At 52.9% G+C, this 136,607-nt stretch overlaps 6 protein-coding genes across 11 annotated transcripts; 1 reads left to right on the top strand and 5 right to left on the bottom strand.

The window, feature by feature from the left end:
- Positions 1–7,497: 7,497 nt before the first annotated feature.
- Positions 7,498–10,280, bottom strand: Gng8 (G protein subunit gamma 8). Of its 4 annotated transcripts, none has more exons than XM_040734598.1 (3): positions 9,902–10,280; positions 7,912–7,997; positions 7,498–7,700 (listed from the first exon to the last, which is right to left on the bottom strand). In XM_040734598.1, exons 2-3 carry the CDS (start codon positions 7,993–7,995, stop codon positions 7,572–7,574), a joined length of 213 nt encoding a protein of 70 aa, XP_040590532.1. In that variant the 5' UTR covers positions 7,996–7,997; positions 9,902–10,280; the 3' UTR covers positions 7,498–7,571. The 4 variants fall into 4 exon arrangements, with proteins under 4 accessions (XP_040590532.1, XP_040590531.1, XP_040590530.1 ...); XM_040734597.1 differs by lacking the exon at positions 9,902–10,280 and adding an exon at positions 8,217–9,324; XM_040734596.1 differs by lacking the exon at positions 9,902–10,280 and adding an exon at positions 9,091–9,324.
- A 7,123-nt stretch (positions 10,281–17,403) lies between these two features.
- Positions 17,404–28,338, bottom strand: Dact3 (dishevelled binding antagonist of beta catenin 3). The gene is made up of 4 exons (XM_040734315.1): positions 28,028–28,338; positions 20,996–21,092; positions 20,709–20,861; positions 17,404–19,600 (listed from the first exon to the last, which is right to left on the bottom strand). Exons 1-4 carry the CDS (start codon positions 28,274–28,276, stop codon positions 18,255–18,257), a joined length of 1,845 nt encoding a protein of 614 aa, XP_040590249.1. The 5' UTR covers positions 28,277–28,338; the 3' UTR covers positions 17,404–18,254.
- Positions 28,339–34,583: 6,245 nt separating this feature from the next.
- On the bottom strand, positions 34,584–65,524 carry Prkd2 (protein kinase D2). Of its 2 annotated transcripts, none has more exons than XM_013125491.3 (18): positions 64,640–65,524; positions 62,010–62,148; positions 60,577–60,708; positions 59,305–59,459; positions 58,979–59,204; positions 58,038–58,115; positions 57,811–57,964; positions 55,905–56,022; positions 55,283–55,360; positions 52,900–53,158; positions 50,819–50,871; positions 49,122–49,194; positions 47,329–47,435; positions 46,644–46,805; positions 42,041–42,139; positions 39,822–40,089; positions 35,398–35,483; positions 34,584–35,198 (listed from the first exon to the last, which is right to left on the bottom strand). In XM_013125491.3, exons 1-18 carry the CDS (start codon positions 64,877–64,879, stop codon positions 34,998–35,000), a joined length of 2,628 nt encoding a protein of 875 aa, XP_012980945.1. In that variant the 5' UTR covers positions 64,880–65,524; the 3' UTR covers positions 34,584–34,997. The 2 variants fall into 2 exon arrangements, with proteins under 2 accessions (XP_012980945.1, XP_040590248.1); XM_040734314.1 differs by lacking the exon at positions 64,640–65,524 and adding an exon at positions 62,938–62,954.
- A 1,960-nt stretch (positions 65,525–67,484) lies between these two features.
- Positions 67,485–90,735, bottom strand: Strn4 (striatin 4). Its single transcript, XM_005086425.4, is given in 19 exon segments — positions 67,485–68,176; positions 68,328–68,560; positions 69,551–69,637; positions 69,777–69,875; positions 70,168–70,308; positions 70,434–70,604; positions 73,011–73,132; positions 73,792–73,839; positions 73,915–74,090; positions 75,448–75,563; positions 75,889–75,943; positions 75,945–76,003; positions 76,546–76,705; positions 78,580–78,721; positions 80,474–80,671; positions 82,741–82,819; positions 83,940–84,013; positions 84,488–84,591; positions 90,429–90,735. Coding segments are annotated over 18 exon segments (2,283 nt in total). The 5' UTR covers positions 90,711–90,735; the 3' UTR covers positions 67,485–68,176; positions 68,328–68,390.
- LOC101824132 (fukutin related protein) lies at positions 90,316–96,881 on the top strand. The gene is made up of 3 exons (XM_040734681.1): positions 90,316–90,365; positions 91,942–91,999; positions 94,171–96,881. The coding sequence occupies exon 3, from the start codon at positions 94,212–94,214 to the stop codon at positions 95,694–95,696; it is 1,485 nt and encodes a 494-aa protein (XP_040590615.1). The 5' UTR covers positions 90,316–90,365; positions 91,942–91,999; positions 94,171–94,211; the 3' UTR covers positions 95,697–96,881.
- A 6,758-nt stretch (positions 96,882–103,639) lies between these two features.
- Positions 103,640–118,627, bottom strand: Slc1a5 (solute carrier family 1 member 5). 2 transcript variants are annotated; one of them, XM_013125497.3, is made up of 9 exons: positions 117,480–118,627; positions 114,216–114,258; positions 113,338–113,376; positions 112,989–113,033; positions 111,377–111,537; positions 107,953–108,186; positions 106,060–106,254; positions 105,827–105,961; positions 103,640–104,388 (listed from the first exon to the last, which is right to left on the bottom strand). In XM_013125497.3, exons 1-9 carry the CDS (start codon positions 118,043–118,045, stop codon positions 104,154–104,156), a joined length of 1,653 nt encoding a protein of 550 aa, XP_012980951.1. In that variant the 5' UTR covers positions 118,046–118,627; the 3' UTR covers positions 103,640–104,153. The 2 variants fall into 2 exon arrangements, with proteins under 2 accessions (XP_012980951.1, XP_005086485.1); XM_005086428.4 differs by having other exon boundaries at positions 112,989–113,036; positions 117,480–118,626.
- Between the last annotated feature and the right edge of the window lie 17,980 nt (positions 118,628–136,607).

Below are 136,607 nucleotides of genomic sequence, written 5' to 3'. Positions count from 1 at the left end.
ATGTGCTCAATGTACATGTATGACTATTGCTCAATGTACATGTATGACTATTTGCTCACATGTACGTGTATGATTATTGCTCACATGTACATGTATGACTATTTGCTCACATGTACATGTATGACTATTGCTCACATGTACATGTATGATTATTGCTCACATGTACATGTATGACTATTTGCTCACATGTATGTGTACGACTATTTGCTCACATGTACGTGTATGATTATTGCTCACATGTACATGTATGATTATTGCTCACATGTACATGTATGACTATTTGCTCACATGTATGTGTACGACTATTTGCTCACATGTACGTGTATGATTATTGCTCACATGTACATGTATGATTATTGCTCACATGTACATGTATGATTATTGCTCACATGTACATGTATGACTATTGCTCACATGTACGTGTATGACTATTTGCTCACATGTATGTGTGCGACTATTTGCTCACATGTACGTGTATGATTATTGCTCACATGTACATGTATGATTATTGCTCACATGTACATGTATGATTATTGCTCACATGTACATGTATGATTATTGCTCACATGTACGTGTATGACTATTTGCTCACATGTACGTGTATGATTATTGCTCACATGTACATGTATGATTATTGCTCACATGTACATGTATGATTATTGCTCACATGTACATGTATGACTATTGCTCACATGTACATGTATGATTATTGCTCACATGTACATGTATGATTATTGCTCACATGTACATGTATGACTATTGCTCACATGTACGTGTATGACTATTTGCTCACATGTACGTGTATGATTATTGCTCACATGTACATGTATGATTATTGCTCACATGTACATGTATGATTATTGCTCACATGTACATGTATGATTATTGCTCACATGTACGTGTATGACTATTTGCTCACATGTACGTGTATGATTATTGCTCACATGTACATGTATGATTATTGCTCACATGTACATGTATGATTATTGCTCACATGTACATGTATGATTATTGCTCACATGTACATGTATGATTATTGCTCACATGTACATGTATGATTATTGCTCACATGTACATGTATGACTATTTGCTCACATGCATGCCTGTGTATCACGTGCTTCCTGATGCCCAATGAGGTCAAAAGCAAATGTCGGCTCCCCCGGAAGTAGAGTGATGACCGTCGTGAGTCATCATTCGGGTGCTGGGAATCACACCCAGGTCCTCTGCAACAGCAAGTGCTCTTATCCAATGAGCTCTCTTCCCGGCTCCATGAATATACTTGTGCCTTGTGTTCCTTCCTGGAACGTGTGAGGATGTGTGCACTGCCAGTTCACAGGCATATCTGCAGACATGCATCGACGTGTCGTAGCTCACAACATCTGTTGCTCTCTGTTGGTGTTGGTTTGTTTGGTTCCTCTGTGTATCTATCCCGCTGTCCTGGAAGCCACTCTGTAGACCAGGCTGGCCTGGAACTCACAGAGACCCGCCTGCCTCTGCCTCGAGAGTGCCGGGACTAAAAGCGTGCGCCACCGCCGCCCGGCCTCCTTGGTCCCTTTCTTTCTGGGGCAGGCCCCGGGAGCATGCTTGTGCGCAACTCAACCTATGCATTGCACATACGCGCACCACCAGCTGCCCATGCCTGCTGTTAGGCCTGTCCTGTTGGGCTCTGCCCTTGCCCTGCTTCACGAAGCCGCTAGACCCTTCCAGGCTGTCCTGCCTGACTCAGCCTGGCTTTGGGCCTCTCTTTTCCCTCACTCCCGGGGCTCCTGAGCCAGCCCAGCACTGCTCTGAGCACATGGGGAAAATGCAGGAACTAATGAGAACGGGCAATGAGAGCCCCAGGATGGGCAGCTGGGAGGGACAGATAGGAAGCCAGCACTTCCTCAGGCGGGCACCCCACACACCTCTTGACCTGGATCTGACCCCAGCTAGATCTCGGTCCCCAAAGCTGACCTCACAGCTGAGGATGGCAGGAAAGGGCAGGAGTGACCAGAGAGCGTACCGTTGGGACAGTAGTGTCATCAAAGCTAATGAGATTAATTAATCCAGTGTTTCTGGTGTCTGGTGTCTCCCTGCACCCACTTCAGGTTTCTGGCTCCTCCCAGTTTCTGCCACCCCTCCCCCACAGTCTCCTGGCCTCCCTCCTGCCGACCAGCCCCCAGAGCTTTCTCAACAGCCTCCCTGAGACCAGCGATGTGTAGGGGGAAGGTTAAGACCACACGCATTCCAGTCTGGAAGGGCCCCGTATCCCAACAGTCTAGAGCAGTGGTTCTCAGCCGTCCTAATGCTGAACCTTCAAAACGGTTCATGTAAAATTACTTTTGTTTCTATTTCATAACTGTAATGTTGCTACTGTTACGAATCGTAATGTATATATCTGTATTTTTCAGTGGCCCCCAAAGGGTTGGGACCCACAGGTTAAGAACCACTGGTCTAGGCTTCCTTCCTCACAGGGCTGGAAGACTGACTCTGGAATGTGAGGGCCTGGTAGAGTCTACAACTCTAATCCCAGCATTTGTGAGGCTGAGGATGCAGGAGTGCTCTGAGTTCAAGGCCAACTCCGGCTACACCGAGAGAAACGGTTAAAAAAAAAATAGCTGAGCAGCAGTGGCGCACACCTTTAGTCCCTGCACTCGGGAGGCAGAGGCAGGCGGATCTCTGAGTTCGAGGTCAGCCTGGTCTACAAAGGGGAGTTCCAGGACAGCCAGAGGAAACCCTGTCTTGGAAAACCAAAAGAAAAAAAAGAAAAAGAAAAGGCAAGGTATAATGGTGTTTATCTGTAACCACAGCATCAGAGAAACCGAGGAAGCAACAGGAGTGCTGGGGGCTTGGGGCAAGCCGAAACAACAAGCTAGATCCTTCTTTAGGGGAAAGTTCTTGCTCCTGTCTGAACCCCAGCATTCGGGGGACAGAAGCAAAAGGATCCACATGAGTTGTCTTGTCAGCTTGGACTACAGCTCGAGCTCAGGCCAGCCAGGGCCACACTGTAAAGTAAGACCTTGTCAAAGGGAGGGAGGGAGGAAGGGAGGGAGGGAGGGAGGAGGAAGGAAATGGGAGAGCTAGTGTGATGGTTCTGCCGGGAAAGACACCTGCCACCAAGCCTAATTAATGACTTGAGTGCCAATCCCCAGGACCCACGTGGTGGAAAGAGAGAACTATCTCTCCCAAGTTGTCTTCTGACCTATACAGCACACACACACACACACACACACACACACACACACATCACAAATTAAAACATAAAAACAAAGAAACTGAAGTAAATAATTTGGGGCTCTGTGGTCCTGGGAGCCCAGACTCCTTCGGGTTCTAAGCTTTGAAGGGCTGGGTTTATGGCGACCCAGAAGCCTTGCAGTCTGGGCCCCTTCCCCACACCCAGCTCATCCTTGGTGCTCTCTCTCCCCTCTCTCTCTCTCTCTCTCTCTCTCTCTCTCTCTCTCTCTGTCCCCCTTTTCCCTTGTGGCTCCCACAGACATGATGCAAGCCGGCTGGAGCGGGCTGAGAGGTGGGAGCAGGAGAGAGATGTAATTACAGCTGCTTCTGCCTCCTTTCTACAGGAAGCTCGGAGTGGGGGCCCAGGGGACCCTAATCCGATGCAAATGTAGAGAGCACTTGCCAGGCTCACACAAGACCTCCTGGGGAGGAAAGCCCAGCGAGCCACTTCAGGAGACTGAGAGTCCCGGCTCCATCACCAGAAATGACGGACTCTGAAATGGGTCTAAGGCAAGTCTGAGGAGGGAATGGGTGATTGTGAATTCAGTGGCCATGTGGCCAACTAAATAAGTAAAGTCTGTTTTTTCCCTGGTTTTGTGTGTGTGTGTGTCTGAGTGTGTGTGCACACATACACGCATGCATGCAAGGTTGCGTATGTGCATGTTCATGTGTAAATGTTTGCTCATGTGTATGCATGTATGCAAAAGTGTGCAAGCATGTCCTTGTGTGTGCAGCAAATGTTTGAGTGCAGGTGCACATATACACATGTATGTTCGCCCATGGAGGCCAGAGGACAGCCTCAGATATTGTTCTTCAAGAATCATTCCCCCCCCCCTTTTTTTTTGAGACAGGGTTTCTCTGTGTAACCCCTGACTGTCCTGGAACTAACTCACTCTGTAGACCAGGCTGGCCTCGAACTCACAGAGATCCACCTGCCTCTGCCTCCCTAGTGCTGAGATTAAAGGGGTGCGCCACCTTGAAGGTTTCAGTGGAAACATTTCCTTTTTTCATTCCACCATCAGTCCTTAAGCAACCCCCAAGGGGAGCGGCAACTCGGTAGCAACTCAGATTCCTTAGCCTACTGTTCTATAGCTGTTCCTCCAGCCAAAGCCATCCTCCTCCTGGGAGGGAGAGAGGCTCCTAAGAAACAGGAAACTTCCCAGCACAGGAAGCTCAGAAAATCACTAAATCCGCAAGGCCCTTCTGCAGCAATATAAGCAGTAAACAGTTTCTGGGGGAAGAAGACCCCCCTTGTGGAGCCGCCTGCGCGCATCGGGTGGGAGCTCTAGGCACGCAGCTGTCCTGAGTCATCACCCACACCGGCGGTGGGTTTTCAGTGATGCGGCTGCCTCTGAGTCACTAATGTTCCTGTAAGTGACCTCCATAAACTCGTTGGTTCCCCAGGCTAGATTCAGGTGGAATCATTTGTCTGTCACTAATAAAACAGACTGTCTGTTCACCGCTGCCTCCCAAGGAAGGGTCACACAGCGGGGACACAAGTGGGGCACGGTGGGAACTTTGTTCAGCTTGAAAGCTCAGAAGCCTTATACAACCCCAGGGAAGGCCAGGCATGTTGACACACACCAGTAATCCTAACATTCAGAGGGCCGAGGCAAGAGACAGTGAGCCTGAAACCAGCTTGGGCTGCATAGCAAAACCCCTTGTTTAAAAAGAGGAGGAGGAGGAGGAGAAGGGGAGGAGGGGGGGAGGAGGGGGGAGAAGGAGGGGAAGGAGGAAAAGGGGGAGGGGGAGTAGGAGGGGGGAGGAGGAGGAAGAAGAGGGGGAAGAAGAGGGGGAAGAGGAGGAGGGGGAGGAGGAGGAGGGAGAGGAGGAGGAGGGGGAAGAAGAGGGGAGGGGGAAGAAGAGGAGGGGGAGGAGGAGGAAGAGGGGGAAGAAGAGAAGGAGGGGAAGGGGAAGAAGAGGAGGAGGAGGAGGAGGAGGGAGAGGGGGATGAAGAGGGGGAAGAAGAGAAGGAGGGGAAGGGGAAGAAGAGGAGGAGGAGGAGGGAGAGGGGGAGGAGGAGGGAGAGGGGGAGGAGGGAGAGGGGGAGGAGGAGGGGGAAGAAGAGGGGGAGGGGGAGGAGGAGGAGGAGGAGGGAGAGGAGGAGGGCCCAGCAGTGGTGGCGTATGCTTTTAATCCCAGCACTTGGGAGGCAGAGGCAGGCAGATTTCTTTGAGTTCGAGGCCAGCTAGGGCTACATAGAGAAACCTATCTTGGGGGGAAAAATTACCCTCAGGGAAGCCGGAAATAAGGACTTTGATGAGAAATCACTTGTGTCACAACCAAATCAAGAACATATTTAAGCATCATCTAGGCCAAAAATAGCCTCCAAACCACAAGTGCAGGCCCATACACACTGCTCCCGAGCGGGCATTAGCAAACAGAGCAGGGATCCTCTGTCCCCATAGTTGAGAAAAAATAGCTGAGTTGGGCCCACAGGACCCCAAATTAAGATAACAGCAGGAGGGGGACAGAGGGGGGCTCACGCATGATTAACTGTCCTCATTTGTTCCTTCTGTCATCTAACCACGTGGCTTTCTTATCCGGGTTCCCAGATGTTCCCCTCCATAAGGAACCCCTCTAAGACCCTCTCCCTAGCTGGGCCAGGAGCTCTCTCTCTCTCTCTGAAGTCTCTCACCTCAGCTCTGCCCAATGGAGGCCAGCATCTAGATTCCCCAGAAGCAGGACTCTCTCTGCCACAGTCACATCCCCAGCTGTGCCTATGACTGTTCCCAGAGCAGCAATCCAGGGACGGTTTGGAAGAGTGGATGGGTGGGTGGATGGATGGATGAAGAACAAGGTCAGTGCTTAAAGACAGGAGTAAATTAGAGGAGGCAGGCCTGCAACCCCAGCTACTCAGTGAAACAACACCACCCCCAGCTCCTCCCCCAAATCCCCCAATGAAGGGCTGGGCGTGGCTCAGTGGTAAATAGCTTGTTTGTCCTAGGTTTGAATCCCCACTACTTAAAAAGTGGGGGATGCTGCCTGGTGGTGGTGGCGCACGCCTTTAATCCCAGCACTCGGGAGGCAGAGGCAGGCAGATCTCTGTGAGTTCGAGGCCAGCCTGGTCTACAGAGTGAGTTCCAGGACAGCCTCCAAAACAATACAGAGAAATCCTGTCTCGAAAAACCAAAAAAAAAAAAAAAAAAAAAGTGGGGGATGCTGGGCACATCGGTGCATGCCTTTAATCCCAGCACTCAGGTGGCAGAGGCAAGTGGATCTCTGTAAATTTGAGGTCTGCCTGGTCTACAGAGAGAGTTCCAGGCAGCCAGGGCTATGAAATGATGTCCAAAAAGTAAAAATAAAAAAAGGAGGGGGGGGGGGTGTTTCTGGAGAGTTTGCTCAGTGCTTAAGAGCAAATACAGTTCTTCCAGAGGATCAGAGTTCGATTCCCAGCACCCACATAGAACAGCTCACAATCCCTCTAACTACAGTTCCAGATATCTGACACCCTCTCTTCTGGCCTCTCTGGACACCCGCCCTCATGTGCACACACCCACACACAGATATACACATATGCATAATTAAAAGAAAATAAACCGTGTTTTAAAAAGTAAGCCAGTTGTGGGCTGGAGAGATGGCTCAGCGGTTAAGAGCACTGTCTGCTCCTGCAGAGATTCTAAGTTCAATTCCCAGCAACTACATGGTGGCTCACAACCACCTATAATGCGATCTGGTCCCCTCTTCTAGTGTGCAAGAAGGACACTGTATACATAATAAATAAAAATAAATCTTTTTTAAAAAATGAAAAAAAAAAAGCCGGGCGTTGGTGGCACAAGCCTTTAATCCCAGCACTTGGGAGGCAGAGATAGGTGGATCTCTGTGAGTTCGAGGCCAGCCTGGTCTACAAGAGTTAGTTCCAGGACAGCCTCCAAAGCCACAGAGAAACCCTGTCTCGAAAAAAAAAATGTAAGCCAGTGGCAGGGGCAACAGGATGTGAAACCTGGACAGATTGTTCAGGGGATGAGCAGAGACCCTTTAAGTTCCCGCCAGGAGAGAGTGCAGGAGATGAGGCAGCTAGGCTACAGGGAGCTTGAAGTTCGTGCCTCAGTCTTGACTTCTCAGCTGGGAAATGGCTATCTTGCAGGTAGCAGCTGTTCCCAAGCTGATGGGAAAACGGAAAAAGGAGCAGGGCTACTCATTTCTTGTGGGGTTACAGTGCCTCGCCATCCACGCTGCTCACACTCGGCACACACTCAGGAAGAAAGAGAAGGGACGGACGCAGGCTCCCTCAAAGGTGCCCTCCCCCCACGCGCTCTGCTCGTGCCTCGGTTTCCCCTAAAGTGCAGGCACCACCAAGTCACCAAGTTTATTGGATTCGTAACTCCGGCGGGAGAGGATAAAGCTGTCTTGAGGGCTCAGAGCAGGGTGCAAAAGAGTCGCTTGTCGCGGAAGGGATTCTCGGCGGCGGGGACAGGGGTCACCAGTGGGTCATCCTTCGCGTGCGCCTCGCAGAAGGCCAGGAGCTCGGCGGCGGCCTGCGACACCTGCAGGCGAGGTGTAGAGATGCAGTTGACCCTCCCTAATGGCTTGGTCCCTGGGCGAGCGCCCAAATCCCCGCCCCGTGTCCTGACCACGCCTTGAGTGGCCACGCCCCCAGGCTGAGCCCCACCTCAGCTCCAGGCTCCTCCTCCTCCGCGGAGCCTGGCGTAGACCCCCCCACCCACCACCAAACGATTTCCCCGCGGGTCTGCTCACCTTCATGCGATCGATGTTCACTTCCAGCTTCAGCTGCTCCACGGTCTTGCGGGCCTCAGCGATCTTGGCCATGTTGTTGGACATGGCTGCAGCAGGAAAGGAGTTAAATGCCTGGCGGGAGTGGGGCCTCGGGGCTGGGACACGTCTGGATCCCCCGGGGAGTAGTGAGAGGCAGTGATGCGACCCAGTAACAGGAGAAGAGGTTGGGACGACGAGCGAATGGGGTCCCAGAGACGGGTAGAGGAAAGAGCGACGACTCAAGAGGAGACAGGAGGATGGAGGGGTGCCCGGATGGGGGTACCTACCCAGAGGCCGCTGGAGCGAGAGCTCGGGGGCCAGGGAAGGAAGGAGGGAGACACGCTTGGGAGACTGCGAGGCAGGCGGGGAAGGCAGGGCCAGAGGGACAGGGCCACAGGTGCTTGATCAGAATCTACTGATCCAGGTGCCCTCACCCCCTGGGGACAGAGCTTGAGCCAGGAAGGGGGGGGGCTCCCCAGGCCAATTAGCAGCGACTCCAGGGAGAACTGAGAATTAAGATCTCGGCGGGAGGGGCGCAGAGGAGGCCTCATTAGGGCCTCGGCAGCAGCTGCCCCCTCTGCCACCCCCAGGGACCCACTCCCGCCCCAGCCGTGGCTACCTCAAAGGCTCTCTCTGCTCATTAGCAGGCAGGGGAGAGGGTTGGGGGCAAGCCAACGCAGCCAGCTCTGCAGAGGGGCATGGAGGATAGAGAAGGGGACAAGAGGAAGAGCCAAGGGGAGGGGAACAGAGTGACAGAAGGAGAGGCAGGCACGGAGAAGGAAGGCAGACTGAGGAGAGATGATGATGGAGGATAGGGAGAGGGAGGAAAAGGGAGGGGGTAGGGAAAGAAAGAGGACCGGGAACGGAGGAGACCGGGGGACAGGAGAGGAGGGACCCAGACGAGGAGGGACATGGAAGTGTTAGAAAGAAATGGAACAAGGGAAGAGGAGAGAGAGGGTGAGGGATGGATAGATAGATAGATGATAGATAGATGATAGATGGATAGATGATGGATGGATAGATAGATAGGACAGAGGGGATGATGGGGACACAAGGAACTATAGTCATTCATTCCTTCATTCACCCATTCTCTCATCCAATCCCAGACAGACAGATGGTGGCCACCAACCAGCTACTGGGACCCGGAGAGAAGCCTCCTACCTGTTGCAGCTCGGAGCTGGGATGACTGGCGGGTGACAGGCTGAGAGAGGCAGCGTCTGGTCCCCTTGCCAGCCCCGCCCCCTCCCCTGGGGTGCAGCCCCTCAGGACCGCCTCCTCTTAGGCACCACCTGTCTCCACGCCCAGGTTTGTCTCTGCGGGTCCTTTCCTGGCTGTGTGTCCTCTCTCTCTCTCTGTCTCTCTCTCTCTCTCTCTCTCTCTCTCTCTGTCTCTCTCCCTCCCTCTCTCCCTCTCTCTCTCTCTGTCTCTCTGTCTTTCTGTCTCTCTCTGTCTCTGCTGTCTCTCTCTCTGTCTCTGTCTCTCTCTCTCTCTGTCTGTCTCTGTCTCTCTGTCTTTCTGTCTCTCTGTCTCTGCTGTCTCTCTCTCCCTCTCTCTCTCTCTGTCTGTCTTTCTGTCTCTCTCTGTCTCTGCTGTCTCTCTCTCCCCCCTCTCTCTTTCTCTCTCTGTCTCTCTGTCTTTCTGTCTCTCTCTGTCTCTGCTGTCTCTCTCTCCCTCTCTCTCCCCCCCTCTCTCTCTGTCTCTCTGTCTCTGCTGTCTCTCTCTCTCTCTCCCTCCCCCCCCTCTCACTGTTTTTCATTCACCCCTGTTTCCAGCGTGTCTTTCTCTGGAGTTCCTCTTTCACACCGGCAGGAAAGGACGACCCCTGTAGGTGTGTATATATTTATGCACGCAGGCCTCTCCTGTGGGTCCCACGCAACCTCCCTCCGGCACGAACAAACCAGTCACCTCAGCATCACCCCATCACGGTGACCCCCCCCCCGACTCAAGTCACTCGCACCGGGGTGCTGACTACCTTGCTGGGCCACCGAGTAGGGCTGCAGTGCTCAACGCCGCCGAGGGTCTCAGCACACCGCCCGCCGCTGTCACTCACGAGGTCTCACAGCACAGCATGCCACGGCCAACGGCAGCTGACGCCGCTGCTCGGTCAGCTCCCCTGCCTTAAGAGCGCCAAATGGGCCCACTGTCATCCACAAGGGCAGCTGAAGCTTCACACCTTTCTCTGCAGCTCACATGCAGTAACTGGTTCAGAGTCTCTGCCAAGCGCTCCATTGCTTGGTGTGACACGGGGCCACACGGTGTCCTTTCCAGGGGTGCCTGTGTGTGGCCACATTTACTCTTGGCCAATTTCCTGATATACATGGCACATAGTCAGTCGTGTCCCGTGTCCCCCCCCCCCCCCGCCAGAGTCACATGTAATCCCTGTCACACCCACACCTGTCTTTTGGTGTCGTACGCTGTTGACATACAACGGCGTGGCGTCTCACACACACGCACACACACACACACGCACGCACACACACACGCACACACACGCACACACACTCTGGCCTGTACGTAGTGTTTGCTGGTCCTCAGTCTGTGTCACAGATGTTTGCACGCTCACACTCTCTCTCCCTCACTCAGCGTCCTCCCAGTCTTACTTTCGAGTCCCCAAACAGTCCCACGCTTTTGCACAGTCACAGACACAGGCGTCTCCGTGTCTCATGACCCGCCAGTGGTGCGGCAGACACACTGTTTCCCCAGGTCCCCCGTGTGCCTCCCTTTCGCATAGCTGGCTCATACCATCACTTGGGTGACTCACTCTGCTCTTGTAACACACCTGAACCCCCTCGCGTATAGTTGCCATCATGGGCAGTCTCCAGAAGTTTCTCTCTCAGACCCAATGCCACACACTCACTCAGACAGTCCCACTCGGTCCCTCCTTGTCAATCCTAATTTCTCACTGTGCCACACCGTCACCGGTCGTCTCCTGGTGTCCCACAGCACGCTGAGGCGTGCCCTCACACTGGCGTGGGTCGCACCGCCTCTGGACATCGCGTGGGACACCACAGCATCACCCTCGCCACCCTCAAAGCCCCACTGCTGGCCACACGGGGGTGCCCTCGAGCCAAAGTCACTGAAGGAGCGCGCGCAGAAGCCGCGAAGACAAGGCATCCCCATCGGCCTTGCCGAAGATAGAAACCGGAGATCTGGGGGGCCCGAGAAGGATGAGAGGGGACATGGGTTCCAACGAAGGCGAAAAAAGGTGAGGGATCAGAAGGAGAGGACAGAGAACTTCAGAGAAGAGGCGAGAGGGGCAGAGAGAGACGGTAAACGAAGTGCGGAGACAGACGTCAGGTACTGGGAGAGGTCACAGGAGACAGACACACAGACTGAGACTTGAAGACAGACACTCAGAGACCCAGCCAGGTCTGCCAAGTGACAAGAGATTCAGAGTGCGCCTTTCCGGCCTGAGCACGCGGCGGGGCGGAGCTGTAGAGGGGGCGTGGTGTGGGTGTGGCCAAGGGCGGGGCTTTGAGGGTGTGTTGGACGGGGCGTGGCCTGTAGAGGAGTGAGGGCGGGGCTCGACGCTCCTCCCCATTCTGGCCGGCAGGGATGCTGCAAGCCTGGGAAGAGGTGGAGTCGGGAGAGGCGTCCCAGGCGCAGACAGCTCAACCCCAGTTCGGTTTTCACCGCTTGCACCGGGAAGCCAGACTGGTCCGAGAAAGATATCAGCTTCTGATAGCTTCCGCCCCCAGTACTGGGGATCGAGTCCAAAGTCTCATACGTGCTAAGCAAGAGCTCTCCGTCCGCGACTCTCTTTTTAGTTTTTGATTTTGAGACCGGCTCCTTTAGTTACGCTAGACAGGTCTTGAATTCATTCAGTGGCCCAGGCTTTGAACTTGGCGACCCTCCTGCCTCGGCCATCCCTAGGGAGCTGGGATGACAGGCCTGAGTCATGCTGATAACTTTTTGGAACTGAGAATATGGGACCCTGGCTCCCTGCCCCCTCCCTCGTGGGCTCATAGGGCCAGGTTGGAAGGAGAATACGGCCCACATCTGGAAAGCATCAGGCGCGCCGGACGTGCCAAGGGCCCCGGGCCGGGGCTGCGGGAGGGGGAAGGGAGCCAAGGAGCTCCCCACACCAGTCGAGCGGTGTCTGCCGGCGCCGAGGAGGGGCCTGGGCTTGCGCCGAGTCCGGCGCCTCCCGCAGCTGGTTTTCATCCCCAGATCTGGCCTGGGGTGCCCCTAAGGAGGAAATCCAGCTTGCTTAATGCTGGAAAGACAGGGTGACGACCCTGTCTCCCGACCAAAGGCTGGAGGGAGGAGGAGGGAGGACAGACGGACACCAAAGATACCTCCAGCTCCCTCCTAATCTACAGACCTCAGCTGCCTCCCCATTATTTAACTATATATCTAAAAGACATATACTTACATTAACTATATATTTGCATTTTGCTTGTGTGTATGGGGAGGTGAGCGCCCGTGCCACAGACTTGGTATGGAAGTTAGAGGAAACCTTGCAGACCTCGGTTCTGTCCTCCCGTCATGTGGCTCCCAGGGTGGAACTCAGGTCCTCAGTGTTGTTAAAACGTTTAGGTTTATCCAGTAAGGAGACACTGACCACGACTCAACGATCCCACGTGGAGTTTATTGGTGGACGGGGAGGGAAAAGGGGAGCAGAGAGAGAGATAAGAGAGAGAGAGAGAGAGAGAGAGAGAGAGAGAGAGAGAGAGAGAGAGAGAGAGAGTAAAGAGCAAGAGCAAAAGAGTAAGAGAGAGGAAGAGAGGAAGAGGAGTAAGAGAGAGTAAACGGGCAGGGGTCAGCCCCTTAAAGGGGTCCTTTGCACCTGCCTGGTTCTCACGGAACTCTGGGCTGGCCAGAGTGTTGCCTGAGCGCATCCTGCCAGGTAACAGGGCAGGCCAGAGTAATGCCTGAACCTTTCACTCAGGCTGGTGGCAAAGGCCTTCCACGGGCTGAGCCATCTCCAAGTCCTTAAGTATTAAGCATCTTAAACTCGTCCAGAATCCAGTTTCTTCTCACAACTTCCCTCCAGCTTCCCTCTTTTCTTGGCTTCCGCATCTGGCCTTTTGCCTCTGGCCCTGTCAGCCTGCTCCGTGTAGAGAAGTCACAAGGCCTTTGTCTTACAAGTCTCAGGGTGCCTGTAATCCCAGCACAGGGGAAGGTGAGTCTGGAAGACTGGAAATTCCAGGATAGCTTGGGCTACATGGTGAGTTCCATCTCAGCTGGTGTCAGACAGCGAGACACACAGCCTAGAAAGGGTGGTGGGAGAGAGGGCTGTGGGCGGGGAGGGGTTGTTAACTGACAGAATGCTTCCCAGCATGCAGGAAAACATGGGTGCCCCATACCGGTGCTTACCTGCAACACCAGTATTCAGCATGGGCCTTAACTACATAGCATTTTCACTTTCTTTTTCTTTTTCAAGATTTATTTATTATGTATACAGTGTTCTGTCTGCATATATGCCAGAAGAAGGCATCAGCTCTCATGGTTGTGAGCCACCATGTGGATGCTGGGAATTGAACCCAGGTCCCCTGAAAGAACAGAAAGTGCTCTTAACTGCCAAGCCATTTCTCCTGTCCCCAAAGATTAATTATTATTTTGAGTATGAGTGCTTTTGTTAACGTATGCCTGTGCATGTGTGTGTCTGGTGTCCATGGAGGTCACAAGACGGTGTCAGATCACCTGGAACTGGAGTTGTAGGCAATTGTGAGTCATCCGGGTCCCCTGCAAGAACAAGAGCTCTAACCACTGAGCCTTACAGCTCCCATAGCAAGCTGAAGCGGACCAGAACAAGAAGAGGCGTCAGGGGACTGGTGAAGTGGCTAGCCTGGAACTCACTACATAGACCAGGCTGGCCACAAACTCAGAGATCCTCCCATCTCTCCCTCCTGTGCCCTGGAATGGGCACTGTCACACTTGGCCTGAACTGTGCACTTCATATGGGTTTTATAGCGTACAAATTGCATTTCAAGCAGGGTGGTGGTGACACACACCTTTAATCCCAGCACTCAGGAGGCAGAGGCAGGCAAATCTCTGTGAGTTCGAGGCCAGCCTGGTCTACAAAGTGAGTTCCAGAACAGCCTCCAAGACAATACAGAGAAACCCTGTCTCGAAAAACCAAAAAAAAAAAAAAAATGCATTTCAATGAGGCTTTTAACTCCTCCCATGAAACAAAACCAAACCGAATCTGACAAAACAAAACAAAAACCAAGTTTCTTTTCTGCCCAGGTTTCCCCACTGTCTTCCATACTTAAAGCTGTGTCTGTGGCTTCAGGGTACCACCCAAGGCCCAACATGGCCAGCGTCCCTTTTACTCTTCATTCCTTTGCCTCTGACGCCCTGGCCTGACTGCTGTCTGCGTATAGCTAGGTGCAGTCTTACCTCAGGGCCTCCGCACAGGCTCTCCCAGACTCCCCTAGACAGCTGCTCAAACGTTACTGTCCCTCCTTCTGAGGGGACAGAATATGGAGACAGGATCTCCCTATGGAGCTCAGGTTGGCCAGCTCACCACGTGGTGCAGCCTGGTCTCAAATTCAAAGCAATTCTTCCGCCTCTGTCTTCTGAGGGCTGCGATAAGAGGCACTCGCCACCACGCCTACCTGCTGCCCTCTTCCCTGGCTCCTTATCAGCCTTTATGTCACCCCCACTCCTGCCCAAAGATCACTTCCTGCGACCAAGGAAGAGGTGAGTATAGCGGACATGTTGAGGAAGTCTCAATCCAGCACGTGGCCATTAGGCCGGTGTGGAATGGGCACACAGCTGTAGCGCCTCAGAAGGCTGAGGCAGGAGGATTGCCTGTCCCAGGCCAGCCTGTCTTCAGATGAAGAGAGTGTGACCCCCATCGAGCACACACCTACAGAGGGGTGGGGAACACACACTTAGTGGTATACACCTACAGTCCCAGGTCTCACCACCCCACAGAGGGAGGCACCAGCATCAAGGAGTTCAAGGCCATCCTCGGTACACAGGGAGTTCAGTGGGCACCCAGGAGGCAGAGGCAGAAGGATCTGAGTTTGAGGCCAGCCTGGTCGACAGAGGGAGTTCCAGGACAGCCAGGGATACATAGAGAAACCCTGTCTTGAAAAAAAAAAAAGTTCATTGGGGCTGGGAGTGGTAGAACTATTTCTACTTATTTGGACCATCACTAAGGACCTGTGAAACCCTGGCCAAGTCCCTTCCCCGTTCTGACCTCAGCTGCCTCTGGGGTGGGGCAAATATTCCCCCGGAGCCTGACAAGCAACAACTCTGGAAAATAACAGCATTCCCAGTCTCCTAGGATCAAAGTCAAGGCCCGCGTCTACCTCCGAGTCCCACCTCCAGCTCCCAGCCCCTACACATCCATCCAGCCATCTACTTACCTAGTTACCTGTCTGAGTTTCATGTAGCCCAGGCTAACTTCCAACTCACTAGGAAACGGAGGAAGACCTGGAACTCCAGATCCTCTTGCCTCTACCTCCTAAGTGCTGGGGTTGCAGATGTGCCCGGTCATGCCTGGTTTCTGGGTGTTCGACCCACTGAGCCCAGCCCGTCTATCATTTTCTCTTACTTATCTCCTCTGTCCCCACAAAGGGGGGCAGGGACACTATTTTGTTCCCTGCTGTGTTTGCCAGAGCCTGGCAGACCTTCCATCTTTTCTCTCAGGGCCACAAGGAACTGAGAGACCCACCCAGACAGATGCACATATCCCGTTCTCCCCACTGTGGAAGCAGGAGGGAATTGACTCTGAACCCTAATTGTCCTAAGGCCTTGTGACCAGGGTTAGTAATGGCCTTTCCAGGTTATCTATTTACCCATCCATAAAATGGGCATAGTTGTTGAACTTATCCAGTAGAAAAATGTGTAAAGGCTATGAACAGGCAAAAAGAGAGAAAAAAGAAAAAGAAACACAAAGGCCAAATTCCACACAGAAGACTGTGCCAAAGCAGAGAAATAGGGGCTGGAGAGATGGCTCAGTGACTAAGAGCACTGGTTGCTCTTCCAGAGGATCTGAGTTCAAATTCCAAGGGATCTGATGACTTCTGGCCTCTGTGGGCATCAGGCATACATGCAGGCAAAACACATATACATAAGAATGAGAAGTAAAAAGAGCAGGGTAGCCGGGCGTTGGTGGCACACACCTTTAATCCCAGCACTCGGGAGGCAGAGGCAGGTGGATCTCTGTAAGTTCAAGATCAGCCTGGACTACCAAGCGAGTTCCAGGACAGCCTCCAAAGCCACAGAGAAACCCTGTCTCGGGGGAGGGGGGGGAAGAGCAGGGTAAGTGTTGGGACACTAGGGAGGCAGAGGCAGGCAGATCTGAGGCCTGGTCTACAGAGAGAGTTCCAGGACAGCCAAGGCTACACAGAGAAACCCCGTCTCAAAACAACAACACAAGTACAGTTAAAAGCAGATCGTCAGACATGCTAATTAACACAGCACCCCCATGAGATTTCCAAATGAACATGACTGCAAGATGTGGTGGGGGCATGCCTGTGGCTCCAGATTCCAGAGGCTGAGGCAGGAGGATCTCTAGCTTCAGGCCAATGTGGGGAATATAACAAATTCATATCTCGATAAGACAGCAGTTGCTCCACTATTATTAAATTTATTTTGACATAGGGCTATACAGTGCAGGCTGGCCTGGAGCTCACTATGTAGCCCAGGCTGGCCTGGAGCTCACAGAGATCTGCCCACCTCTATCTCCCTGGCTTTCCCACCATGCCTGGCTTCTATGTGAGTGTCAGTGGTCCACCCTCAGGTCTCAGGTCCCCACGCTCGCACAGCAGTGGACACCCCGTCCTCAATCTTTTTTTTAATTATTTTTTAAAGATTTATTTATTATTTATGAATACAACATCCTGCCTCCATGTATGTCTGCACTCCAGCAGAGGGCACCATATCTCATTACAGATGGTTGTGAGCCACCATGTGGTGCTGGGACTTGAACTCAGGACCTCTGGAAGAGCAGTCGTGTTCTTAACCTCTGAGCCACGTCTCCAGCCCCCCGGTCCTCAATCTTGATGACCCCTCTATAATTGTTTTAGGGCACGGGAGGCATGCGCAAGCACTGCTCTGCGTGTGGAGGCCGGAGGACAACCTATTAGTCTGTCATTCGCCACCGCACACAGCAGTGGGCTGGCCGTTGGCTTTCCAGGGAGTCTCCTGTCTCCGCCTCTCACCGCTCCATTGAGAGCATTGGGGTCGCACATATCCACTGAACAGAGTGGGGCTTTCCAGGTTTCTGAGGACTAGGACTCAGGCCCTCACCCTGGTGTGGCAAGCCCTTGATCCGCAGAGCCTTCGCCCCAGCCTCGCTCTTGATGACCCGTCATCTTTACGAAAACATAAGGATGTAAGTCAAAGGTCAGTCACCAAGGACACAGCGGCCCTGAAGAGATGCTGAAATCCCACCTGGGACCCACCACCCGGGCTCTGCTCACCGCCGGTTCCACAGCAAACAGAAGGTTTGCTCTTGGTTGGAAGAAGAAAGGTCACGTTTCTCATTTCAACAGGGAACAAGAATCCAGGGAATATGTAACATTGTGCATTTATTTACAAAGAGGTTAGAGAAACACACAGAATCTGGCCCCCCACGCACTGGGGAGTCACCATTGTCATAATAAATACAGTATTTTTTTAAAATAAAAAAACAAACAAATTAAAAAAAAAACCCATGGATTGGAACAGCTTCCCCCACTCCCCACAGGGAGAGAGACGAGATTGAAACCATCTTCCTTCCTCTCTCTAACCTCCCAATCCTCCATAAATGTCCAGGGATGGAGCAGAAAGAGTCCTTTTCCAGGTGTTGGCAACTCCTACGTGACCCTCAAAGCCCCTAAGACAGTGCCACTTCTTCCAGGGCACTCTGCGGGCATAACCTGAGTCAGACAGTCTCTGACCCACCCGGGGGCCCCAGGGGATATCCTAAGGGTCCAGGGACATGGAGGGGGCACTTTGTGAATGAGAAGGGAGCCCTATCTGGGCCAGGAAAAGAGGAATGACAAAGCTATATGAGGGAAATGGAGAGGGAACACACTAAGCTTCTAAACTAAAAGGGAGTGGGGGGGCACCTGAACAGAATTACTGCCTTTGCAAACATGGACATCCATTGTACAGATGGGGAGAGCGAGGCCCACGGAGGGGGCACTTTCTGGCCCAAGGCTTTGAAAACCAGCTGTTCTGGGACCATCTGGGCGCCTCTCAGTGGGGGGAGAGGGGCAGCCTCTCGGGGCGGCCATGGACGGCGGGCAGTGAGTGAGGAGGGTCTTTGGAAGCAGAGAAGACCGGTGGTCTTTGGAAGGTGGGGGTGGAGGGGTGGAGGATGAGAAGCGTGGGTGCAGGGCCATGGAGGTGGGTTCCCAGGCCCCTCCCCTCCCCCCAACTCACACAGTCGTCATGACCTTCAGAGAGCCCGACCTGAAACGCAGGATCTTTTTCTTCAGCGCGTGCGACGCCTTGATCTTCACGAAGACCTTGGCGGGGCCCGCGGGGGTCGCAACACCGGCCGCACCCCCGGGCCCCGACGGCGAGGCCCCTGCGGCCGCCACCAGCTGCTGCGGCCACACGAGGCCCCCGCTGCCATCGGAGTCGCTGGAGGCGGAGCTGAAGGCGGGCGACTCGCCCTCGCTAGCGCTCGACTCGCTCTCGCCGTAACCTCCCCCGGGGCCGCACCCCGACGACGACGGCACCCGACGGCCCAGCGGCACCGGCCGCCCCGCCGCCGAGCACTCGGAGTCGCTGCCCGCGCAGCCGTACAGCAGCCGGCGCGAGGGCGCGGACGGCGAGGGCGCGGGGCCGCGCGGCGCGGGCGCGCGGGGGGCGCGGGCGCGGCGGCTGTCGGGCGCGTCGATCTCCGCGGTGGAGCGCCACCGACGGCAGGCCTGGACGGTGGGCGTGGGCGCGGGGCCGCGCCGGGGCCGGGGCGGCCGGGGCTCGTCGCGCTCGGCCGTGGGGTACTTGGGCGGCGGCGGGGCGGCGTGCGCGCGGCCCAGCAGGCTGGTCTCCGACTGCGAGCGCGCCGCTTTACGCGCCCTCGGCGATCCCCGACGCCCCGACGGCTCGGCCAGGCGGCCCCGACGGCCCGCGGCTCGTGGCCTCTCCCGCGGCGGGGACTGCTCCACGCTGCGACCTCGCGTGAGCGGTGGAGCCCGGCGGCGCGCGGCGCGCCCCGGAAGGCCCCTGGAGGCTGCAGGGGCGCCCGGGATGTACTGGGCCTTCACGAGGCGACCCTCAGCCGGGCTGGAGGGCGGCGAGGCGGCGGCCGGAGGCGCAGGTTCGGGCGCAACCTCCGTCTCCCACGCCGTGGCCCAGGCGCGCTCCGTCGACGGCTCCCGCGCGGGTCGCGCGCCCCCGGGGGGCGGGGACGCCTCGGGCGGCCGCGGGCGCGCGCCGTTCTGGCGCCGCGCGCCCCCGTCCGCGCCCCCGGGACTCGTACGCGGTTGGCCCGCCCCCCGGCGGCGGCGCCTGCGCAGGAGCGCCGAAATGTAGCCGTCCAGGGGCCGGCCGGCCGCCCCGTCCGGGGAGCCGCAGGGCGCGCGTCCGCTGGGCCGTGGGCTGCGCAGCGCCACCGCGTGCAGCGGGCTGGGCGTCAGGAAGGGCCCCGCGCGCGCACGCCGCTCCGCCGATGAGCAGGCCTCGGGGCCCGCTGCTGTCGGGTAGGGAGCTGAGAAGGAGCGAGGCACCGCTGCCCGGGCGCTCACCGACTCTGGGGCGCTGGGGCTGGCGTCACCTGCGGGAGAGAGAAGCAGAGGAAGAGAGAGGAGGGGCGCTCAAAGGCCTTCCTTAGCCTAGAACTGAAGCAGCCCAGGCAGGAGAGGAGGATCGCCTCCGGTTCTGCGCCAGCCTGAGCTATGTAGCGATGGATGGATGGATGGATGGATGGATGGATGGATGGATGGATGGATGGATGGATGGATGGATGGATGGATGGATGGATGGATGGATGGATGGATGGATGGATGGATGGATGGATGGATGGATGGATGGATGGATGGAGTAAAAAATGGATGGATGGATAGATAGATATACAGACAGACAATGGACTTGGTGGTACACCTCTGTGATCCATCCAGGACTGAGGAGGTGGAGTCACTGTGAGCTACTTAACATGTTGGAGTCAACCTGAGCTACATGAGACCCTACCTCAAAACACCCCTCCCACCCCCCCCAAAAGAAACCCCAAGGCCAAGGTGTTCATAGAGGTACATGTTTGCAGCCTCAGCAATGGACAGATGCAGCTACATAGTAAGTTAGTGGCCAGCCGGGGCTACCCCAGAGACTGCCTCAAACAAACAATAATAATTAAATTGGGTGTGGTGGCCCACCTCTGTAAATCCCAAGGCTGGGGAGACTGAGTCAGGAGAATTGTTGCAAGTTCGAGGCCAGCCAGGGCTACATAGCAAGACCCTGTTCCGTCAAATCAGAATAAAATCAAGTCTTTTCTCACCCAGTCTGGATAGGTCAAACTATCTCTCCCTCGTCCTCCCTGAAGACTCTGCCTCACTCATCCCCTCCTGTATGGTTCATGACAAAGTCCCTCACGACCTCCCCACCTGTCTTGCTCTAACCATTGCTCACCCTTCACATTCATATCATCCCCCCCACCCATGGGGTTTCTCTGTGTAGCCCTGGCTGTAATGCTGGGATTAAAGGCAAGCACAAAAATGCCTGGCTGGTGTAGACACTCTTAGGACCCCATTAGCTAAACAGAAGCCCAAAGAGAGATGCTAAAACTACACCAAGACTGCTCCCAGCCAGAAGTGGGAATCTAAAGTGGATCAACTTTATGCTCAAAGCCATCTTCTGACTGTCACAGGGCCCCGCCCCACCCACCTTACCTAGGGACTTGGGTCTCTCACTGGCATAGATGCCCCGGGGGTCCGAGGGACCCAGGCGTCCATAGGAGCCAGATCCGGAGAAGCCACTGTCCCCACAAAAGGTAGAGGGTGGTGAATCTGGACCTCCGGTAGAACTGGGGTCTTCATAGAAGCCTGGATTCCAGAGAGAAGCTAAATCAATTAGGGAGCTGGGGGTGGGGGGGAGAGTCAGGGACTGCTTGAGAGACAGAGGACACTGAGACAGACTGGGGTGTCCTGGAGAGACCCCACCCTGGCCCCAGACTCACCTGAGCTGCGCCCACTCTCCTGGTCCAGACCCCCAGACTCCAGACTCAGGTCCCCCAGCTGCTGGCCCAGGTCCCAGATGAGCCCAGGCAGGGCCTCCTGAAGTACAAGAGCAGAGTGGTCAGAATTCTCCAGAACCCACCAGCCTGCTGTTTATGACTTCCTGGCAGAGATCCACTTGGAAATGTCAGCCCTCTGTCCCTCGTCGCTGTGAGGAAGTCTTTCTGTCTAACTTTCAGCCTTCATGCTGTAGCCCCATCTATGCGTGTTGAAACTCAGGACCCACCTTTTGTTCATTCTTTGCTATCTGTGTCCCCATCTGTGGTCACAGCTCCCTAAGCCCTACTAGAATATTCCTCTTCTGGGGCTGGAGAGTATTGGCTGCTCTTTCAGAGGACCTGGGTTTAATTCCCAGCACCCACAGGGCAGCTCACACAGCCTATGACTCCTGTTCCAGCGGATCTGATCCCCTCACTCAAACATTCGGGTCAGACACCTATGCACATAATTGATGTTGGAGACAAGGTTTCTCTGTGACTTTGGAGGCTGTCCTGGAACTAGCTCTTGTAGACCAGGCTGGTCTTGAACTCACAGAGATCCGCCTGCCTCTGCCTCCTGATTAAGGCGAACGCCACCAATGCCTGGCTAAGCCAGGACTCTTAACCACAAAACCATTTCTCCAGCCCTCCACATCTGTCTGTCTGGCTGTCATCTATCTATTTATCTGGTTTTTCAAGACAGCCTTGGCTATCACAGCACTAATTCTGTAGACCAGGCTGACCTGGAATTTACAGAGAAGCTCTTGCCTCAGCCTTTTGGGTTCTGGGATGAAAGGTGTGTGCCACCAACGCCCGGACTTCTCCAGCTTTTTTTTTTTTTTTTTTTTTTGGTTTTTTTTTTCGAGACAGGGTTTCTCTGTGGCTTTGGAGGCTGTCCTGGAACTCGCTTGGTAGTCCAGGCTGGTCTCGAACTCACAGAGATCCGCCTGCCTCTGCCTCCCGAGTGCTGGGATTAAAGGCGTGCGACACCAACGCTCGGCTCTCACCAAGCCTTTTACCCAACTTCTTATGTGGGTACTGGGGATTCAAACTCAGGTCTTCATGCCCAAGTGTCAGGAAGCTAACTTGGGATATCTTCCTAGCTGCCCCTCATTCACACATAGCCCAGGTTGGCCTTACCCCAGCCCCTCATTCACACATAGCCCAGGTTGGCCTTACCCCAGCCCCTCATTCTCACATAGCTCAGGCTGGCCTCAAACTTGCCATGCAGGGGAGCGTGAACTTGAACTCATGACTCTCCTGCCTATATCTTCTGAGTAGGGCACTGCTGGTGGCAACTTGGGCTGTGAATTTTTATGATAGGTCTTCTGGTTGTGAGAGAGTTCCATGCTAGAAGGGGTGTGCAGGAGTGGGCAGATCCCGGGGCAGCCATGGGGTGGCCTCCTCCCCAGCGTAGACCCTCCTTTCTTAGGTACTTTGCTCTCCCTCGAATGGGCCCTTGTCACCAAAGGGAAGTTCTTATGGAAGTCTCCTCTTAGTGCCTCCTGCTGCAGACTGGCTATTTCATAGGAAATGCATACAGCATGGCTAAGCAGTGGTGGCACATGTCCTTAATCCCAGCACTAGGGCGGGTCTGGACTACAGAGCTAGTCCTGGGGCAGCTAAGGCTACACAAAGAAACACTTTCAAAAATCACACACACACACACACACACACACACGAAAGAAGAAAGAAAGAAAGAAAGAAAGAAAGAAAGAAAGAAAGAGAAAGAAAGAAAGAAAGAAAGAAAGAAAGAAAGAAAGAAAGAAAGAAAGAAAGAAAAAGCGTGGGGCACAATTCACACACCTCATTGCTCCTCCCCCTCAGGAAGAACCACACCCTTTGTGCCTCCTGCAAGTCCTTCTACAAGTCTAACCTTACTGGTGGCTACAGCAGTGATCAGAAACCAAGACCCCCCAGGACTGGGGTGGGGGATGAAGCTGAGTTGGAAGGGTGATTGCCCAGCAGGAAACTAGTTCCTAGTCTTGCATAAAATGGGGCTGGTGGCACAGACCTTACTTAGCTCCTGTACTGATTAGAGGTAGGAGGATAAGGAGTTTACAACCTTCTTTGGCTGCCTAGTGTGTCTGAGGGCAGCCTGGGCAACGGGACCCTGTCTCTACAGTTTAAATTTAAAAATCCAGGATTTTATCTTATTTTGGAAGACAACTCGGCAGGGCCAGGGAATGTCTCACAGGGGGACTGAATGAGACCAGAGACCAGAGGTAGCGGCTGCCAGGGGCAGACGGTTGACCCTCAGACAAAAGCGGCTTGTCTGGCCGGCCGATGGGAGGGCGGGACCAGCATCCAGTCCTGCCTATTTAGGGCAGAAAGATTGGCCTGGCTCTGGGCAGCAGGCACAGCCCCCCACAGCCCCTCCTCCAGGCCTGCCCTCCTCCCCTCCCTGAATAGAAGCCCCCATGTGGCCCTGTCTGTATCAACAAACGCCTCTAGTTGGAGGCTCCTACTCTGGGTATGTGCAGATGCCCATGGCCCCCTCAATCAATCAGCTTTAAGCAAAACCTAAAAAAGAAGCACATAACACAGTATTAGGAAGTGGGGGGGGGGTAGCCACAGGCTGCTGCCAGCATCAATGGCCTGCGTATGCCCCAAGTGACCCAGACCAGTCGGCTGCCTATTCCTGGTTGCCACTGGGAACCTAAGCTCTGTGCTTCTGCTCCCACCCCATCCTAATGGCCGGTCTTTTCTAGTGTGATCCTCCAGTCCACTTTCTAAAATAGTTCCTTTGCCGTTGCCCACTCTGTCACTCTGCCTCCCGACTTTAAAATATATACCAGGGTGCCTCCTGTTGTGTCTCTCACTAGGACAGAGATTTCTGACTGTTTTGTTCACAGCAGCACTCTTCTCCTTTGCTTGGGCTTAGTAAAAAAAAAAGTTCTGATGAAGGGATGAGCACCTATGTTCGTGGTGGAATACTATACAGCTGTTAAGATGGACGGAGGCAGATTTTCTGCAGAGCTATCACTAAGACACAGTACTGAAAGAGGAGAGGAGCGTGCATGGGAGGGAGGAGGTCAGAACCACAGTCACAGGGACACATTCTGATAAATGCATCATCCAGGGACTTCATCATCACAGGGGCACTGCATACAGTGCCATCAGGCAGCCTTCCTTTTGGGGTCTCAGGTAGCCCAGGCTGACCTTGGACTTCCTATGTAGCCAAGGATGGCTTTGAACTCCCAATCTTCCTGCTGTCACTTGCCAAGTGTTCTCGAGTGCTCAGATGAGAGGTATGCACCACTACACTCAGTGGTGACACAATCTTTTGGGAACCACCATCCTACATGCTTGTCACTGCTGATGGCAGTTGGCAAGGGTATTATTAAGCCTGACTGAACCTGGAGGGGCTGTAAAAACCAGTTACTGAGTCCCAGTTTGAGAGCTTCTGGCTATACCTGGATTGGAACCCCAAAATTTGCATTTCTAACAACCTCCACACCTTGTGTCTTCTGTGGTTGGCCACATTTTGAAGACCATCAGCAAAGCCTTGGTACCTCACCCAAGAAACTGGAATTTTAGAAAACAACAAAACCTTTGAGGCAGGCCAGGGGGGTGGGGTTTGAGATAATTCAGTGCTCTGGAAGACAGGAGTATACAAAGTTCAGAGTCTGTCTGGGAATCATAGAAATCTAGTCTCAAGAAGAGGGCTTAGGGCTAGACAAGGTAGCAGAGGCAGGTGGATCTCTGTGAGTTCGGGCCAACCAGGGCCAGAGAGTGAGACCTTGTCTCAAAATGTGAAACTAAATTAAACTAAACTAAACAAACAAAAGGATTGAGAACTTAACTCAGTGGTAGAGTACCTGCCTAGAATCCTCCAGTGAGGGGCTGGGGGTGTGGCTCAGTGGTAGAACCCCTGCCTATAATCACCCAGTGAGGGGTTGGGGGTGTGGCTCAGTGGTAGAGCCCCTGCCTAGAATCCCCCAATGAGGGACTGGGGTCTGGCTCAGTAGTAGAGCCCCTGTCTAGAATCCCCCAGTAAGGGGTTAGAGGCATGGCTCCGTGGTAGAGCCCCTGCCTAGAATCCCCCAGTGAGGGTCTGGGGGCATGGCTCAGTGGTAGAGCCCCTGCCTATAATCTGCCAGTGAGGGGCTGGGGGTGTGACTCAGTGGTAGAGCCCCTGCCTAGAATCCCCCAGTTAGGAGCTGGGGTGTGGCTCAGTAGTACATCACTTGCCTGGCCTGCTCCTAATCCTTACCTCCAGTGCCTGTGCTGGTAAATATAAAAGTAAAGCTTTGGCCAGTGCTCTCCATTTCTTTCCTAGTATACAAACTGTCAGAATGGACTCAAAACCAAGGTCAAATGATGGTGGTCTTCTTAACATAGGGAATCAAAGGAGAGAAGAAGGTCACTGTACAGGCCAATGAAATATGTAAGGTGTGACTTGGTACCCAGTGGCCAAGAGTCAAACTCATCTCTTCCACTGCCCAGCTGTAAGACCTCAAGTAGGTGTCTTGATCTCGCTGGGTTCCCCTCTCCTTGTCTGAAACATGGGCATCATACAACCATGGCTTTCACAACCTTGCAGGAAGGGCTAAAATGAATTAAAAGAGTAGTTCTAAGCCGGGCGGTGGTGGCGCCCGCCTTTAATCCCAGCACTCAGGAGGCAGAGGCAGGCGGATCTCTGTGAGTTCGAGGCTAGGCTGGACTGACAGCCTCCAAAACAGTGCAGAGAAACCCTGTCTTGAAAAACAAAAAAACAAACAAACAAAAAAAGAGTTGTTCTTTATCAGCCCTTTGTAAATGCTGGCTTACATTGTCACAAGAAAGCTCAGAGTATCTACCAGGAATAATTTCAAATACTGCTTGCACAATTAAAAATAAATGTAAAATGATTGATGGGGGATAAATTCCACAGCTATCATTTCAGTTTTTCCAATAGAAAGAAGAGTCAAGAGTTGTGGGAACAGACAGCAAGAGTTCCTTCATCTTTAATTGGCCTGATGCCTTGGGAAACTCCTTCACCCAAACTTCCCCTTACCTTCCTTACCTTCGGATGCCCCTTCATCTATGTTAAGAAGTTCTTCTGCAAATCTAACTCAAGTCCTCCTTATTGGAAGGGACCTTTATCCTTCCGAGGAGCAAATAGGATCCCTCCACATGCAATAGCCATGCCTCTTTTTTCTGAAATGCCTCTACTCGTATTTGACATGGCCACATCACGTCTAGCAGAATCACAGAGTCTAACTTCAGTTTTTCTTGCTTCAAAGGGAGTGTGTTTCTGAGAGATGGATGGAGATGTAGGTTGTCTTATAAGACAGGAGTTCTGGGATCAGAGGCGGCCCCATTCTCTCTTCAGAAGGGCCCAGGAACCCTCAACACCAGAGGGGTTTATATTTAGCGCTTTTCCCCTCCCTCCATCAGCCAGGCTTCTGTCCCAGTCCGCCACCGCCTCCTCTTTGAGGCTGGGTCGAGCCTTGACTGCCGACAGTGGGAAAAGGGTATAGGGGTGGAGAGTGAGGGGACAGTCCTCTCTCCCATCGCCACCTCATGCCAGCAGGGAGGAGTGAGCCGTGAGAAGTGAGCGGGCAGAAAGGCAAACACACAGAGAAGGTGAGGGGCAGAGCGACGAGGGAGGGAGACGAGGCCACTCACTACTGGTATGCCCCGTGGTGCCTTCGCCCTCCCTCTCCTAGTAGGATGGTGGGGTCTGGCAAAGCCCAGGCAGCTTGGGGGGGGCTAAAGCCCCCCACCCCCGTCTGTAACTTTGGGAGGGGGCGGGGCCTCCCACAGCTGTTTCTGCTTCGAGAAGAATGTAAGGTCCCACTCCTGCACGGTCAGGCCGGTGGGGGTGGGGCCGGGCGTCTGGCCTCAGCCCCCTTTCCCCACTTCCCATCTGGGGAGGGGGCAGCCGAGGTCAGCAACAGCCAGAACCCCCTCCCCACCCCCACAGCCTTGGCTCAGGTTTCCCTAAACGGGAAACTCTGACCACACACACACACACACACACACACACACACACACACACACACACACACACACACAGGGGCTTAGGAGACCGGGATGGGCCAGGGGAGAGGGCTGGGGGAAGGGAAGAGAGACGGAGACAGTGGGGGAGAAAAGCACTGAGAGCCTCGGGCCAGGCCACGGCCCCGTCCACCGCTGATGTCTGCTGGTTTTGGAAGCTAAGCAGGTCTGGGAAGACCATAGAGACAGGGACAGGGTTAAGAAAAGGAAGCAGAGGTGCGGTGGCATGGGAAGGTGGGAGGGACACCGGAAAGGGTCTCCAGACTCAAGCAGGGATACAGGGAGGGAGGCAAAGCTGGGGAATCTGAAAGTCATCACTAGACCGCCCCGAGAGTCAGATACAGCCCCCCCCAAGCTACTTTCTCCTGGCCTCCCCTATGGAACTGAGGCAGGGGACCAAATAGAAGAGCGAAATGTCATCAGGCTGATCGAAATGCAAATGTCCCGGGGCTTCTCAGGGACTGAGAGCTTCTCAGCAGCGGGTCCCTCCCTCCAGAGGCCCGCAGATTCCCCTTCCCCCACCCCGCCCCCTCCAGGGATCTCCAAGCACCCCGGGGACTTAGGGGAAAGATGGAGCCTGGGTAGCGGGGGGCCCAGAGGGAGGTTACATTTGAATGCCGGCTGTGTGACCTTGGGTGAGTCTCTTCCTGTCTCTGAGCCTCAGTCTCTTTCTCTGTAAAATGGGGACTCTCAACCCCTCATGAAATGGGAAGACTGTAAGACGCCAAGTGTTCGGCTTGACACCCACTAGGCGGCCTGGATGGTTAACAGGATCCACGCGGAGGGTCCAGTGGAGGCCGTGCATCCTCTCCATCAGCTCGATTTGGGGGTGGGGGAGACCAGGTCTCCAGTCTTATCTCTCCTTCTTTTCCCTTGCCTGCTCCCCCACCCTAGGACCTGAGCAGACAGTGCCGAGACGGACAGACCGACACACGGACAGGGAGGTGGGGGAGCGGGTGGGGGAGGGAGGGAGGGATGCACGGATGGACGCACGGACAGGCGACCCCTCACCAGCTGCTCCTCCAGGGCCGCCGCGGCCCTGCGCGCCGCTGCCGCATCCTCGTCCTCCTCGGCGTCCTCCTCGTCCTCAGCCTCGGTGCCCCCCATCCCGGGCTGGGCCAGCCGCAGCGCCTGCTGCACGCGGTACTCCTGCCTCTCTCGGAGCCAATGCAACTCGCAGAGCCCGGCCAGGCTGCCTTCCAACCATCCCCGCAGCCGACCCCGCTCCGGGCTCACCGGGAACGAGAAGGCCCGGATCATGGCTGCGGCCCCCCGCCCCAGCCCGGCCGGGCCCCACGGCCGCCCCTCTCGCCGGTCCCACCTCCCCGCCCCAGCAGCCCGCCCGCCCGCCCGCCCGCTGGCCGGGCTGTCACCGTCTCATCTGCATAGGCGCCCGCCCATTGGGCCGCCCACCCGCGCCTCATCTACATTGGCCACGCCCCAGGAGGCGCAACAACGGCCGTCTATTGGCCGGTGCCTTCCGTGACGCAGCGCTCCGCCCCGCCCCGCCCCGCCTCCACAACGCATGCTCGCGATTAGCTACGGGAATCAGACTTGCCACGCCCCTTCGTGCGCCGACTGAGGCGCTGTGGCCACGCCCTCCACACGTCACAATAAAACAAGCCCGCCCTTACTCCGATTCCATTGGCGTCCGTCGCTCGGATTCTGGATTGGCCCCGCCCTCTTGCGGGAGAGCTCTAGCTGCTATTGGACGGTACGGGTCGAGGGGACGGGAGGGCTATAAATAGAGACTGGATCCACGTGACAGCCCCGCAGCTGCTCCCGCCGCCCCGCCCGAGCCTTCAGCTCCTGAGTCTGCGCAGAAGGAAGATGTCAGTGGAGATGGAATCCGGCTCACGCCTCCTCTCCCAAGCAGCTTTCCCAGGCACTCAGAAGTAATCTTACGATACGATTATGCTTTTAAGCAGGACCGGCTCAAACCGGCTCTTTGATTCCATCACAGGGGAGGCTAAGGCAGAGGGAGAATTAAGAATTAAGAGTTCGAGGCCAGCCTGAGCTACATAGTGGACCGCAAGCTAGTCTGATTGCACTGCGAGAAGCTAGCCCGAATTACACAGCGGTTTCTATCTCACTAAAACAACACTCTTCTGAAATTACCAGACCCGGGATGAAATATTGTGTGATTCAACGAGAACAGAATCTGAGGCCTTTTGTCTCCCAGGTGCTGTGGCGCTGAGTTCCACCAGTCTGAGATGGCAGGGGCTTTTGTTCCCGCTTCTGAAAGGCTTTGTTCTCAGTCTTCTGAGATGCTCTGTTCTCAGCGTGCTGTGGTCCTGAGTCTGAGCCACTCTGCTTCCCTCCGCTGGGCAAGCGGGGCTACCGCCCCCTCACGCGGCCAGCCTGTGTCACTACACCCAGTGTGTCCGCAAAAAAACCCATTTCTCAGACGGACCTTGAACTCTTTACAAGCTGCAAAGAAGACGGGCGACGCACGCCATTAATCCCAGCGCTCGGGAGGCAGAGGCAGGAGGATCTCTGTGAGTTCACAGCCAGCTAGATCTACAGGGTTCCAGGACAGCCAAGGCTACACGGAGAAACCCTGTCTCAAAAACCAAAACTGCAACCCCCCCCAAAAAAAAACAAAACAAAACTCAGATCGGTGAGGAACGCTGGGGCAGGAGAGTCGTCGTGAGTTCGAGGCGAGTCTGGGTTATCTATGCGAGCCTGCCAGAAAAGAAAAACGGCAGTGTGAAACCTTCCATCTTTTAAGATCTCCCCTGCTGTAAGCGCCGGGGATGTGGTGGGTCTTAGTACTGCCACTTTAAGGCTGAGTAATGCGAGGAAACGTACATAGTTTCACCATGTCTCCTTTTCTTCATCTTATCAAGAGAGTTATTCTGAATGTTAAATGACTTTATTAGGTTTTGTTTTGTTATTTTTGTTTTGTTTTGTTTTTCCCGTTTTAAGAGTCTAAGTAGCCCTGCTGGCCTGGAACTCACTGTGTAGACAGGACTGGCCTACCTCAGTCTCCCCGCCCCACAGTGTGTACATTGAAGGTGTGGGCCACCACACATGCTCATTTATTAAATTTTTTGGAGCATTGACTTCTACCACTCATAAAGGATTGGCCATAGTGGTTCAAGCCTGTAACACCAGCACTGAGTCTGGAAAGACAGCTCAGTGGTTTAAGAGTACTTGCTGCTCTTCCAGAAGATCTAGGTTCAATTCCTGGCACACACGAGGAAAAAAAATTCACAACCCACTGTAACTCCAGCACCAGTGGATCTGCTGCCCTCTTCTGGTCGCCTCAGGAAACTGCACTCTAGGGCACAGACACACCTGCATACACATAATTTAATTAGATCTTATATAAGATACCATACATAAAAATAAATAAATAAGTAAATAAATAAAAATGTCTGAAGAGATGGCTCAGAGGTTAAGAACACTGGCTACACTTCCAGAGGGTCTGAGTTTGATTCCTAGCAACCACACGGTGGCTCACAACCATCCATAATGAGATCTGGTGCCCTCTTCTGGCGTATAGGCACACATGCCGGTAGAACGTTATGTACATAATAAATCTTTAAAAACAAACAAAATTTTTTCACGGTTCCAAGTGTGGTGGCTTAGGCTTTTAATCTCAATACTCTAAATGATGAGGCAGGAAGATCTAGCCTGGGCTACATAGCAAGACCAAATGAAACAAAGACTGGGCATGAGGCTCAGTGGTAGTGGATTCATCTAGAACCCACCAGTGAGGGGCTGGGGGCATGGATACAAACTAGAACCCTTGCCTAGAATGTGCCAAGTACTGGTTTCAATCCCAGTACTACAATAATAATGAATAGTAAGTGAATAATCATGTTCAGATGAATCCTCAGTTCATTCTTAGCTGTGGGGGATGAAGGCCAAAAGTCAGGGTGACCAAGCAACTGGAAAACTGGGCAGGGGTTCAGAACTTAACAGGACAGCATGATGACCCACACCTTTAATCCCAACCCTGGAGAGGTAGAGGCGGTGGATCTCTGAGTTCGAGGCTAGCCTGGTCTACAGAGTGAGTTCCAGGACAGCCAGGACTGTTAACACAGAGGGAAAATAAGTGGATGATGTGGGACACTTGAACCCCTCAGGCTATTCCCCTCAGGCTATTCCCTTTCCCCTTCCCCACAGCCTCAGGGCCAAGACGAAGCTTAGGTGTTCCCCAGACAAGCCTGCCCATGCTCTCACACTGCTTCAGGCTGCCCAAGCTCTTTTGTTCCCCAACCCCGCCGGGGCCAGGATCAGCACTACCCCCAGGACTGCCCTGAGTGTCTACACCATGGCAGCGGGGCCTGAGATGTCATGGTCACCACTGCGTAGCCCGTATCACTCAGCACAGTGACAAAAACGCTCAGGCGTGAAGGATCACCTGTAGTGTGTCAAGAAGTCATTGCTACAGAGAGGAAAATACTAAGGCTGGGAAGACAGTTCAATGGGTAAATGCCATGAAAATGTGAGGAGCTGAGTTCAGTTTCCTGGGACCCATGCAATGGCTCCACACTCGTCATTCCATGCTGGGGATTGGACACAGGAGGATTACCGCAGCGTGACGGCCAGCCAGCGTAGCCAATCAGTAAGCTTGAGGTTCTGCAAGAGACCCTGTCTCAAAAAGCTAAGTGGCTGGCAAGATGGCCCAAACTAAAACGTAATAAAAACTAGGTAGAGGATGATAGAGGAACACACATGATATGGAGTCTGTGTCCACACACGCATACTACGCTCACACATACACACACCACACACACACACACACACACACACACACACACGCACAAACTGCACGGAACACACATGATATGGAGTCTGTGTCCACACACGCATACTACGCTCACACATACACACACCATACACACGCACAAACTGCACTAGCTGGCACTTGGTGGGTGCAACGCTTGCCTGGTATTTGCAAAGGCGAGGGCTCCACCTCCAGAACCTCAAAGAGAAGGAGAGGAAGGAGGGAAGCCTTTGACATCCTCATGATCTGAATACAGTAAGAGTTGCCTGGAGGAGCTGTCCAGCGGTTAAAGAGCTTGCTGCATAAACACAGGACTGGTGTTGGGATCCCCAGAACCCATGTAGGTGCTCACGCGAGTGGCAGCCTGCCCATAACTCCAGCACCTTGGAAGGCAAAGATGGAGGACCCCTGGGGCCAGCTGGCTGGATATATACTAGCCTAACAGGGACATCCTGCTTAAAGAGGCTGGAGAGAAGGCTCAGTGGTAAAGGAACGGGGCCGCATGCGCATGTGTGGAGGTCAGGAGATGGCTTTGGGAGACAGTTTTCCCCTTTACGCTTTGAGCCATGTCACCTTTCTGTATTGTATTGAAAGAAGGGCTCATGTATCCTAGGTCTCAATGTAATTTTTGAAAGGGTATGTGAGGCCGGGCATTGGTGGCGCACGCCTTTAATCCCAGCCCTCGGGAGGCAGAGGCAGGTGGATCTCTGTGAGTTGGAGGCCAGCCTGGTCTACAGAGTGAGTTCCAGGACAGCCTCCAAACCTACAGAGAAACCCCATCTCAAAAAAACAAACAAAACAAAACAAAAAAAACACCAACAACAAAAACAAAAAAAAAGGTATGTTGCCAAAGATAACTGAACTTAATTTTTGCCATTGTGTGTGCGAGCGTGTGCACACGTGTGAGCAGCCGGGTGGCTGGTATGTGTTACACTGTAGCTGACAACTTCCCAGAGTCAGTTCTCACCCCAGCTTTAGATGGCTGGGTGAGGCTCGCACGCAACACTCTGCAAGCACATTTACTCACTGAGCTGTCTCAAGACGCTGTGAGGACATTGACTCCCTGGGTCATTTCATCTGCCCCTGAATCTCAGTGTTCTAGTCCCCCTGCTCCTACACCTGCAGCGTTATGACTGGGACACTGACCTTGCCACATACTAGTTAAATGTCCTGCAGCTGAGGCAGGTCCCCAGCCTCTCATTGGTGGGTTTTAGGACAGGGCTCCAATGGCTGACCCTCACAGGTACTTATGACTTAAGATAGGCGTCTCAGGCTGATGACTGCACCCATTCACCTGTCATGAGGTGGCGTCTCATCATGTAGCCCAGGCTGGCCTTGCAGTCACAGACCTGTGCTGGGATCAAGGGTGTGTACCACCGTGCCTGGCCCGTGTGAGCCGTCATTTTTAGCATTGTATCTGAACTCTTCCTTCTCTAGGTTACAAACCTTCCCCCGTTTCTGGCACACGTGATGCCCCCCCCCCCAGTGGTTTTTTGGTTTTTTTTTTTTGGTTTTTCGAGACAGGGTTTCTCTGTATTGTTTTGGAGGCTATCAGTCCAGCCCAGCCTCGAACTCACAGAGATCCGCCTGCCTCTGCCTCCCGAGTGCTGGGATTAAAGGCTTGCGCCATCAACGCCTGGCTCCGTGGTTTTTTTTTTTTTAAGATGTATTTATTACATATACAGTGTTCTGCCAGGAGAGGGCACCAGATTGAATTGTAGATGGTTGTAAGCCACCATGTGGTTGCTGGGAATTGAACTCAGGACCTCTGGAAGGGCAGTCAGTGCTCTTAACCTCTGAGCCATCTCTTCAGTCCCGGTTTTTTTTTTAACTTGCATTGATGTTTTGCCTGTGTGTCTGTGTGAGGATGCTAGATTCCCCTGGAACTGAGTTACAGGCAGGTGTGAGCTGCCACGTGGTTGCTGGAAATTGAACCCAGGTCCTCTGGAAGGGCTGTCAGTGCTCTTAACCACTGAGTTCTCTCCAGCCTCCCCTCTCTTTACATTTCACTCCAGGGAGTTCCTCTCCCCAAACTCTTCCCCTTCTGCCTAGCTCCCTACCATCTGTAGCACTCACTTTCTTGTTTTTGTTTTTGGAGACAGGGTTTCTCTGTATTGTTTGGAGGCTGTCCTGGAACTCGCTATCCTCGAACTCACAGAGATCCGCCCGCCTCTGCCTCCCGAGTGCTGGGGACTAAAGGTGTGCACCACCAATGCCCGGTCACTTTCTTGCTTTTGAGACAGGATTTTTGTTGTTGTTGTTGTTGTTTTTGTTTTTTTGTTTTTCGAGACAGGGTTTCTCTGTGGCTTTGGAGGCTGTCCTGGAACTAGCTCTTGTAGACCAGTCTGGCCTTGAACTCACAGAGATCCACCTGCCTCTGCCTCCCGAGTGCTGGGATTAAAGGCGTGTGCCACCAATGCCCGGCGAGACAGGATCTTTCTAAAAGATCATTTTATTTTATGTGCATTGGTGTGAGGGCATCAGATTCCCTGGAACTGAGTTACAGGCAGGTGTGAGCTGCCATATGGTTGCTGGGAATTGAACCCAGGTCCAGCGGAAGGGCAGTCAGCGCTCTTAACCACTGAGCGATCTCTTCAGTCTCCGAGACAGGATCTTAACAGCCCATACTGGGTTGGAACTCACCAAGTACCTAAAGATGACCTTGAACACTTCTCCTCCTAACTCCACCTCCTGAGGGAGCCCTGGAATTACATTCAAGAGCCACCACAGAAAAGATTGCTTTTGAGACCAATTACCTTCTATAGCCCTCAGCCTCTCCAAGTGCTAGGATTATAGACACACATCACCATGGCCAGTGGGAGCCTCATATTTTAAAAAGCACATTCATTTATTGTGTGTGTGTGCATGTGTGTGGGCACTTGTGGTGGTCAGAGGACAATTCTATCCTTCAAACAGGTAGGTGTGTCTCAGAAGTCAAACTCGAAGTTGTCGGGCTTAGTGGCAAGCGTCTTTACCCACAGAGTCATCCCTCCAGCCTTGGAGCCTCCTCTTCACACAGTTCTTCTATTGGGCAATAGCCTTATGAATCCAGGGCACGGCCCCAGGAAGTCTATTTCAATGACTGGAAACACAGAGTGCTCTGGTGACTGACACCCCACTCCCCAGTGTCCCTGAATATTGCCTCATCCAGTCTGTGTAGAAGGCTGCTTCCCCTAGAACAGTTCGCTTCAGAGATGGTGCTCAGGACTCCAAAGGAAGCTGCCCCGAGGGGGATCTCTGGCCTCAGAGGATGCTGATCCGTTCAGCAAGCCCCTGCATCTCGTGGTCCTGCGGCAGAAGGGCGCCACCCAGGTCTCCTGCTGCAAGCATCTCCTGGCGCTCTGTCACAAACTGATCCCAGCGCGCATCGTCACTCTCGTGCGTGATATATCGTTCGCCCATCTTTCCCTCCAGCTCTCGGAGGTCAAGCCACGTCTGGTACTCCTGGGCCGGGAAGAACTGGGTTAGCTTGGCCACCCCACGCTAGGCAGAGTACTGCAATCTTAGCAACAGCCCGCTGGGACCAATGAGAGTTAAAGCATCACGTCCCGCAACCTGCCCAGCCAATGGCGGCACAGCCCCATCACCAACCACACATCCAGCCAATTAAAGAGCCAGCTCTGCGGCTTTCTCCATACGTCACCTGTAACCAGGGGTGGCTGAGAGACTTGTCCACACTGTAGCGCTTGCGCATCTTCACCTGCAACAGGTTGTTGATGAGGTCGATGGCTGCGGGGGAAGGAGACAGTCGAAGACCCGCTGGAGCGGCAGGTGGCTCTTTCCGGCAGGGCACCCCACCCTGCCAGCCTTAAAGGAATCTCTTCTCCAGCACTGGCCCAGGTGACCAAACACTTATCCCTGCTTTTCTCATTAAATTACAAATCTTGCCACTCATGCCGGCCCACACTGGTAATTCCAGCACTTGGGAGGTGGGAGCTGGAAAGGCAGGAGTTCGGGGCCAGAGCCCGGGCTACACACGGCGATTGCTGGGATCATAAGCATATGCCAGCATGTCCAGCTCAAATTTTTAAAATTATTTTTGGATTGGTTGTGGAGGTCCACGCCTTTAATCCCAGCACTCGGGAGGCAGAGGGAGAGGCAGATTCGTCTCTGTGAGTTCAAGGACAGTCTAGGATACATACTGATACCCTGAATCAAAAAACAAACCAAATGAAACAAAATTTATTTATATTAAGTATCAAAAACCAGCTGGGCGTTGGTGGCAAAGGTCTTTAATCCCGGCACTGGGGAGTCAGAGGCAGGCAGCCTGGTCTACAGAGCCGAGTTCCAGGGCAGGCTCCAAAGCTGTCTTGAAAAATCTTAAACCGAACCAACCAAAATTTATTTACTTTTATTTATACGTATGCATGTGTCTGTGGATGTGAATGAAAGTGCCCTCTTAGGCCAGAAGAGAGAATCAGAGTACCCTGGAGCTGGAGATACACAGGTAGTTTGTCAGCAATCTGACATGGATGCTGAGAACTGAAGTCCGGTCCTCTGCGTGAGCTGCAAACAGTCTTTTGGTTTTGTTTTGTTTTTTTTCCGAGACAAGGTTTCTCTGTATTGTTTCTGAGGCTGTCCTGGAACTCGCTCTTGTAGACCAGGCTGGCCCTGAACTCACAGAGATCCACCTGCCTCTGCCTCCCGAGTGCTGGGATTAAAGGCGTGCGCCACCAACGCCCGGCGCTGCAAACAGTCTTAACTGCTGAGACATCGGTCCAGTCCTTCTAGCTCCAGCTTTGTTTTATTTTTCTTAATTTCTTAAATAAATTTTCATAAAAATCATTTTTAATGTACGAGTGCTCTGCCTGCATGTATGCTGCAGGCCAGAAGAGGGCACCAGATCTCATTACAGATGGTTGGGGGCTGGGAATTGAACTCAGGTCCTCTGGAAGAGCAGCCAGTGCTCCTAACTGCTGAGCCACCTCTCCAGCCCCCAAGCTCCAGTTTTCAAAAGAATACTTTTTGAGGTGAAAACATTTATTTCCAATGGAATCCTGGCATCACAGGGCCCAGCGGGGAGCTACCAATAACATGCTATGGTGACAAAATGAAAACCAATTCCTGCCGCACACTGCAGTCACTGTCACCTGCAGAAGACCCAGTGACAGGCCCTGTCTTTGTGAAAAGGAAGAGGACTGAGGGGCAGCGGTTCAAGCCAAGGCCCCGTGGAGGCTTTGTCATAGGCAGTGCATTTTGAAGGACAAGGCTGCTCTGTGTGGGCCCACGTAAGCCTACGGGCAATATCTGCAGGGATTCCATGGATACCAAACTCCTCAGACGCGCAAGTCCTTTATATAAAACAGCAGAGCATTTGTGTACAGCCTCCACACACTCTCCCTGCTTGCTTTGAACCATCTCGAGACAACTTAAAACGGTGTTCTTGTTACATTGCTATGGAGGGAACCTAGCTCTTCACAGGTACTGAGCAAGAGAATTTCCACTGACCTGGTCACACCCCCAGCCCCTCACTGGGGGATTCTAGGCAGGGGTTCTACCACTGAGCCACACCCCTGCCCCTTACTAGGGAATTCTAGGCAGGGGCAGGGGTTCTACCACTGAGCCACACCCCTGCCCCTTACTAGGGAATTCTAGGCAGGGGCTCTACCACTGAGCCACACCCCCTGACCCTCACTGGGGGATTCTAAGCAGGGGCTCTACCACTAAGCCACTCCCCCAGCCCCTACCAAGGGCATTCTAGGCAGGGGCTCTCTAACTGGATCATACCCCTATCCTCCTCACTGGGAAGTTCTAGGCAGGGGCTCTACAACTGAGCCACGCCCCCCAGCCCCTCACTGGAGGATTCTACATGGGAGCTCTACCACTGACATATGCATTCACCCAGATTTCTTTTACTAACACAGTGGATTGTTATGTAAATAACTGTTGTTCCCTGTTGCTCAGGGAACAATGGAAACAAAGCCTTACCAGGCTCTTCCAGCACCAGCCTGTGATCCCAGCGTTTGGGAAGTGAAGGCAGGAGGAGTACAAAGTCCTCTTCAGTTATTTAGTTCAAAGCCAGCCAAACCAAACAAGCCCACCCATGGCTCTCATCCTACCCCACCCCTGACCCCAAAGCTCCACACCTCCGGGTTCATCTCCCAGCCCCAGTGGCCAGGTGACAAACTTGTCTTGAGACCCAGAGCCACTGTTGGATGTCTGACGACAATATCAAAGTTTGCCAGGCCCCGGATCTTTCTTCCCTCAGAAAGCATCTCTTTGCTGCAGTCCCACAGCCACACCCCTAGACTGTGCTGCCCTGTCAGTGGACAGAGTCCAGCTCCAGCCAATGTTTAGAGAGGGTCTGCCCATGCGCAGGCCACTCAGGCTTCCTCTGGTCCCATTCCTCTCAGGGCCCTGCATGGATAAACTACAGCCCATTCTCAAGGCTCCAGGTGTCTCTCTTTGGAGTCCCAAACCTCATATGATGGCCAAAGCTTGAGTCTCAGCCAGGTCCGGTGGCTCTCAGGCCTGTCATCCCGGCTAAGTGAACTACAAAATGAGCACAAGGCCAGTCTGGCATTTTAGTGAGACCCCTGTCTCAAACTAAAATGCAACAAAGAGGCTAGGGATACGGCGTAGCTGTAGAGCACATAACCATCATGCATGAGGCTCTGGGCTCAATTCCTACAGTTGCCAAAGAAAAATAATACATCTGACATGGCTGGAGAGATGGCTCGGTGGTTAAGAGCACTTTCTGTTCTTGTAGATGACCTGGGTTTGGTTCCCAGCACCCACATAGTAGCTCACAACCATAGGGACTCCATTTGTAGGGGATCTGATGCCCTCTTCTGACCTCCATCACCAAGCACACATGCAGGGAAAATACTCACACACATAAAATAAAGAAGCCGGGCACTGGTGGTGCACACCTTTAATCCCAGCACTCGGGAGGCAGAGGCAGGCGGATCTCTGTGAGTTCGAGGCCAGCCTGGTCTACAGAGAGAGTTCTAGGATAGACTCCAAAGCTACACAGAGAACCCCCCCCCCCAAAAGACATGAAGACCAACCTGGGTCTGGAGGAATTGCTCAGTAATTAAGAGCACGGGCTACTAGATGACCTGGGTTAGGTTCCTAGCACCCACATGGAGGCTCACAACCATCTGTAACTCTAGTTCCGGAGGATATGACACCCATATCTGACCTTCAGGGACACCAGACACGCACATGATGCATATACATGATGCATCTACATACAAGCAGGCAAAATATCCATACACATGAAATAAAATAATAACAACAAAAGAGAGAGAAGAAAGTAAGAAACCAAAGAGATGGCCATCGCTTAAGAGCACTGACTGAGGGCTGGAGAGATGGCTCAGAGGTTAAGAGCACTGACTGCTCTTCCAGAGGTCATGAGTTCAATTCCCAGCAACCACATGGTGGCTCACAACCATCTGTACTGAGACCTGGTGCCCTCTTCTGATGTGTACATGGAGGCAGGGTTTTGTATTAGTAATAAATAAATAAATCTTAAAAAAACAAAACAAAGAGCACTGACTGCTTTTCCAGAGGACCCTGGTTCAAATCCCAGTACCCACACGGTAGTATCATAGAGTCTCAAGTTACCATGACACCCCCTGGGTACCAGAGTGTAGTACCCACAAGGCACCTGCCCCTCCAGGGTTCACTCTCTCCACCTGCCTCTGCCTCCCGAGTGCTGGGATTAAAGGCGTGTCCTACCAATGCCCGGCCAGGGTTCACTACCATAGCTCTATTACCATCTCTGGGCCCACCCGCAACAGCGTGTTATAGTTCTGCCCACCCAGGCCCAGCTTAATGGAGCCCTTACAGTGCCGCCCAGCTTTGTAGAACCCCTATAGTCCCGCCCACCCAGGCCCCACCCACCCAGGCCCAGCTTAATGGAGCCCTTATAGTCCCGCCCACCCAGGCCCAGCTTTGCCCCAACTCTCTTGGGGACTCACCTACTAGGTGTGGCCTCACCCTGCTGCACCGCCCCCCCCACCCATTTAACACCCTCCTCAGGCCCCATGCTTACAGCCCATGAAGCCCAAGGCCTCCCTCCCTCCCACCTTCTTGCTCCCCAGGCTGTCTGCGGAGGCTCACCTCCAGAGGAGATGTGGCTCCAGGGGCTGGCTGGGTACATGAAGGCCGCGTTCTGGATCTGGTCATTGATGTCCTCGTCCTCATTGAAGGGGAACGTGCCACTGAGGCTGACGTACATGATCACACCCACGGACCACATGTCCAGCGAGCGGTTGTAACCCTGGTTGAGCAGCACCTCGGGCGCCAGGTAGGCGGGTGTGCCCACCACCGAGCGCCGGAAGGACTTCTCGCCAATGATGCGAGCGAAGCCGAAGTCGCACAGCTTCACCTGCGGAGGTGACAGGTGAGGGGTGTGGGGATGATGACGTCACCTCCCCCACCGCGTGTCCACACCACCACTGCCACCTCCGTCTTCCAAACAGCATTGAGGGCCGGCTCAGATCCAGGATTTGACAATCACTATCTGAGTGATCTCAGGTAAGTGACATCCCCTTTCTGTGCCTCAGTTTCCACGTCTCTAACACAAGGAAGAACAGCACCTGTCTCAAAGGGCTATCACGGGGATGACATGAGCGAGTTAACCCACATGCTGCTCACTGAATAAATTTCTATTAAATGCTCCCTACAGCCATCTGCCCGCCTCCTAGGGTGGGTTGCAGCCTCCGAATGACCCTTTGTTGATGGTCCCTACTGGACAGGTGGGTGCATGAACTGAAAGAGGGAATATAGGCAACATTCTAGAAGTTTTGTCCAGCTGGAATGGGCTCTGATTCCTCCACACTGAGAATGGGTTAACCTCTAGGACTTTCTGGGATTGAAGACGACCGGGCATGCAGGAGGACCTGCTGGTGCAGGCATGTAATCTCAGCAACGAAGAGGCAGAGCTCGGAGGATTACAAACTCAAGGCTAGCCTGGATGATTACAGACTGAGTTCAAAGCCAGCCCAAACAATTCAGCTTAATTTATTTCTTAATACAGAACAAACACAAATTTTAAAAAAAGAGCTGGAGAGATGGCTCAGTGGTTAAAAGCACTGACTGCTCATCCAGAGGACCTGGGTTCAATTCCCAGCAACCACATGGCAGCTTACAACTGCCTGTAACTCCAATTCCAGGGGACCTGACACCCATGGTGAGACACCAAGGCACATAAAATAAACTGAAAAAAAAAAAAAAAAAGACCAGGCTAGGGAGGCAGAGGCAAGTCTCTGTGAGTTCAAGTTCAAGGTCAGCCTATAAGTAAGTTCCAGAAAAAAGGAGGAGGAGGAAAGCCGGGGGTTGGTGGCGCACACCTTTAATCCCAGCACTCGGAAAACAGAGGCAGGTGGATCTCTGTGAGTTCGAGGCCAGCCTGGTCTACTGAGCGAGTTCCAGGACAGCCTCCAAAGCAACAGAGAAACCCTCGAAAAACCAGAAAGAAAAAAAAGGAGGAGGAGGAGGAGAAGAAGAAGAGGAAGGAGGAGGAGGAGGAGGAGCAGGAAGAGGAGAAATCCTGAGCATGAGAGGTTTTCCATGGAAAATACTGAGCCCTTGTCTCAAAAATTAAAAGGGACTGGATTCGCTTAATGGTACAGCACTTGCCTCAAACTTCCCAGTGAGGAGCTTGGGGTGTGGTTTGGCAATAAAGCCCTGCCTAGAGGATTTGGGGGCCTGGTTAAGTGGTAGAGCCTCTCTCTGCCTAGAATCCCCCAGTGAGGGGCTGGGGTGTGGCTCAGTGGTAGAGCCTCTGCCTAGAATCCCCCATCGAGGGGCTGGGGTGTGGTTCAGTGGTAGAGCCTCTGCCTAGAATCCCCCAGTGAGGGGCTGGGGTGTGGCTCAGTGGTAGAGCCTCTGCCTAGAATCCCCCAGTGAGGGGCTGGGGGGTGGGGTCAGTCGCAGAGCACAGGCCTAGCATGCGCATGGCCCTAGGTTCCACTCTTAGAAAGTGAGAGAGGCAAAGGGGATGTGAGGGAGGACAGGTGAGCCATTTACCCTACTGAGTCAGCGAAGGGAAGGGATGCATCTATCTCTTGTACCTCTTGTCTTTTTTCTTTTGCTCTAGCTACAGCATGGACCGTGCAGTACCGCCAAGCTGTCTTAAACATGACATCAGGGAAGAGAGTATCGAACGCCATGCAGTATCTTTGCGGCCCCAGAATGCGTAGGCCAGACGCCATCAGGGAGGGATCGAGCCCCTGTCTTGAGAAGCCACGTCACCTAGGGTCTGAAGCCCACCTGCATCTAGACTGATAGCCACTGCCCACCCCCTTTCCGTCAGTCTAGGAAGGGACATCACTGACCTGAGGAAATGGATCAGCCGAGGCCAGCAGCACATTCTCCGGTTTCAAGTCACAGTGGACGATGTTCTTGAAGTGCAGGTGTCTCAAGGCCACCAGGATCTGAGAAGAGGAGGCCCGGACAGTGAGAAGAGGAAGGAGAGAGCCAACCGTGATGTCCACAGCCCTGATCCCTACCCAGATCTTCCCATGAACCCCTAAGGATGCTGCCTGGGTGAGGGAGGCATTAAGGCAAGAAACCTTGAAACTATAGAACCATTTATCCCCAAGAGTTAAGAGTCTGATACAGAATTCTAGAAAGACCCAGCTCAGAATCCTAATGAGCTATTAAAACATCGGAGACACCCAAAACACTTCCTTCGAGTGGTTCAATTAAAAAATAGTTTGATGCCTGATGTGGTGGCGCACACCTTTAATCCCAGCACTTGGGAGGCAGAGGCAGGTAGATCTCTGTGAGTTCAAGGCCAGCCTGGTCTACAGAGTGAGTTCTAGGACAGCCAGGGCTGCACTGTAAAACCCTGTCGCAGAAACAAAACAAAACAACGAACAACAGCAGACCTTGTTTTGGTTGACAAGATGGCTCAGCACGTAAAGGAGCTTGCCCCTAAGCTGGAGTTCAGTCAGTGCCCTCCCTCCAACTCACATACTCACACTCTAAATTTAATTTTTAGATTTGTTTGTTTGTTTCTCTGTGTAGCCCTGTCTGCTCTGTAGACCAGGCTGGCCTCGAACTCACAGAGATCCACTTTGTCCCTGTCTCCCGAGTGCTGGGATTAAAGGCATGCGCCACCACCGCACTGCCTCTTGTTTTATTTTTAAGACAGGGTCTTATGTATCCCAGGCTAGCTCCAAACTCACTATGTAGCCAAGGTTAGCCTTGAACTGACTGATCCTCGTACCTCTTGGGTGCTAGGGTTACAAGCCTGCGGTCACCGTGCCCTGCTGAGCTCAGGGCTTCATGATACCTACCTGGAAGGGTGGTGGCGGGATCTAAGTAAGTCCCTGAGGCAAAAAACTGGGTCCAGCACTTAGAGGAGGTGGAGAAGGCATGAGCCATGAGGACAGAAATCTGGGGGGGGGGGGATGAGAGAGGGAGGGAGAAAGAGAAATAGAGAGAGGGAGAGGGAGAGAGATGAAATGGGAGGCCAGAAATACTTTGGTTGCTGAACGCACTTAGCTCCCTCTTCCTCACTTAGGGGATACTGCTCTCATCTCCATCTCCCAGCATGCCTAGCAAATCCAGGCATATGATGGGGGGGGCACAGGGACGGAGCAGCCCCAAAGTACAGCGTGGAAAGCCTTGTAGCCAACAGAAAAGCTGCCCCAGAGTGAAGGGAGTTCCAGTCAGAGGGGGAGTCTCTCTCAGGGAGAGTGAGACCACACCAGGAACTGCTGAACACCACAAGGGTTCAAAGCCCTCGGTGAATGACAGCCATGGGTGGAGCGATGGCCTCGCTAGCAGGCAGAAAGCCCTGGGTTCCACCCCCAGAACTGCATAAGGCGGACACATCGTGGTTCACGCCTGGACCTTAGCACTGGGGAGGTGGAGACAGAAAAATCAGAAATTCAAGGTCCTCATTGACCACACAGCAAGTTCAAGGACCGCCCAGGATGTAAGAGACCATGTCTCCAACAACAACAGCAAAAGGAAAAACGAAAAGAGAAAGAGCAGACACCTTTAATACCCCACTCGGGAGGCAGAGGCAGGCAGATTTCTTGTGAGTTTGAGGCCAGCCTGGTCTACAGAGTGAGTTCCAGGACAGTCAGGGCTACACAGAGAAACCCTGTCTAGAAAAACAAAAACAAACAAACAAACAAAAAAGAAAGAAAGAAAAAAAGGAAGGAAGGAAGGAAGGAAGGAAGGAAGGAAGGAAGGAAGGAGCTGTAAATAAATATTGGGATGGAGGACTGAGTAGACCTGGAGACGGCTCAGAGGGTAAACGCACTGCCACCAAGCCTGACGACCCGAGTTCAATCCCTGGGATCCACGTGGTGGAAAGAGAGAACCAGCTCCTGCAAGTTGTCCTATGGCACTCAAGCTGTGGCACAGGCGTGCCCACACACATATACAAACCCACCCAGCCAATGTCACAGAACACTCAGCAGCAAGGACAATGGCCTCACATCTATCATATATAAAGAGCACTTATAACACAGTAAGTGTTCTACGTCTGTAAGTCCACTTGTTTGAAAGCATAGGCAGAAGCACTACTGCAAGTCTGAGGCTAGCCTTGTCTAAGTAGAGGGTTCCAAGTTGTTTGAAAGCATAGGCAGAAGCACTACTGCAAGTCTGAGGCTAGCCTTGTCTAAGTAGAGGGTTCCAGACCAGCCAAGGATACATATTAAGACCTTGTCTCTAAAAAGTAACACAAGCAAACAAGAGGTCTGGGGAGACTGTTTTGTGGTGAGGACCACTATATCTGCTCTTCCAGAGGATCAGGGTTAAGTTTCCAGCACACACATGCTGGCTCATAACTCAAGTTCCAAGGGAGATCTGATGCCCTCTTCTGGCCTCCTCAGGTACTGCACACACCATACAAGGTGCATATACATACATTAAGGTAAACACTCATGCACATAGAAAATAGTTAAGTCGGCCACAGTAGCCCATGTATTTAATCCCAGAACTGGGGAAGCTGAGGAAGATGGATCTCAATGAATCTAGGGCAACCTGGTCTACTTAGTGAGATCCAGCCTCTAAATAAATAAATACATAAAATTTGTTTTTGGTTTTTCGAAACAAGGTTTCTCTGTAGCTTTGGACCCTTCCTGGAACTCTCTATAGACCAGGCTGGCCTCGAACTCACAGAAATCCACTTGTTTCTGCCTTCCAAGTGCTGGGATTAAAGGCCTGTGCCACCACTGCCTGGCTCTCAAATAAAATGGTTTTTAAAAAGAACTAATTTAACATAAAACAGAAAAAAAACAAAAACCCAAACTTGAGTGCGTGGCACACCCTTGTGACCCCGGAAGCAGGAGAGACAATGCAGGACAGTCATGTGAGGCAGGCATCAGGCCCATGGGATCTTCTTTCAAAAAAGCCAAGAGCCCATACGAAATCTTGCGAGCCTACCAATGATTTTTATCCTGCATTAGTAAGAGGTGTGAAATCACACATCCTCCCACTTGGTTGATGAAAACGTTTTAGACAACGAACATCATTTTTTACTTGTTGAGACAGGCTCTCAAGTAGCCCAGGCTGGCTCTGGACTCCTGATCTCCCTGCCTCCACAGCAGTCTGTGCCAACATGCCCAGTTTATTTATTTATTTCTTTTGTTTTTCGAGACAGGGTTTCTCTGTGGTTTTGGAGGCTGTCCTGGAACTCACTTTGTAGACCAGGCTGGCCTCGAACTCACAGAGATCCGCCTGCCTCTGCCTCCCTAGTGCTGGGATTAAAGGCCTGCGCCACCAATGCCCGGCTTACATGCCCAGTTTATACTGAAGCTCTGACTCAAGGCTAGGTGCTTGCTAGGCGGGCAAGCATCTACCAATGGAGCTAACGCGTAAGCTGCCTAAGTGGACCAGAACTTAGCCCTGGAGCACGAACTGGCTTTTTGCAGCCCATTCCCTATGATGGGATACCTCGTTCAACCTTGACGCAGGAGGAGGGACTTCGTCCTGGCTCAACTTAATATGCCAGGCTTAGTTGACTCTCCATGAGGGGCCTTAACCTCTCTGAGGAGTGACTGGGGGGCGGGGGGGGGAGGTCAGGGGAAACAGGGAGGGGGAGGGGAGGGGGAACCATGGTTGGTATGTAAAATGAATAAAAAATTAAAAAAAAAAAGAGTAGGTTATCTAAAGGTATATTCAAACTGCCCCACAGCTCTGGCCACACAGCCGGTGAGAACTTGGGCACAATGGAGCATGTTCCTGCTTCCAGTACTTGGGAAGTGAAGGCAGGAGGAGCAGGAGTTCAAGGCCATCTTTGGATGCATAGCAAGTCAGAGGCCAGCCTGGACAACAAGAATAAATATATCTCCATCAAGGGATGTGGTCCCATTCTCTTTGTGGTACCCGCAAAGCCTGTATAAACTGGGGATGCAGGTACCCGGCCATTATCCCAGCACCAGGACCCGAGGTTTGGCATCATACTCATCTACATAGTAAGTTCCAGGGTAGCCTGGGCTACACAAGATCCTGTCTCAGAAAAGAAAATGAAGCCAGGAGTGGTGGTACACACCTTTAATCCCAGCACTCAGGAAACTTATTAGGTGTTGTCACCCACATCGGGCAGGGCTGTCACAGGAAGACTAGCTATGATCAATAATGTCATGGTGTTTACTGAGCCCTCACTGTAGTTTCATTTTCTTTTCTTTTTTCTTTTTTTCCTTTTGAGATAGAGTATCACAACGTAGCTCTGACTATCCTGGAACTCATTATGTAGACCAGGTTGGCTTTGAACTCAGAAATCTGCCTGCCACTGCCTTCCAGGTGCTGTGATTAAAGGCATGCGACACCACACCTGGCTTCTGTCCTTCCATAATTTATATCTTATTGTTATTAACACAATTTCCATCTATTTCTCTAACTCTTGACTTCCCAGGGCACCAGCCTGTTCTCCAGGCGTCCGCCAGAGGGCGCCAGAGGCCGTGGCGCTCAGCATACCTGCGTGATGAGGAATTTGGTGAGGCGCTCAGGAAGCCGGCCCTTCTCACTGGAGAGGATCATCTCCAACATGTCCCCGTGCAGTTTCTCCATCACCACGAATACCTTTTCAGGGGTCTCGAACATGCATTCGAGGTTCACAATCCCGGGGTGCCGCAGACTCTGTCCAGCAATGGGGACGACGGGTCAGGACTGAGGGTCAGCATGTCAAGAGATTGCAAGCACTTCAAGGGTCTTTGCGTGAGAACTTATGGGAAGGCCTGGGTTGCAGAAAGGTACAGCAGGACGCTTGGGGAAGCAGCAAGCTGTGCTGCCTTGGTTTCTATTTGACTGACTGTCTTCTGGTACTCATGCATGCTGGCAGGAGCTCTACGGCCAATCCCCTAGCCCGTAAGGTCTTACTGCGTCTCCCCAGGTACCTTTAGAAGAAAGCCAGTATCTGTCCACCCTCCCCCTGGCCTCATTTTTTCCATGACTCTAGGGTTCCGTGTCACCTGCCCAGGCCGAGCGTCACTCAGATCTGGTCAGAACACGCCTCAGTTCCGGCATGTTACATCTCCTCTTCCAGAAAGCCTAACTTGATCACCCCTAGCCCGTGGCTCAGGCTGCACTTAAAAGGAGCAAGCAGGAAGGACAGGCTCTTCACATGCAAGGGCACGGCTGGGCCACCGTCCCTGTGAGTCACCTGCAGAATGGCCACTTCATTCCTGAGCTGGCTCTCCTGCTTGGTGGGGAAGCGCAGTTTGTCAATGACCTTTACTGCAACGTCTCTGCCAGTCTTCCTGTGTTTTCCTGAGGGCGGGGCATAGGAAAGGTGAAGGCTCAGAGATCCACACCTCCCGGTTCCTCCCACCCCTCTGCGGAGACCCAAATGGAATGGAGTGAAGTCGTTAGAGGCCTTCAAAGTTTGTCTGAGGGATTCTCAATTTGACAGGTGGGAGGGCAGGGCTGGTGAGTCAAAGTGGGAGGGGCAGGGGGTTTGGCTCAGTGGTAGAGCCCCTGCCTAGAATCTCCCAGTGAGGGGCTGGGGGAGTGGCTCAGTGGTAGAGCCCCTGCCTAGAATCCCCCAGTGAGGGGCTGGGGGTGTGGCTCAGTGGTAGAGCCCCTGCCTAGTATTCAGGCTGCCTTGGGTTTCACCTCTAGACAAAGAAAGGCAGAAGAAAGATAAATGAGCTAGGCATGGTGGCACAATCCTGTTATCCCCAGCATTTGAAAGATCCAGGCAAAAGGATCAGAAGCTTGAGACGACCCTGAGCTGCAAATTGTAGGTATAGAGAAAAATGCAATAAGGACAATGCACATTCTATACGGAGAGATACCTTGCTCAGCCTAGACACGGGAGGTGGGGAGGTACCTTGGTCCTGCCTCAACGAGGTGATAGGACAGACTTAGACTTCCTAGGGAAGTCCTTACCCCCTCTGAGGAGGAGATGGGGGGTGGGGTGGGGGGAACGGGAGGAGAGGAGGGAGAGGGAACTGGGATTGTAATTTAAAAAAACAAAATATTTTTTTAAAAGGGCAATGTAAAAAAGCTAGCCGTGGTGGCCCACGCCTTTAATCCCAGCACTTGTGAGGCAGAAGCAGATGGGATTTCTGAGTTTGAGGTCAACCTGGTCTATAAAGTGAGTTCCAAGATAGCCAGAGCTACACAAAGAAACGGGGGGGGGCACGAATAACACGGATACACACTCAGAAGCCAGGATGTACATCTCCTGTACTGGGTGGTTTTGTGTGTCAACTAGAGTCATCGGAGGAGGGAGCCTCGGCTGAGGAAATGCCTCCCTGAGATGCAGCTGGAAGGCATTTTCTCTTTCAGTGATCAATGGGGGAGGGCCCAGCCCATGGTGGGTGGTGCCGTCCCTGGGCTGCTGGTCCTGGGTTCTGTAAGGTGGGCTGAGCAAGCCATGGGCAGCCAGCCAGTAAGCAGCTTTCCTCCATGGCCGCTGCTATCAGCTCCTGCTTCCTGGATCCTGCCCTGTTGGAGTTCCTGTCCTGACTTCCTTCAGTGATGAACAGCAATGCTGAAGCGTAAGCTAATAAATCCTTTCCTCCCCGCAAGGCTTTTTGGTCATGGTGTTTCGTTACAGCAACAGAGACCCTAACTAAGACGCCTCCTATTAACAGTAGGCAAAAAGTCCGCTGGTGCCGGGCGGTGGTGGCACATGCCTTTAATCCCAGCACTCGGGACGCAGAGGCAGGCGGATCTCTGTGAGTTCGAGGCCAGGCTGGACTGATAGCCTCCAAAACAATACAGAGAAACCCTGTCTTGTAAAAACAAAAACAAACAAACAAACAAAAACAAAACAAAACAAAACAAAAAAAAAAACCAGCGATTGGTTTTCCTGATGAGAAAAGGAAATCCCTGTACCCGGGGTCCAGCGTCCCAACCCAAACAAAACAGGAGACAGACAGCAAGGAGGGAGGGCATGCTGCCACCTGACCCCGGGTGGCCTCTGGACCAGGCCTGTGGCATCCTTACCTCCATAGACCACTCCAAACTGCCCGGAGCCCAGCACCTCATCTGGGAAGATCTGGTAGACAGTGGCGATGTCCTGGGGGTGGAGACAAGCAGGGTCAGGGGTGCAAATTGGAGAGAAAGAGGGTCAAGGAGACAGCAGACTGGGAGGTTGGAGGTCGGCCGAGAGCGGAAAGATCTGATAGTTCTGTCGGCGGAAAGATGGTCCAGACCAGGCTGGCCTGGGGCAGGGGGGTTTCTTATAATGGAGGTGGAAAGACCCAGGCAAACAGCGAGCGGTCCCATTCCCCAGCTCTGGGTCCTAGACGGCAGTGTGGAGGAGAAAGTGAGTTGGGCGGCAGGCAGGCAGGCACGCATGCCTTCCACTCCGCTCCTGACTACAGATGTGGCCAGCTGCCTCCAGGTCCTGCCCCCTGACCTGCCTGCAGCGATTGGCCGTCTTCTGAGCCCAAATATACCCTTCCTCTCCTAAGCTGCTATGAAATTTTTTAGTTTTTTTTTTTTAAATGTATATAGTGTTCTGTACTGCATGTTTGCCTGCATGCCAGAAGAGGGCGCCAGATCTCATCACAGATGATTGTGAGCCACCAAGTGCTTGCTGGGAGTTGAACTCAGAACCTCTGGAAGAGCAAGCCGGTGCTCTTAACTTCTGAGCCATCTCTCCAGCCCCTAGGTTTGTTTTATTTTAAATTTGAACAAAACCAACATCTAAGTTTTTAATCTCAGTAAAATTTTATTTGTTTGTTTGTTTGTTTATTTACTGGCTTTTGAGACAGGGTTTCTCTGTGGCTTTGGAGCCTGTCCTGGAACTCCCTCTGTAGACCAGGCTGGCTTCGAACTCACAGAGATCCGCCTGCCTCCACCTCCCGAGTGCTGGGATTTGTGTGCCACCAATGCCCAACTTTATTTTTAAACTTTATATGCACTGGTATTTTGCCATGAGTATTGGGTCCCCTGGAACTGGAGTTACAGACAGTTGTGAGCTACCATGTGGGTGCTGGGAATTGAACCCAGATCCTCTGAAAGAGCAGCTAATGCTCTTAATCACAGAAGCCATCTCTCCTGTCCCCTATATTTTATTTTTCATTTACTTTAAATATGTATATGCGTGAGCTGGAGAGATGGCTCAGAGGTTAAGAGCACTGACTGCTCTTCCAGAAGTCATGAGTTCAATTCCCAGCAACCACATGACAACTCACACTTGTCTGTAACATCAACTTTTGACACCCTTACTCAGACAAGCATGCAGGCAGAACGCCAATGCACATAAAATAAAAATGAATAATTTAAAAAAAAAGCCAGGAGTTGGTGGCACACGCCTTTAATCCTAGCACTCGAGAGGCAGAGGCAGGTGGATCTCTGTGAGTTCCAGGCCAGCCTGGTCTACAGAGTGAGTTCTAGGACAGCCTCCAAAACAATACAGAGAAACCCTGCCTTGAAAAAACCAAACCAAAACAAAAAAACATGTGCAGGCTGCTGAGTGGGCCAGGAGAGGGTATGGGGTCTTCTGGAGCTAGAGTTAGACAGTTGTGCTACCCAATGTGGGTGCCGGGAATCAAACCCTAGTCCTGTTCAGGGCAAGTGTAACTGCTGAGTCATCTCTCCAGCCCCCCAAGCTGCTTTGAGCAGCCGATTTTGTCGTAATGACCTAAAACAGATTAAGACAGAAGGACGGTGCCCCACGGTGGCAGGAGACTTACCACGTTCTCTTGGATCTGACTGTTGGACACAGAGATACTCAGAGAAGCTCGTCCTAGGAGGGGAGACGGAGAGAGTGGGCTCCAGGCTTAGTCACAGTTGTCCCCTGTACCTCCCAAGGCCACACTCTGAATCTTAATTCCCTCATCTATAAAATGGGAAATACAAGAGTCACCAGGGGAGGGGGGAGGGGGCAGGGGCAGTAAACCAGATGTCCCAAGACACTCCAAATGGGACCTCGCCATCCTGAGCCTAGCAGTTCACCCAGTGTCCTCAGTGTCAAGGAAGGGAGCCATGCTGACCCCATTTAACGGAGCAGGAAACTGAGGCTGGGAGGGGCAGTCGCGATGGATTTCAGCCCAGCTCCCCTGGACTCCACCCCATCACATTACAAACCCAACTGAGGCGTTTCCGAAGTCCAGCTCCTTCTGTCACTCACATGATTTTCTTCCTCATCACCCCTCCCCACCCCCCAACAGCCCCACCTAGACTATGGTTCACCAAGCCCACCTTCAACCTACCCCAGACTCTCCCTTGTTTCAATGTTGCCCATTTCCTCCCCTCCCGTTTTTTAGTTTTTTGAGACAGGGCTTCTCTGTGTAGCCCTGGCTGCCCTGGAACTCACTCTGTAGACCAGGCTGGCCTCGAACTCAGAGACCCACCTACTGCCTCCTGAACACTGGGATTAAAGGTGTGCACCACCACCCGGTCCTCTCCTCTTTTCAAAACATTTTATTTTTACCTTGAGGTAGGTGTGCGAGCGTGCGTGCGTGTACGCGTGCGTGCGGCATGTACGCGTGCGTGCGTGTGTGCGCGTGCGTGCACGAGCGCTCACACGAGGACAGCTGTACAGGAATACAATTGTCCACAGAGGCCAAGAGAGGGCATAGGATCCCTTGGAGTTACAGGCAGTTGTGACTCACCCAACGTGGGTGGTGGAACCGAACTCGTCCACTGTCCAAGTAGCAAGTCCTCTTAACCACTAGGCCATCTCTCCAGCCCCTCCCTCCCCTACTCTTTCTTCTCTATAAGAGTCTTGTGCCCAGCCGGGCGTTGGTGGCACACGCCTTTAATCCCAGCACTTGGGAGGCAGAGGCAGGAGGATCTCTGTGAGTTCGAGGTCAGCCTGGTCTACAAGAGCTAGTTCCAGGACAGCCTCCAAAGCCACAGAGAAACCCTGTCTCGAAAAACCAAAAAAAAAAAAAAAAGTCTTGCTGTATACCATGCCCCAGTTTGGCTTTGAAATCACTGCTCAGCCCAGGCTGATCTCCAACTCACAGCAATCCTCCTGCCTCCACCTCAAAAGCACCGGAATGAGTGTGGTGTGTCAGGCAGTGGTGGGTGGTGCACATCTTTAATCCCAGCACTCGGGAGGGATGGGCAGGTGGACCTCTGTGAGTTCGAGGCCAGCCTGGTCTACAGAGCGAGTTCCAGGACAGCCTCCAAAGCCACAGAGAAACCCTGTCTCTAAAAATCAAAAACAAAAGAAAAAAAAAAAAGAGTAAGTATGTGTGGTGCTATGTATGCCTGACTCAACCCCGTCGTTTTCTGTGTTTACTCCCCACTCAACAAAGCCACACGGACCCTGTTAAATACAAACCTGACCCTGTCACTCCTCTATACACAACTCTACCACACCTCTCGGTACCCTGTGGGGGAGGGGGCGGGCGGTGGGAAGATCAGGCCTCTGTGTCAGACACATAAGCTGTGGCACAGACCCACTCCAGGGGCGCGCGTTCCTGACATCCTGGCTTCCCTGTCTCTGGGGCTCGGCGCAGAAAGCTCTCCCTGCCTCCCGTCTTGGGTCCGCACTGTGCCAGAGACTTGCTTTCTCCAGGAATGTGCCCCCGGCTCCCCAGCGTCTTCACCTCCGTCCTGCCCTACTGACTGGCACGGAAGAGGCACTTGGGGAATTCCCCAGGCTGGCCCCAGAGTGGACCCACCCAAGGTTGGGTCAGGGCTTCGCAGGAGCTGCAAACCCAGGCCCAAGCCCATGAAGCCGTCCTCCAGGCTCGTTCCTTCCCCGGGACACCAAGAATCTTTCTAGTGCCTCCTTCTCCCAGCATCCTGGGTAGGGACTTACTGTGTGGTGTGTGGCCTGGGGCAGTGGGCGCGTCTTGGAGGATAACTGGCATCAGTGCCTGGCGGATAGCCGTCTCCCAACCCCGGACGGCCTCGGTCCCCTGCCCACTCGGCCCTCCTGGGACCCCGCCAGGTGTCTCGCCCACAAAGTAGGTGACATTGGCAGTGATGATCTCGAAGCAGTGTGGGTTGGTGCCCGGGGGTACGAGGCTGAAGTTCTGAGCCGACTCCACTGCAAGGATTTCCGACAGTGGGATTTCCTGGCAGGGAACGGAACTGTCAGTATAGGCTAAGCCTACTGGGCCATCCCTGTAGCTCTCAGAGGACCACATAAAAGCCAGAGTTGGTAAAGACTGGCCTGGTCTACATGAGTAGGCCAGGAAAGGCCTCCTAGCCGTACCCGTACTAATTTTAAGAACACTCAGTCAGCAAGAGACAGAGAACAGCATGTGTGGGACAGTACCGCGGGTACTTGGTAAGCGTTGGACGTATAAATGAAGGGCGTTGATGGGAAGGCTCCGCAATGACATCAGAGGCCATAGAGAGGAGCCTGGATTTTGCTTAAGGAGCCACAAAAAAAGGGTCTGGAGCAAGCAAGTGCACTCCATGGCCATGTGCGGAAAATCCATGAGGGAAAACGAGATCAAAACAGTAGCGAAGGAGGCGGCTGCAGAAGGGGAAGCCCAGCGAATGGGGCAGGCAACACACTGAGGAAGGAAGGCAGGGAAGACGAGAGGAGGAGAGGAAAGCTACGTGACAGCCGGGCTCGGTGGTACCACCCTCGCCACAAGGAAGGCTGCAGCAGTAGGAGACACACAAGTCCAAGGCCAACCTAAGCAACTTGGCGGGACCCTGCTTCAAAAACAAAAAATAGAAAGCGGGATGGGGGCGTGGCTCAGTGGTAGAGCCCCTGCCTAGAATCCCCTAGTGAGGGGCTGGGGGTGTGGCTCAGTGGTAGAGCCTCTGCCTAGAATTCCCCAGTGAGGGGCTGGGGGTGTGGTTCAGTGGTAGAGCCCCTGCCTAGAATCCCCCAGTGAGGAGCTGGGGGTGTGGCTCAGTGATAGAGCCCCTGCCTAGAATCCCCCAGTGAGGGGCTGGGGGTGTGGCTCAGTAATAGAGCCCCTGCCTAGAATCCCCCAGTGAGGGGCTGGGGGTGTGGCTCAGTAATAGAGCCCCTGCCTAGAATGCCCCAGTGAGGGGCTGGGGGTGTGGTTCAGTGGTAGGGTGCTTACCAGGCCTAAGTTGGAACCTAGGTTTGAAAAAGTGTCTTATGCCAGTGGTGGCGCAGCACTTGGGAGGCAGAGGCAGGAGGATCTCTGTGAGTTTGAGGCCAGCTTGATCTATACAGGGAGTTTCAGGACAGTCAGGGCTACACAGAGAAACCCTATCCCAGAAAAAAAGAAAAGTGACTTATGCATCAAGCTATGTGGTGAGGTAGAGATGGGAAAAGGTAAGGAGGAGGCAGGCCTGGGCATGTGGAGGAGACTTAGCGCTTAGCGGAGGCTGTGAAACCTCATTTTTTTTTTAAGATTTACTTATGTATGAGTGCTCTATCTGCATGTACACCTTTACGCCAGAAGAGGGCACCAGATCTTATTATAGATGGTTGTGAGCCACCGTGCAGGGTTGCTGCAAATTGTACTCCTGTCTGTGGAGGAGCAACCATTGATCTTAATCACTGAGCCATCATCATCTCTCCAGTCCAGAAACCTGATCTTCAGTCCAAGCTCAACGGAGTCACTGGAACACTGATGACTTTATGTGTGTGTGTGTGTTTTACTTTTGTGATAGGCTCTCAGGTAGCCCAGGCTGGCCTCGAACTCTGCCACCCAGAACACTGTGATCACAGACCCATCATAGTGCCCGGCTGCCTCTGTAGGTTTTAGTAAAGACCCCGGCTGCAGAAAAGCAAAGTCACACTACAGAGACTACTGTGAAAGACCACGCAGAAGCAGCAACAGGAAAAGAGCACCTCATAGAGGAGCTGCAGAGAAGACAAACTATCGCTCACCCGTTCACTTTAAATAACGGGCTTGCAGGGCGTGGTGCAATACACGCCTTTAATCCCAGCCCTCAAGAGACAGATGCAAGCAGATCTCTAAATTCCAAGCCATCGTCAGGAGTCTGGTCCATGCCAGGCCCCAACCTCACTGATTTCTACAGATTGTGAATTCTACACTGGCCCGGGGTTAGAACTAGTAGCCGAGACTCTTTACAGGTGAGATACAAAAGGCCCAAGAGGCTAACGGGCCCGTCCTGCACCGAGGCTGGAGTCAAGTGGGCAGTACTGGCCTCGCAGCTAGGAGCAGGGAGACAGTAGGTGGGAGTTGTAAGGATTTGGGGTGGCCGCTGGAGGGGAGGAGAGAGGGGGGACGCAGGCCCACCTTGTAGTATCTGTTGGTCGTGTTGTTCTGGAAGAGGGTGATGCATTTGCAATCTAGACGCCAGTAGTGCCGCTTCCTCTGTCAGAGAGTCACGGCAGGGTGAGATTGACAGCGGGTGGTTTGCAATACCCAGCCTAGCTCCTCCCCTAGCTGGGACTCTGGTCCGACTTGGCCTCACCCACCCTGCTCTGTACATCCTGCCGGGTCTCCTTCCGCTAACAGATCCTCGGTTCTAGCCCTGCTTGCGGAACCCCAGTTCCTAGACCCAACTTAACCTGGACTTTCCCAGCCCTCCCCTCCCTCTCTAACCCCGCCCACCCGGCCACCGAGTACTCCATCTGCTCAAGCTTTTTCAACAAACCTTTGCATCTAGTCACACCCAACCGGCCTCATCTACCCACTTTCCTGCCGTCCTACCCCCAAAATTCTGGCCACGCCCACCAACACACCCACCCATAATTCTGGCCACACCCACAGAGAGATAATGCCCATACAGGCTTCAAGGACCCCCGCCCCCCCCCCCCCCCCGCCAACTCAACTTCTTCCAGCCCACCAGAAGTTTATCCACACCCACTTGTCCCCACCCTCCCGGAGTAGCCACGCCCACCCCCCCTCAACTCACCAGCGTGTCCTTGTTGCTGTAATGGACCACCCAGCCCTCACGCAGAGTGGTGCTCGATTTCCTGGTCGTGTGTCGCACAGACTGGACCACCCGCATCAGAGGTATATATCCCTGTGAGCTGCGGGAAATGGGCCAGAGGTTACATGTCACAGGTCCTGCCTTGCAGACGTACACGGAGGCAGGATGCTGTATTCATAATAAATAAATAAATAAATCTAAAAAATAAAATAAGCATATATATCTGTCTTTTTTGTTATATGTATGAATGTTTTGCTTGCACAGAGTGGTGCCTGAAAGAGTCTGAAGAGGACTTCAAGCAGGAATTACAGATGGTTGTGAGCTGCCATTGTGGGTGCTGGGAACTGCACCCAGGTCCTCTGGAAGAGCAGCCAGTGCTCTTGGCCGCTGAGCCTTCTCTCCAGTCCCTGGCTTTGCCTTCTGAGATAGTTTCATGCATCCTGGGTTAATACCAGTCTTCCTGCCCCAGCCTCCTGAGTACTGTACTAGAGGTGTACTCGGCCACATTTCCTTTACACAGAGCAGGGGTCACCCAGGACTTCCTGCTGGCTAGGCAAGCACTCTGTGCCTAACTGAGCCACATCCCCAGCAGGCCAGGTGACTCTTGAGATGGACAGCTTACAAAGCGAGCGAGAGGTTTAGGCTTTGGCCTGGAGGAGGAGCATGTGACTACCACGCAAAAGACTCTGGGTCCCAGCCCCAACACTACAATACTACAAAATCAGGCTGCCTAGCAAGTACCTAGCGACTCGGTACCTCAGTCCCCAGCCTTCGGAGGAGCTTGGCACAGAGCCCAACTTTCGGAGGACCTCAAGTGAGTGCTAGCTGGCAATGACAGCTCCGAAACCCCGCCTCCCCTGACTTGACAGCTCTGAAACCCCGCCTCCCCTGACTTGACAGCTCTGAAACCCCGCCTCCCCTGACTTGACAGCTCTGAAACCCCGCCTCCCCTGACTTGACAGCTCCGAAGCCCCGCCTCCCCTGACTTGACAGCTCCGAAGCCCCGCCTCCCCTGATTTGACAGCTCTGAAACCCCGCCTCCCCTGACTTGACAGCTCCGAAGCCCCGCCTCCCCTGACTTGACAGCTCCGAAGCCCCGCCTCCCCTGACTTGACAGCTCTGAAACCCCGCCTCCCCTGACTTGACAGCTCCAAAGCCCCGCCTCACCTGACTTGAGGCTCCAAAGCCCCGCCTCACCTGACTTGAGGCTCCAAAGCCCCGCCTCACCTGACTTGAGGTTCCAAAGCCCTGCCTCCCCTTCTATTGCTGAACCAGCCATCTTTCTTGGACTCTAGACCAACCAAACAGGCATGATTCTCTCTTTTCTACCTAACCCCTCAGGGCAGCGGCTGAGATCTACAGTCTGCTGGTGTTGCTTTTCTTTCAAACACTAATATATTGTCCCTGAACTTTAAAAAGAGAGAAAACAAAATATTTTAAATGGTCAAGGAAGAGGCCAGCAACGGTGGCCAGCAACGGTGGCGCACATCTTTGATCCCAGCAGTCAGGGAGGCAGAGGGAGGTGGATCTCTGAGTTTTGAGGCTAGCCTGGTCTACAGAGTGAGTTCCAGAATAGCCAGAGCTACACAGAGGGAAACCCTGTCTTGAAATCCCCACCCAAAACCCAACCCCTCCCCCCAAAAAAGTAAATATCGTTTCGTTGTCCTGAAACTCGCTCTGTAGACCAGGCTGCCCTCAAACTCACAGAGATCCTCCTGCCTCTGCCTCCCAAGTGCTGGGATTAAATGCATGCGCCACCACTACCTGGCTAAAAAGAAAAGAAGAAAGAGGATACAAAGATAAAAAGCCGGGGCTCCAGGATTGAGAACACACTAACACCAGCCCATCTTAGAGACGGGGGAGCCCCTCCTGAAGGGGCCCTGGGTACCTCTGGGCCTTGTCTCCCTCGCCTTCCTCCTCCTCGCTGGCATGGAGAGCACTCTCTGAGTGCGAGCCCGGGATGACACCAGAGTCGTCCAAGTCATCGGAGACGGAGCTTTTGTCGGCCTCGCTGTAGTCGGCGGCCTCCTCCATGGGCACATCTGCGGGGACAGGGGCGTCAGAAGGGTCCCCATGCAGCCCCACCCTGTCCCTTTTCAATGCCAAGGGTCTTACCTCCATTGATGAGCGCCTCCCCCAGGCAGTCGTTAGGGACACGGGTAGCACACCGTTTGTGACAGTTAAATTTGCAGTCTGCAGGGACAGGGGATGAAGGGGTGGTCAGGAAAGGACATTGTTACTGTGTGTGTGTGTGTGTGTGTGTGAGAGAGAGAGAGAGAGAGAGAGAAGGCTGGCTAGCATCTAATTCCTGACAACCCTTCTGCCTCAGCCTCAACATTATAAAGACTGAGGAGATGGTCCCACAGGTAAGAGTACGGTATACATTTCGTTTGTTTTTGTTTTGAGACAGGGTCTTTTGGTAGTCCAGACTAGCGTAGAACCTGCTGTGTAGCCAAGCATGATTCTCTTATCTCCAACTGCCAGGTGCTGGGTTTACAGGCATGGGCCATCAGATCAAACTTTTTTTTACCTGTTCTTCAAGACAGGATTCCTTTGTGTAGCCCTGGCTATCCTGGAACTCGCTCTGTAGACCAGGCTGGCCTCGAACTCACGGAGATCCGCCTGCCTCTGCCTCCTAAGTGCTGGGATTAAAGGCGTGCGCCACCAATGCTAGAAGTCTTGAATATATATCTGAATATATATTTGGTCTTGCCAGACAAGGGTTTTTCTGTGTAACCGCCCTGGCTGGCCTCGAACTCACAGAGATCTGCCTGCCTCTGCCTCCAAAGCTCTGGGAATAAAAGCATGTGCTACCATTGCCCGCGGGGCTCCAGAAGTCTTGAATCTTCTGCTCCTAAAGCTCCCTGACTCTCAGATTCCTGGGTCTTATAGTGAGAATTCTATCCCGTTCTAGGAATCTAGATTCCCAAGGGTTTAGGGTTCTAGAACTCCCGAGGCCTCCAGGATGGCCTGGATTCAGGACATGGGTCTGAGATGCCGGGTTCCTCTCTGGGGGTGGGTTCAGACCCACAGTCTTCCTAGCTGGTCCTACTGACCTTTGCACTGCAGGCCCTGGCGGAATAGACCCTTGAGTAGCTTCTTGCAGGCCTGGCAAACGGTGGGCCGTGTGTAGCTGTGTATAAGGAAGGTGTGCGGCACCTTGACCTTGGACATCAGCATCTTGTCCAGCTCAATGGGACGGCCTGTGTAGAAGGAAGAGGAAGAGGAGGAGGACGACGACGAGGGTGGTCGGCGAGGAAGGAGGTCGGTGGTGCTACGGCTCTACCCAGCAGCGAGGGTGGAAGGAACGATGAGTTAATTAGCAGCTGCGTGGCCCCTTCAGCCCCCAGCCTCCAACCCTCGCCATTCTCCGGCCCCTCACCAGCTCCTCAGCGGTGCAGGGTAGGGATTCGGAGCTTCCGAGGCGTACGGAATGGCCACTGGCCAGAGACGTGGATGACAGGCGGCGCTTGCGAGCACCGCTGCAGTTGTTAGGGATGCTGAAGGCGCAGCGTTTGTGGTAATTCAGCCCGCAGCCTGTAGAGGGCGCAAGACCATCAGAGCCAAAACCTGCATTCACTACCAGGCATGCTCTCACCCCCCCTCCGCCCCCCTACAAACAGCCCTGTTACTGTCCTGTCCTCCACAGCAAACACGGATGGGGCACCCCAAGACTCAGTGCTCACGTTCACATCCTGTTGATTCTAGCCTGATTGATGTACGCGCCTGATTTTCACTACAAAGCGTTGAGATTCTCAGCCCATAGAATTCAGCCTGTGACACCTGCGATCCCAGACAGGCCGTCCTAGGACTGCGGAGCTGCCTGGCCCGCCTCGAAGTCCTTCAGGCCAGTTCCTCCTGATAAACCGTGACTATTTCTCTCTCTCTGTTCTGTCTCTTTGCTTGGCCCCTGACTGACACGAGCTCGTTCTTCCATCACCCGAGAGATGGCTCAGTCGTTACAGCATTTGTTACTCTTGTAGAAGAGCACTCGGGTTCAGTTCCCAAACCCATGCATGTGGTGTAACAGAAATGTATTCAGGCCGGGCGTTGGTGGCGCACGCCTTTAATCCCCGCACTCGGGAGGCAGAGGCAGGTGGATCTCTGTGAGTTCGAGACCAGCCTGTACTACCAGGCGAGTTCTAGGACAGCCTCCAAAGCCACAGAGAAACCCTGTCTCGAAAAACCAAAAAAAAAAAAAAAAAGAAAAAAAAAAAAAAAAGAAAATGTATTCAGGCAAAACACCCATGCATATAACATAGAACTAAATAAGTTAAAAAAAAAACACCTCCAAGTGCTTGCTCTGGGAGCCCCATTTGCTTTTTATGCCCTATCCCCAGACCTGAACTCAGATTCCTTCCCTACTTTATCTAGGAACCCCTAAGTTCGGTTACCAAGGATCATCTCCTAAACTCTGCACCCATTCCAGAGTCCGGGGCCCAGGCCCCTCCCCATTCTCCAGAGTTGGCCCTGGAGCCCTAACCGAGCCCACCAGCCCCACATCCCGGGCTCCGTCCACAGACTTTAATCCCACTGCTCTCCCAAACTTTCCCTCAGGGAGTTTTTCACCTCACCTACCTTCTAAGCTGCATCTCCAGACCCGAGCCCAGTCCCAGCCCCAGGCTTCCCAGTCGCCTGGGCCCTTGCTGCTCACCGTCACACTTGAGGCCCTGGCGCACGAGACCGAAGAGCATCTCTCCGCAGTGGTCGCAGAAGGCGGGAGCGCGGTACGAGTGTACAGTGAGAGCGTGTGGACGGATCTGGAAGTCCTCGAAGGTGGCTGAGGCTGTAGGCAGCAAGGAGGGCACACACTTGAGCCAGGACTACAGAGCGAGTTCTAGGACAGCTAGGACTAACACAGAGAAATTTGGCCTCAAAAGACAAAGAAATTCCAGCTCCCCACTAGGCAAAACACACGCCTCCTGATAGGAGGGAGTTAATGAGTTGTTTGGTGGGCAGAGTGCTTAATTTTTTTTTTCATTATTAAAACAGTCCTGAGTGCCGGGTGGTGGCGGCGCACGCCTTTAACCCCAGCACTCGGAGGCAGAGACGGGTGGATCTCTGTGTGTTCGAGGCCAACCTGGTCTACAGAATGAGTTCCAGGACAGCCAAAATCATTTGAGACCCTGTCCTGAAAGAATGAATAAATGAATGACTAACTAAATAAATAGAATGAAACAGTCCTGGGCCTGTGAGACAGCGCAGCAATTTTTCATTACTTGCTGCCAAACCTAGTGATCTGAGTCCAATACACAGGCCCCATTTGGTACATCAATTCCCAGAAGTTGTCACACACACACTAAATGTAAAACAGTTCCGGTGGGCTGAGGGTATAGCTCACTGGTGCAGTGCGTGGTGCCTCAAATGTGCAAGATTCTAGGTTCAATTCCTGCTACCACAAAGGAAGGGGCCGACTTTTTTGTTTTTGGTTTTTTGAGACAGGGTTTTTCTGTAGCTTTGGAACCTGTTCTGGAACTCACTCTATAAACTAGGCTGGCCTGGAACTCACAGAGAATCACTTCCTGAGCATTGGGGTTAAAGGAATGTGCCACTACCACCTGGATGATGGTACACATCGTTAGTCCCAGTATTCCAGAGTCAGAGGTAGGAGCTCTGTAAGTTCCAGGCCATCCAGGGCTACACGGTAAGGCCTTATCTCAAATAAATAAGTTAATTAATTAATAAATATAAATTAGCGAATTGGTTTCCCCAAGACTTCTAAGAGGCACATCTCTTTTTATGATTTGTTGACTTGATGTTTTTATATGTACAGTGATTTGCCAGCATATAGGCCTGTGCCTGTGGAGGTCAGGGGGGGTGGGTGGGGGGGGCCAGATCCCTTGGGACTGGAGCTCCAGACGATTTGTGGGAGAACAAACGGTCTTGACTAACACCGAGCCCACTGTGCAACCCATGTCTCACTCTTTGACCCAAGCTGACGTTAAACCTGCGGCACTGCTGCCAACCGTGCCTCGGGAATGCTGGGACCACAGGTGAACCCCACCATGCTCACCCCAGCCACTTCTTCCCAGACGCCTGGCCCCTGTGCCCGAGACCCCACCCCCCGGGATGACCGGCGCTCCTCACCCGACAGAACCACCTCCACCAGGTCGCCCTCCTGGATATCCGCAGCTGATCGCACCAGCTGCAGGAGGTTGGCCGACGTGGGGTCATGTTTGAAGAGCAGGATCTTGTCGTACAGGCCATAGAAGCCACACTCTGGGAACTGACGGATGGAAGCGGGGTGTGGGAGAGGTGTGGGGACAGAAAAGCTCAGAGCAGCCTGCAGCAGCGGCAGCCTACTTGAACTCTCTAGGGGCAGAACCGGCTGTTTCCCCCGGAAACCGAGACCCTACAGCCCACCGCTTCCTGTCTGACCCCTCCCAACCCCAGCTCCAGCCTGCAGGATGGGGGGACAGGAGTGCTGAGTGGGGGGCACTGACCAGGGTCTGGTGGAGGAAGGGCTGAGGGTCGTCGGCCGGGGTGGGGGGGGCGGGGGAGTGAGGGGGGTGGAGTTAAAGTCTCCCGTGGCATAAAGGACACTTTGAATTTTCCAGAGCTGGCGAGACACTGAGTGATCACCCCCTCCTCTTTCCGCCACATCTCCACCCCAGCTTCCTTCCTGAACCTATTGTCCCTGTTACCTGGCTCTAAGCCCAGCACTGGGGCCGAATGAACTAGAAAGGAGGGGGGGGCTGGGGAGTTTTTTGGGGGGGAAGGTACTCAAGATAATCTGGAGGTAAGGAGGCCTCCCCTCATCCAAGGCTCCAAAGACCCAGGTGTGCTTTGGGAGGGGGCAGGAAATGAAACCCCGTGAAACAGAAAGTGAAACCGCCCAGGTGGGGCACCGGGAAGGAAGGCCGGCAGGAAGGGGCCCTGAATTACAGCACCTGTACCCCAGGAAGAGCAGAAAACAAACTAGGCTGGGTCTGAGAAGGGGAGGCTGGGGATCTGAACTCTCCTGCACCAAGTTTCACTCCAGGGACAATGTGCTGGAGCCCCCAGCCCTGCTTACCATAAAGCCCAGTAAGAGGTGGGCTGGAGCTGGTGGGCACAGCCTTGCCCCTCGTGGTGGCTTGATCTAGTTTCTTCTCTCTCTCTCTCTCTCTCTCTCTCTCTCTCTCTCTCTCTCTCTCTCTCTCTCTCTCTCTCCCTCTCCCTCTCCCTCTCCCTCTCCCTCTCCCTCTCCCTCTCCCTCTCCCTCTCCCTCTCCCTCCCTCCTCCTCTCCCTCCTCCTCTCCCTCTCCCTCTCTCTCTCTCCCCTAAACTAGCTTCACCGGCTGGAAAAAATGGGGGAGGAGGCCCTGTTCCTCCTGCTTCCCCAAAGTCCAAAGGATCCATTTCCAGGAGCCTGAAAAAAGCCTAAATCTGGATGTTTTTGGATCCCAGCATGCTCTCATTATAGAACTATCCATTCTGGGTTTCAACTGTTAACTGTCATATTACCAGTGTCATCTGGGATTCTTACGATGTAGCAACATGATAAACTTTTTGGGTTTTTGGTTTTTTTTTTTTTTTGGTTTTTCGAGACAAGGTTTCTCTGTGGCTTTGGAGGCTGTCCTGGAACTAGCTCTGTAGACCAGGCTGGTCTCGAACTCACAGAGATCCGCCTGCCTCTGCCTCCCGAGTGCTGGGATTAAAGGCGTGCGCTACCACCGCCTGGCTCAACATGATAAACTTAAGGTTCTAATACTTGAATGCCTTACTTAGTATGAAACGATTTCAATGTCCAGCTACTCAGGACTGAGAATTTCTCTCAGTTTCACAAGCAGACACTTAACTTCACACAAGCATTCCCCCACCTCGGGATATGGGTGGGGAGGAACGGAACCCAGAACTTTTGCTTGGTAGGCCTGGTCATAACTTTTGTTTGTTTGTTTTCTGAGACGGTTTCTCTGTGTAGCCCTGGCTGTCCTGGAACTCGCTCAGTAGACCAGGTTGGCCTCTAACTAACAGAGATCCTCCTGCCTCTGCCTCCTTACATGCTGGGATTAAAGGCGTGCGCCACTACCACCTGGCCTGGTTGTAAGTTTTAACGTTCCTAGGATTTGGGCGTCTAGTTCCACATGGTTCCCTCTTGCCATGACACTCAAGGGAGGAACCTTGCTATCTAAAGCTAAGGGTACCATAGGGAAACTGATTAGGAGAGCAGGAAGGGTCTGCAGGGCTTTTGGGGGTGCCGAGAGGATACACCTGGAGTGCCTTGCTCCTTTACACCCCATCTTAGGCCTGGGAAAGGGCAGAGATTGCACCCCATCCTAGGCCTGGGAAAGGGCAGAGATTGCACCCCAAGAAAGACCTTGTTTGCCCCCGGCAGCTCGTCCACACACCCACACATGTCACCCGATCACCATGGCCAGTAAGGCTTCAGTTTCTACTGTTTCCAAAGAACGGGAGCCCACGGTGGGACCATAAGGAGAGGTCCCCCTGATCCGGGGCTCCCGTTTGCCCCTTCTTCCCACCGCACACCTGGCAGGCCCCTCCCTTCGTTTCTGCCCGCTGCAGAAAACAACAAGCAGCAACACGCAATTTGGGGAGGCCTCTGGGGCACCCCACCCCTACCCGGGCCTCTCTCAAACCGGAGGTGGAGTAAGGACACAACTGGGGAGCAGTGCCCCTCCTCGGCTCAGTTACCTAAGCTCCCCCTCCTCCCGAGAAGCCCCAGGCCCGCTCCGAAGCCGCCGCATCCCTGTGAGGAAAGCCCCTTATGCCCTCACCTTCTGGTCCACGATAGAACAGGCTAGTTGCTTCACATGCGCCAACTCGGAGGCGGCCGGCAACAGCACGAACTCTCGGGTCAATCCGATCTGGATGTGAAAGGAGACCCCGGAGGCCGGGGTCGGGATCTGAGGCAGCAGAGGTGGCGGTGACTGGAGATCCAAGCCACCGAGGGGTGGAGGAGACCCGGGCCCGGGAGAGCCCGGGAGTCCGGCGGGATGGGAGGGGGCGGCGGCCATGGGAGCCAGACCCGGACCTGCCGCCCGGAGCTCCCCGAGGAACCTAGGACCTAGATCCGGGAGCTCTCGTGCGGTGGTGGTAAGAACGCTGGCATTTGAGAGAGAGATCTGTCAGGTTGAGGGACTGGAGGATGGCGGGATCCTGGGCAATGAGAGAAAAGGAATCTAGTGGGTCAAACGCCGGGGAATCCTGTGGGAGCACAGATCAGAAAGAAAAGTTGTGGTTTGGAGGAGGGTACCCGGAGATTGCAAGATTGCAAGAAACCAGAAAAGAAAACCGGGAAGGGCGAGGTCCCTGGAATTGAGACCCCCCCCCCCCCACGATCCGAGGCCCCTGGGAGAAAGAAAGAAAGAAGGCCGAGAGCGGAGCAGGGGGACCCCAGGATGCAGCAGCTTTGACGGCACGAGGATGCCTCGCGGGTAGAAAGCAGGAATCTTTGGCCAGAGACCTAGTGGGTCGTAGAGACCCGACTGGCTCGGGGATGGAGAGAGAGGGGTCCCCAGGGCCAGCGCTGAGAGAACAGGCTCTCACAGGTCGCGAAAGTTGGAGGAAAGTTGGGCCAGGGGCGGCGGAGAAGGGCGCGTTACCGGAGGCGGGGCGGGCGGGGGGCAAGGGAGGGTCGCACAGCGCGGTGGCTCTTCCCCCCCCCCCTTCAAAGTTTAAGTCGGCGGCAGCGGCCCAGAAGGAAGTCTGGGGAACGATGGCGCAGCCGGCCAATCAACACGGAGCTCCGTGACGTTACAGGGCGGAGCCTCTACCGAGGGGCCTGGGGCGGAAGGGGAAGGCGGGACCCGGCACCGGGGAGTCGGGGGTAGGGTGGGGGGAAGAGACGAGACAGGGGGCGATGTGGTGACCCGAGTGGGAGGAGGGCGGAAGGGTCAGCGCTTCCTCCGCACGCTCCCCCCAGTCTGAAAAGTTAACTTCTCGCTGCAGTCGACCGCGGCGGGCGGGGTAGGCGCTGGCTAGGTCGTTCAAAGAGGGAGCTGTCAGACTGGCCCGCATCCGGCGCTCACCCGAGGGAAAGGGTCGGAAATCCGTGTCAAGACCGATGGCTTTCCAGCTCTTGGTCCCATCTCCCCGGCCACACGCCCTCAGCTCAACATCAGGTGGGGAGTCGAGGCCTCAGGATGCAAAGGAGAAGCTTAGCCTCGGGTCTGTAACACTCCGGGGAGTTGAGGGGTACGGAGCCTGAACCCCCAACCAAAGGCGTGCCAATGGGCAGCACCGCTTCATAGACCTCACAGGAGAGCAGGCGCCTACACCTTTCTGGCTGTGTGACTTGAGGTAGGGGCGTCCCCTCTGTGAGCCTTAGTTTCTGTCATGAGGCTGTATTCGGGAGATGGAATACGGGTGCCTGAACACAGCTAAATTCCAGTTGATGAGGCTGCCCTTAAACTTTGCAGAGAAATGGGGGGCACCACCCTCGGGGGCTTCTGGCTGGTTCGTGGGTATAGGCACTTGCTGCCAAGCTCACTGTGTCCTGGAGACACATCAAAGGAGAAGCAGCTGGGTTGACCTCTGACCTCCACCCTTCCCCGAAATAAAATAGTAACAGTATGAGGAAATCTAAAAGGTATCATCTACTGAGAGCCTTTGAGCGAGGCCTGTGTAATTGATGCCAACTCCGTCAGGAGCCATTCTGACTTCTGCCTAATAAGCAGGCAGAGGCTACCAGCTAGTCTTCACATCCAGGAAGCTGTAGAGCGGCGACTTGTCCACAAGAGCCCCCCTGACCGTTCGTGCTGCTGCTGGGGCAGCTGAGGTCGGTACAGTGTGGCTGTCACCACATCCGGGGGGCAGGGGCTGGGGAAGGAAGTCTGAGGCTGGAGTGAAAACCCAAACTACCACCTGGGGAAGCTGCAAAGAGCCCAGAGGCATGGGGGAGGCATGGCCACGTGGAGCTCACAGCCTAGCCACTTGAGTCACCTAAGGAAAAAAAGCACATGCCCACCTGCACCTTCTAGATGGGCACGCCCCCTGCCTGGTCACTTGCCTACCCCATGACCCCTGTGGAGGGGCTGGGAGGTGGGGCTGGGGGCGAGCTGTGCCTGCAGGCTGGAGTCAGCCTGAGAGACCCCACTCTCTTCCTCTGTAGCATGGACTCCCAGCTCTACCCCACTGAGGCTATAAAGATGGTGTGAAAACGAAGGCCTAACCCCTACAAAGTGACATTAAACACAGGAGAGGGGCCCCTGCACCAGGACTAGGTGCCTGCATGTCCTCCACAGACTGGCTTACCAACTCCCTTCCCTCTCTGTGGGTCCAGGAGTGGGCACGGGGCAGGACAGGGGATGTAGTTTTCAGCTTCTGAGCAGGCAGGGGTCTTCAACTAAATCGTTTATTGCCACAGCACAGCGCGTGTTCATCAGTTTACTGCCCCGGGAAGGTATGTTAGTGACAGAAAGAGGGGCTCACAGAGATCTGGTCCTGTGTGCCTGCTCTGCCGTTCCACTGACATGACACCCAGCTCTACCCCCAGCCCGTTCCAACACACAACACAAATCCCTCATGTCTCCCTCTCCCCAGACTCCACTCAGCCAAGGCAGAGGGATCGAGCCTCCCCAGAGTTCCCTATCCCCTTGACAGATGGCCTGGGGAACTATCTTACTCCAAAGGGTTTATTGAGACAGTTTTTTCACGTACAAGTTGGGGGCAAAAGGGATGGGGCTTATAAACAGGAACCTCAAGGGGGAACCAAGGGCACAAGGTGAGACCCAAACGAAGAGTGAAATAAATAGAGGCAAGTGTGGAGCTGGGAGGAGATGGACAGACTATCACACAGTGATAACGTGGGGTGGGCGCCATGAAAATCCCGTTCCTTTACACAGACAGACAACAAGCTAGGGGCCCAGGGCCCACTCCACCCTCTCCATCTCAAGGAGGGCCTGTGTCTGGGAGAGCCCCAGAGGAGTGGAGGCCCTCCCCAGGAAGGCCTGGCCCTAGAGGCCTGGTTAGTGTTGGAAAGCAGGAGGAAGGGACTGAGGTCCACACAGGAGGGCCACAGGAGACCCCCTCAGCGCAGTCCTTCATCTGACGGGTGAGGGAGGGGTGGCACTCTAGAGTGGAGCCTGGCACCTTCTATCGTCTTGGAAAAAACAGATCCCCAAGGACACCCAGCCCTGGCTGTGCCCAACTCTGGAGGACAGCTTTATCAGGAGTTAGTGCTGGGGCATGAGCAGAAACTCCAGAGGCCATCCTTGAGGGGCGATTCCTGGGGAAAGGGCCATTAGCACCACCAGGCTCCAGGAAGATGCAAGAGGCCGAGACTCTGAGCCTCTCGGGAGGCCGGGGGCTGCCTGCAGAGACAGAGGGAAAGCGGTTGGTTAGGATAGAGTCCCACTCTAACCCTATCCCTCGAGTGGGTCATGGAGGAGGGGGTATCTTCTGGGGCAAGGACACTGGGTTTCTGCATTCCTACCTAGACCATAACTGGCCTCCAGCCCTTACCTCAGCCCCACTGGCCTGGCCCCGCTCTCTGCCACTGTGTAGCCAGGGCGAGGCCAGGTGGGATCATACGAAGACCTTGGCTAGAGCGTCAGCACCAGCGCTGGCGATCAGTGCCTTGCTGGGGTGGCAGGCCACTGCATGGATGGCCTCCTCGTGCTTCTTGCGGTGCGCCGTGATCTCCTGGACACAGGTCTTGTTGTCTAGGCTCCATAAGCGCAGAGAACAGTCATGGCCTGCACAGAAGAGGAGGCTGTTACCAAGCTTGAGCTCAGACCTCTTGTGAAGGCCTTGGGGCAGAGGCAGCTCAACCCTGTTCCTCCCATGGCTCTGCGGTCAGCCGTTCTGCTATCCTGTGTGAGAACCCTGGGAGGAAGGGTGCACACAGACAGACAGACAGACAGACAGACAGACCTCGGCCTACAGGGAGGCTGCGCGCACCAACAGCTCCAAGTGGTGGGGCGTGGCTCAGAGGCTGTACACTGGCCTGGTCCGCCCAAGGCCCTGGGTTCTATCCCCAGCACAGCAAGCAAACAGCAGACACTAGCCCCAGGTGACGGGCGAAAAGACATTGGCTTAAGGAAGGGAAGCCTTCCAGGTACAGGGATGGCCAAGGAGGGTCCGGGACAAGCAGCCAATGAGGGCTGATGACCGCAGGGACTTGAGGGTGGATATGCCGGGCACGAGAGGGCACGGCGAGCCCGAGGCTCTGCTCCTCAAGTCAGTCCAGCGCCAGGGACTCAGCCCAGAAGCAGCGCCTCAGATCTTAGCTAGTCTGTGCCAGGACTGGGTCTCATTCCACCGGCAGGGGACGGGCGGTCTGGGTGCAGCTGCTCAGCCAGTGCATGGTAACATCAGGCCCAGTGGGCTGCGATCTGCTCACAGCCCCCAACACCGCTTGCACATCTGCAAGCGCATTCGCACACTCAGTGCAGCTGGCTCTGCTGTGAGAGACCTGTCTACCCATTGTAGAGTAGACAGCTGCTGAGTCTGACCTCATCTGAGAGCAGAGAGGGACCCGGAGCTTAAACTCTGGGGGATCTGGGTCCACCACCACATACCTCAACACAAGGACAAACCCCAGGCAGGGCTACCAAGCACACTCAATGAGGCCGAGGCAGGAGTTTCCAGTACACGCAAGAGTGGAGCCGCCTGCCATGGCTGCAGCCCCTTCTCCTTGCTTCTAACCCTCCCGACGAAGGGGCAGCAAGAGGGGCCCAACTTACTTCCTGACATCAAGAACACGCCATTGGGATCCACGGCTAGGCAGGTCACTGCGTCCAGGTGGGCGACCATGGAGTGCACGGATTTACCTGGGAGTGGGAACAGAGAGTGGCTGGAAGTGGCCTCCCACGACAAGCCGGCTCTGGCAGACAGTCTGGATGTGCTCTCCCCGTGTGCCCCACCTCCTGCTCCCCAGCACAGTGAGGGGACAATGAGGCCGGGCCTCACCTGTCCGGTTGTCCAGGAATCGGATGCTCCTGTCGTCCTGCGCAGTGATGGTGAGGGGCTGATTTGGGTGACTCACCACCTGATTGATCTGTGTTGGGCCTGGAAGGTTAAGTGGGGAGAGGAAGGGGACTGAGGAGGAAGACAGGAGGCCTGGGACACAGGGAGGAGGGGCAGGCCACTTCTGCAATTGGGGACATGCTACCCAGCCCACTGTGTCAAGCTGGCTGGCCACCACTGAGCCTTGTTTCCTTCCTGCTTGTGGCCCCCTGAGGGCACATGGGCAACATTCTGATCTCACTGATGGCTAGGTCCCCAGAGCTACAGGAGGAACTGGGGTCCTATGGGAATTCAAACCCCAGTCCCATTGGCCTGCCTGGCCAAGGGCCCTCACCGCTGCTCCCTCGGGACTCCAATGTGAGCAGGGCGCTGCCGGCTTCCAAGTCATAAAGAACGGTGTCACCAGAACGAAAGGAGGCCACGACATGGGCAGGCTCCGTGCTGGTGAAGGCCACTGAGGTGGGGATCCCGTGTTCTGAGAGCACAGGGAAGAAAAGGCTACTCAAGGGGCCGGTCCTGCCCTGTGGCTGGGGCCTCCTCAGAAGCCACCCCGAAGCCTGGGCTCCGCATCCTGCTTCAGACACTGGGGTCAACACTCACCTTCAGACATGGGGAAGGTGCAGAGGCAGCTTGGACCGCTGCTGCTGGGGTCCCAGATGCGGACAGTGCCATCAGCGGAGCAGGAAGCTAGGCGCTGGGAGCTGGGGCTGAAAGCCAGACCCCACACAGCGTCCCCATGGCCTTCCAGGACGTGACTCAGCACGCTTGGGTCTGGCAGGCCAGGAGGAAAGAGGTTGTTAGGGATGCCAGCCCCACTGGATGGCCCAGGGGCTGCAGCCTGCTGGGACCTGGTGGCTGCTCACTGACCTCCAGCTCCACTGGGCAGATTCCAGGGCTCGGGAACAGCTCACCAGCTTAGAAAACGAGGCTTCTGGCTTCACTGTCTTCCCAAGGCCAAGGCCAGCAGCTCAGGGCACCAGTGGAGCCAGAGGGGCAACGCTGTCTCTACTAACCAAGGCCGTCCCCTTTAGGCCCTGCAATGCCTTTTCTCACTAGATCCTCACCAGCCTCTCTGCAAGGACCCTCTCTGGCCTCTCTAGCTGCTGGACGCCACACAGCTCTGGGTCAAGTCCAGCTGACCCTCAAGTATGGCAGTTCACTCACGACTGATAACTGTGGCCCTGACAGCGAATACAACTCTGTACCCTGCCATAACAAACTTAGCCTAAGGCTATATTCAAGAGTAAGGCAGCACTGGGGAGGCAGAGGCAGGAGGGGCTCTGTGAATTCGAGGCCAGTGTGGTCTACAGAGCCAGTTCCAGGGCAGCCAGGGCTACACAGAGATCCTGTCTCAAACAAACAAATGCAAACATCATCAACAAAGATGTGGGTAGAGGGGGGCTGGAGAATGCTCATTGGGTAAGAACATTTGCTCTTATGTCAGACTTGGTTCCCAGCCCCTGAGGGGTGGCTCACAACCATCTCCAACACACATACATGTAAAAAGAGTACAACAGGCATCAACGAGTAGGGCAAGGGCACCAAGTATGAGGGACTTTGGGGAGCTCTTCACTTAAAAACCCTGTCTCAAAAACCAAACTAAACAGTTTAAATTAAGCAGACCTGGAATCTCTTTCTATTTTTAAAAAATGATTTACTGGCAGAGGCGGGCGGATGTCTGTGAGTTCGAGGCCAGCCTGGTCTACAAGAGCTAGTTCCAGGACAGCCTCCAAAGCCACAGAGAAACCCTGTCTCGAAAAACCAAAAAAAAAAAAAAAAAAAAAAAAAAAACCAAAAAAAAATGATTTACTTATTCTTATTTTATGTGCATTGGTGTTTTGCATCATATATATATATATATATGCCTGTATATGAGGGTGTCAGGTCCCCTGGAACTGGAGTTATAGACAGCAGTGAGCTGCCATGTGGGTGCTGGGAGTTGTCCTCTGGAAAAGCAGACTGTACTCTTAACTACTTAGTCATCTCTCCAGCCCCCAAGAGCTTATTTATTTATTTATTTATTTATTTATTTATTTATTTATTTATTTTGAGAAAGGATCTTACTGCATAGCCCCAACTGGTCTCAAACACACATTGTATAGATCAAACTGGCCTCAAACTCACTGAGCTCTGCCTGCCTCTGCCTCCCCAGTGCTGGAATTAAAGGTATATACCATTATACTCAGCCTATAAGACATTAAAAAAAATGTATTCAGAGAATTTTTTCCATAAACTATATTGTGATGGGGGTGGGAGGAGCTGTGATTGGAATGTAAAATGAAATCAAAAACTAAAAAATGGAGAAAACATATTGTGATCATAGTCTTCCACTCCCCAACTTTGTCTAGGTTCTCCCACCTCCTCACCCACCCAACTTCATGCTCTCTCTCTCTCTCTCTCTCTCTCTCTCTCTCTCTCTCTCTCTCTCTCTCTCTCTCTCTCTCTCTCTCACTCAAGAAACAAAAGAAAACCAAAGTCAAAATAGATACACTAAAGACAGAGGATGAAACACAAAAACCAACCCCAACAACATGGAGTCTATTTTGTGATGTCTAGGCATGTGGCTGACACACTCAGTGACACTGATCAGACAGACTGACCTCCCCTTTCTCAGCAGGAACCAACCACAAGTAACTTCCTAGGGATGGGACTTGGTGTCCACTTCTCTGAGTAAAAGACATTTTTGTTTGTTTTTGAGACAGGGTTTCTCTGTGTAACAGTCCCAACTGTCCTGGAACTCGCTCTTGTAGACCAAGCTGCCCTGGAACTCACAGAGATCCATCCACCTGCCTCTGCCTCCTGAGTGTTGCGATTAAAGGCATGCGCCACCAATGCCCGGCTCCTCCACTTTTACACTTAAAGGGCTGAAAGACAAAGCCTAAACTCCCTGCCATCTCGTCCCACTGATGCCTCTCGGCTCATTTCCTCTGCTTCTAATACACCCATCCACTGAGCCACAGTAAGAACAGAGTCCATCAAGCTACCCAAGCCCATGTGGCCCTGACTTAGGCTCTCTTGTCTCTGCTTCCCCAAAGGCCAGCTCATGTTGATTCTCAGATGCAGTCCAATCCTCCTCTCCCTCTGCCCCACCCACTAGACTACATCAGACCGGGAGCCCTACAGAGCTACTTCGCAGGGCTGTGACATGAGGTGAGGGTGGGAAGGGTCTGTCCTCACCATAGCCATCGTATGGGTCCATGTTGAGGTCGGGAATCTTCCAGCTGTGGATGCGGGCATCAGCCCCACCACTGTAACAGTATTCGCTGTTGCTACCCATGGTGACTGCCAGCACAGGGCCCCTGCAAGATGCAAGGATAGGTGACGGAAGGCAGTCAAGGGCCAGGCCTGCCTTGCTCATGGGAGCCTGAGGGTTTCTTCTAGCCATTTGTTTGTTTTTCCAGACAGGTTCCTCTGTGTAGCCCTAGATGTCCTGGAACTCGCTCTGTAGACCAGGCTGTCCCGGAACTCACAGAGATCCACTGCCTCTGCCTCCCCAGTGCTAGGATTAGAGGCGTGCACCACCATGCCCAGCTCTCCTAGGTATTTTAAAAATAGTTTAAATGTATTTATTATCACATATCACAGTGTACATATGGAGGTCAGGGGACAATTTTCTGCAGTTAGTTCTCTCCTCATACCACATGGACCCTGGGGATGGAACTTAGGTTGTCAAGCTCTGTAGCATGTATCTTTATCTACTGAGCCATCCCACCAGTGTCCCTTCCCAGGCATTTTTAAGATGCCAAAAGTAACTGGTCACCTATGCTCGTGCTGTCCACCTGGGAAAGCTACCTGTCTTCTTCCCTCTTCCTTTACAGAAGGGCCTCAGTGGAACCACAGTGGGAACCAACATGACCCCCAGTCAGGGGTCTGCTGAGGCTCCAGTGTAGAGGGCCCAGGATGGAGACCGCTGCTCCAGGTCTCCAGGGTAGCAGGAAGCAGCTCAGGTATCACCTACCTGTGAGCACGGAAAGCGTGAATCGGCTCCACATCCAGGGCAGCATTTCTGTGGGAAAAAGAGGCGTCTCGTCACTGAGACCCCAGGTCCTAGGGCCCCGCCCCTTCCAGGTGGCATCCTTACTTCTTGGCTGTGACTGCCTTCTGTAGGTTCCACAGTTTAAGTGTGCCATCCTCAGAGGCAGTGAGCAGTGCTGACTGGCTGTGGTGGAAGGCCAGCGAGCGGATGCCATCGTAGTGTGAGCGGAGGGTAAACTTCGGGTTCCATGTCTTCTTGAAGGCGTCTTTGCTGTCAGACAGCTGGGGATGGGGAGCTCCTCAGTGTCCTCTGGTATATCCCAGCACTCACACAGACACTGACACCACCCACCCCATTCAGATTGGAACTGACCAGCCCCACCCTGACTTCCCCTCTGCAGGCCCAGAAGAGCTCTCCACATACTCAGCAGGTTTCAGCAGCATGGGAGACGCTGAAGGGGCAGGGGAGCCTAACTCTTTGGGAGGGAGCCTCACAGTTCAGAGGCCCCTCAGGAAGACAGACAGGTCCTAAATACACAGAACCAGGAACTCTGAGCATGAGGAGGGGACTCCAAGACAGCCTAGCCTCCTCTGCAGGGACCAAGAGGCTCTCGTGAGGCAGTGACAAACAAGCAGGACTAAGCAGCGCCCGCTTGCCGGGTAGAGGTAAAGGGACTAAAGAAAGAAGCTGCGTGTGTAAGGGCCCGGAGGCCGGAAGCTGGGATACACAACATCTAGGAGCACGCCACACGACAGGAAGCTAGAAAGGTCAACGGCAGGCAGGCAGGCAGGCAGGGCAGCGGCTCCCCTTCAGAAACCTGCGATTTGTTTCATCCTAAACAAAGGCCCAGAGAGACGGGAAGCCACAAGGGGCTGCAGGGCGGTGCGCTGACAGCTGGTCTCAGCCTCTCTAAGGAGGCGGGGCTTGGAGGAAGGTCAGAGTCCTGGCAGATAGGTCCCCAGGCAATAAAGCCCTAAGGAGCAGGCCTTGACTGTGGAGCTTGAGACAGTGCCCTGGCAGCGGAGGCCCCAGGAGAGACGCTCTGAGAGCATGTGTCCTACAAGGTGAAGCTACTCACTGCGAGGGGACAGCCAGGTTTGGCAGACACCAAGAACGGTCAGGGAAGCTCTGCACCTTCAGACCCCCTTCACCTGGGCCCAGCTGGCATTTCTACCACGATTCTTAGGAATTGGAGCACTTGGGCTCAAGTGGGTTCCCCATTCCCTGAGGCACCGTGGGGCAGCTTGAGGAACCTTACAGTACACTCCCACTAGCCCACTTCCACATTCTCCACTAGCAGAATGGAGAAGGTGATTGGTCCTCCAACCTCACTGGGGTCAGTGACCTCATCTCCTATCCTGGAAGAATGCATCCAAACCTAACCCAGAAAGTCCCAGTGACCTATCCAAGGTGCACAGCAAAGAATGCCAGTCACGAGGCCCCTTCATTCCAGCCCTGTCCCACTCACAGTAGAGGCCCTCAGTTGGGGAAGCATGGCTGGCAATCATCTCCCCCTAAAGAAAGCCTTTCAGAGCCAGGCACCCCTCTCTAAGGCATGGTATGTTAAGCCCCTCACATAAAAAGCAGAACCCAGACCTGCAACATGGTCAGAGCTGATGGGGCACCCCAAGAACTTACATCACAGCTGAGGTCGTTGTCATTGGTGACGGTGAGATCTGCCAAGTCCCCCAGGCTCACCTCCCCGCCCCCGATAGTGTCCATGATGAAGACGTCTGAGGAGAAGCCAAAGGAACCTGGTAGGGGGGAGGGGTGGGTGGGGCAGACAGGGCCAGGGAGAGAGAGAGAGAGGCAGAGAGAGGCAGAAAGGATGAGGAGCGAGGAAGAGAGGCAGGAAGACAGGATCAAGAATTGCAGCTGGAAAGAAGACAGAGACAGACGGACAGACAGACAGGGCAGGACAGACAAAAAGAGAGGGAAACAGACAGACAGACGAACTTTTGGGACAGGGAGGCTGCAGAATGGAGACTGGGCCTTACCTCTGAGGACACAGAAACCCCGGGTTTAGCTCTGCAGCCCCCCCTCTGTCACAGACCCCAAGGGTATGAAGCTGGAGATTACCTTCATGAGGCCGGGGCTGGGGTGTGCCAGGAGGTGGGACAGTCACTTTGGGGGGGCAGCCCATCCACATCCCGGAGATCAGCAAGAATTCCCTGGAGTTTGACCCGACGGCTTTCTGCACGGAAGAGGCATGAGCGAGAATGGCCCACCAGTTCTACGCAATCTTTTGGGGAAGCCCACCCAGTGCTGCTGTCCCTCCCACAGTCGTGGGGGCTGTAAAGCACTGACCCCAGGGACAGGCAGACTGGGGAAACAAACGGGCAGGGACCCAGTGAGACGTGACAGGCAAATCCTGATTCTACCCTAGGCCCAGGGGACCCCAAGGCCCTTCTCAGGAGTCACAAGACAGGAAGACACTGCCCCATCCCCCTTCTCCACCATCGGTTTTCATCCTGTCCCCTGCTTGAGCTGGACAGGCACTGGACACTTGCTGGGAGGGCTGGAGCTGACTTCTGGCAGGGCCACTTGGATACAGTTTGCAGGGACTTTCCAGGGAAGGGTAAGGGCCTGGACCTGGCTTGCAGCTTGAGCTATCCTTGGCCCACCTCAGGAAGCATATCCGCCTGGGCAAAGCCCCAGACAGGAAGCAGCTGAAGCATCAGGGTCAGACCCTGTCCTAGCCAGGCCTGTCAGTCGGTCCCAGGTCACCCAGCTCACCCAGCTCATGGGGGTTCCCCTCTGTCGCACCACGCCGAGGATCTGGAGCCCCGTCCCCATCTTCTCCTGAGCCCAGGAAATCAAACTCATTGATGGCATCTTCTGAGTCATCTTCCTCATCCTCATCCTCCATTTCAGGGACCAGGGCCTTGGATGGGAGCTAGGGTGGGGAAAGAAGTGGGGAGAGGGGCTTGGGTCCAGACATCAAATCCAGCTGGTTCCGGGAAAAGGCCAGCCATCGCTCATTTCCCAAAGCCTAGGACTGCAGACTGCAGGGGACCGCCTCCACCACCGGCACTGGGCCCTCTCATCTCTCCTCACAGCTTTGCTGAGCCCCTGCCCAGCACATGGCCCTCAGGAAGTCAGTCATACGATAGAAGCCCTGGAGGTATTCAGAGACACACAATGGTGGGGGGGTGAACAGAACCTTCTATTTTCACTCTGGGCATAAAACTAACAGTGATAACACACACTTGCCACTCAGATGTGTGCTTGAGCAACAACTAGTGACTCACGGAAGGAGCTTACAGACATGGCTGCATTCTACCCCACAGCCCTGTGAACAGTAACACAAACTACTACCCTTCTGCCCATCCTATACATGTGAGAACAAGCTAGACAGAATAAAGCCAATTGTCTCAGGTCCCCAAATTCAAATTAGGCCCCAAAATTGGCAGCACCGACAGATTGTGGTGCCCCAGGACACAGCTGACTCCCAAGGTAGTCATGTGGAGGGTCAGGCATCCACACAAGAGAACAAGAGCGTGTGAAACACACAGGCCTTTTGTATATAATAGCCAAGGGGAGGATGGGTATGATGGCTCATGCCTGAACTAGTTAGTATTCAGAAGGCTGAGGCAGAAGGATGGCCAAGAGTTCTGGGCTAGCCTCAGTCGGCGTGAAACTCTGGGATGAAGTGGGGCACAGAGCGCTTGCCTGTCGTGTGTGAGGCCCTGGGTTTGAGCATCAGAATCACAGAACACAAAAGCAAAAGAAAGTGAAGAATCATTTCGGCTGTGAAGGCGGGTTCCAGGAGAAAGTATCATCCAGACTCAGAAGAAAAGTCCCGAGAGGCTGAGGAGACAAGCCTCAGCACCCAGGTAAAAAGGCAGGTATGGCAGTGCCTCCTTGCAATGTAGTCCTGGGTAGGTCGGAACAGAAGACTCCAGCACCTGAGCCAGGATGCCAAGTTAGACACCCTTTCGCCTTCTGCCTCCTCCATGGTTCCAGGTCCGTCATTTCGCTCCATCTGGACAGGACCCTGTGCTAAGTCATGCTAGGGACCCTCGGGACAGAGCAGAAGCCAAGCTCCTCTCACCGCTCAGGGTCCAGAGAAGGGAACCCAAGAGCTCTGAAAGCTGACAGGAAAGCCAGGACAGAGAAGGGGTGCCTGGCCCGAGTGGGAGAGTCCCAGAAGCCACATCTGGGAAAGTGGAGTTCAGGAAAAGCTGAGGCCTTCCCCACCCCGGCACATCCTGCAGGTGGCCATCTACAAAGCCACGACTGCTCCACTTGTGGTCTTGTCCCATGAGCTGCTCAGAGCTGGGCTGTGAAGGGCTCAGGAGATAAAGACCACACCACAACCAAGGACAGAATCCTGGAAACAGCACAGGACCATGGAGGTAGGACCATACTGGGTGCTGGGAGCCAGATGTGAGGACACGCCTATAAGGTCAGGGTGCTACCTCAAGATCACTGTCCAAAGGCAAGGGTCCTGACCACAGTAGCAGACCGGTACCCCGCAAGCATACTGACTCCCCAGACCTCACCCAGGCCTGGGCCCAGGCACATTTCCTTCATTCACAGATCCTTACTGAGAGCCTGTGCTTCACACCCTTTCCAGGACACGGGGACAGAAAGCAGGAGTCACAGGTAAAAACATTCAACTTAAGGTGGGGAGGGGAGCGGAGAGGAAGCAGCCCTGCGCGGGTCAGGGCACTGCACGGCCTGCAGGAGCACAAACGGAAAGGCAGGACGGAGCATCATGTGGGCCAGGGGAGGCCGGGCAGAGCTAGGGCGGCGTGGGAGACTCACCCTCACGCGCTGCTTCTTGTGCTGCACACTGTCCAGCTCATCGTCCTCATCGCTGTCCTCATCCTCACAGTTCTGCAGGAAGGGGATCTGCTCCAGAACCGAGCCACCCAGGCGCTCCTTGCCATCTTTGCCAGCTGCATTTCTGCCAAGACAGCAACGTAGACAGAGGGATGTCAGTCCTGCCAGGTGACAAGATGCCAGCGAGGGAGACACCCCAGATACAGCTGAGCTCCTAAGCCCACGCTGTCCTGGCTTTGAGCATGTGCAGCCTCTTAGTCAGCCTCTGCCGTGTACCATCGCTCCTGGGACTTTGTACAGACCTAAGGTCTGCCTCCCACCCACTGAACTCCAACCATGGTGACAGAGCACCCCTGAACATGCCTGCCCCACATCTGGCCACGTCAAATATAAGCTGGGTAAGAAGACATCACTGCCCAAACCAGCCCAAGAGCAGTGGCCACTCTGCAACACTCAGTCACCTCCAACTCTTCACTGTCAACCAGCATGGACAAGGGAGAGCCTTGTCCCGTCACACAGGCAGCATTCCTCCTCTGCCTCCAGACCCCAATACCAAGTGCAGGCGGCACAGACAGACTGGGACGCCTTCCCTTCCTTACACACACACACACCCTCCCTCCTGCTGTCCACTGTCACACCACAACTGTCAACCAGGACATAGTTACTACTTTCTATGGAGGCAATATAGAGCATCCTCTCTGGCCATTCCAGAATACTTTCCTTTGAGGACTCGCCCCCTCCACACCCACCTCTGCCTCCTCTCAGGCTGCTGCTTCTTCCTCCAGCTCTCCTCGTCAATCTCAAGACCTAAGAGCCCTGGGGGGCCACAGTGGGACCCCTCCCCAAACATCAGTGTGCTGTAAACTAATGAGATGTTTAGGGCGCCAAGCTACATGTGGCCTCTTGATGTGGGCCATACAGGCATCTTACCCTCAGCACAGCTGCATAACTGCATCAACTCCTGCCGTTCCTTACCAGGGTCCTGACTTCAGAAGGTACCAATCCATTCCTCAGACTTCTTTCCCCTAAGTCCTTTACAAGAGCCCATTTCTTACCTGTCCATTGCTAAGGCCCATCAGCCCTGGCCTAGACCCCACAGTAGGCCCCCACCTGGCCTTCCTGCTTCCGCAATCTCTCCTCAAAGCAGACTGAGACGTCAGATGATAAACCCCTGCTGAAAACCACTGGCTTCCCACAGCCCTGTGGGTAAGCATCCACTGTTTATCGTGGCCTGGTGGGCACTTCGTGATCTGCCTCCTGAGATCTGGCCTCACCACAGACCACAGCCCACAAGGCTCATGTGTTTACTGCAGCGGCCATGCCACACAGGTCTCCTGCTTTCCACACATATCAAGCCTTTCTGTCTCAGAATCTGGCCCTCAGCACTTCCCTTGCCTAGAGAGCACTCTTTCCTGCTACTCTCTGGCCAAATGCTACCCCCACAAAGTAGTCCTATCTCCCAGCCACCAAGAGGATTTTTTCTTCTTCGTCTTCTTCTTCTGGCCAGGCTCAAGCAATCTCCTGCCTCTGCCTCCTGAGTAGCTGGGACCCCAGGGGTGTGCCATAGTACGTGGCAATCTATTTCCTGTCGCTCTCTTCCCATTCTTCACAGCACTTGACATCACCTAATGACGTTACTGCTTCTGAGCATACCAGCTCCCAATGGGAAGATGAACAAAATGAGCCCCCTAAGACAAGAGTAGATGCCCCCTCACATGTTTCCCTCTGCAATCAAACCACCTGAGGTCCATCCTCAGCTAGGCAAAGGCTGTGTGACAACCTAAAGGGGAAGCAATGGTGGTGTCCACAACACAATCTAGCAGGGCTGGCAGAGCAGCTGGGGGAGGAAGGATAACATTCCTGCTCGGGGGCTCACCTCTTGATCTGTTCCTCGATCTGTTTTACCAGCAGAGACTCGCCACCGCTAAGTCCCCCAGGGCCTGGTGAAGCCCTGGGTGGCCCCTCGATAGGCTCAGTGGCCCCATTGAGCTCCATTGAACGACCCAGAAGGGAACGAACACGCTTGGACCGCATGTCCAGGATGGTATCTGTGTAGCCCACCTCTTCCAGGTATCTGTGGGAGCAGAGCCAGGTCAGGTAACACATGAGTTAAGCTACTCTGGCTGCTGGGACCATGCAGAACCCAGCAGCCTTCTGAGGGGCCACCAAAGAGCGGACGGCAACTTTTCAGAAGCAACCCCTGAGCAGCAGTTTGGCTTCTGATACTTCTCAATGGAAGCCCTGGTCCCCATGCATGCTGCTATGGCACTCGGTGTCCCCGACATGTAGGGGAGAGCCCACGTGCAGGAAAAGCCAGATGTCCATTGATGGACGCTAGGCAGAGTGCCACAGAAAGATGGCTGTGATCAGCAGCACAGTGAACATGGTGTATGTTCCATGTTCCATGTGAGTCCAGGTTTTATAAAAATGGAAAAGAGTGTGAAGGTGTGTGTATGTTTTCATCACACACAGACACACACTTGTGCTTGCTTCCTGGATGCCTAGAAGACAGACATAAACTAAGCAACAGTGACCTCTGCAGGGGAGGATCCGGGACACAACAAAGAGTCCACTGTTTTTTCTGCAGTACCGGGCGGGGATGGACCCCAGGGCCTTGAGCATGCGAGGCAAGCGCTCTACCGCTGCGCTACAATCGCAGCCCGCAAGGGAACGCTGCGTATCGTTCTACTTACTTCTACACCTGAGCATTTATTACTTCTGCAACTTAAAAAACTGAAGCCAGCTGAGACTGGCCTAAAGGAAAAAGAAAAAGAAGAAGAGGAAAAGATCAAAGAGTCAATCATGGGTACCTGAGGCTTCCAAAGCTAAGGGACAATACTGCCTCGCTGCTCTGAGAGAGGCCCCTCAGGGTGCCTGTGTCCTCTGACAGTGTAGAGGGTGGGCTCTAGAGGTGGCTGCCTGAGAGCCCACTGTAGGCCTTCCGTGCATTTACCAAATGGTCTGCACCAGTGAGAACTGGACAAGCCAGCAGTTACACAGTACAGGCCCTGTGACTAGCTCTCACCACATCTGTTTCACAGCCCTCCGGGTCATTTGTGCCCACTGAAGCCAGCAGTGGTTGGCAGAGAGTGAGCTGAAGGCAGTCAAAGTCAGCTTCCTAAGGTCTGTCATGAGTCCTACGACTAAACACTTCATGATGGATTGGCTCTTGAGATCTTTGGCTTTCCAGAAGGTGCCTATTACATGGTGATTTTTATGGTGCTAGGGATGGACTCCAGGGCCTGGCCCAAAGTAAGGCTCAGCCCTTGAGCCACATTCCACCCATGAGATTCTGAACATTATATAACCTAGCTAATCTATACAGAGGATTTGATAATACTTAGTCAAAGGCTACAAAGCTTAAGAACAGTAAAAGCAGAGTCCTGGCTCTTAACACAGTACACCATTCTTAGCTCAGAGCACCTCTCCAAGTGTTGGGGCTGATGGCGGAGATGCCACCATGTACAGGGTCATATTTCCTCAGAAATGGGATCATTTACTTCTCTGGTACCCTATAATGCTAAGATCTTTAAAGCAACAAAAAATCCTGATTTGGATGAAGGATGGTGGTCCACCAATTCTGTTTGGGGCCTCTGTCCTCTCAGGTAGTAGGACAGCTCACCTCTCAGAGGGCAAGCCAATAGGGCTCACCTTCTCTGAGGACTGGGTTGAACCCACAGCACCCAGGTACTACTATTGCTATAATTCACTCTTTAAAAAATATTTTCCCCAACATTATTCTTTTTTTTGTTTTTGTTTTTCGAGACAGGGTTTCTCTGTATTGTTTTGGAGGCTCTCCTGGAATTCACTCTGTTGACCAGGCTGGCCTCGAACTCACAGAGATCCGCCTGCCTCTGCCTCCCGAGTGCTGGGATTAAAGGCGTGCGCCACCAACGCCCGGCCCCAACATTATTCTTTTAAAAGGAAATGTCAGAGGCATGCAGGGTCGAGTTTGGGGTGTGGGAGGGTGCCCCTGCTGCAAGTCTTCCCTCTGGTTCCTATCGGGTGACGGCTGGGTGGGATCCTGATAGTTCATGTCCCAGTGGGGACAGGAAGGACTGTGGATTCCTTGGGCTTATCTTCTGAGCCAAGAATGCTGTGTGTTTCATGCCCCATCCTGTCCCACCCCTCCCCCTCACTCACTGTCGCAGAAGCTGTCGCCCCTCCTTCCACACCAATGGGCTGTTCTCCAGTGTGACTGACTCCACAGGGCCATTAGAGACTAGAGAGAAAAAGAGGAGGCCGTCTGAGTCAGGGCACGGACACTTTCCTGTCACCCCTCCATCCTCTCACATCAAGTCTCAATCTGCCACCATCACAGCCCTTGTCCCTACTTCCTGAGTGCACGCTACCCACTCTCCCACTCCGAGTGACTCCTCTCTTGGAAGCTCTCCTCACTGCCAGGCTCCCGACTGGTCACTGCCAACCACCCCCAACAATAGCAGAGCTGTGCCTTTCTTATGCAAAGAGTGGGCAGTCTGGCTCTAGAAAATGGGCGGGCTGGGGTCGAGTCAGCTCTGCCCTTCCTGGAGCAGCTCTGAGCACCTATGAAAGCCTGTCTCCCATGCAACAGCTTTCACCTCTCAGGACGAGGTGACGCTGGCTGGGAAACATGCTGTGTGCATTGCTCATCAGGTACCCACTGGGCATCTGTAAGGCTGGGCCACATCAATCAAGAGCTTCCACCTTGGTAGGAGAAGCATGGCATGAGAAGATGACCTCCCTTAGCCCTGCAGGCAAGGCCTTTACAGAGCCCTAGACCAAGCTCCCCGCATCAGTGGCAAAGCCAAGCACAATGGTGCCCTCGCCACTGGGTCTACCTGCACTGACCGGATACTAGTGCTCACCTGAAAACATCCCCTCACTCCCAGGGGCATCTGATCCCTCCTCCCAGGAGCTTAAGCCAGCAGCGCCCACAGAACAGGACCACATCTATTCTGCTCTCCCCCCTGTGCCCCTGCTCTGTGACAGGGAGCCAACATATCATGTATCCATTTTTGAGGGTAAATGATTGAATGACAGCCCAGTGCAAACACCACCTCTTCAGTGATGTCTTTCCTACGCTTTCCACAGCATGCTATAAATAGTTCCTCTCACTCCCCTAACAGGAGGAAGCAGGAGCTGCTGGGGCATCCATCATGTCCCTGAGGAGAGCAGGATGGCAGACAGGTAGGACTGGGCAGTGTCTGACACAGGACTGATGGGAATTCACACTAAGCACACAACTCCACCCCACCCACTGCTGCTTTTCATGGAGCAAAGAAGAAAGCGCAGGCCATCTGCAACTTCTCTATGCCAAGCAGCTGCCGTGCTGGGGTGACCAAGGGTGCACGTGCAGGTACCTTGTTCTGACAGGTCTGTCTTCTTCTCCCCCTGATTCAGGTCTGTCCCGAACTTCAGTTTATGGTATTTGGCCCTAAAACAGCAAATAACAAATGAGTTGAGAAGAGTAGACAGGGCAATGCTGGGAGGTGGTGGCCCAGGCCTTTAATGCCAGCACTTGGGAGGCAGAGGCAGGCAGCCTGGTCTACAGGGCAAAGAGCACCTCAGAAAGCCCAAGTCCCAGGGCCTCCTTCATTCACTCCCTGCCCCACAGTCACCAGCTAGAGTCTCGGTTACCCTCCTCCTGAAGCCTCAGATCCTTCCCAGAACCATGGCCAGCAACGCCATCAGACTATGGCAAGGAAAGGCAAGGCAGCAGCTGGCCAGAACTGGTGCCACAGGTCTGCCAAAGTCCCTAAAGCTGCTGCTGGCAGTTGAGTCCCACCCACTACAATCTGTTTCACCCCACTCCGGGATGGTGGGAAGAGAGCTCCTTTGCTGGCAGGAGTGTAATAGCAGCCTGCCACCCTATCTGGGACAGTGACCTCTCCGGCAGGCCAGGGCTCACCTCTCCTGCTTCAGCGCGTACTCTAGCATCTTGATCCGCCGCACCAGGTCCGTTTTTAGATTCTCTTGGCCTTTCCTCTCACCTTGGAGGAAAGCCACCTGAGCCTGGGATGGAGGAGAAAGGAGCATAGCATGCTGGGGGCTGAGGGTCACTGATGCTGTGTCTCCCTCCCCAGTTCAGGCACAGCTTCAGCCCCTCTCCCAAAGTGACACAGGGTTCAAGAAGAGAGGACAGGCTGGGCCCTAGGTCTCTAGGGTGTATCACCCATAAAAGTGCTCAGTCTATAAGCACTGGGGGGGGGGGGCTGACGCAAAGTGATAGCTACAAGTTCAAGTTCAGTGTGAGCTAAGATTAAGACTCTACCTTAAAAGAAGAAAAAAGAAAAGAAAAAAGCTGAGGAGCCATTTTTAACCCATGAAGTTCAAACAGGGAGAGCATGGCCTGACTTGGCTATGGCCTTCTGAGGAGTTGGGTCACGGATGGGTTGCGGTGTTAAGCATTAACAGCCCCGAACTCCTCCCTCCCCCCATCAGCTGCTGTCCCTGTGGTTGCTGGTGGAGGTGGCAGCCCACTATTCCTTCAGAGCATCTGTTGCTGGGAGGCGTAGGAAGCTACTTCTGGCATTCAGGGACAAGAGTAGGAGTCTGGGCTCAGCTCCTGCTGCAATGCAGAAGCCATTCGAAGCTTATGCTGCTCAGGGCATGAGGAGATTTACCACAGACATGGTGTACAGTTGGTGCTAAGCTCCCCTCCCTGTCTGCTGGTTGGGCTGCCCTGGTCAGCCCTCCTACCAAAGCCCATTTCCCAGAATGGCTCCACTGTTCCAGCCCAAGGCAGCCTGAGAGGCAGGTCTGGCTCTGCCTCTGATTTGCTGCGGACAGTCAGTAGCTCACCAGGCTTTCCTCTTTTAAGAGAACAGAGCATCGTGGGCACTGTCCCTCATATGCCGTCCCCACCTTTGCATCTCTTCATTGTCTCTGCCTGTCCCAGCTGGTCAAAGGGACCTAACCCTGAACAAGACCCACCCGGGAGAGCCCTGGTAGACCAGGCCCTTGCAGGTGGCTATCTTTCCGGGCCTGCTTCCTGCACATCACAGGTCTCCTGTGTCCAGGGTTCCCCCAAGAGCACACAGGCTGACCAGCCCGGTTCCTCCACGCAGTGCTCAGGTGCCCACTCAAGCTGCTCGTCCTCGGGGCTAGCAGGGCCCTGGCCTATCTACCTTGTCCCCGCGCCCCAGGCTTGCCACCTCCATTTTACCCAGGGTTAACAGAGAAACGAGCTGCAGGCACAAGACAAACAGGGCAGGGCAGACTAAAGGTACTCTTAAAAGTACAGAAAGGCTGCATGCATCACAATGGAAAACTAGGGTTAGTGAACAACGAGGGAGAAAGGGCCATGAGCCTCAGAGATGGACATGATGTCTGCCGGAAGAGCACAGGGAAGCCACAGAAGAAAGCTACAACCAGGTGTGTACCAAAGTCATCACAGCTGCAATGTGGAGAACCAGGTGTGTACCAAAGTCATTACAGCTGCAATGTGGAGAACCAGGTGTGTACCAAAGTCATTACAGCTGCAATGTGGAGAACCAGGTGTGTACCGAAGTCATTACAGCCGCAATGTGGAGAACCAGGTGTGTACCAAAGTCATTACAGCTGCAATGTGGAGAACCAGGTGTGTACCAAAGTCATTACAGCTACAATGTGGAGAACCAAGTGTGTACCAAAGTCATTACAGCTGCAATGTGGAGAACCAGGTGTGTACCAAAGTCATTACAGCTGCAATGTGGAGAACCAGGTGTGTACCAAAGTCATTACAGCTACAATGTGGAGAACCAAGTGTGCCTTTAGCAAAGCTCTGAGAGGGTGCACCCCAATAAAAGCAGCAGTCACAGGAACCCTAGGGCTGGGCCGAGGACGTCAGAGCATGCACGAAGTCCTAAATCTGATGTCCAGTGCCACACGAAACTGAGCATGGTGGCATTGATGCATGCAATCTCTGCAAACACACGAACAAGTAAATCCAGAAGAACCCTCTCAGTCTGCTGTCCTCTTCCAGTCCTTCTGCTAGAGGAGAGAGGAAGGAAAACCGGGAGGATGTGGCTGAAGTGTCTTGCACTGGTGGGATCCCACCAAAACAGGAAGTGCTGGCACTGGCCTGTCAGTCTCCTACAAGAGGCCAGCAGGGGAGCCGGGAGCTAGAAGCTCCACGCCCTCCAGCCACAGGGCCCAACACTGAGTTCCCACTTGGGGCTGCCACCTCTTCCAGGCTGCTCCTCCTGGAACACAGAGCCTCCAGCTGCAGACCTTGAGCTCCCACTCCGTGTGTGGCCTGCAGCCTATAGCTCACATAGCTCCTGCCAGGGAGCTGCCCAGGGGGCTGAGGGGAGGAGGAACTGCACAGTTTCTCCCTGGAGCCTCATCTGCTCTCTCCACCGCAAGAACATCGAGTTCAGACCTCTCCCCAAGGGCTCCTTTCTCAGAAGCACATAGCAGAGTCCCACAATCGACTTCACGCATCAGCGCAGACAGCTCTTTGCAGTCTCTAGAATAAAGCAGCCTCGTCTGGTCCTGAGAAGCCATCCATCCCAACACCTTCCACTTATTATCAGAGTGCACCTCCACTACGTCTCTGCTCTCCACTCTGGAATCTCCTGCCAGGCCTCTTCCCACAGTGTCCTAGGCACTGTGTCATAAACAGCAGGGCCAGCTCCTGAAGGCTCTCAAGGAAGTTGCCTTTCAGAAAGCGTGGTGCTGGATAGAAAAAAGGTAAGCGAGAGGGGATGCTGTGTGCCACACGTGTTGGTACACACCCACCACAAAGGGATGTGATTATTCCTGTGATGGTGCAGACCTGTAATTCCAGCACTCAAGGATTATGAGTTCGAGGACATTCTGGGATACAGGGCAAGACCCTGCCTCAAAAATAAGGAAAGAAGGGAGGCAGGGAGGGAAAGAGGTGCATGGGCCAAGGCGAAGACTCAGTGAGTGAAGGTGCCAGCTGCCAAGCCTGCTGCCTGAGTTCCACCTCAGGACCCACATGATGGAAGAGAAAATCAACTCCTGCAATGTGTCACCTGACCTCCACAATACACAAACTTAATTTTTAAAATAAAGAATAAAATTTAGCCGGGTGTGGTGGTGCATTCCTTTAATCCCAGGACTTAGATAGAGGCAGAGGCAGGTGGGTCTCTGTGAGTTCAAGGCTAGCCTGGTCTACATTGTGAGTTCCAGGACAGCCAGAGCTACATGAGACACTGCCTTGAAACAAAACAAACAAAAATTTTAAATAAATAGAATAAAAATGTAAGGAGGAGTACAAAAGACAGATTAGTCATCATTTTATAAAGATGTCTACTTCGCCACTCTATATCACACAGGATAAACTCAGTCATCAAAGCCATATTTTGTGTGAGTGTATGTGTGTGTGTGTGTGTGTGTGTGTGTGTGCGCGACTGCATACATACACGCACGCATGTAGAAGCACTACTCGTCAGGCACCCTTACCTTGTTTATTGAGACCAGGCCTCTCATTAGCCTGGAGATGTTGGTGGGTATGCTGGCGAGCCAGTGAGCCCCCAGGAACCTGCCCATCTCCACTTCCCCAGAACTGGATTACAAGTGTGTGCCACCAGGACCACCTTTTTTACCTGGGGTTAAACTCAAGCCCTCACGCTTGCTCAGCAAGTACTTTACCGACTGAGCTGTCTCTTGAGACTGACCTCAGAGATATTTCTGACAGGGTTGGAAAGGTAGAAATAATCCTAAAAAGCCATTGACAAGGGTCAAAATAAACAAGCTATGATATAAATACTCAACGTAATACTACACTGTTATAAAAAAAAAAAGCGCTCTGTGCTGACAGGAAAAGGAGACTTAAATGTGTGACCTATGAACTCACACAGTGGCATATTCGAGCACATTCCCATTCTCTCTGTGCATGCACACACACACACCCCTGATGTGTCACTTATAAAGTAACACAAGTACAAAGTGATGATATTGGAGCTTCTTACAGAGTGCCCTCCGTGAGTTCCACAGAAGGTCACTAAGTCAGGGGACAGCCACACACCCCTGCAATCCCAACACTTAGAGTGCTGAGGCAGGAGGATGGTAAGGCTGAGCTGAGCTTGGCCTTGGGCTACACGTGGAGGGTGGGGGGGGGTTACAGCGGATGCTGTCAGTTGTGCTCATGTCAAGTTCTGGAGGCCAAGATCCAGCCCTCACTCTACTCTGATGGCTTGGGTGACCTGCTGAGGCCTCTAAGTTTCCCTGGAGACTTTTCTCACCGGTGCTGAGGAACGGAGAGGGGAAAGATCAGCACTTGATGCTGTGATTGCAGGGTTCACCTTCTTCTCGAGCAAAACCCCAATCCTCCTCCGCTTGCTAAAAAAAGAGAGGTGGGGATACCTGCCCCCTCTCAGAATTCTACAAGAATTAAGCGACAGCATGTATCAGAGTACTTCATACAGTGTCCAGCACACATATGCCCTGTAGAAACAGCAGCTGCTGTCATTATTGCTGAGTGAGGTAATGACATTGGCACTGCCTACATAATGGGGTATTGAGAAGATCTGACGAGATGTATGCTGGCAAAGAGAGGAGCAGCACGAGGAACACTTACATAAGGCTCTCGCTCCCACCACAGCCTCAGCCGCCCGCTGAAGAAGGGAGAAAAGTAGGGTGCTTGTCTTCTTTCGCCCCCTGGACAGAATTCCAATCAAGTTGCTTACTTGGGGCCCTGCTTCACTTAGACAGGAACGGGCACATCCGAAACACCAAGTCGGATTGCCAGAAGCCAAGTCCTGACTATTTCTGTTAATAACATCCCAGCCTAAGAACCATTCGACTCCTGGTGGTCGGTCACCTTTCTGATTCCTCCATCTGAAGGACCACTTATCCACAAGCAGTACCTACTTCAAGGTCACAGAGCCCGCCCAAATCCTATTCCATCAAGAATCGCCTGGCCTCCACGAACTACCAAGTCCTTTTTCCGAGCCCTGCACAAAACACTTGTCTCAGTGGAGTTCCCCCTCATGCTGTCTTCCCCCTAGCTCATCACCCAAAGGCGCCTCCGTTCCTCCTCCTCACTATGTCCATCCCAGGTGCTCTTGTCTTCACACTGGATAAATCCAACAAAGGCCCCAACAACCTAACACCCTCACGTCTTTCGAACCAGAACCATCATTCACTCTACTCCCTCCAAGGCGCCAAGCTGTGGCTCTCACACCTCGAGCTCTCCTAGGGGTTCCTAGAGGACGTCCTCGGCCGTTTCTGCGATTCCGCCCAAGCAGTCCCTTCCCTACATGGTTACCCACTCGTCCCCAAAGCGTCCTTCTTGGACAGGGGGCCACATAACTCCGTCCCGGGACACCTGCCATAAACCTTCCTCGCACCCCGAGAAGCCCTCGTGGCAGCAGCCACTTTGCAATTCCTCCAGGCCAGACACTCCCCCCCGAGGTACCCGTCGCAGCTCTCAGACTTCCTCTCTTAACTCCTGGCACCCAGAGGATGCCAAGAGCGCGTCATCCCAAAAGGCACTGGTGCATCCCACCCTGTCGCCTGGCATCTGGTTAGGATCCGGATACGAGGCGGTTTTTTGTTTTTTGTTATTTTTTTATTCGCCCGGACCCCCTCCACTTTCTCAGCACCCTGTCCCCCAAGAGCTCCCGACTGACGCCGCTCAGGCCCCCCTCGGCTTGGGCCCGTCACTCCCACCCGCGGCTCCCGGACGGTTCGGCTCGGCTCAGCTCCTTGGGCCGGTCCCGGCTCGCGTCCCGCCCCGAGGCCCCGGGGACCCCGCCGCCGTCCCCGCCCGCCCCCTCCCGGCCGTCCCGGCGGCCATTGCTCCAAGATGGCGGCGGCGGCGGCGGCGGCGGCGGGTGAGGCGAGGCCGGGCCGGGCCGTGCTGGGGGGCGCGGGAGGGCGGCGGCGGCGGCGCTCACCTGCAGCTCGGCGCGCTCGGCCTCCCAGCGGGCCTTCTCGGCTTCGAAGCGTGCCCACTCGTGCTGGATAAAGTGCAGGATCCCGGGCAAGCTGAGGGGCTCCGGGCCCGCCGTGGGGCCCGGGCTGCCTCCGCCGCCTCCTCCTTTACCTACCGGGCCGGGCCCAGGAGCCGGGCTGGAGGCCGGGGCCGCCGCCGTCGGGTTGGGAGCCGTGCCCGAGCCCAGAGGGCGGCACGAGGAGGCGGCCGAGGCGACCGCGGCGGCCGCTCGCTCCTCCATCATGGAGGCCCCGGGGCCGGCCCGCGCGCCCGCTGTGCCTCGCGCGCCTGCGCGGACGCGCAGCTTCTCACACACTCACACACACATCGCGGGCGAGCGCGAGTGCGCGCGCGCGACCTCGCGGCGGGCGAGGGGAGCGGAGGCGAGCCCAGGGCTGGGCGCGAGCCTCGCCCACCCAGGGTTAACCCCGGGGGTGTGCGCCCTCCGAGACGCAGACAGGGGAGGAGGGGGAGTGGCTGCCTCAGTTTAGGCGAAGGACCTAAGGCCCCCTCGCCATCGTACCCCCTTGCAGGAGTGAGACAGAACGGGACTCCTGCCTTCTCCCCAGTGTCAGAGCCGTATCCCCCTCCATATGCAAATACCCCTGCCCCCGCCCCCATCACTTTCTCTCATTAAGAGGTAATTTCGGGAGTGGGATCCGTCCTGAGCTTTGACCCAGTCTGTCGTCATAGCAACCCTATCCAACCTGGAGGTCTCTTCCAGCCCCCCTCCCATTTTTTCGTTATGCGGAGCCCCCTGAACCTCGACTATCATTGCTCCAGGAGGAGGTTGCTAAGGTAACCCAAGTCCCTGGTGGGTCTTCTGACCCTAGCCTCATCAGTTACTATGGCAACCTCTCCTCACCTAGTGCTCAGGTAGAAAAAGAACCCTGCCCCAAAGACATTCCTCTAAGAAAAATGCCTCTGTCCCACTCCTCCCCCAGCCAACCCAGTTGGTATTGCCATAGTAACCATCTCCCCTTCCCATATGGGAGGTCCATGGACAAACCAACCAGGTGTTTTTATTTAAGGAAGTGCTGCTGTGGGACAGTTGCTATGGTTACAGGGCTTGGACCATTTCCAGGGAGATGAGGACCAGTCAAAGCCATGCCCTGGTTACTATAACAGGGCAATCTCCCACCTTCTAGTGATCCAGAAAGATAGGGGCTGTTTTAGGATTATCTCCAACGGATGCATGTGTCTAGGGGAGAGGCTGTCATGGTAACAGCTGCTGTCACTTCTGCCCTTCATTGGGACACCACCACGGAAGAGGGATAGTTAGTTACAGCTTACAGCCAATAACTGACGCACCCTCTACCCACCCACCCCACTCCTGAGACAACTGAAGCGGTGCCTCAGCTTCAAACAGAAAATAAATAAATAAGAGTCCTTGACTTCGTTTGTGGGTAGGATGAAATTGGACTTTTATTTTGCATGGAGTTGGCTCATTTGATGTTTTCTGGTTTCTCCCTCAGCAGATGACTCAAGGTGGAGCTACCCTCCTTGGTCACCCTCAGCCTGAAACCTAGGGAGGTAAGAAGTCCCCTTTGTTGTCACAAGAATCCCTTAGATGCTACCCTTTCCAGGTCTTTAAAAGCTTTCCTGAATAGACCTCCTTTTTGTACCTACCTGGGGGATGAGGCTCAGGCCAAATCACACACACTTTAAAATTTTCACTTATTTTTTATTGTGTGTGCCTGCATGTATAGAGATCAGAGGACGGCTTGCCGGGGTTGATTCGTTCCTTCTATGGGGTGGGTCCTGGAGATCGAATCCAGGTCAGACGGTGTGCCAAGCACTTTTACCTGCTGGGCCACCTCACGGTTTTGTTGATGTTTTCTGTCGGTCTGGACTTTTTCTCACAGCCTCACATAGCCCAGTTTGACCTCAAACTCAAGTAGTGGCCAAGGATGACCTTGGATTTTTAATCCTCCTGCCGCCACCTCCCAAGAGCTGTGATTACACACATTTAACACCACTTCCAGCATATAAAATGTTCTGGGGAAGGAATGGAAAGCCAGTGAGAGATCTCAGCTTCATTCTCCAGTCCCTGATCACTTTCCATAGACAAGGCTCTGGGTTACTCATTCATGCCCCCTGCTGGTCCTGCTACCCAAGTTGTTTTTGTCTGCCTGTCTTTTCAGGAGTGCAGAACACAGATCTCTGAACACAGGGGCCAGGGCTGGGGTTGGGGCCGAGGACTTAGCTGGTAGAGTGCTTGTGGAAGATGGTAGTACATGCCTGTAATCCTAGCCCAGCCCTTGGTAGGTGGAGTCATCATCGTCAACTACATACCTAGTTCAAGGTCAACCTGGCCCACACTAAGACCCTGTCTCAAACCAAACAGCCTGGCACAGAGTACTTGCTAAGTACCCACTTGATATACTGACTTCAATCACACGCCATATTCAGCTTTCTGAGTACCTGTCAGCTGAGCTCTGGAAGACGTGTAGTGGAAGAGTTGGGCTATGTGATTGATTACAAGAAAATAAATACAAAATACAAAGAACCAGAGTTGGGTGGACATGGTAGCATAGGCCTGTAATCCCAGCAGTCAGAAGGGCAAGAGTTTCTTAGTTCAAAGCCAGCCTTCAATACACAGTGAGATCCCATCTCAACAAAGCAAGATGGTGTACTAGGGTTTTTCGGTATTGTTTTGTTGTTTTTGAGACAAGGTCTAATTGTGTGTGCCAGGCCAGCCTCAAACTCATCTGTCTCTAGCTGCTGGCATTAAAGGTGGGCGTCACTGTGCCTGTTGGTTTTACTGGTTTGAAGCAGGATTCTGGATCTAGCTTCTTGCATCAAATCCCATGTCCCTCCTCTCTGCTGTGCTACTTTGAGCAAGAGTCCACCTCTCTGTGCCTCAGTTTCCTCGCTTTACTTTTATTTAAGTGTGTGAGTGTTTTGCCTGCGTGCTTGTCTGTTTACTGACGACAAGCATGCCCGGTGCCCATGGAAGCCAGAAAGGGGCACCGGAACCCCTGGAACTGGACTTACAGACAGTTGTGAGCAGCTTTGTGAACGCTGGGAATTGAATTCCTGTGCTCTTCACTGCTGAACCATCTCCCCAGCCCTGTTTTGTGTTTGCTTGATTGGTTTCCCCCCCCTTCCTTATTGTACTGGGAATGAAATATTTTTATGCTATGCAATTTTGCCACTAAAAGCCAAATGGGGGGGGGGGCGATGGGGACCTTGATGGTGAGTTCTGTGCTTCTATTGCTAAGCCCTGACCCAGCCCTCTCCATCTGTAGACCAGGCTGGCTTTGAACTCGTGGAGATCCACCTGCCTGTGCCTCCTAAGTGCTGGGGTTAAAAGGCAGCGGCTGTTGCTTCCTTCCTTCTGCTGCTTTGGGGTTTTGTTTTGTTGAGGTGGAAAGTCTCACTATGTGGCCCCTGCTTGTCTTAAACTCTCCATCTTCCCACTTCTGCTTCCCGAGGGCTGGATTGCACAGTGTACCACAGCTTTTAAAAATTGTGATCAAACACGCATGACATTAACCAATCTTGCATGTACAGCTCCGTGGTGCATTTACACCTATGCGCTGTCCCACACCTGTAGACCCAGCACTGGGAGGCAGCTGCCTAAAGATCAGCTGTTCAACCTAGGATGTCCGGGAAGTCTTGAGATCAGATCCGGGGAGAGGGTTTGCGGGAGGGGGTGCTGACAACTTGCTCCAGCCTCCCTTTTTATCCTATCTCCCCAGGATGCCCTGGACACCGCTGCTAGGGTCTGACATCGGGCCCCATGCGGCTCACCCGCTGCTGGGCTGCCCTGGCAGCCGCCATCATCCTCAACCTCCTAGTCTTCTTTTATGTGTCCTGGCTACAACACCAGCCCAGAAACTCTCGGGCACGGGGCCCCCGCCGGACTCCGGCCACTGGTCCCCGTGTCACCGTCCTAATTCGGGAGTTTGAGGCATTTGACAACGCGGTCCCGGAGCTGGTGGATTCCTTCCTGCAGCAGGATCCAGCCCAGCCCGTGGTGGTAGCAGCCGACACGCTCCCTTACCCACCCCTGGCCTTGCCTCGCATCCCCAACGTACGCCTGGCGCTGCTCCAGCCCGCCCTGGACCGGCCAGCCGCGGCCTCGCGCCCAGAGACATACGTGGCCACCGAGTTCGTGGCCCTGGTGCCTGACGGGGCACGTGCCGAGTCACCAGGCCACCTGGAGCGAATGGTGGAGGCGCTCCGGGGAAGCAGCGCGCGCCTCGTAGCCGCCCCGGTCGCCACCGCCAACCCAGCGCGGTGCCTGGCACTGAACGTCAGTCTGCGGGAGTGGACTGCACACTACGGTCCAGCGCCCGGCGCGCCCCGCTGTGACGCCCTAGATGGCGACGCCGTGCTGCTGCTGCGCTCCCGCGACCTCTTCAACCTGTCGGCGCCCCTGGCGCGGCCTCTGGCCACCAGCCTTTTCCTGCAGACCGTCCTACGAGGCTGGACCGTGCAGCTGCTGGACTTGACCTTCGCGGCGGCGCGCCAACCCCCGCTGGCCACGGCCCACGCGCGCTGGAAGGCGGATCGCGAGGGGCGCTCTCGGAGGGCGGCGCTGCTGCGCGCGCTGGGCATCCGCCTGGTGAGCTGGGAGGGCGGGCGGCTCGAGTGGTTCGGCTGCCACAAGGAGAGTGCGCGCTGCTTCGGAACAGTGGCGAGCGACACCCCCTCCTACCTGTACGAGGGCCGCTGGACACCGCCCTGCTGCCTGCGCGCACTACGCGAGACCGCACGCTACGTGGTGGGCGTGCTAGAGGCGGCCGGCGTGCGCTACTGGCTGGAGGGCGGCTCGTTGCTGGGTGCAGCCCGGCACGGCGACATTATCCCTTGGGACTATGACGTCGACCTGGGCATCTACCTGGAGGACGTGGGCAACTGCGAGCAGCTGCGGGGCGCCGAGGCTGGCTCGGTCGTGGACGAACGCGGCTTCGTGTGGGAGAAGGCGGTGGAGGGCGACTTCTTCCGCGTGCAGTACAGCGAGAGCAATCACCTGCACGTGGACCTGTGGCCTTTCTACCCCCGCAATGGGGTCATGACCAAGGACACGTGGCTGGACCACCGGCAGGATGTGGAGTTCCCGGAGCACTTCCTGCAGCCCCTAGTCCCCCTGCCCTTTGCGGGCTTCATGGCACAGGCCCCTAACAACTACCGCCGTTTTCTGGAGCTCAAGTTCGGGCCCGGTGTCATTGAGAACCCGGAGTACCCCAACCCTGCCCTCTTAAGCTTGACAGGCGGCTGAAACCCTGGTGCTCGAATCTGGGACTGGGGTTACCTTTGGAGGTCGTGCGGATCTGAACAGGCTCGTTTGATTGGGCCACGTGAGGCTGTGCACGGGAGAATAAAAAGGTGAACTGGCCAAGGACTACTTAAGGGAGCCCACAGGAAAAGCCCGGCTTTGGTGGGAAGCAGAACCCTGCCGAAGATTGGAGAAACATGCATATTCTTAAGCCTTGAGCTGGGGCTATGTGAGGAGACCTCCTACCCCATCCTAGTAATGGAGGGAAGTGGTGGCTTTTGATGGACAGGCTTAGAGCCCATCTTCAGGGCTTCGCATAGTCTCTGCCCTATATTCCAAGAGCCCTAGGCCTTTGGGAAGTGAGGTCAAGAGGCCAGACCTGCCAGCCTCGGTCTACCACATACAACTTTTGTTGCTTTCTGCCTGTTTGGAGATGCTGAATGTCTCCATTGGTATCTGAAAACCCTCGGGATCCTTGGCTGTAGTGTTTGCTTCCTCCACTAGAGGACGCATCTGTCCCGTTCCTTTCCTCTTTGACGACTGCCAGCTTCTCTGCTCCATAACCACCATCTCTGGTTTTCTTGGAGTGGCTCTGGGTGGTGGGACCGCACTGGCCACCTCCCTCCTCCTTGAATGTGGCACTTTTCTTTGAGAACGCTACGTGAGATATCTGCTGCTTCTAACCCCTTCGTGCACCTGGAAGGCTAACAGGGCTCTGGTTTGGGATCCTGGCTGACACATGGATTACCTCGTTCAGTTGCCCCACTTGCCAGGAGGGGTGAACCTTGCCGTATCTCACAGTTAAGGAGAACTTACTGGGGCCCAATCGCGCACAGGGATGGATTTATCCTCACTCTTACCCCCCGGAATTGACAGCTGCTATTACATCCATTTTCCAGGGAGGATAACGGAGGCCAAAATGGCAGTTATTTATCCGTGACCAGATAGTCTAGGAAGAGGCCAGTAGGGGACTTGAATTCAGGCCATCATTTCAAGGCCCTCTTTATGTCCCGCTCTAGAAATGGCACCCAAGAGGGGCCTTGCGGTTGTGTCATTTAACAGGTTAAAAATAATAACTTTCCTTATTTGATTATGCATATAAATTATGTTCAAGCCATGACTACCAGGATGTATAAAGTTAAATAAGGCTTAAATTGTTACTTTAAAATTAAAAAAATTCAAGATGAATAGTGCCTTTTGTTTTCTTGCTTCAAGGATTTGCTGCACACACCACCTCGATGTGAGTGGGGGGCCCCCACCCCGTTTATTTTATTGGGAGGAGCACGATATGAGGCAGGGTCTAACTTTGTAGCCTAGGCTGACTTTATGCTTAATAGCCCCGACTCGAGAGTGCTGGAATTGCAAGTGTGTATCAAAACGTCTTGTCCAACGGAGGATTGATTTTTGCCGTTCCTTGACCCAAGGTCTGTCCTTGCTACGGATCCCAGGCTGGCCTGCAATGTGTAATTCTCCTGCCTCTCCCAGGTGCTGGGATTATAGCATACCCACACCCTGGTCCTGATTTTTTGTTGTTTTTAAAGCACAGGGCTAGTGATGTAGCTCCCAGGTTACCCTAGGCTTGATCACCTGCACCACAAAATAGTAACAGAAACTAACTACTAAAGCACAGGGAGCCGGCTGGGCGTTGGTGGCGCACGCCTTTAATCCCAGCACTCGGGAGACAGAGGTAGGCGGATCTCTGTGAGTTCGAGGCCAGCCTGGTCTACAGAGTGAGTTCCAGGACAGCCTCCAAAACAATACAGAGAAACCCTGTCTCGAAAAACAAAAAAAAGCACAGGGAGCCACACAGCTGTGTTTGTGATCTCAGTGATTTAGGAGACTGAGGCTGCAGAATTTCCAGCCCAGGAGCTCAAGGCCATCATCAACTACATGGAGAGTTCCAGACCAGCCTAGGCTACAAGTGTTCATGTCTCAAAAAACACAAACTATTGGGCCGGGCTTAGTGGTGCTCTCCTTTAATGCCAGCACTAAGGACACAGAGGCAGGAGGATCTCTGTGAGTTCTAGGTCAGCCTAGTCCACATAGCAAGCTCCAGGACAGCCAGGACTACACAGAGACCCCGTCTCTAGCGAGGGGAGGGGCTGTCTCAGTGGGTAACGTGCTGCTTTGGTGTGTGCTGCCGAGGTCTTTGTCAACACAAGCTAGTGTCATCTGGAAAGAGTGCCCTCAATTGAGAAAAAGCCTCTCTCAGATTGGCCTGTGGGCAGGTCTGTGGGGCGGGCATTTTCTTGACTAGTTATTGATGTGAGAGTGCCCAGGCCACCGATCAATGGTAACCCTGGGTTCTGTAAGAAAGCAGACTGAAGCCTGGTGGTGGTGGCGCACACCTTTAATCCCAGCACTCAGGAGGCAGAGGCAGGTGGATCTCTGAGTTCAAGGCCAGCCTGGTCTACAGAGCAAGTTCCAGGATAGCCAGGGCTACACAGAGAAAGAAACCCTATCTTGAAAAACAAAAACAAAGAAAGCAGGTTGAGAAAGCCACTGAACAGCACTCCATGGCTTCCTCTTCCCGACTTCCTTCAGTGATAGATTATAACCTGAGAGTTGTAAGATGAAATAAACCCTTTTCTCTGGATCCAAATTGCTATTGGTCATGGAGTTGGCTTTTTTGGTTTTGGTTTTTTTGGTTTTGTTTTTCTGAGACAGGGTTTCTCTGTGTAGCCCTGGCTGTCCTGGAACTCACTCTGTAGACCAGGCTGGGCCCGAACTCAGAGTGCTGGGAGTGTGGCACCACACTCAGCTAGTTAAAGAAACTTTTTGGAATATCCTGAGGTCACAACTGAGCAAGCCCTCTCCCACACAGTAATGATAATGAGGATAACACTGGCTGCCACGCCTGACAGCCTGAATTGGATCCCCAGGTCCCTCGTGGTGACGGAGCATGCATGATGCACTTCCCCAGTAAGTTATAAAGAATGTGTAAGTTTACTACTTTACCAATTATTACCAGCCAGAAATTATCTCTACATTTTAATAATCTATTCATCCAGATTGGAGCAACTGAATGCCAGCCTTCCTTGCAGGCAAAAATGCTCTACACCCCACACTGGAGTCTCCAGTGTAAGCACAAGGTGGTCTGGGAGGCTCTAACCGCCTCTGGATTTTCCAGGAAGTGCAACACCCATGTAAAATGAGGGAAGCTTGTGTCGGCTTTCTGTAGGGAACTCGGCCAGGGCCTGCCCATCACATCAGAAAATCCTGTGGCCCGTTGGCAATTGGCTGCCAGAACATCTCCCAGCACATTTGGAGCTGCCAGTACTAGTGTCAGACAACCCCCTAGGGTTGTAATTTACATATCACACATGTAATTTTTATATGTGTGTGATTTATACATATGTTACATATGTGATTTATATATTACATATATAATTTGTATATTTGGCTAGGACTATAGTCAGTAGTAGATTAGCAGAGTGCTCACTTAGCATACAGAAGGCCTTAGATTCAACCCCCCAGCACTTAAGGAGGTAGAGGCAGAAGCGGAGCTCAAGGGCAACCTCGGCTACATAGAAAATCCCAGGCCAGCCTGGGCTACATGTTGAGTTCTCAGCTAGTCTAGACTATAAAGCAAGACTCTGTCTCAAAGCCGGGCGTTGGTGGCGCATGCCTTTAATCCTACCACTCGGAAGGCAGAGGCAGGTGGATCTCTGTGAGTTCAAGGCCAGCCTGGTCTACAGAGCAAGTTCCAGGACAGCCTCCAAAACAATACAGAGAAACCCTGTCTCAAACAAACAAACAAACAAAAAAACCAAAAGCCAAAACAACAACAACAACAAAAAAAAACAATTAAAACAATAACTACTTAAATGCCATTCATCCAGTAGCTGATGGAAGCAGAAGCAGACACCCATGGCTAAGCACTGAGCCATACTCTTGGAATCCAGTTGTAGAGAGGGAGGAGGGATGAGCAGAGGGGTCAAGACCAGGCTGGAGAAACCCACAGAAACAGCTGACCTGAGCAAGTGAGAGCTCATGGAACCCAGTCGTAAAGCTGGGGAACCAGCATTGGACTGAAACAAGCCCTCTGGATATGGGTATGAGGAGGCCTGGGCAGTCTATGGGGCCTCTGGCAGTGAAACAGTATTTATCCGTAGTGTACAAATAAACCTTGGGAGCCCATTCCCCATGGAGGGATTCTCTCTCAGCCCAGATACATGAAGGAGGGCCTAGGTCCTGCCCCAAATGATGTGACAGACTTGGATGATCTCCCACCGAAGACCTCACCCTCCCTGGGGAGTGAATGGGGGTCGGAATGGGGGAGTCAGTGGGGGACATGGGAGGATGGGTGGGAGAGGGAACTGGGATTGATATGTAAAATAATATTGTTTCTAATTTAAATTTAAGAAACAAAAATCTAAGTAACTAGAGTAGGTGGTGGTGAGTTAGTGATGCCTGGAATGGGGTGGAGTTTGGGTTAAACATCCCCAGAGAAGACCTTGCTGGGGCGACACTGGAGAGAGAGGAAGAAAGATCTGAGTAGAGATCTGGGCCAAAGGTGTCTAGAAGGGAGAGCCAGAGAAAGGTCTCTGGGGCAAGGGCCAGCCTGGCATGAGCGAGAAATAACTGGCAGGCAAGACGGGGTCAGGGTGCTTGTCACCAAGCCTGAGACCTGAGTTCAATCCCCAGATCCCACATAGTGGAGGGAGAAAAATCACACACACACACACACACACATATATATACACATCTATATATCTGCACGAGCATGTCCACAAACATGCATGCACACACACATATATACATATGTACATACATATATATCTGCGCAAGCATGCCCACAAACATGCATGTGTGCACACACAGACATACCTATTATATATACATATATATCTGCACGAGCATGCCCACAAACATGCATGCACACACACACACACATATATATATCTGCACGAGCATGCCCACAAACATGCATGTGTGCACACACACACATATGTACATATATATACACATATATATGTATGAGCATACCCAACAAACATATATACACACACACAGACACACACACTATTTTTTTTTCCGGGATTGAATTCATGTCATCTGTAGGCCAGCCTGGTCTACAGAGCAAATTCCAGGACAGCCAGGGCTGCACCGAGAAACCCTATCTTGGAAAAAAAAAAAAGAAGAGTCTGTGGTGATGGGAGTTAAAGATGGATATGATCAATATATATTGTATACACGTAAGAAATTGTCAAAGAATGCGCAATATTCTAAAATAAACTGGAAGAAGTAAAAGCTGGAGGGACACTGAGGTCCGGGGAGTTTCAAGCCAACTAGGACTATGGAGTGAGACCTTGTCTCAAAAAGCCAAAACCAAACGAACAAAAAGAGACCAGTGTGGCTGGAGTGAGTGGGGAGGTGCATGGAACAGGCTACAGATGTGACTGAGTGAGGGATGCTACAGAGGTCTCCTGTGAGGAGCTCCTGACTGTGGGCCACCTCCAAACAGGGAATGGGCGCGCCCAGAAGTGGGAACTGCTGCCCTCTTGTGGGCATATGGGAAGTAGTTCAACCAGGAGAGCCGTGAGTTAGGGACTCTGCTGAATTTCAGATGGGTGAGGGGTCAGGTGGTCCAGGTGTGAAGTTCTTCTGACAGCAGGAAAACGTGGTGTGTGGTAGCTTGAGTATAAGATATGAGTATGAGTAGCTGGGGCGGCAGCTCAGTTGCTGGAGGGTTGCCTAGAATACATAACACAATGCCCACGGTTAGTCCCCAGTGCCACATAAAACTGGGCACAGAGCCGGGCAGTTGGTGGTGCACGCCTTTAATCCCAGCACTCTGGAAGCAGAGGCAGGTGAATCTCTGTGAGTTCGAGACCAGCCTGGTCTACAAGAGCTAGTTCCAGGACAGCCACCAAAGTCACAGCGAAACCCTGTCTCGGAAAAAAACAAACACACAAACACACACACACAAACATAAACTGGGCACAGTGTCACGTGGCTGTAATCCTACCACTCAGGAGGACCAGAGATTCAAGACCAGTAGCAGCTATATAGTGCCAGGCAAGCTTGGGCTAAATGGAATTCTATCAAGGAAAAAAATAAAAAGGAAGAAGGAAGGAAGGAAGGAAGCCCATTGAGCCAGGCAAAGTAAGTAGTGGATATCTGTAACCATAGCACTCAGGAGGCTGAGGCAGATGGATGGGAAGTTCAAAACCAACCTAGGCTACATAACCACCTTCTCTCCCCTTTCAAAAATAAAATATAGAAAGCTATCCCTCTCAAAGATGTAATAAAAGAAGAATCCTAAAAGAGCAAGCTATTATATGGGAAACGTTTGGATAGTGAAGTAGGCAGGAAGACACAGCAGTAAATGAACTTTCTAGAAGTTGTACAGGACCCACACCCCCAATGCTGGGGATGAAGCCAACAACCTTGTGTGTATTACAAGTGGTAGAGCCACATCCCCAACCCTAGTACAGGACTTGTAAGTAGAACACAGAACAAAATGAACTAATTCTTACAACCACAGGTTCATTCATTTTCCCAAAGATAATACATTATTCATTTCATCCAAAAGGCCCAAGTGCAGATGTTACCAAGCCAGGATCAATGATTACTTTTAACAATAAAATTTTAAGTATAGCGGGGTGCTTGCTTTTAATTGCATCATTCAGGAGACAGGCAGATGGGTCTCTGTGGGCTCTAAGTTAGTCAGGGGTACAGAGTGAGACCTTGTCTCATACATAAATAAACAAACTGCTGTGGCTGTGTGATCAGAAGACAACTTGAAGTCAGTTCCCTTCCACCTGCACTGTGACCTCCAAGCTTCCATTGTCTGGGACTGAACTGACAGAGGGTTGGGAACCACCTTGTGGTGCTAGGAACAGAGCCTTGGAACCCAGACGCTCTAGAAGAGGAACAGCCAGTGTTTGTTTTGTCGAGACAGGGCTTCTCTGTGTAGCTCTGGCTGTCCTGGAACTCGCTCTATAGACCAGGCTGGTCTGGAACTCACAGAGATCCGCCTGCCTCTGCCTCCAGAGTGCTGGGGTTAAAGATATGAGCCACCATGCTATGAGCCTGGCTAACATACTTACATTGATGACCTTATATGTAAAGTAATAAATGTAAACATGTTTTGCCTTCATGTATGCATGTAGGTGCTTGGTATCCATGGACATCAGAGGGGCGCATCCGAGACCATAGGGAGCTGGGGATGGTTGAGCGACCGCTGAAGGCTTGGCCAACACAGTCAAGTGTTCCGAGATTGTGAGCCATCTCTCCACCCCTAAGTGAGTACAGAGGTCAGAAGAGGGTGTTGTGGCCCCTGGAACTGTTGTTACAGTTGGGAGCTGCCATGTGGGTGCTGAGATGAAGCCTGTCCTCTGAAGAGTGGCCAGTGACCATCGTCTCTCCAGCCCTCTGTAATAGAACTGTGTCTTCCCTTACTATGTCTGTAAGGGCATCCTTGGAACTGGAGTTACAGACAGTTGGGAGCTGCCACATAGGCCCAGGGAATTGAACCTGGCTCCTCTAGAACAGTTAGTGCTCTTAACCCACTGAGCCATCTCTCCAGTCTGTTTAGTCAAAATATTACAGGATCCTGAACACAGGATCTCACTACACAGTACACAGCACCAGATGGCCTGAAACTCACTCTGTAGAACAGGCTGGCATCACGCCCGGAAAGATCTGTCTGCCTCTGCCCCCTGGGTCACTAGAATTTAAGGTGTGCACCACTCTGCCTAGCTAAAAACATTTGCGACAGTGTCATAGCCCAGACTGGCCTTTAGCTCCTGATTCTTCTTCTGTGTCCTGTCCCAAGTGAGATCCTCAAACCTGCTTCCCAAATGCTGAAACTAAAGATGTGTGCCAGCAAGTGAGTTCCAGGACAAGCAGGACTGTTATACAGAAAACCAAACGAACAAAACGAAAAAAGGATGTGTGCCAGAACGCGGTATTAGATTCTTAGAACTCCTTATCTTCCATACATTTGACACCATTTTATTGCTTTAAAAAATGTGATCTGGAGTGACAATATTTATCCTTGGCTTTCCTTGGGACTTGTGGGGGAGTGTTTGTTGTCATGGAGGGACTACTGGGAAGGTCACAGCGTGCACAAGCACCACACACGAGTGTACACACACACACACACACACACACACACACACACACACACACACACACACCAGCTACAGCCATTAGATAGCATCACATCACAATACTTCTGCCTTCAAAGGCTAGGACTCTAGTGGGTTGACAGGTAGACTGGATGGCTCTGGGTAACAGAGAATGTTATCTCCTTGAGTGGGAGCCAGGATGGGGGAAGATTTGTGGACACATTCATATATAAGCACATGTACCTCAGCAATGAGGCCCCGATATCCGTTCCAGGAAGGAGATAGGGACCCCTAGTTTTTCCTGGACCGTGTAAACTCCTCCCCTGGAGTTTCTCCAGCCTTCAGATATGCACTTCCAGGGCATAGAAATCCCTCCTGATGTTCACATCACAGATTCCTTTTCACACGTGGCAGCGTCCCCGGCGGGTCCCCGGTATTGTTTGAGAAGGGGGTTCCCCTCCTCTGGGGCGAGGGGCAGTGGACTCAGAGGCATTTCATTCTTTACGTGGATCAACTCAGGCTCTGAGCTTGGCGTCTTGGTACGATCCACATAACTTTGAAGCAGCCCTGCCCCGAAGGCATCCCCTTCCACATTGATGATGGTACAGGACCTGTCCCTAAAAGGGCACAAACAATGACAAAGTGAGAAGGAAGTTGTTCTGGGAGACAGGGTCTCTCTACGTGACTTTCACGGAACTCACTATGTAGACCAGGCTGGCTTCAAACGCAGAGATTCTCCAGCCTCTGCCTCCGGAGGGCTGGGATCCAAAGGTGTGCACCACCACACCTGACATCCTTATTTTCTGAGATGGCATCTCTCACTGAATTGAACATGATCACATCAGTTAAGATTGGCTGGCCAATGAGCTAGAGACCCATCCATCCCTGTCAGGCCCAGGTTTTATATGGGTGGTAGGGATGCAAATTTAGGACCTCATACTTGTGTAGCACATACTTTACTCTCTTCCCATTGTACAGATGGGGAAATTGAGACACAGGAGAATTAAGGTCACATAGTTATGACAGAACTGAGCTTAAGCTGCCGGTCCTAGTAGTCATGGCTGCAAAGTCTGACAGCTCACTGCCTCTCTGGGCTTCCTTATAAAACCCAAAGATGGGCCAAGTATAGTGGTTCACACATCTATTTCTAGTACAACCAAGTCTGAGACAGGAAATGAGTTTGAGGCTTGCCTGAACTACACAGCGAATTCTAGAGCAGCCACGGTTACATGATGAGATACAGTCTCAAACAAACAAAACCACCCCAAAGCAAACAAAAATTGGCAAGATTATCCAGCAGGTAAAGGTGCTTGTTTTACAAGATTGGAGACTGGAGATGATCTCCAGAATCCAAACCAAAGTGGACAGAGAAAACCAATCGTAATGAAACATACCCCATCCCCTATCACAGAGGAACAATAATACATAACTTAATCATTATCACCACCATTTCTGTTTTGTTTTTTAAGATTTATTTATGCCGGGCATTGGTGGCACATGCCTTTAGTCCCAGCACTTGGGAGGCAGAGGCAAGCAGATCTCTGCGAGTTTGAGGCCAGCCTGGTCTACAGAGTAAGTGCCAGGATAGGCTCCAAAGATACACAGAGAAACCCTGTCTAGAAAAAAAAAAAGAATGTATTTATTATGTATACAGTGCATGCCAGAAGAGGGCACCAGATCTCATTACAGGTGGTTGTGAGCCACCACGTGGTTACTGGGGATTGAATTTAGGTCCTCTGGAGGAACAGTTCATGCTCTTAACCACTGAGCCAACTCTCCATCCCTGTTTTGCTCTGTGTTGAGACAAGTTTCTCTGTGCAGCCTTGGTTGTCCTGAAATCCTCTCTGTAGACCAGGCTGGTCTCAAACTCAGAAATACACCTACCTGCCCCTGCCTCCCGAGTGCTGCGATTAAAGATGTGCACTACCACCACCCACTGGAACATATGGAGATTAGGGTCCCACATGCTCCCTCTGGGACCTGTCTTGTCTTCCTTCCTGTGCTCAGAAGGGGAGTCCTCAGCAGCCCCCCGCAAACTCCCAAGGCCCCACTCACACTAGCCAGTCCACAGCCAAGACCCAGGTGATGTCCTTGACAGGGAGGCCGACGGCTTCCAAGATGATGGACAGCGTGAGGACACCCCCTGCAGGGATGCCTGCGGCCCCCACACTGGAGGCAGTAGCCGTGACCCTGGGGAGAGAAGAAATGTGAGAGGCTCCACCCACACCACGGGATGGGAAGTGGGGGAGGGGGCGGGGCTCCCGCGACAGCTCTGCGGAGGCACTCACAGGATGGTGATGATCTTCACGAAGTCCAGGGACACCCCATTTAGCTGAGCAATGAACACTGCAGCCACACACTGGAACAGCGCCGCCCCGTCCATGTTGACCGTGGCGCCGATGGGCAGGATGAAGCGGCTGATGTGTTTGGACACCCCGTTCTTCTCCTCCACACACTTCATCATCAGGGGCAGCGTGGCAGAGCTGATGGAGGGCATCAGAGAGCGAGCCCGGGTGAGCACTCCCGCACCGCAAAGGCTACTCCCAAGCTGAGGTTGTCACCTGCCACTGAGTGCCACTCACATCATCAGGAGACCCTGCCCACCTGCCAGAGCTCCCTTTCCTCCCACCATCTGGGGGAATCTTCCAGCTCTCCAGTGTCCTCCCTTCCCCAAAGCAGGCACCCAGGGTCCTGTGAAACAGGGATCCTGAGCCGTCCTTGGAGTACAATATGCTACGTATTCGAGGATTAAGATATGCTCCCTTTAGACCTGTCTCGTCTTTTTCCTGTGTCTGGAAGTCTTCAAACACCCACAAAAAGCTGGATGTAGTGACACAAGCTTGTAACCTCAACACCTGGGAAGCCGAGGACCAAGTTTCTTTGTGTGTGTGTGTGTGTGTGTGTGTGTGTGTGTGTGTGTGTGTTCCTCCAAGTCAGGGTTTCCCACTATGCAGCCAAGGCTGGCCTGGAACTTGCTATGTAGACCAGGCTGGCTTCAAAGAGATCCACTTGCCACTGACTCCCAGGTGCTGGGATTAAAGCGCCACCGCACCCAGCAAGGATTCCAAGATTGAGAGCAGCCTGGGCTAACATAGTGAGACCTCCTCTGGAAATAAAGAGGGCTGGAATATAGCTCAGTGGTTAAGCATGTGACTGGAACCCATGGCTCCCTGTGGAAGGGCCCATGCAAAAGGTCATGGTTTCAACCCAAAGCACCACAAAAAGGGAAAAGGAGGCTGACTATGGTAAAGGTGTTTGCTGCCAAGCTTGACAACCTGAGTTCAAGCCCAAGAGTAGGAAAAAAGGATCCCCTCCCTCAAGTCGTCCACCGGACCTCCACACATGTCCAAACACACACAAGAATAAATGTTTTTGTTGTTTCGGTTTTTTGGTTAAGAAAAAAGAGGGGGGGGGAGATGGCTGTAGTTGTACAAACACGAAGACCAGAGTTCAATTCCCGATTCCCATGTAAAAAAAAAAAAATCAGTCACGCAGTACAAATGTCTGTCTAGCACCCCTACAGGAGGTAGGGATCCCAGGAACTTGAAGGCCTGCTCGCCTGAGCAAGAGGAGAAACAAAGAGGGTGTTCTCTGACTTACAGGCACTCACACGTATATGACACATACAAGAAAAGAAAACAGGCCGGGCGGTGGTGGCGCACGCCTTTAATCCCAGCACTCGGGAGGCAGAGGCAGGCGGATCTCTGTGAGTTCGAGGCCAGGCTGGACCAACAGCCTCCAAAACAATACAGAGAAACCCTGTCTTGTAAAACCAAAAAAAGAAAAAGAAAACAGAAAGAAAAAGAGACTAAGTAGTGCTCTCATTTCTTTCAAGGGCAGTGGAACCCAGGACCCCAAGCAACTGATAAGGGGTCTGGAGAGATAGAACGGTGGTCAGGAGCAGTGACTGCTCTTCCAGAACCCTGGGTTCAATTGCCAACACCCACAAGGCAGCTCACGGCTGTAACTACAGTCCCAGGAGAATCAGACACTCTCTTCTTGCCTCTGTGGACATACATACACTGATACACATAAAACACAAAGGTTATCACAGAAAAGAACTGAATTAAAAAAAAAAAAAAAGAACATCTGTGACCACACCAAATGACCCTTTAAGTCACAACATTTCACAGGTCTTCAGACACCACTACCGACTCCCAGACCCCTACTACAGGCCTCACCTAGAAGACGTCCCAAAAGCTGTGGCCAGTGGCGTCATGATACCCCACAGGAATCGGTAGGGGTTTTTGCGGGTGAAGATGAAATAGATGAGGGGCAGAACCAGGAGTCCGTGGATGGCGTGACCCAGGAGGCAGCACAGGATGTACTTGCCGAGTCCGATGAAGACCTGGCGGACGTCTTCCATCTCCACAATCTTTCTGGCCACCAGGAACAGGATGCCCACAGGGGCGTACCTGATCACCACAGAGACAGATTACAGCGCTGACCCCATGACTGCTGTCCCAGCCAGTCCCGGTGCTCAGCACCTCAGCTGACCTCGCCACCCAGCCTCTCCCTCAAGTCCGGAGTTGCCCAGGGCACCACTCCAAGACCGGCCTCTGGGAAACTCGGCTACCTGTAGACTCGCTTCTTCCCTTTGAAGGTGGCACAGCTGTAAGACAAAAGCCTGCTCGTCCACATCCCTGCCAGAACAGGTGCACACTGCATTAAATGAAAGAAGTGCCCACCGCTCTGAGTCACTTGCTTTCTGGGTTTGCAGCTTTAACAAGCAGCTGCTGCCAGAAACACACTCACAGGTTAAAAAAGAAAAAAGAAAAAGGTGTGACTAGGTCACGCTAACTCCCAGTGGCATCTGCAATGTGCCCTAAGCCTTTGATCATGGCTCACTGACAAGCCCACTAGGGAGTTCCTGTGACAAGCATGTCAGTCGCAGCTGGCAGAGCCACCCCTGAATATGCGTATTAAAACGGACTACAGAGCTGCTAACCCAGACACTTGGATACTAGCCAAGTCCAAGGCCAGGGGTTGGGCAGATGGCTCAGCAGTTAAGAGCTGCTTTTCCACAGGATCCAGGTTCGGTTTCCAAAACCCACATCAGGTGGCTCACCGCAGCCTGGAAATCCAGCTCCAAGGGATCTGGTGTTCTCTCCCGACCTCAACTGATACCGAATACACATGCTACACAGAAATACATGCAGGCCAAATAGCCATACACATAAAATTCTTTATATCCCCCCAGTGAGGGGCTTGGAAGTGTGGCCCAATGGTAGGGCTCCTGCCTAGATTTCCCCAATGAGGGGATGTGGCCCACTGGTAGAGCCCCTATCTAGAATCTCGAGGGGCTGGGGCGTGGCTCAGCGGTAGCTCCAAACCCTGCTTTTTTAGTCTTTGCCACAAAATAAATAAACAAAACACCAACCAGGCAAGGTAATACTACTAACTCAGAATTGCTACAGGATGAAGTGACACTAGCTGGGAGGCATTTGTATACAGTTCCGCTTCTGGTCCAACAATCATCCTGTCTCCTAGAGCAAAGACCCCAAGATGCACTTGCTGTCAGCTAGGCTTCCCAATACCCTCCTGCCTAGCTGTCATGGCTGATGGTCTCCTCGGCTCTTCTCCTTTACAAAAAAGCGAGGCACCGGTTCCCACCCACCCCTGCAACTAGGGAGAGCCGGTTGGCCAGGTCCTAGTCACTCAGACTTGCCCAGAAATTTTCTAAGTGCAAACACTTAAATAAATATTGGCCGCTGTTTACTCTAGGAATGGGACAGACCAGGTACTGTCCTGAGAACAGTACACATATTAACTCCTTTGTGATCTCTGGAGCAGCTGCCAGGGGCCCCAATGCCTACGGAGAAACGCAAGGCCCAGGGAAGTTCCATCTAACACCCAGCTGGGAACGGGCAGCACCAGGGTGGGAAATCGAGCCGCCTCGGGAGCCGTTCTCAATCCCATTCCCATCTGGCTACTCCAGCGGTGATCTTCCCGATCAAGACACACTAGGGGTATGGATGTGACTCGGCAGTGGAGCCTAGAACCTGCCCCAGACCCAGTGAAGGGCTGGGGACATGGCTCAAAGAGGACTCAGCATTACTTGATTCTGGGTCAGATCCCGGCACCACACACAGTACTAATTGTGGGAGTGAACGCCTGTGTTCCCCTTGCTTGGGTGCAGAAGTAGGGGAACTGAGTTTGAGGCAAGCCTGGGCTACATAGTGAAATGCTATCTCCAAAAAAATCATACCCAATGAGCATGGCCTTTTCTGGTTTATCTGTTGTTTTTTTGTTTTGTTTTGTTTTTTGAAAACAGGGTTTCACTACGTAGATGTGATGGCCCTACAACTCACTATGTAGAACCCACTTGCGTCTGCCTTTCGAGTACTGAGATTAAAGACATGTTTCACCATGCCTGGCTAAAAGTTCTCCATTTTATCCTACGTGTATGAGTGTTTTGCCTGAATGTAGGTCTATTCACCATGTATATACCTGGTACCCTAAAATGGCAGTAGAGGGGGTCTGATCCCCTGGAGCGGGAGTTACAAATGGTTATGAGCCACCATGTGGGTGCTGGGACTCAAACCTGGATTGTCTGGAAGAGCAGGGAACGCCCATAATCCCTGAGCCATTTCTCCAGCTACTGGAAAGTTACTTTTACTTTTCTTAAATATTTTATGTGTAATGGGGCTTGTTCATATGTCTTTGTACCACATGGGTGCAGTGACCACACACTCCAGAAGGGGACAATGGACCCCTGGAATTGAAGTTAGAGATGCTCACAAGCCACCCAATGGATTCTGGGTACCAGACCCGGCTCCTCTGGAAGAGCTGCCAGGACTCTTAACCACTGAGCGCTCTTCTCTAGTCCCAAACAAGCTCTGGCTTTTTTTAGGGGGTTGTTTGTTTTGGGACAAGGTTTCTCTGTGTAACAACAGTCCCGACTGTCCTGGAACTCTCTTTATGGACCAGGTTAGCCTCGTACTCAGAGATCCACCTGCCTCTGCCTCCAGAGTGTGTTTGGTTTTTTTTTAAGTCGCCAGCTTTTCTTTTCTCTCAATTTCTGCCCTTTAGATCCAGCTCAGGTAGGCGGAGACAATGTGAGACCAGAAGGACAAAGAGGAAACCAAAGGCATCTGCGTGTGGTTTTTGCTTTCATTTCCTGAAGTCGTTTAACGAAAACCAAAGGACAGCATTCACACCAGTGACTGCACAGGGGGTGGAACGCAGGTGCCCTGGGCAGCTGTGGGGCAAACTCCGTGACCCCGTGGCCCCGGATAAACTCTTTTCCTGTGCTTCCGGGATTCACCTACACTTCACGGCAACCGGGCACCACCATTTCAAGACCCTTAATTTAAAAGGAACCGTGCTGTTACACGCATCGGTTTGGCTGCCTTCCATCACCTTCTAGTATGATCAAGAAGGCAAATGCATCAATCCCAGTAGCCATGGGATACAGAATGGTGACCATTTTACAGAGGGGGAAACTGAGGCACGGAGAAGGCAAGCCGCTCATCCAAGGTGGCAAAGCCAGGAAATGGTAGACTCTAGATTCTAATGAAGTTCCCCTCAGGCTCCCATGGGAGCACAGGGAGGCTTCCCCATATCGTACAACGGACATGCCCACCCCTTGTCCCCACCACCTACCACATAATCCAGGAGACCAGGACCATGGTGGCATCATTGAAGGAGTTGAAGAAACGAATGAGCAGTTCGCCCTCAGGTCCCAGCTTCCTCAGGGCCACACCGAAGACGATGGCGAACACCACCAGGCCCAGGATGTTCATGCCCTCTTCCTCACATCCCAGCTTTGGGAAAAGAGCAGAGCAGGGTGGAAGAAGAGAGAGCATTAGCCCATCTGCACAACCACTTGTCTTACGCCCTGCAGGGACCCAGGAAATGAGGTCAGGGGTCACCCACAGGGAGTTGAGTCCTGGTGATTTTTTTTTTGTTTATCAGCTTTATACAAGCTAAGCTCATCTGGGGAGACGGAACTACCGCAAATAAGAAAAAGCCTCTATCAGACAGGCCTGCAGGCAAACCTGTGCAGCATTTTCTGGATTAATAGTTGATGTGGGAGGGACCAGCCCACTGTGGTGGGTGCTGCCACCCCTGGGTGGGTGGGTGGTTCTGGATTCTATAAGAAAGCAGGCGGAGCAAGCCATGGAGAGCAAGTCAGTGAGCAGCACTTCTCTCAAGCCGGGTGTCCTGCTTGTGACCCCTCTAAACTCCAGCCACAAGGGATCAACTCCTTGCTGGCCTCCGTGCTCGAAAACAACACACTTCAATCAATTGGTCTCTAAAATAAAGGGGGGAAGCCGGGCGATGGTGGCGCATGCCTTTAATCCCAGTACTCGAGAGGCAGAGGCAGGCGGATCTCTGTGAGTTCGAGGCCAGCCTGGTCTACAGAGCGAGTTCCAGGACAGCCTCCAAAGCCACAGAGAAACCCTGTCTCGAAAAAAAACCAAAAAAAAATAAAAATAAAAAAAAATAAAGGGGGGAATACTGCTATAACTCAGTGGGTAAAGGTACTTGCCACCGAGCCTGATTCCCCAGGAAGAGCCTGCCCATCGGAAAGAACTGACTCCAAGTTGTCCTCTGACCTCCAGTGAGCACCCTGGTACGTGCCCCCTCACACTCGACGCAAGTTTTAAAAGCAATAGAAGGCTGTAGAGAGGATCCTACCCACTCTGGCTAACAGGAAATGAACAGGGCGGACAAAGTTTCAAGATGAGGCTGAGGGGATGGGGGAAAATAGAACATTCTAGAGGGAAGGGGGACATGGGCAATGGACAGGATTAGACTTGCACCGCAGACAGGTGGGAGAGAGGATGGGATCGGCTAGAAGGGTGCAGAAGGGAGGTGTGACTCAGGACTGGAGGCTTGCCTAGCAAGCATTAGGAACAACTGATCTCCAGAACCTCAGGAGACACTAAGGACTATGGAATTCCATTGGTCTCCTATAGCCAAGGCTGGCCTCTGAATATCCAGAGATAACCCTGAACTCGATCCTCCCGCCACCAGTCACACGCCACCAGTTCTGGTTTACGTGGTGTTAGGGACTGAGCCTGGGTGGGTCACATTCACGCTAAACAAACACTCCACCCACTGAGTGACATCCCCAGCGCCAAGGACCTACAGACTCTGAATCAAATTTCACACTGTCATTTTTTTGGGGTGGGGGTGGCAGAAGACTTGGGCAGCCTGAGAAGCCACAGCGGGCACGTGACAGAGCTTCCTCAGCCCTTGTCCTGCTCACCTGGATCATGGTGGCGTTGTACTCTCTCCATGAACAGCTGGTAGTCTGCTGTAGACAGGGTTGGAAGGATCAGTGAGTGTCATGCTAACTGCCAGCATGGCTCCCGGCTACCATGCTGGAACAGCAGTACCCAAAACCTGCTCCACCGCCCCCTCTTTTTAGATAGTCTCTTGTAGCCCTTGCTGGCCCAGAACTCCCTATGTAGCCAAGGATGACCCTGAACTCCTGGAGTGTCTATACTCCTATGTACTGCTGGGATCACCGTGCAGTGTTGGCAAATGAAACCCGAGCTAACACGTAGCTGGCCCAGTGGCAAAGCTCGTAGGACCCCACCCACACCTCAGCTCACCTTTGTCTCAGATGTTTTCGATGCGTATGAGGTTGCATACTGCAGATGGGGTGAGGGAAAAAGAAATCAGTGTCAGATGTCACCAAAGCTGCCACGCACCACACTAGGAACAAAGTCACAAACCGGGCCCAGGCATCCTTAGCTCCACCCTTCCTTTCTCTTTCAAAGACAGGGTCTTATATAGCCCTGGCTGACTCCTAATTCCCTATGTAGCCAAGGATAACCCTGAGCTCCCAGTCCCTCCCCATCCACTTCCCAAGCGCTGGAAGTGAGGGCCCTCACGCCCAGTTTCATTTATTTAGACACTGTCTCACTCGAGAGGCAAAGGCAGGCAGATCTCTGTGAGTTCGAGACCAGCCTGGTCTACAGGAAAGCCTGGTCTACAAGAGAGTTCCAGGGCAGCCCCCAAAGCCACAGAGACACCCCGTCTCAAAGCACACACCCCGAAAAGACACTGTCTCCCTGTGTCGCCTCAACCCGCTATCCTCTTACCTCAGCCTTCCCGAGCCAGTATTACACACTCCACCAAGACTCTCCTACACTCTCATTTCCTTCTTTTTAAAATTTAATTGTGTGTGTGTGTGGGTGTGTGCGCGCGTGTGTGCACATGTGAGCACCAACCCCACTCCCCCACCCCGTGTGTGTGTTTGGAGGTCAGGGGAAAACTGTGTGTCCCCGGAATCAAAATCAGGTTTTCAGGCTCCCACTGCTGTCTGGCCAGGGCCCCAGAGTCTCATCTCTTAATGGAAAAGGCATGGATGAGTCTCCTTGGCGATCCAAAAGCCCCCTTGGCTACACCCCTTTGCTACACCCCGGTTTCCTGTTCTCTGTCCATCCCCAGCCCATTGCTAACCCTTAGCACACCCCGGAGGACTCACAGTGCGGAACGCAGCAGACACCAGATTGGAGGGGAAAATATTCCTGCAGAAATAGACACTGTTGTTAGGCGCTGTCGTGGGAGAGTGGTGATGGGAATTTCTTTCTTGTTCCTGGCTGTTTAAGAAAGTGTCCCAGGTAGCCCAGGCTGGCCTCAAGCTTAATATGAAGCTGAAGGTGACTTTAAACTTCTGATTCTTCTGCACCTACCTACCAAGTAGTAGGATTACAATCACACTCGTTACAACACACACCCTATATGTAACTGTTTTTTAAGATAATGTCTCACCTCCCTCTGCCATTGGGCACACCACCATGCCAGGCCATAAACATTTACTGGGGGGTGGGCATGTGTGCCCCTACTGCTTTGTTTTCTCCATTTATTGTGTGGGTCTCAGAGGTCAAACCCAGTCCATCAGGCTTGGCAACAAAAGTACCTTAAGCCTGAACCTCATCACACACTCCCCTAATCCTCTAATTAATTCATTTATTCTTGCCATGTTAGAGATCGAACCCAATGACCTGGTCACTCTCTACCACTTAACCACATTCTCTGTCCTCTTTTTATTTTTTGAGACAGGGTCTTGCTAAGTCACACAGGCTGGCCTGAAACTGTGGTAAGCACAGGCTTGCCTCAGACTTGTGATCTGTCAACTCCCTGGAGCAGCTGGAGGACAAGATAGTTCAACACCAACAGGCCAGGATGTAGGAGTCTCAACTGGCCTCTCCTGGCCCCAGGAAGCTGGTGTTTCAGAACCAAAGGTTTGTGGGTTAAGGAAAAAACAAACCAAAACCGGGCTTTTAAGAGGCCAGCAGAGGCAGGGTCACACCAGGCCTCAGCTCCACGCCCCTGCAACCATTTAATACCCTGGGTGTCTTGCATCAGCTACTTCCTGGAGAGCTGAGGACAGGGCAGTCCCCAAGGGGCAGGCTGGTGGGTTGGAGAGCATGGGGGGGAGGACCTGGGCATGATGAATCGTGGCCGTCAGAGGCTAAGATCTGGTGACAAGGGACGGCTGTTCCGGTCATGAATATGCATCTGTCCTTGCGTGACCGTGTGTGTGGCGGGCGTTTGCCATGTGTCAGGTGGCACGGCTACTGTTTTACATAGCCAACGCCTTTTTAACTGAAGAGGGCTGCAGGTGTATTGCTGCAGGCTTGGGGGCAAAACTCCACACACACTCGCATACGGGGGGGTGTGTTAACTTAAGCACAGAAGGGCAAGAAACTTGCCCAAGGAAATGACAGGTGGGATTTTTGTTTGTCCTTGTTCTTGTAGCCCAGGATGGCCTAGAACTCCTGATCCTCTTGCCTCCATCTCACCAGTGCTGGGTCTTAGAGGCCTGAGGCCACTGTCTGGCTTGTACTACCCTCTAGAACATGGGCTTAAAGCTTTTATGCGACTAGTGGCATCACTGAAAGCGGCTCCAAGCTGGGCTGCAGTGATGGCCACCTGGTCTACAGAGCCGAGTTCCAGGACAGCCGGGGTTACACAGAGAAACCCTGCCTTGAACACTCCCCCAAAAGTGTCTCTATAAGAGTGCTAGTGGTGGGGGGATCCAGATGACGATTCCCAGCATACACATGGCAGCTTACAACCACCTGTAACTACAGGCCCAGAGAATCCTTATTGGCATCTGCCAGCGCCGGGCACACGTGGTGCACAGGCATACAGGCAGGCCAGACATTCATACACATATGATAATAATAAAAACATAGAGTGTGCCGGGCATTCCTGCGCACGCCTTTAATCCTAGCATTTGGGAGGCAGAGGCAGGTGGATCTCTGAGTTCCAGACCAGCCTGTTCTACAGAGTGAGTTCCAGGACGGCCTCCAAAGCTACAGAGCAACCCTGTCTGGGGGGGGAGCAGCAAAGTGTCAAAGTGTGCAGCCCCCTGCCTGTATGTGTGCCACGTGTGCCGAGGTGCGATGTGTTTACCTGCCTGCCAGCTGACGTGTTCTTGGCTAAGACCGAGGGTGGCCAGCCAGCCAAGCGCATTCCAGCTGTTTTGCTTGGGTGGGAGGGAAAGGCTCAGTTCATAAACAGCCTGAAGGTGGGTGTGCCCGCTGGCAGTCCAGGGCAGGGCCCAGGACCCAGCTAATCTCCACCAGCCAGGAGGCACTCATTAGGGACAAGAAGAGCCCAGACAGTCCTCCATCTCAGTCCCCACCGTGGCCCAGAAACAGAGGATGCCCTGTTTCTGACTCACTTTTTCCTCCGCCCCTTCTCTTTTCCTTCCAGGAAGTCCCCAATCTGAAGACCTCATGGCAAGGCCACGTGGACCGGAGTCTAGAGTCCTGGGGGGAAGGGGGCCCGAGAAGGCTAAGGATCACTCCCCACACTGGGGGAGGTTCTACAGGGAGTGTGCCGGAGGTAGAGAGACGGTAAGCCAGAGAGAAGGCACAGGGAGGCTGGCTGGCCGAGAGAGAGCAAGAAGCTGTGTCTGAGTGGCGTGCAAAGACACTCATCACTGGGAACCAGGGAGCCCCTTACATCCCCATTAGCCTCCAACTACTCCTGACAGAGTACAGAGGCCTTAGACCTTTACCCAGGAGCCCTATCTCTGTTCCCTTTGCCATCCAAAAACTCCCTCCCAATAGTTTGCACAGCTGTTTTTCTTTTTTGTGGAGCTGCATACTTTTTTTTTTGGAGGAGGGCTTGACTCTGGCTCTTTTCCTTAGACCTGTATCTCTTTAGACACCCCCCCATACACACACACACTTTGCAAGTCGAGGAAGCAGGCTGAGGCAGAACTACTAGGAGAGCAGCCTGAGCTACGTAACAGGCAAAATGATGCTCTGTTATCCCAGGCACGTGGGAGATGGAGGCAGGAAGATCGGGCGTTCGAGGCCATGCTGGGCTGTATGAGACCCTGTAACTTGTCTCCAAAAACATAGCAAGACTAGGAAGGGTTACTCTTCTTTCTTCCTCTATAAGCCCTTCTTGTGTAGACCTGCCCCCAAATTCAGGGAACTTCCGTAAAAATTCACCCTTCCAACGTGATAGAGGTCCTGTTAGCACTACCTTGGGTTTCCCTAGACTCTAGAAGGCGTGTCTCACTGGGGGGGGGATCTAAAGCCCCCCCCACTCGTGGTGACACACACGTAGAATCCCTGCACTCGAGAGGGGGAAGTAGTAAGATTACCATGAGTTCGGGGCCATCCTGAGCTACATAGATTTAGAAAAAAAGGATCCTTCCCTCCCTCGAACCATCGTTGTCGCTTGCACCGGGCCCTTCCCACCACAATCCCCGGCGGGAACACACCTCACGAGATCCAGGAAGGAATCCAGCACCTCCTTGGTGGGTGCTTTGGGGACACTGGTGCCTCCGATCGTGCCGTTGTTAGCGGTAAAGGCGACGCCGGGCTTCAGCGCCAAAGCCAAACCCACGCCGAGCGCGGACGCGAGCAGAGTGGTTAGCATGAAAAAGAGCAGCGCCCAGGCGCCCACACGGCCCAGCGCGCTAGGGTCCAGGCTGGCCGCACCTCCGATCAAGCTGCACACCACCAGCGGCAGGATGATCATTTTCAGCAGACGCAGCAGCAGCTCTCCCGGGAAGCCGAAGGCGATCAAGCGCGCGGGGCCCAGCGCTTCAGCACCGCCCGACGCCGAGACCCCCAGCCCTATCACCACGCCGGCCACCACCGCCGCCACCGTGAGCAACACCAGCAGGTTGGCGCGAAGGCAGCGGCGCACCTGGTCCCAGGAACCGCAGCAACCACCTGCTTTGGCGCCTTGGTCTTCTCCGGAGCCCAGCGCCGGGGCACCGTTGGCGGTGGGATCCACCGCCATCACCCCTTTGGTGTCGGTCTTAGGGGGATCCACAACCATGCTGAGCCGCGATTGGGGGGTTCCTTGAGCGCCTGGAGACTGGGTGCAATGTTCCTGAGGCGGAGAGTCGAGGCGGGAACTTTGCAGGGGGTCCTTGAAGTCGTGGGTCCGCTGGCTCTCGAAGGCTGGAGGGTCCTAAGCTCCCTAGGCTGTGCGCCGAGACCCCTTTTCTTTCCCCAGTGGTATCGGACCCCCGAAAACTGGGAATTGAGAGCGCCTGCGCTGGTTTTCTTTTGGGGGGCAGTTCTTCAGACCAGGACGTGGGGATCTTTGGCTCCGGGAAGGCTTGAGGACGCCCAAGTGGCTGAGGTCTTCAAGAAGCTCAATCCAGGTGGCGTAGATCCGGGATGCCTCCTGGCTCCAGGAGCCCGGGATCCCAGGGTTAGGGCTCCTGGCTGTCGGTCCCGGGATACTGGAGTCCTAGGAAGAGGAGACTGAGGATCTCCCGTCCTGGAGAGGAAATCAGATTCTCAAATGCAAATAGACAGCAGCCGGAGGATGTGGAAAGTGGCGCCAACGAGCTCTGAAGAAAACACCTCCCAGGCGACCCGCCGCGTGGCTCTGAGGCGGCTGGACGGAAGCGATTAGGATTAAAGGCAGAGGGCGGGGCTTGAGAAGGCGGAGGCCAACCCGCGAGTGCTGATTGGTTAGAGAGCGTTCGGCGCCAGGCGGCGAGCGAGGGGCGGGACCAAGATCAAAGAGGGGCTGCTCCCACAACCAAGGCTGAATAACAATGCCTAGACGGGGGCGGGGCCCGAGAGGGGGTGGGGCCAGAGAGGATGCAAAGGCGTCCGAAAGGGGCGGGACGTTGGGAAGCTCTACCAATCCACACCCACCCACATCCATCTCAACCCTGCTAAAGGACTCTAGCTGTGGGTTGTAGCCGCGGGACCTCTAGAAAGGGCAGGTAGACATTGAAAGGCTAGTTTTCTTTTTTGTTGTCTTAGGCTTTGTTTTTATTTTTGAGACAGGGTGTCATGTAGCCCAGGCTGACCTTGAAGTGTTCTTGCCTCAACCTCTCAAATCCTGAGATTACAGGCCTGGACCACCACGCTCCTCTCTATTTAAAAAGTACTTTCAGAAGGATAAACCAGGTGGTGGTGGCATATGACTTTAGTTTCAGCACTCCTCGGGAGGCAGAGGCAAGCGGATCTCTGAGTCTGAGTCCAGCTTGGTCTACACAATGAGTTCCAGAGCAGCAGCCAGGGCTACACAGAAAAATCCAGTTTCAAAAAAACAAACAAAAAAAGGAAGGAAGGAGAAAGAGAGGGAGGGGAGGAGGGAGGGAGGGAAGGAAGGAAAAAGTCCCAGGGTGCTACCCTGAGAGATGGCTCAGCCATTAAGAGCATTTGCTGCTCTTGCAGAAGACCAGAATTGCATTCTGACAGCTCCACACTCTTCTGGCTACTGCGGGCACTCCATGAACGTGGCATGAATATATACATGTAGGCAAACATTCATATAAAATATAAATCTTGCCGGGTGGTGGTGGCGTATGCCTTTAATCCCAGCACTCAGGAGGCAGAGGCAGGCGGATCTCTGTGAGTTTGAGGCCGGGCTGGACCAACAGCCTCCAAAACAATACAGAGAAACCCTGTCTCGTAAACCCCCCCAAAAATAATATATATATATGTATATATATATATATATATCTCTCTTTTTAAAATTCGGGGGAGTCCGGGCTGGAGCATTTTTCATTCCCAGCACTCAGGAGACAGGACAGGAGGTTGATAATGGGAAGGATTCTTTTTTTTTAAATTTATTTATTTATTACATATACAATGTTCTGCTTACATGCCAGAAGAGGACACCAGATTGAATTGTAGATGGTTGTGAGCCACCATGTGGTTGCTGGGAATTGAACTCAGGACCTCTGGAAGAGCAGGCAGTGCTCTTAACCTCTGAGCCATCTCTCCAGCCCGGGAAGGATTCTTAATTCAAGATCAACCTCAGATAGCAAGTCTGAGTGAGACCAGCCTGATACTAATACAAGACCTTGTGTGTGTGGAATCCATTTGTGTGCTGACAGGTCCATCTGCCCGCAAGTGGGTGTGCAGAGGCCAGCGGTGGACACCAGGTATCATCCTTGACTGTCCTCCCCTTTATTTTTTCACAGAGTCTGAGCTCATCGATTTTGGCTCGGTTTGGGGCTAGTAAGACCCTGAGGTGGTCCTGTCTGTGTCTGCTGTCACCAGTCATTTACAGGAACCCTGGGGATTTGAACTCCAGTTGTCATGCTTGAACAGCAAATCATCTCCATAGCTAGAAGAAATGACCAAACAGTCACAGATTGGGTACTCCCTACAGGAGAGCGGCAGATACAACACACACACACACACACACACACACACACACACACACACACACACACACACGCACGCACGCACGCACACACACAAATAAATGTAACAAACAAGAACTTTTGAAAAATTGGCCTTAGGCCAATTCACCACAAAGTCTACTTAGTCTAAACACTGTCACCCTTCCAAGAATAAGAGCAATAGACTCAGAGAGAAGGAAGGAGGCCTCCTGAACCCAGAGTCCTGGGGACGGGTAGGCTGAGTGTCAGCCAGGAAAATGATGTTGAAGGGTGGGAATTAGGATTGGCTGAGAGTGTTCTGCCCCACTGCCTGCCCCTGGTAAAAGAAGAAACACATAAACTGGTTCCAGCCAGCTCTCTTCCCACTGGCCCAACCTCCTACCCGGATTCCTTCAGATTTCATCAGTGGTAGAAAGCTTCCCAAAGGGTGAGAGACTGGGCTGAGCCATGGGGAGCCAAGAGGCCCTGCCAGGACTCTGTTGACCACCTGGGAAATGCCCTGAAGGGTGCTTCTCCTAAGAAGTCTGGTGTCTGCCGTGGGAGGAACAGAGGACCCTTCAGGGCTCAGTCTGCTCTTCGAGCCTTCTAGGCAGGACCTCACCCACAGCTCTTGCTCAGGCCTGCAATCTTAACTATGGGAGGATTCCAAGTTCATGACCAGCCTGGAGCACATGCAGTGACACCAAGAATAAAGATGGGCTTGAGGGGCAGGAGGAGGAGACTAGCCTAAGAGACAGAGAGAGGGCAGGGAGGGCTTGTTGGAGGAGGAGGAGGCATCCATATCAGCTTTTGAAGGATGGGACCAAGCAATTGGAATCCCAGCACTCAGGAGACTGAGGCAGGAGGATTGCTGTAACTCTGAAGAAGCTAGTCTGGGCTACTAGTGAGTGCCAGGCCAATCTGGCCACACCATAACACCCTGTCTCAAACACAAAAAAAATATATGGAGGATGTATTATATAGGTTTTATGGAAATATTATAGCACCTTCTCTTTATTAAAAAGTTTTATTACATTTCTTTATTTACCGTGTGCATGTGCATGCCCATGAGGCCAGAGGACAACTTGCATTATTAGCAGTTTCTCTTGTCCTACCATGTGGGTCCTGGGGATTGAACTCAAGTCTTCAGCTCGGCAGCAAGAAAGCCCCTTTTCTCGCTGAGCCTTCTCGGCCACCCTGTCTCTGTATTGTCTCCCTGGCAGCCATGTTTGCCTGGCTTAGTAAGACAGGCAAGCCTTCACCACACACGGCCCTGTTGTGCTTTTGTTTCAGATCCCATGATTCATTAGATTAAACCCAATTCCAGGACTATACACGGGACACAGGGAGTTAATTACATAAATTATCCATTTCCTGCGGGCCTTTCAAACCTGCATCAGCACCAGGTGATTTCAGCAAGGCCAACAGCCCCTGCTGGGAGACCCGGAAGCCCCTGTAGCCACGGGGTTCCTGCAGAACTTGTAGACGGCTTTGCCTAAGCACAGGGCTTTTGAAATCTGCAACAGAAAGAAGCCCAGGGGTGAAGAAAATGAGGCTGAAACATGGAATCAAAAGGGACCCTTTTTTTTTTTTTTAACCAATATTGAACTTTTCAGGAATTTAACTGCACAGGCTGTAAAAGAAAAAAGACCCGGAAGGGAGAGGGGGGGAAGGAAGAAATGAGGGAGGAGGAAGGTGAGGCAAATCTATTAGAGTCAGCGTAGGTACCAGCAGTGGACAGCAAGCAAACCTTTGATTTTGCATTTTATTTAACTGTATTATTTTATGTGTGTGGGTGTTTCACCGGTATGTGTGTCTGTGTGCCATGACTGACGTACTTAAGACGCCAGGAGAGGGCATGGGATCCCCTGAAACTGTAGTTACAGCCGGTTGAGAGGTGCCATGTGGGTGGTGACAACTGAATCCGGGTCCTGTGGAAAAGAAGCCTTCTTTCCCACCTCCAACACTTCATCTTCGAAACCCAGTGGGAAGCTGGGACTGTTTGTGATCGCTCTGGAACCTACCCTCTCCCCACTGAAACAGCCTGAGGAGGGGAAGGAGAAATCATTTGTTTTTAACTTTTTTGTGAGAATATTCTTTTTAAATTAATTTCCGTGTGTGTGTGTGTGTGTGTGTGTGTGTGTGTGTGTGTGTGTGTGTGTGTATGTGTGTACAGGTGCTCACAACTTTAAGGAGTCATTTCTGTTATGGTGAAAGCCTGGACTACCAAGGGAGTTCCAGGACAGCCTCCAAAGCCACAGAGAAACCCTGTCTCGAAAAAAAAAAAACCAAAAAAAAAAAAAATTACAAAGTCAGAATGACTAATAACCGAGCACTTGGGAGGCCGAGACAGGAGGACTGACAGAGTCGATTTGGGCTACGGGGAGCCTCTGTTTCCATAATAAAAAAATAAAAATAAATTAAAATAGGGCTCAGAAATACAGAAATACAGCTCAGTGACAGCTTACCATGCACAAGGCCCTGGTATCTATCCATAGCATCCTCAGAATCAGCTAAATAAACAACCAACAAAGAACCTAAAGGGAGAGAGAATGGGGCTATTGTTTAGGACTAGGCTGCTGCCCTGGGACCCAAAGACCTAGGCATGAAAGTGGAGCATATGCCTGAAAAGATGGCTCAGTGGGTACAGTGTCTGCTGTGTGCTTGCTTGAGGACCTGTGTCCTAGCCCCAGCGCCCAGATGAAAAATTACGGGACTGGTGATTCGCACCTGTAATCCCAGTACGGGGAAGGCAGAGAACCCATCCTGGCCGAATCAGTGGGTTTCAGGCCAATGAGGTGCTCTCCCAGCCTGCCTTCAGGGACTCAGCGCCATTGGCCACGTCATCACCAGCCACCAGCGCCAAATGCGATGTGTGGAGCCTTTAAAAGGTCCCTGCCCTTTAATCCCAGCACTAGGGAGGCAGAGGCAGGTGGATCTCTGTGAGTTCGAGACCAGCCTGGTCTACAAGAGCTAGTTCCAAGACAGCCTCCAAAGCCACAGAGAAACCCTGTCTCGAAAAACCAAAAAACAAAAAGGTCCCTGCCATCACAGACTGCTCTCTTGCTCTCTTGGCATCTGTCTGTCTGTCTCTCTTGTCCCAGCTCTGAGATTCTGAGATGGCCTTTCGTGCCCCATTCCCCGCTTAAATCTCTACATGGCCAGATGTGGTTCGTGGTGTGATCTTTGTGGCATACCTTGGCCCCTGACCCAATGAGGCATTACTCTGCTAAACCCTAACAGGCATCCTGTCCCCAAAACCAGGATGGATGGCTCCTGAGGAATAACACACAAGTGTGACCTCTGGCCTCCATGTACACACACACACACACACACACACACTGTGACACATCTGGCATGCCAGTCCTACATAGACAACCCCACCTGGCATGCCTCCTCACCAGAACACACCCCTTTTTGCCATTCCACTATCTTCAGATTCCACTCAGGGATCCTGAGTCCCCCAGACCCCCAGCCACAGGCTCCTTAGTAACCCGGACTCTCCCATTCCTATACTGCTCACCTGGGGTTGCCCCTCTTAGAGGCTGCACCTGCCCCTTCTGCAGGACTGGGGGTGGAGACTGGGGTCATTCCACCTCTTCTGTGTCCCCAACATGGGTCTGCACTGGGACAGGTACACAGCAGGGATTCCTGGGATATATAACTCAGCAGTAAGGAAGGTCCGGTGTGGTGCTTCAAAATTGTAATCCCAGGGCTCTGGAGACTGAAGCAGGGGAATGATGATAAATTCAAGGCTGGGCTGGGCTGCACAGTAGAACCATCGTTTTCTTTCATTTTGTTCCTTTTAAGCTGCTGGTTATGGTGGTGACATTCTATAATCGCAGCATTTGGGAGGTCAGAAGTTCAAGGCCAGCCTCAGCTACATAGTGAGTTTGAATCCAGTTCATGTGACACGAGATCCCACCTCAAAAAAACCAAAACATAAGGAAGCCAGGAGTGGGAGACTGATGGGTAGAATGCTTGCCGAGCATGAACCAAGCCCTGGATTCTGTACACAGCCCTTCTAGCACTGTGGAAAATTAGCATGGTGGTACACCCCTTTTAACTCAGCACTGGGGAGGCAGAAGCAGGAGGATCAGGAGTTCAAGGTCATCCCTGGCTTCATAGCAAGTTGCAGGTCATGACAAGTGGGGGTGGGGAGGTAAAGGAGGCCCGGGTGTACAGAGAGTTCCCGCAGAGCTCTGCAGCTGGCTTGATGCCAGAGGGTTAGCACCTGGCACCCAACCCAGCAGGTAGGACCCTTGGTTTTCTTGAGTTGCCAGCCTGGGAGCTTCCTGGCCCTGGTCTGGCTGCTCTCTGAGCCTGGGAACTGGAGATGGTCCCACCAGGCCCTTCCTACCTTCCTACTAACTTATTTACAAGCTGGCTTGTAAAGTGCCCTGCAAGCCTCTCCCAGCTGTAGCCCGTCAGGCCCGGTGTTTTGTGGCAAGCCCTTTGTCTGTCACTCCTTCCTAGGCCTGGAGGCCCGGCGCTGGGGTGTCAGGTGTTGCCCTACCTCCCCAGCATAGGCTGGGGGCGGAGACTTTCCTAGCGCATGCGCCCTTGCCCCCACTCCAGGCCCCGGATTGGACCCCATAGGTGTCTCTGGGCTCCGATGACCTGAATAGAGAGACACCTGATGCTTCCTCGAGAGACAGGACAGAGAAGTGAGGGTCAGGCACAGGGATGGGATGGATTCACTGGGGACCTTGGTGGAGAGGGATTCAGGTCCTTATCTGTGTGGCTCAAGGGGACAGCAGGAAGTGTCCTAGGTAGCAGACGGACAAAACAAAGCCAATGCTAGCCAGGTGTGATGGTTTACACCAATAACCCCAGCACTCAGGAGGCTGAGGCAGGAGGATTGCTGTGAGTGCTAGAGCAGCCCAGACTACAGGGAGATGTTGTTTGTTTTTTTGTTTTTTTTTTTGTTTTTTTTTTTTTGGTTTTTCGAGACAGGGTTTCTCTGTGGCTTTGGAGGCTGTCCTGGAACTCACTTTGTAGACCAGACTGGCCTCGAACTCACAGAGATCCGCCTGCCTCTGTCTCCCAAGTGCTGGGATTAAAGGCGTGCACCACCAACGCCCGGCCAGGGAGATGCTTTTGTTTTCAAAAGAAAACAACAGGAGGGGGGGGGGCTGGAGAGGCGGCTCAGTGGTTATGAGCACTGGCTGCTCTTCTAGAGGACCATGGTCTGATTCCCCGCCCCCACTGATGGCTCACAATTGCCTGTCAACTCCAGTTCCATGGGCTCTGTTACAGGGTTATGACCTTGGGGATCCCAGGCATGCACGTGGAGTGCAGACATACATACGGACAAACACCCATAACATCAAATAAAAATTAAAGTTAAAGACAAAGCAACAACAGAAAACCCAGGAAGCTAGGGAGTTGGCTAGGTGGTATTTTGTTTGTTTGTTTGTTTTGTTTTTTAAGACAGGGTTTCTCTGTGGCTTTGGAGGCTGTCCTGGAACTCAATTTGTAGACCAGGCTGGCCTTGAACTCACAGAGATCCGCCTGCCTCTGCCTCCTGAGTGCTGGGATTAAAGGCGTGTGCCACCAACGCCCAGCGCTCATATTGTTCTTGCAGAGGACCTGAGTTTGTTTCCAGAACCCAAATCAGGCAGCTTACAAAAGCCTGTAACTCTAGCTCCAGGGGATCTGATGCCTCTATTCTCTAAGGGCATCTACATTTGTGTGTATGTAACCCCTCTACATACATACATATGTACATACATACATACAAACACACATGCATGCATACATACATATACATAATTTAAAATGAAAACCTTTAAAACTAAACAAAACAAAAAACAATTACAAATCTCCCAGCCTGCAGGCCTGATGACAGGGTTCAGTGGGTAAAGGGGCTTGCTGCCAAGCCTGAGGACCAGAGTTCGAGCCTCAGGTCCCACATGGCAAAAGGAGAGAACCAACTCCAGCAAGTTGTCATCTGATGTAACGTGTCACACTTTGGCACGCATGTGCTGACACACAGACACATATAAACTACATAAACAAACGTTCCAGACCAGCCTAGTACTTTCTCTCTGAGCACCTCACTCCAGCGACAATGCTGATGAAGATAGAGACATACTCCACCTGTCATTGGAAGAGAGGGAGGAGAAACACAGGGAGGAACAGCTAGGTTAGAGTCCGAATGGTTACTTCATGGATGTAAAATGGCCAGGAGTGCTATAGTAGGACCAGGGTCTTCAGCCATGCTCAGAAAGTGGTTCCTTTGAGTAGGTTGTGCCAGCCCAGAGCAAGAAAAGCCAGGCTCACAGGAGGCTGTGTAGGCAGCTCATAAACACCTGTAACTCTAGCCCCAGGGAATCCCAGGCCTCTGGCCTCTACTGGAACCTGCACTTGTGTGTGTATATACCTCCACATATACACAGCCAACAATGAAAATCTTCAGAACCAAAACCGTTGCAAAGCAACACTAGTGATCTATACAACCTTCCAAATTTGTGTTTTCCCACAGATAGCCAGCCCATCTTCAAGTTCAGCTACTCTCTCAACAAGATGATTATGTTTGATTTTAACACACACACACACACACACACACACACACACACACACATGTTCTCCTATTTTGGTGTCATTTTTTTCTTTTTCTTTTTTTGGTGTTTATAGACAGGGTTTCTCTGTGGCTTTGGAGGCTGTCCTGGAACTCGCTCTGCAGACCAGGCTGGTCTCGAACTCACAGAGATCCACCTGCCTCTGCCTCCCGAGTGCTGGGATTAAAGGCGTGTGCCACCAACGCCCTGCCCATTTTTTTCAATAATGTTTTAACTATGAGCAAAAACATTTTGAAAAACACAGATACTGCATGTATGGACATGGGTTATTAAATGAAGAAATTCAAAACAAAACAAAAGCCGGGCGGTGGTGGCCCACGCCTTTAATCCCAGCACTCGGGAGGCAGAGGCAGGCGGATCTCTGTGAGTTCGAGACCAGCCTGGTCTACAGAGCGAGTTCCAGAACAAACATGCCAGGCGTTGGTGGCCCACACCTTTAATCCCAGCACTCGGGAGGCAGAGGCAGGCGGGTCTCTGAGTTCGAGGCCAGCCTGGTGTACCGAGAGAGTTCCAGGACAGCCTCCAAAACAATACAGAGAAACCCTGTCTCGAAAAAACCAAAAAACAAAAAACAAAAACAAACGAACAAAACCGAACATAATAAAGCATTGTTCAGAAGCAAGTCAGGCCACGTTGGGGTACTCTGAGAGGATGCAGCCTTGTGTCAGGTGTGGGGTGGGAGCTGAGGGGGACATGGGGATTCCCAGGGAACACAGGTACCTGTCCTGAGGGGAATTCAGGAACCATGACCTTGTTAGCAGGTGATCCAGAGAGTAGACACCAAACCCATTCAAAGCAACTCTGTGGGTGTTTTCCCTGAGGGAGCAAACCTGAAGAACCAGGACATTTTCTGTCTGGGAGACACTTGCCTCACAGACTGCCACAGGACCCCAGGGAAAGATGTAGCTGCCACGGTCTCCTCCCCTCCCCCCCTCTCCTGTGCATGTGTGTGAAAGCGTGGTGTATGTGGCTATTACGTGGGTGGGTGTCGCATCTGCTGCGAGGCCTGTGTCCGAGAACGTGCGGAGGGTGTCGGGGATTGACAACACAGAGACTCGTTCAACGATGTAAAGAAAACTTTAAGCAGGCTCCAAAAAGGTTCAAGAAAACTTCCTAAGAAAGGCTCCCACCAGAGAAGCTTCTGCTCTCTCCTCTACCCTGGCTGGTTCTGCTCTGACCCCAGAAACTGATCTGGGCGTGGCAGAAGGGGCGGTTAGTCTTTGGACAAGGTCGAGGTCAGGGTGGTTTCTGTAGGCAGGCCTTTTCCAGGAACTTAATGCCCCCAGGCATTGTATTGTTTTTAGCAAACATGTCTTTAGATTGTCTTACAGCTGCCAACTCCCAGGCAGAAGGGGAAGTGGGTCTCTGCTCAAGGTCTGGTGTTCCCACAATTCACCCCTTTTTATTTTTAAATGAGGCACTCCTGGCTTAGGTCAAGTAGGGTCACCCTCCCTTTCCCGTCATTGGGGGACCTTGAACCCCTGTCTTAGGCGGGAGGGGTCTTCCCCACAGGTGGCCCGTCATCAGAGCACCCCAACTTTAAATCATCTGTAACCAACCTTTATGGCTGTCGGGATTGCCATGGGCTAGGCTAAGCAATACTTGGTTACGGATCTCTTGCCTCTGGGACAAGGCACGTTTGAGCCCGGCATAAAGCCAGAATGCCTACCGCCACTGCCACCATTTCCAGGACCCCCATTGACATAGCGCCTCTCCATCACCGTACCCATCACCAGATTTGGGCCATAACATTTTACCAGCCTTCATCTGTTACAAGGGTAACCCACACGTGATTTACATTCTGTTACAAGGGTAACCCGCATGTGACTTAGATTTACAATTTGATAAAGTTACAATTGTTCCAAGATCTGCTCAGGAAAGCATTTAGAAAGTGCACTTGCACAGATACATTAGGTACAATCATTGATGTTACACATGTAGCATTATGAAAAATATGAACAATAGGCTTGTTGCACTATCCACAGAACACCAATTTGTTCCTGTGGTGATGCAGTTTGTTGATTTAACGTCAGCTGATTAGGCGACTTGAGTCAAAGTCTCCTTTTTGTCGCATTAGGACAAGTTGCATCTCTCTAGAAAAATACACTGGCCTAGGCACGATTCCAGAAACGGGAACCACCAAGTCTGATATTTCAAGTGACCATGTCCTGTTCAATTACTGAAAAGAGGCTTTTGCCCCTCATCACAGTCCATACGAATGTCCAAATGTTTTAAATGGGTCCTTTTTTCTCTATTGGCTTTACGATGAAAACTCATGGGTCCGGAAGGTTGATGTAGCAGGTCTGTTGAGAAACTGGAAATCTCGAACCGACTGTTTTCTTTCTTTTTTGGGCTCTAGATTCGATGACAGCAAGGGTTAGGAACACTGATTTAGGAGATCTCACTCAAACTGGCTTAGGTAGGCTCCCATGGTCTCAGGTCCAGTTTTTCTCTGCTCCATGCCGAAGCTTTTATTCTTTTCCTACAAGAAAACACAAACATGCCCTCGACCCCAAATTAGGGTCTTCTCCACTGTTTAGTGTATGGATGTCTCCATTTGACCTGAGCAATGGTTGCTCAAGTTTCATCATGCCAGAATCTGTCTGAAGCTCACTGGCATTTACATTATAAAAATTTTAAATGAGGAGTGTATTATTTGATGAGTCATATGGGGACTGGGGACATTATTCCCCTTTTTATTTTGTAAAAAAATTTTTTTGAACTGTTGAAGCTGGACCGTAATAGTAGAAGGATTTGTCTACCCTCCTTGGTTGACTATCTAGGTAAATTGGGATTACTACTTAGATTATTTGTAGATGCTCAAGGTCTGGTGTTCCCACAGGTGGGTATGCCTATATGTACACAAGAGGAGTCTGGAGAAGGACATCCTGTGCCCTCTGTTACTCCGTTTTTCTTTGAGGCAGGGTCTCTCCCTGAACCCGGAGTTCACATTTGCTGGCTACGTTGGCAGCCAGCAAGCCTCAGTGATTCAGCTTTCTCCACCACCCCACACAGCGGCCGGGTGAGTGACAGAGGTGAGTGAGACCACGCCCACCTGCTATATGGGTACCCGGAGTGAAACTCCCGTGTCTTCATGGCTGCTCAGCAAGAGCTTTTCACCACCAAGCCGTTTACATCAGTCGGCCCGCCCGCCTGCCCTCCCTCCCTCCCTCCATCGCTCCCTCCCTCCCTCCCTCCCTCCCTCCATCGCTCCCTCCCTCCCTCCCTCCATCGCTCCCTCCCTCCCTCCCTCCATCGCTCCCTCTTTCTTCCTTGTGTTTTTTCTGTGTTTATTTTTGGGAGAGGGCCTACAGGTCACACACAGCATAACTGTGGACAATTTGTGAGAGTCACTTCTTTCTTTTCACGGTGTGGGTCCCAGGGATCAAACTTCGGTTGTCAGGCTTCGTGGCAAACACCATTACCTGCTGAGCCGGCTCACTGCTCTCCCAGGGCCTGCCTCCCTCCCTTTCTTCTCTCTTTTCTTTCTTTTCTCCTCCTCTTTTTATTTTATTATTTTTTTATAAAGATTTATTTATTTATTATGTATACAGTGTTCGGCCTACATGTATGCCTGCAGGCCAGAAGAGGGCGCCAGATCTCATTACAGATGGTTGTGAGCATCATGTGGTTGCTGGGAATTGAACACAGGACCTCTGGAAGAGCAGCCAGTGCTCTTAACCTCTGAGCCATCTCTCCAGCCCTTATTATGGTTGTGAGCCACCATGTGGTTGCTGGGAATTGAACTCAGGACCTCTGGAAGAGAAGTTAGTGCTCTTAACCTCTGAGCCATCTCTCCAGCTATTATTATTATTATTATTATTATTATTATTATTATTATTATTATTATTGAGATAGGGTCTCATATCACCCTGACTGGCCTGGATCTTGCAAGATAGACCAGGCTGTCCCAGAACTCTCAAATAGTGGCTTTCCTCTGCCTCCTAAATGTTGGGAATAAAGGCATGAGCTACCATGCTAGTTCCAGGACAGGCTCCAAAGCTATACAGAGAAACCCTGTCTCGAAAAACCAAAAAGCAAAAATAATATAAATAAAAATAAAATACTTGCCGGGCAGTGGTGGCACACGCCTTTAATCCCAGCACTTGGGAGGCAGAGGCAGGTGGATCTCTGTGAGTTCAAAACCAAGTCTGCTCTACCAAGCGAGTTCCAAGACAGGCTCCAAAGCCACAGAGAAACCCTGTCTCAAAAAAACCAATAAATAAATAAATAAAATTAAATACTTGAGAGGAGTTAGGAGGTATGGCCTCGATGGAGGAAGTGCGTCACGGGGGGGGGGGGGGGTGCTTTGTGGCATCAGAAGCCCAAGCCAGGCCCAGTGCCACTCTCTTTCTGCTGCCTGGGGATCAGGGTGTAGAACTCTCAGCTCTTCCTTCAGCACCATTGCCTGCCTTTGAGCCACCACACTTCCTGCCAAGCCAACAATGGACTAACCCTCGGAAACTGTAAGCCAGTCCCAACTGAGTGCTTTCCATTGTAAGAGTTGCCGTGGAGGGTGCCTATAAGCACGCAGGAGGCCAACTCCCTGGAACCGGAATCCCAGGTGGCTGTGAGCTGCCCTGTGGGTGCTGGACCCTGAGCCCTGGTCCTCTGCAAGGGCAGCCAGTACTCTTGATCACAGGGGCCATCTTCCCTGCTTCCTCTTTCTTTATTGAGACAACGTTTCATGTAGCTAGGACTGCAGTTTGAACCCTCTGTGTTAGCCGATGACCTTGAATTTCTGATCCTTCTGCATTACTCATTAAGGCATAGAATGCTGGACAGGTGTGAATCACTACATCTGGTGTGGCAGCTAGTCTTGACTGTCAACTACTACATCTAGGATTGACCAGAGCCCCAAGATGTGGGAGATTCTTGTTCAATTTAATGTAAGAAGATTCACTTCTTCTTTTTTCTTCTGAGACAGCGTTTCTCTGTGTAGCCCTGGCTGTCCTGGCTCTTGTAGACCAGGCTGGCCTCAAACTCACAGAGATCCACCTGCCTCTGCCTCAAAGCTCGGCCATAAATCTTGTTTTTAAAAGATATTTTATTATGTGTGTGTGTGTGTGCGTCTGTCTGTCTGTCTTTCTGCTTGGGTTTGGACTTGGTGTGTAGCCAAGGTCTCCGTGAACTTCTGGACGGTCATCCTGGCTTCATCTTCCCAGGGCTGGGATTACAGGAGCACACGCCCATGCCCAGTTTTCCGTGTGCTGAGAGTCCCCCCGCCATGCACCGCCATGCTTGACTGAGGTGAACCACTCAATTCCAGAGTCCCTTTGCCACAGTTACAGCGCTGTTTTCAGCCCCACAAACAGGTCCAAATGTGACAGGGTTAAATGGATTCAGCCTGCTGAGAGGTCACAGCCGGTAAGGGCCTGTACCCCCACCCCTGGAGAAAGACACCGGCAGCCTCAGCGATGGCGACACCACCCTTTGCTGAGAACAGACAGCTGGCCTTCTGGAGCTGTCATGTGGGATTTATAAGGAGTCATGATGAGGTCTTACTGTAGCCTTGCAGGAGGCAGGGACAAGGCGAGACTGTGAAAACCAGTCTAAGGGCTTCGGCCCAGGAACCATCAAAGGGTCTGGGCGGTGGAGTTGGCCTCCCTAGATGCCTGTGTCCTCTGACACACTTGTGGGTGGGCGTGGAAATGGGCACAGCCTCCTTGGAACGCTGAGGGCTGCCTGGCAGGCATTCACAGCGGGGCCTCCCACACCCTTTGACACAGCAGTTCTTTGAAGGGTGCATGTTGCTGCTGTGGTGTGTTGTGAGCCATCTCTGAAGCCTTGTTCACATGAACAGAAGGCTGGAAACAAGGGAGGTCAGGAAGGGACCAAACACCGGGTGTGGTGGCACACACCTGTAATCGCAGCCCTCAGGCAGCTGAGACAGGAGGGTGGTGAGTTCAAGGGAAGCCGGTCACGGTGGCTCACGCCTTTAATCCCAGCACCGGGGAGGTAAAGGCAGATGAATCTGTGTGTTTGAGGTTTGGGCCAACCGGGGCTACTCAGGAAAAAGGAAAAAAGAGATTGATGGGCCAGATATGGTAGTGCAAGTCTTTAGTCCCAGCAGTTGGGACGCAGAGGCAGGGGGATGTCTGTGAGTTAGAGGTCACCCTGGTCTACAGAGGGAGTTCCAAAACAGCAGGGGATACACAGAGAAACCCTGTCTGGAAAAAGAGAAAGGGAGAGAGATAGAGAGACAGAGACTGTGTGTGTGTGTGTGTGTGTGTGTGTGTGTGTGTGTGTGTGTGTGTGTGTGTTCAGGGGGTAAAGGCACTAGGACCTAAAGCTTGAGGACCTGAGTTCAATCCCCAGAACCCTGTAAAAAGCTGGACATGGGAGATGAGGGGGTGTCTCAGTGGTGAAGGCTGTTGCCCCACAAGCCTGAGAACCGGGGTTTGGATCCCCGGCAACCCACACAAATGTCAGTGTGGGTGTGGTGGCCCACCTCTAATTCTAGCTTCAGAAGGCAGAAATGGGGATCCCCATGGCAAGATGGCTAGTTAGACAAGCCATAGGAACAAACCCTGGGCTCAAGGGGACACCCTGTCCCCAGTGTCACCAAGTATAATTCTCAATGTCAATGCCAACCTCAGCTCTCTCTCTCTCTCTCTGTCTCTCTCTCTCTGTCTCTCTGTCTCTCTCTCTCTCTCACTCACACACACACACACACACAAGTGCATGCATGTCCCCACGTGTGTTCATACACATGCAAAAACATGCACTCACTGACTGCACACACACACACACACACACACACACACACACACACGGAAGAAAAAAAAAGAGCTGGGTGCAGTGGTGTGCATCCAAATTCCCAGGATTCTCATCCCGAAGTGGGAGGTAGAGACAGGTGAATTGCCCAGAAGTGGGGTGGGGTGGGGAGCAGTAGGCTGGAGCACACACAGTACAGTAGCAGAATCAAGAGAGACCCAACTTCAACACAGTGGAGGTGAGAACCGACTTCTCCAGTGGTCCTCCGACGGCAGGCACGACGTGAAACAAACAGATGTACTAAAATAAGTAATACACTTTCAAAACTGTTGGGGAAGTCCTTTGTCAATAAAGCACTGTTGAGCCAATAGGAATCTAGATAGGTGGGACTAGGAGTCCAGGAGGATTCTGGGAAAGAGAAACACGAGGAGAGTTGAGATGTAACCGCCATGGGGTAGGAAGCCCGGAAATGTCTCCGGTAAGAGAAATAGTTAGATTAACAATTATGGGGTAATACTTAAGTCAGAGCTAGCCAGTAAGAAACAAGCAAGGCCAACAGCTTCATAATGAATATAGCCTCCTGTGTGTTTATTTGGGACTGATGCGGCTCTGGAACCAGGCTGGCGGGAAGGCTCCTCTCAAGGAAAAAGCTTCTCTTTACACAAAACATATTGTAGCCACTCCCTGCCGCTGCCTTGGGAATGGAGAGATGGCTCAGCAGTTAAGCGCACTCTTACAGAGAATCTGAGTTTGATTCCCAGAACCCACGTCGACTGGCTCAAGGCTGCCCGGAACTCAAGCTCCAGATGGTCAGAGATATCCCTGGGTACCTGTACTCAAAGGCACATACCCACCCCCCACAGAATTAAAAATAAAAATTAAAGACATTTTCTTTATATTGACAACTTCATACATGTATACACTGATATATGATCATATCTGCCTTCCTATTTCCCCCTCCAACTTTGCCCATGTCCCTTTAACATGTCCCCCTCCCAACTTTATATCTTTCTTTTTTTTTATGACTAAGTTAGTGCTGTCCCTATGTGAATGGCTGTGGGGCCATTCACTGTATCACTGGAATCGTACGATCATATTCTCAAAAAAGAATGATTCTCCCGCCCCACTGAGGTGGCTCAGTGGGGAAAGGTATTTGCCTCCAAGTCTGAAGTCATGAGTTTGATTCCCCAGGCCCCACATGGGGGGAAGAGAAAACAGACTCCTGCAAGTTGTCTTTCAGTCTCCATACATGTGTTGGGCCATGCATGTAACTGAACATACACATGCACAAATAAGTAAATATAATAAAAAATTTAAACCACCAATTAAAAAATGAAGCAAACACATACACATGCACACACACGCAAATGCAACACACATGCACACACATCACATACACACATACATGCACACACACATGTACAAGCACACACATGCACACATGCACAGGTCTTGTTAGAGCTCTTGTGTTACATGCAGGAAACCCTGGGCTCTAGCCCCAGGACACCATAAACTGAAATGTCAGCACTGAGAAGACTGAGACAGGAGGATTGCTTTGAATTTAAGGCCAGCCTGTGGTATGTAGCAGGAGTCTGTCTCACTAGCATTCCTGAGAAGCCCTAACTTCAGTCCCTAGAAACACACACACACACACACACACACACACACACACACACAGTTGGATTATAGATCAGGTGGCCAGAAGAATGGGTTTTTCTTTTCGTTCTCTCTCTTTTTTTTTTTTTTTTTTGAGGCAGGCTCTCATGCAGTCTAGGCTGAGCTTCCCGCCTCTGTTTCCAGAATGCTTGGGATTACAGGTGTTACCATCACAGCTGGCTCAGAACAGTGCTATTCATAAAATAGAAGTTGGGGCCAGGCGCTGGTGGCGAACGCCTTCAATCCCAGCACTCTGGAGGCAGAGGCAGGTGGATCTCTGAGTTCGAGGCCAGCCTGGTTTACAGAGTGAGTTCCAGGACAGCCAGGACAGTTTCATAGAGAAAAATTCTGTCTTGAAAAAGAAAAAAAAAAGCCGTGCGTTGGTGGCCCACGCCTTTAATCCCAGCACTCAGGAGGCAGAGGCAGGCGGATCTCTGTGAGTTCGAGACCAACCTGGACTACCAAGTGAGTTCCAGGACAGCCTCCAAAGCCACAGAGAAACCCTGTCTTGAAAAACCAAAAAAAAAAAAAGAAAAAAGAAAAAAGAAAAAGAAAAAAAAGACAAAAGTTGGAGTGTGAACCCCATTTTTTTTTTTTACAATGGCCAGAGAAAGCTTAACCAAAGGACACAGGGAAAGAGAGAGTGAGCCGTGTTGGTTATAGGGGGTAAGGACGGGCACACAGCCTGCAGACCGAGGGCAAAGGCCCCGGGGCAGGAAGGTCAGGAGCAGTGCACTGTGGGTGGAGAAGCAGAACACAGTCCCCAGGCCACTCCACCATTTGGTGTGGGGGCTGGGAGTGGAGCTGGGTGAAAGAAAAAAACCTTTGCCTGGTATGCACAAGACCCCGAGTTAACCGCCAGCGCCACAATCAAAACAAAATAAAAACGATCGGCATTTGCTTTCTCATCTGGGCATGTGCTGGAATCTAACCTCTAGAGTGGACTGCTCAACTTTTAGGGATGTCACAGGCCACTGGATTCCCGCCCCCTTCCTCTTGTTATGTAACCCTGACTGGCCTGAAACTTGCTGAAAATCAGACTACCTGCGAATTTGTGGTGATCCTCCTGCCTCTGCTAACTGAGTGCTGGGATTAGGTATGTGCCGCCATGCTCGGTTTTATAAACCAGTAGGTAAACACAGATCATTGCTGTTGCTGCTGTTGTTTGAAGACAGGTTCTCGGCCGGGCGTTGGTGGTGCACGCCTTTAATCACAGCACTTGGGAGGCAGAGGCAGGCGGATCTCTGTGAGTTTGAGGCCGGGCTGGACCAACAGCCTCCAAAACAATACAGAGAAACCCTGTCTC

The sequence above is a fragment of the Mesocricetus auratus genome, unplaced genomic scaffold (genome assembly GCF_017639785.1).
Source record: "Mesocricetus auratus isolate SY011 unplaced genomic scaffold, BCM_Maur_2.0 Super-Scaffold_100038, whole genome shotgun sequence".
Lineage (NCBI taxonomy): Eukaryota > Metazoa > Chordata > Mammalia > Rodentia > Cricetidae > Mesocricetus > Mesocricetus auratus.
This window is presented reverse-complemented; position numbering and strand designations above follow the sequence as displayed.

What these genes read in the sequence shown, in the direction of transcription:
- Prkd2 (XM_013125491.3), bottom strand. Translation starts at nt 64,879, where the DNA reads ATGGCCGCCGCCCCCTCCCATCCCGCCGGACTCCCGGGCTCTCCCGGG. An exon ending in GTTCTATCGTGGACCAGAAG is followed by an intron (nt 62,149 to 64,639) that starts GTGAGGGCATAA and finishes TCCATCCGTCAG; the next exon opens with TTCCCAGAGTGTGGCTTCTA. An exon ending in CCAAATTCCTCATCACGCAG is followed by an intron (nt 42,140 to 46,643) that starts GTATGCTGAGCG and finishes TCCTCTTCTCAG; the next exon opens with ATCCTGGTGGCCTTGAGACA.
- Gng8 (XM_040734598.1), bottom strand. Translation starts at nt 7,995, where the DNA reads ATGTCCAACAACATGGCCAAGATCGCTGAGGCCCGCAAGACCGTGGAG. An exon ending in TGAACATCGATCGCATGAAG is followed by an intron (nt 7,701 to 7,911) that starts GTGAGCAGACCC and finishes CCTCGCCTGCAG; the next exon opens with GTGTCGCAGGCCGCCGCCGA.
- LOC101824132 (XM_040734681.1), top strand. Translation starts at nt 94,212, where the DNA reads ATGCGGCTCACCCGCTGCTGGGCTGCCCTGGCAGCCGCCATCATCCTC.
- Slc1a5 (XM_005086428.4), bottom strand. Translation starts at nt 118,045, where the DNA reads ATGGTTGTGGATCCCCCTAAGACCGACACCAAAGGGGTGATGGCGGTG. An exon ending in ACAACGCCACCATGATCCAG is followed by an intron (nt 111,538 to 112,988) that starts GTGAGCAGGACA and finishes CTTTTCCCAAAG; the next exon opens with CTGGGATGTGAGGAAGAGGG. An exon ending in GCTTTTGGGACGTCTTCTAG is followed by an intron (nt 106,255 to 107,952) that starts GTGAGGCCTGTA and finishes GCCCTCCATCAG; the next exon opens with CTCTGCCACGCTGCCCCTGA.
- Dact3 (XM_040734315.1), bottom strand. Translation starts at nt 28,276, where the DNA reads ATGATCCGGGCCTTCTCGTTCCCGGTGAGCCCGGAGCGGGGTCGGCTG. An exon ending in CGGCCCTGGAGGAGCAGCTG is followed by an intron (nt 21,093 to 28,027) that starts GTGAGGGGTCGC and finishes CTTGTACTTCAG; the next exon opens with GAGGCCCTGCCTGGGCTCAT. An exon ending in TGAGAGACCCAAGTCCCTAG is followed by an intron (nt 19,601 to 20,708) that starts GTAAGGTGGGTG and finishes TCTCTCCCGCAG; the next exon opens with GTGACGCCAGCCCCAGCGCC.